The sequence below is a fragment of the Acomys minous genome (assembly GCF_964271855.1).
Source record: "Acomys minous genome assembly, chromosome: 14".
Taxonomy (NCBI): Eukaryota; Metazoa; Chordata; class Mammalia; order Rodentia; family Muridae; genus Acomys; species Acomys minous.
Genome location: NC_140496.1, coordinates 3,907,344 through 4,037,650, shown reverse-complemented (window position 1 = coordinate 4,037,650; position 130,307 = coordinate 3,907,344). Strand labels below are relative to the sequence as shown.

Sequence of the window (130,307 nt, the reverse complement as noted above, 5' to 3'; positions counted from 1 at the left end):
TTGTTCCTGTCCATGCAGTGTTTTCTTGTGGGCGGGACTTCCTTGAACAGTTCCACCTTATTGGAGGACTAAGATGTGCTCCTGTACAACAACAAATAGAAATGTTCCTGTGTTCCCTGAACTTGCCGTCCATTAAAGTCCCTGATTTCTTTCTTTCTTTCTTTCTTTCTTTCTTTCTTTCTTTCTTTCTTTTTTTAAGCTTATGGCTTTCATTAAAATTTAAAATTGGTTACTTCTTTCAAGAATGTTTTAATGTTTCCACTTCTGCTTCTGCTTTGGGCAATTCTGGGTACCCAGATGCATGAAGGGACTGCACTTATCTAATAGCTTGTATGTGATTTGATTTTATCTTAAGCGTATGTGCTAGCCCTGAATTTATATATGTATACATGCGAACAACGCCTGCAGAGGCCTGAAGAGGGTGTCAGATCCCCTAGAACTGAACTTGCAGGACGTTGCCAGCTACCAGGTGGGTGCTGGGAACTGAACCTGGGTTGTCTGCGACAACAAATGCTTGGAACCATCGGGCCATCCATCTGGCCTTGTGTGCCTGTCATTTATCTTTTTTTTGTTGTTTTGTTTTGTTTTATTATTTTACGTCTATGAGTGCTTTGCCTACATGTGTGTATGTGCACCATGTGTGTGTGCTGGTGCACAGGAAGGTCAGAAAGGGATTGATGAATCCCCTGGGGCTGGAGTTACAGCTGGTTCTGTGCCACCGTGTGGGTGATGGGAATTGAACTTGGGTCCTCTGCAAACGCAGTAAATGCTCTTAACTGCCGAGCCAACCCTCTAGCCCTCACTTATTTCTTCAGTGCTCCATTATGTAATGTTTTCTGTGTCTTATTTTTCTCTGTCTGCTGTTCATTCCATCCTGTGCTTTTTCTCACCTAAGCCAGTGTGGCTGCCACTCTCCGGGTTCAGCGTACTGCATAGGTTTCCCGCCGTTGCCCGCTCTTTTCTGTCTTCCTCTGTCTTCCTCAGAGCACGTTGGACACTATGGAGCCCTATTTATGTCCTTGTGTCTTACTCCACGATCTGGATCCATTTTGGGCCAGCTTAAATGATCAATTTCCCCCTTATTATGGGCTGTAGGTTCCTGCTTATTCTGCACGAGTGAGCATTTTTTTCATGATTGTGACTCTCAGCTCGGTTGCTAAATATTTTTGCATCCCCATAAACAGTCTTTAGCTCTTCAAGGGCACAGGTTATTGGAAATCAGTGCAATCGCTCGGCATCTTGCTTTTAGCTTTAGCCACCAGAGGCAACTGCAGCATCTAGTTTAGGGTTCATTCCCACAGTGCTGAGCCCACATTGAAAATCCAGTGTGCTGTGTTGGTTTTAAGGTTTCTATGTATATGGGTGTGTGTCGTGTGAAAACAAGAAGAGGGCGTGAGATCCCCTGGGACTGGAGTTACGGGTATTTGTGAACTAGTGTGTGGGTCCTGGGGACAGAATTGGGTCTTCTCCAGTGCCCCTGTCTCGTTTTTGAGACAGTCTCGTGTAGCCAGTCTGGAGCTTGCTGCACAGCCGACAGTGACACTGAAACTTTGATCCTCTTGCCTCTAACTGCCGAGTGCTGGGATCACAGATGAGCATTGCCAAGCTGGGGTTCCATGGCATGGGGCTCGAACCCAGGGCTGTGTGCACCCAAGTCCAACTCTCCCTACAACTGTGCTACAGCCCTTGCCCTAAAGGTCTGTAAGTTTACATGTCTTCTCTCGGGTGATACAGCATTTTCCGTGTTTTGGGGTGAACGCCTGAATGCCTTTGGAGACCATTGTTAGGCCTACTACATTCTCTGGTCCCCCCAAATTTATTTCTGTCCCCATATGTGAGAAACACCGGTGCCCAGTATTCCACACTTGTATTACTCCATTTGTCTCGATGCAGCGAAAAGTCAAACACGTCGCCTTTGCTGGGTTTCTAGAGTCCAGACCAGTTCTGCCTCTGCGTAGATGCTATGCTGTCTTACTCGCTGTCAGTTGCCCCACTGCCAGGTCAAGGAGAGAGGTTTTCTCTCCTTTCTCATTTTCTCTCAGGGGACTTCTCACCAACTGACAGGCCCTCACAGGGAGCAGGTGGTCAAGGTACCTGTAGTTTGTACACACACCTCACTTGGTCATGTGGAGTGTGGAATGCTGCGGCTCATTGCAGCTGCCTCTTGTGCCCTCTTAGGATCTGAAAGTGGAGTCAATGTACAAAAGGCTGTTGCCCGTGATGAGCAGAAAGCCAGGATGCGGGTTTTTTTTTTTTCTGGGAAGATTCCCTCGGGCACTGTTCAAGGTGCAGCTGTAGAAGGCAGCGTCTCTAAAGGAGATGCCTTTCCCCTATGGTTTGTAGGCTGAGAAGGCTATGAGCTAGCCTCTGCTAGCTGTGGGAGGGCTCGGGGTGAAGATGAGGAATTCAGGAAGTGTTTGCAAGACCGGCACACGACAGGAGGTGGTTGGGAAGGAGGGAGCGCCCTCCGTGGGTCTCCGAACTTTCCTTGAGACTACTTGATGGCAGAGCCTTGCATGGGCAGCAAAGCCAGAAGGGGGTTGTAGTGAGCGTTCTCCATGGGAGCAGGGAGTGTGCAGAGCTGGAACGGAGGCTGAGAACAGGCGTCAGAATCCTCTTCCAAGTGAGGCCTCTGACACTGGGCTTAGTCTGCTCAGCAGGAACTCGCCCACGGACATATTTGACCACTCCATATCAGATCCAGTTCCTCCCTACTGCCCCACACATGACATCTGTCCACTCCAGCCTGATGGCTCACTTTACCCAGAATGCCCCTTTCTGCTGATAATTCCTCTCAGTAATTTTCCAAGTCCTGACTGTCCACCCTGCTCTACCCCGGGCCTGCAAACTCTAACTTTTCCTTCCTTGAATGCAGAGAGGCAGCCCACTGTCCCCTCCAGCGGCTGCACAGTGCCTACAACAAAGCCGGGTGCCCGAGCAGTCTGCTGGACCACCCTTAACAAGTGCTGAGAACAGACTTTTCTCCATCCTACCTCCCAGCCGAGCTCCATCCTCCCCATGGAACATATTTGTCAGTGACAAACTATACTCAGAATGGGGGGAACACAGCGGCTGCCAGTGCATGGCCGCCCCCCTGGACCCTCACTTATAAGGTTTTTGTTTTCCAGACTAAAAATCTTCCTGACCTAAATCAGCCCCAGACACACGTGGCTTGTTGTGTTTTTATTACCAGTGTGCCGAAAGGAACGTGTGGAGATGTATTGGAGGGCACATGTGACTGGAGCAATCTATATGAGCTCACTGAATGAACTCACTCAGAAGGAAACTAGGGCATCATGTGTCCATTAAATAATGGAAAATGAAATGTGCATTTTTGAGAAAAAGCCTTTCACCAAGACAAATGAGATCATGTCCTAGGGGAAAAAAAAACTGTGCCAGGGGAGAACGAGGTCCAGGCTTCTTCCTGCTTCTCCGTGTGAGGCTGTGGAAAGGCTCCAAGGTCCCCTTACCAAGGGTGCAGAGGGGGCATCGCCCTCCAGCAAAGAGCAAAGGCCGGGCCGTCTGTCTCTTGCTTCCCCTCCTCACACCTTAGCTATCCAGACAAGAAGGCGACTGGACAAAAACTGACCAGTGTTGTGTTTCTTTGCTCTGCAAGTCTGGGAATTCTTGAGACAGGTAGGAATACGGCCAGGCTGACGACCAGCTAGCTGCTGAGAGCTTGAAAGCCAGGACACAGGAGAGGAGCTGGTGAGAAGAGAATCCGGGCGACTCTAAGGCAGCATCCTAGGAAGCTGGATGGGCTGTTGGCGTCAGAGCCCCATCCTGGGGGAGCTGGGCGGGGCTTCTAACTCATGCCTCCCCCCACACCCCCAGCTGGGACACTGCAGTTGGCGTTGACTTCTTGGGCCTAGTTCCCCAATTTTCTGAAATCAGATATATTGCTCCTCTCTCTCTCTCTCTCTCTCTCTCTCTCTCTCTCTCTCTCTCTCTCTCTCTCTCTCATGCATTTACTTATGAGCCTGGAGATATGGGTCAGTGGTTAAGAGCACTTGTAGAGGACCAGGGTTTGGTTCTCCAGCACCCACATGGCAGCTCACAACCGTCTGTAACTCCTGTTCCAAAGGAGCGGAAACCTTCTTGGGGCACCAGTCACACACGGGGTGCACAGATTCAGGCAAAATACTCACACACCTAGAGTAAATAAACCTTAAAATTGCATTTATTTATTTAATTATTGATCCATGCACTCATCTTGTGTGTGGGTGCATGTGTGCACCTTGTGGGCCTGCATGTGTCACAGTACACACGTGGGGGCCGGAGGACACCCTGCGAGAGGCAGTTCTCTCCTCCCACTGTGGTTCGCCAGCTCCGAGTGAGTTGGTGTAAAGAGCAGGGAGGGGTCTCACGAAGGTCACCAGGTTTTCAGGAACACAAAAGAACGATTGTTTCCCTCACAAGATTGGGGCTCCTCAGCAGGAATGTAGCCATGGGTTTTTGTGAATGTCCAATGCATCTGATAGGAAAATAGTGTAAATAGTCTAAATATTTGTTTTCTAAACTTAATACCCTGAGTTATTTTTGTGGACAGCCTGATATTTGAGATATTTTTCTCAAAATAAACAGGTCCTTACTAAACCAGGGTTGGGAAGGGGGAGGTGATTATTTAGCTGGGTGTGGGGGGGTGCATGCCTCTAATCCCAGCACTCAGAAGGCTGAGGTAGGCGGACTTCTGTGAGTTTGAGTCCAGTCTGTTCTACAGAGCGAGTTCTCTGTCACACAGAGAAACCCTGTCTCAAAAAAACAAAGCAAAACAAAAACAAAAAAGCTGTCAACATCTTAGCCACTTAGACCTGTGGATGCCTATCAAAATGGACGCCGTCTCGCAGAGGCAGAAAAAAAAACAAAGCTCCTCTGCCAGGGACAAGCTCCCTGAGGAGAGTGAGCTAGACTTAGCCGAGTGAGGAGAGCACAATGCTCGGAGGCTGGACAGGGCAGCTGATCCATGATCCGCACACAGGGAGACACGTGATGCTAAGGAACTGGGTAAACTGGGCCAGGGAGCTGGTTCGCTACAGAATGTCATTGTGAAGCCTTTAGACAGACAGACAGACAGACAGACAGACAGACAGACGTGGGCTTCAAACAGATTCAGGCAAACCACTGAAAAGCCAGGCCTTCCTGAGACAATGGCGTTAAGTGGGAACTGTAACAGAACACGGGGCCTCAAGGGGCCTTGTCCCCTGGATAAATGTCCCACTGCTAAGCCAAACCTCTTGGGGGCCTTTCCTTCCTTCTTTCCTTCCTTCTTTCTTTCTTTTTCTTGTTGTTGTTTTGTTTGTTTTGTTTATTTTTTTTTTTTTTAAGACAGGGTTTCTCTCTGTAGCCTTGGCTGTCCTGGATTCCCTCTGTAGACCAGACTCACAGAGATCCGCCTGCCTCTGTCTTCCGGGTGCTGGGATTAAAGGTGTGCGCCACTACGCCCAGCTTGTAACAGACATTTTATATCAAAGAATCATCCATTATGTGGGATTAAAGGTGCAATGCTCCAGGTGGCTTCAGAACGCACGGCCCTGCCCTGTCCCTGGAGCTTTCTTAGAGTTTTGACTGTGGGACCAGCCAGAGGGACACAACGCATGACTGAGGTGGCCTTATTGTCCCTGGATACTGCCATAAGAACTTGCTCACTGAGTTGATTGACTCTGGTGCCTGGGGAACAGGAGAGGCATACGGCCATTCTCTCTGATGTCTGTGCCAGTGGACTGGACACATGAGCCACTCAGGAGACAGGAAGAGTCTCATTGGGATTCTGAGCCCCTGACCCCCAGGCAGGGAGCTCACTGTGCTTGCTTGTTTCCAGCCGTGGGATCCTGGGGGTGCTTTGTGTAGTGTTTTGAAGTAACAGAAATGGATACGTCATTTGAATAGGAGGAGCTATCACTGTTTCAATTTATCTCAGGGAGGCAAGGGTGACGAAAAAACAGGGGCCAGGGAGAAAAGATTCAAGGTTTTCCAACACAGAGCAGGCTGGCAGAGAAGCCAGTGTGCATCAATGGTGTGTGAAGTCCACGGCCATCATGACAAGGTCTGGAGTGTCCTGGAGGGTCCTCTGACTCACCTGGCCCGGGAAACTGCGGCCTGCTGGGCTCCAGCTGGTTGCATGGTGTCAGGGACAGCTTGTGGGCTCCCCAAACCCACTTCTCTTTATCACATGGCTGTTTAATTGGCCTATTGAGGACAGGTGGCTGAGTGAGCCTCCCTTTTTAGGGCTGTCAGGGCTCAGAGGGGCCCCAGGGCCTGGCTGTCACAAGTCTTCTCCAACTATGGGTCCCAGGCCAGACTGTCTCCACATGGGCCTCTGACATGGTCAGGGGCAGAGCAGTGTCTACCCTGCCTGTTCTGCATCGTGGCTCAGAGGGATGCAGGCCAAAGAGGGCCGGCTGTATCCCATGTGTGTCTGCCAAGTGCTGTGTGCTCCCTGAGCTGCTGGACCAGACACGACACCCTTTAGAAGCATCTCTGGCTTCGGGCATCTCTGAGCAGAGCCAGCTGGCACGGCATCTACAACCTCCAGTTTCTAGGTGCATCTGGCCCAGTTTTGACACCGCTAAGAGGTGATTGCTGCCAGAGCCCCAGGGCCTGATGCTGGGGTAGAAAAAGGCCACCTACGGTTTCTTGGTTTTTGTCTTTTCATCACTCTGGTAACACTGGCTCCTAGATACTTAGGGATGGTTTGTCGGTTTTCCCAACAAAAGCTTGTCTCTCTCTCTGCTCTTCAGAATAGGGCAGAAATTCAGGGATAGGCTGTTTGAGGCCAGGAAATTCAGCTTCCCACGCTGGGCAAGCTGACATCGGCTGGTGAGGGTGGAGGCCCTGTGCTTCAGGGACCTCCTTACTTAAGTCTGTTAGGAGCGAGCTTTAGCAGCCCCAAAAGACAGGCTCAGCTACCACCCTCAGCTGCCAGTGACATGGGCAAGCCACAGTGAAAAGCTTCTAAGGTGGAATTAATCCCCGTGGCCACATTGAAAGAGGAACAAACAAAAGGTCCAGCGACCAAGGCCATCTTTGTAATACCGATGAGAGGTTTAAGTTTCAATTGAGGGCAAGAGCTCCATGGCCCTGGTCAGGGTGTGGTCCTGCTCATCGCTGGCCCATCCTTTACTCAGCTCCAGTCTCTTGCAACAGTTTATCAGAACTGTGTGAAATCTGTCTTAGAGACAAGCTCCCCCACTCTGGCTGGCAGCAGGTTTCAGTCTATTCCTCCGCTCAGCATCCGGCTCTGGGGAAGTTCCAATCCTTTGGCACCCAATGTTTCACTAGTCTGGTAGACAAGGGGGCTGGGGCGGGAAGCACAAGGGTCTCTGTGGAATATCCGCACTCCTGCCAGAAGCAGTGACGAAACCCTTTGAGAACTGGGTCCCGTCCTCTGGGAACGGTGACAGGCAAGCACTCACAAGGCCCTTTCAGAGAACTCAGCTTCTCTTACACCCCTGGGGGTTGCAGGTGACCCTGCTCCTGTCGCTTGAGCTGTGGAGAGTGAGCTGCCCATCTTCTGCTGGCCAGAAACAGCTCTCAGTCTCCGGTTCTGAGGAGCCCTTTCTCAGCACACATTGCTTGACTCCTCAGGAGCTTTCTGGCTCTAGTGACCTGGTGACTCTGCCCTGCAGGGACTGTTCCCCACCCAGCTTTACCCCAGCCAGGCCTGCCTCCCGCCCTGCCCCCCTCAGGACACACTCCTGCCTGGTGTCCTGAGCCCCCAGAGGGAGGCAGCTCAAGGTCCGCTGAGGCCTGGATGCAGCAGCTGTGGCCTCCACCATGAAGAGCAAGCCTCTGCCGGGCGTGGTGGCTCGCGTCTTTACTCCCAGCGCTCGGGAAGCAGAAGGAGGTGGATCGCTGTGAGTTCAAGGCTAGCCTCTACCAAGCGAGGCCAGGACAGCTAAGGCTACACAGAGAGAGACCCTGTCTTGAAAAATCAAAAAAACAAAAACAAAAAAAAAATGAGCAAGCCTCAAACTTGCTGGACATTATGCCTTAGACAGGCCATGGGAGGTGGGGTGCGGTGGGATGGAGGGAGATGGGGGGAGGGGGAGGGGAGGTGGGGGGAGGGAAGGAGAGGGGGAGGGGATGGTCCCTAGGAAGCTCCCAAGTAAACAATGGAGTATTTTTCAATTTAAGTTGAACCAAAGCAGGGTCACCAGGGAACAGAGAAGGATGTTTTCTCCCTTCGTCGTCACCTCCATCTCTGAGTGGCGTTCTCACTTCTGTATTGTCCTGAGCATCCATGTGAGGAGCCAGGCACCTTCATACTCCCTGGATGGAAATGGAGATGCTCCCTGTCCACCCCCCACCCCCACGCCTTCCAGCAAATGTGGCCAGCGAACCGCTAACACACAGGAGGAGGATGGGAACCCTTGAAACAGCCTTCAGCCACAAGGGTGGAAGAGAGATACCACGTGGGACATCTTTCTAGTGCCTGACAGAGATCCCAGCGCAGGAGTGCACATTTCAGAGGACAAACAGGCAACGAGGCTTCTCAGCATAACTGTGGGGGGGAGGGGGGGCAACCCTGCTGTGTAACATAACTTGCTCATTCTGACCCTAAAGCAGAGACTGCTGTCAGTTGGTTTGAGTTAAAAATCCAACCCAGAGAATTCAAAAATAGATGCATGAGTCACCAACGAAGTTTGGAGAGGCAGAGAGCAGTTTGCTGAGAAGAGACCCAGCTGGCTGATGACAGGGACCTGGCAAGCTTTGTCCGGCTCTGTCCTCAACAGCAATCTGTGCTCCTCCTCGCTTGCGTTGGCTGCTAAGGCAGGTTGTGCTACAGTGGTGCCATATGTTACTGTGATGGCTGCTAACTCGGATGCCAGAGTCCCAAGGCGAGGACCTGATGTCAGGGCACCTCAACGCCAGGCCACTCAGCTTGAGTTGACGTGAGGCCTGGTGCGTGCCAGCCGTGTGGCTGCATTTTCGTCATGTTCCACCCCTCTGTTTCTCTTCCCTGTTCCATGTCACAGAGCTACTGTTTCAGAGACCAAACCTCTTCCACGGACCCTGAAGTTACTCACACTCATCACCCAGTGAGGATAGAACCCAGGAGCAGAAGAGAGGGCTGTGGCGAGTGCCGAGGTTCCAGAAAAGGTCAGAGTTCACAGGATGACAAATCTCCAAGTGGCACTGCAGAGTGACAGGACCAGGGTCTCAAAGACCTGGGTCATTGATAGCAAGGGGAAGAAGAGGGAAGTGTTCTGTATGGAGTCTGTTGATCACAGAATGCCAAGGCGGCTCCCGTGTAGAGGAGGCCGGCCAGGCAGTTCCCAGAGAGACACAGCTCAGCTTGCTTCCAAGAAGCCTTGAATTCGCACTGTCTCACACGTGCAAGAAAGCCAGAGCCCTAAGCAGAGCAGAACTGGTGTGTAGGGGCAGGAAAACAAAGACCACACTCTCCCACGAGCACCCCCTGCTGCCTGAGGTCAGATGGGGGCTTCTCTGCACAGAATCAGCCTTTTCTGAGGAAGAGGACGGACTTGAGGGTGGAGCCTGACATGCCTCTATAGAGTCCACCCTTGGGAAGCCAGGGAACAGAAGGGCAGGAGAGGCAACCCAAGGAAGCCTGCAGCCGAGGAGGCCTGTGGAAGGGCAGGTGACGCAGCCCAGTGAGGGAGGGGCAGGCAGGACCCTGGAGGTGGGAGTGAGGGCTGTCTTAGCCTGTTTGAGGTGAGAGCTGCATTTTGCACCGATGAAAGTTTATTTGGAAAGGGGCAGCTGGCCAGGGGGTGGTGGTACATGCTTTTAATCTCAGCACTTGGGAAGTACAGGCAGATGGATCTCTGAGTTCAAGGCCAGCCTGGTCTATAGAGCAAGTAAGTTCCAGGACAGCCAGGGCTGCACAGAGAAACCCTGTCTCAACCAAAACAAAACACATCTGAAATTTCTCCGACTATACTTGGCAATTTATTACCCTGCTTCAAAAACAGGATCAGACTAATTAACTGGGCTGGATATTCGCTTTCTTCCACCTCAAAACAACAACAACAACAACAAAAAAAAAACAAAAAAAACTTGCCCCAACTGTTGTCATCCAGCAGGGAGCATCAAGGAACTCAGCATTTGCTCTGGAGTCACTGCCCTATGAACCTGTCTTGTCACCTGAGGGCCCTCTGAAAGGTCACAGTGACAGACAGTAGGGGTGTATTTGTTCTTCACACAGTGAGAGGCGATGTGCATCTACATGTTGTCAGGAGCTCAGCGTGTGCACGCTGCTAATCAACGGCCCGTTTGCTCTGAGTTAGCTCCTGGTGTTGCCATGAGCAAAGCAAGGCTCATTGGCTGTGGGAGCAAAGCCAGCTGCACATGGTCAATAGTCAGGACTGAGTACAGCTGACATGAGAGAAGCTGAGCATGGGAGCCTGACCAGCAGGTGAAACTTCACTTAAATAATTGACGGCCTTTGTCCCCACTCCCTACCAAGCCTGCTGGCAGGAGGGGGAAAGATGTCTTCAGGGAGTTGGCACACTGCCTTCTCGGACCCCTGGCTCTCAGATAAGGCTCGGCCTGAAGCTTCAGCGCTGCCTCTACCTTTTGTGGTGACTGGCAGCATGACCTCGGGGGTTCTGGGACAGAATCAAGCCCTCCACTGGGCCATCCACCGCCTCCACTAGCTACAGAAGGGATGCTGTAGACTCCGATGGGCCGCCCCCCTCCGGTGTGAATCTTCATGCATGCCGTAGTGGAGCCATCTCCTCCGGGGACGGCGCGGCTATCTCGGTCACAGAAGCGAGCTGCTGTGGTGCAGAAGCCCACGGCCCACAGGAGACTAGAACCCAGTGGGAGCGAGACGTGAGGAGGCCGTGACAACGGAGGAACCCGAGGCTCCAGCTGCCGTGCCTTCCTGAGGCACGTGGTTACCTCGGAGACCCTTCAGCGGTGGAGCTCCGAGATAAGCCACCGTGTTGAGAAGGGGAACTTCTAGCTGTAGGGTCCTCCTTTGGTAAGTCACCCAAGAAAGCCACTGGCTCACACGGCAGAACAGGATGGGACCCTTTCTTTGGTCCATCAGTGGCCTATGTAGGGTGAGTAGATATTTCTTTACGTCTTCCTAGGGAACACTACTTGGCCTTAAACTGCCGCCCGACACCCTGATCATCTTCCTAAGCACGGCAGAAAATGAAGCCGACACAACTGTCGTTTTTAAAATGGCTTTATTAAAGGCTGGTAGTATAAAATAGGACCAAATTACAAGCTGTCAGTAAGAATTTACCATTTTGAAAATACGTATCAAAGGGGAGGAAGGAGGCGAGGAACAGACAGCCACTCCCGACACCGGCACAATGGGGTGCGCCTGCCCAGGAGGCCGGCTCTGCTGCCCTTACGAGGATTCCAGGCCGAGCCTGGGTTCCTGAGAGCTTCTGGTGTGCGCAACCACAGAGAGCAAGACCCAGGGACCTGGCGCTGCCTCCCAGGTGCTGAGCCTTAGCGTATGGTGGAGACCCAGACCAGACCTGGACTTCAGCCAGACCATGTGCTTCCAAGAAAAATAAAATGAGTGCTCTTCATCATGATGTGCAGAGGGAGGGAAGGCGGTAAATGTGCTTTCCATTTCCTGGTCACTGCCACACACTCCCTGGGGCAGACCAAGAAGCCAGCTTGGTGTGGACTCTGCCCAGGTACGTGCAAGGACAATGTCCCAGTCAGGCGGGTCCTTTAGGATCCCTCCTGGACTCTCCGTCTGTGACTTCCCACTTGCTCTCCAGAGGCCTCCTTGGGAAACGCCACTGTGAGAGTCGTCCAGCCCTTGGGACCAGACTCAGAGGCTGCCTACACCCAGCCCCTGCCTATGTGTTCACTGGGTACTAGAAGGGAATTAGGAGAGAGTGGGTAGGAAGCAAGCATGTCTGCTCATGGAGGTCACCCTGGCCCAGTGGCCAGGTCCAGCCTTCTCCTCCCTGCTATGCCAACGCTATGGAACATAGACCCACAGGGAAAGAAAACATCCCACAGGCGTCAGATCTTCCTCTCTATCAACTGCCCTCCAGCAGTGCAGAAAGATGACCTGTTTAAAAGGTGCTGGAGGAAGGTAAACCCATGCCCGGGGGACCAAGGGAGGGCCAGGACACAAAGTAATTGGCAGGTATCACGTCAGTATTGGCTAAGTACAGCTTTGGCATTGTTTTCCTAGGGGAGGAGGCAATAGTGGGGGAGTTGCCATGTGCTTTACCTTGAAGCTAAATAGAATATTCCAGAAGCTATTTCAGACATTAAGAAGGCTACATACACCTCTCAGGGCTCACGGAGATTAAGGCTTCAGGTGAGGAGAACAGAGGGAGGGCAAAGGGGTAGACCATGCCACCCGGAAATCACAGGTGTGCTTGGCACCTCCTGCAGGTGCCGGTGGTTCAGGGGCACGGCAGGGCAGCTGTGAGCTCTCAGAGCTACAAGGGGAAGCTTCTGGCACCACCAGGAAGGCCTCTCATGCTAGAAGGTGGTCCAGGCTGGGAGAGAGTCCTTCATGATCCAGCCTGACCAGGCTCAGGTAAAGGAAGGTCAAGCCTGGGAGGTCTCCTACCAGAAGGTTCTAACACAGTGAAATCAGGAGAGCCCCGTTCTCCAGCACCAGTGTCCCTAGCCTGACTCCTACACTGGCCAGGGCAGGGACGAGAGCAGGACAGTTAAAAGGACTTCAGAAGGAAGCTAAGAGAGCAAGGAAGCTGCCGCTGCGTTTAAACAACTGGGAGCTCTGAGTAAGTCACCAGGACAGCTTAGGGGGCACCTGCCACCTACCCACACGCAGTCTGTTTCCTACGTGTGGGGGAGGGAAAAGGACACATAACTCGAACCTGGCTTCGGCAGAGGATGAGCACAGTGAGCACAGGTTTAAGGATGAACCTTCCATGGTGACAGCCAACAGCCCATATCCACCCAGGGAGCCCCCAGCAGGAAAGCAACAGGGAAAAGCGTGTGGAGGGCACAGAGAGGAGAGGGAACGGCTTTGAGGCCTTCTGTGACTTGGTCAGAGAACCTTGTTGGAGGGTAAAGTGGGATGGCGCTGGGAACAGAAGTTTTATTTACAAGGCTCACTGAATACTTAGTGTTTAAAAACCCCATGTGTAAAACTTGTTATCAAATCATGGAAAATAGCATATTTATCTATTTGCTTTTACCAAAAGAAAAAAGGGGGGTGGGGTGGGAAGCCTGGCAACACTTCCCAGTTCCCAAAAGACTAAGAAAAGAGTAGAGAAAAGAGGAATACACAGGTGTGCTGCGTCCTCCGAATACTCTACGGTGGGCCACGCGGGGGGCTCTGGGTAGCAGCGTTTACCAGTTGTCCAGAAAATCAAAGCCTGTCTTCAAGAGGACGTTACTTGAGGTGATCTGCAGAGGGGACAAAGGTGACAAAATAAGACGTGGGCCTCTGTTTCCGCCACGCACGACCTAAATACAGCGCTTCACTTGAAATGACCCAGATGACAGCAGCTGCTTCCTCCTCAGGGGCCCCTGACCTCAATTTACCTCAGTGCTACAGTCGAGGAAGGCTGCACAAAATCTAGAGCATGGGGCACTCTGTCACACCCAACACCAGCCCCTGGGACCCCAGGAAGCTCTGCCTGCAGTTTCCAGACGCAAGTGAGAGCCACTGGGTTCTCTGCTAGCACCATTATAAAGCAAACAGACACAACAGAGAGTCCACCCCCACCCCCGTGGCAATCTTGGGTGCTGTACACTTTTTACAAACGGGTTTACCCTTGGCCTAGAACTCACCAAATGGGCTGAGCTGTGGCCAGCAATCTCAAGGACCCACCCACCCCCGCCCCATCTCCAGCTCCCCAGTATTGGGATTATAAGCTCTGTACTATGCACGCGTTTTTACATGGGCTCTGGAACTGAACTCAGAGGAGGGGAGGAAGACCATGGGGACATCGGTGCTGTCCTGTCCTATGGGCCCCCCCCCCTTGGTTATCCATGACAGAATACCCTGCCCCCCACCCCGCCCTTCTGTTGTGGACCTGGCAGTGTCACCCACCTGTGCGAGTGCAGGCTCTGAAAACAGAGAGTCATCATCATCCTGCTGGGTGCTGGGAGGTGGTGGCTTCTCTGGGGACTCGGTGGGGGTAGCCTTGGGCAGCAGCAAGCTGGCAGGGGCTTGCACGGGCTGGGGCGCCTCTCGCTCTGCGCTCACACTGGGGAGGGCTTGATGTTCTTGGAGCATGGGTTTGGCCTCCCTGTCTTTTGAGGTGGGCTCCTGGCGGTAGCAAGCTGGCGCGACCTTTTCACCTTTCTCCATGGACTTGATCTGGCTGGGTGTCAGTGACTGGAACTCGGCCTCGGGCCCCTCCCGAGAGCGCTCGGCGTTGATCTTCCAGAAGGTAGATTCCTCCTCTTTCCGAGACGGTCCCAGGGCATCCAGGCTAGAGGATCTGCTGCTCTGGGCGGGCTTGGCCGCCTGTGTGCCCTGGGGAGCCTTGGCCGGGGGCCTGGGATCACAGGTCACCGTGGCTGTGCTGGGCTCCTGGATGGACAAGGAGGAGATACTGAAGTCCATCTGACTCTGTGGGGGAGATGGACGAAAGAGACAAATGAAAGCAAGCCTCCGAAGCTCCTGCGGCCGACGGCTGGCTCACGGGTGCTCCTCACACCCGCACAGACACCGTAACAGTATAAGCCGCCTGCTGGTCCCACTGACTATTTCCTTCCCTGAAACACATCAGCAGCTGTGAGGCCAAGCCCCATCACAGTGCCCACGAACAGCTCTAAACCCTAACTGTGATTGATTCCTGTTGGCTATAGAGTGCAGGGCTAGGCCCAGCATGGTTCTGGCCTTGTCTGAGGGCGTAGCTGTAGGCCGGGGAGGAAGGCTGTGTGTGCTCCTTGGGGTATCAGAGTCCTGCTTCCTACAGCAAACACTCCCAGTGAAGGGAAGCCACATAAGCAAAGCTCAGACCCCACGTCACAGTGCACAGCCCGACCACCTGGGGGTCAGAAGGAGGTGGAGGTATAAGAACCCACATAAAGAACCCACAGAGGTTCAGAGCACGGGCTGTTCTTCCAGAGGTCCTCAGTTCAATTCCGCGCAGCCACATGGTGGCTCACGACCATCTATAATGTGATCTGGTGCCCTCTTCTGGCCTGAAGGTGTAATGCAGGCAGAGCACTGTATACGTAATAAAAAAAAAAAAAAAAAAAAAAAAAGAACCCACATAAAGTAGATATTGAATACGTCCAAGCCAAAGGCCTCGGTCACCTGCAAATGCAACAACCCTGGGGAACAGCCGTTCACACTTCAGCTCTGCAAACATGGGTGGCTGGGTGGCTCTGATGTGGCAGGCACGCAGGGCTTAATATTCAGTCTACAAACAAGGAAACAGGCCAGGCTGGGCATACTGGTGCATGCTGGTGGCTCCCAGAAAACTCAGCAGGTCAAGGGGGGGGAGGGGTCTGTAAGTTCCTGCCTGGACTTTTACATATTACCACTGGCAATTCCCTCAGGTAAAAACAGAAAGGGAAGGTGGAGGTGCAGGGTGACTGGGCTACTAGGAGACCCTGCAGCTGGGATTTCAGTCCAGATCAAGAGAATCTAAGACCTGGCAGCCGCAGGGCTAAAAAGCCAGAGGCTGCCGAGCACAGTGCCCATGGAAACAGCAGCTCCTGCCTGTCCATCACATGACCTGTCTGGGTCCAGTCATAACCTGTTCTAACTTTACTTTTTTTTTTTGGATACAGAGTCTCATAGCCCACGGCAGCTTCAAACTCTATGTTGCTGAGGCTGTCCTTGAACTCCCGATTCCCCAGCCTCTATCTCCTGAGCGCTGGCATTCCAGGCATGTGCCACCTGATTCGGCCTCAGCATCATTTCTAGGTACGGCATTCTCAGCACTGCCCATTTCCAAATCCCCTGGCAGGACACAAAGACTTTGGCACAGGCAGGCATGACGGTTCCTTTAAGTAAGCCAACTGCTAAAAGTAGCCTAAAATGGTCCAAGCCTCAGCAAGCCTCAGGGACGGAGGTGGAGTAAGGCACATAAAAGCAGTTTGCCACACTCAGGCTTTTTTTTTTTTAATTGATTCCCCGAATCTGGTGGGATCTTTGCTTATGGATTGTGGGTTGCAAGGCCGGGAATCCTGATGTGTGGGCGGCAGATATTGATACGGGGAGCCAGGCTTGGAATCTGAGGCTGTGTCAGTCACCGCATCATCAACTGGAGGAAACTAGGTGCTCTGCAACTTCCCAGGTGTCCCAGTGGAAGATGACACTGACTCAGAAGGGGCATGCTGCCAGGAGCAGCTAACTACCTGCTTTGGGAACTTTGGAGGCAAACACGAGAACACGTGGTGTGCGCCACCTTTAATCCCAGCACTCGGGAGGCAGAGGCAGGCGGATCTCTGTGAGTTCGAGGCCAGCCTGGTCTACGCAGTGAATTCCAGGACAGCCAGAGATGCATAATACAGAAACCTTGTCTTAAAAACAAAAAAGCAAAAAGAAAAGAAGGCAGGGTACAGTGGCTCTTGCTTACAATCTCAGCACTCAGGAGGCTGAGACAAGCGGATGGCCGTGAGTTCAACTCCGGGCTGAGCTCTGTTGAAATTACCAGGCCAGAGCACTGTGAGTTCGAAGCCAGCCTGGTCTACAAAGAGAAACCCTGTCTCAAAAAAAAAAAAAAAAAGTCAGGCCAACAAACCACAGCAATAATGTTTACAAAACAACAAAATTCCCAACAACAGCAGCAAGGGAAGCACTAGAGAAAGGAGAAAGAAGGGGTGGGGGGGAGAGAAGAGGGGGAGGCAGCAGATCCTATCTGGCCCCTTTCCTTGTGTTTTCTTGATCCTTAACTTTGCATATGACGTGTGACTAGCTTCCTCTAAAAAGTTAACTCCCCCTTCCTTGTTGGTGAAGGATCTCTCACTGTCCCCACAAAAAGAGCATCAAGATGTCCAAATATTATAATACTATCTGGTGGCTGGAACGAGGGTGGGGTGGGGTGGGGGTGGGGAGACTTTGTTCCCTGTCCTTGTCGGCGCAGCTGAAGAACCAACGAATGGGCTCCAGAAAGCCATGTGAGACTGCGTCCCCCCCCCCCCCCCGGGACTGTGACCCCATTCCGTGGGTTTGCATCATGGCTGCCTCACAGCTACTGAGCTAGTCTGATAGCTCCAGGGTCACAGAAAGTGAAGAGGGCAGCCCCAGGACGCCAAGACCCTGTGAACGGTTACGGGACAGGGCGGTGGCTGGACAACAGAACCCTCGGGGGCATCACAGCTTCAGCCCTGGGTGCTGGGTCAGGGGTGTTTGCGCAGAGGAGCAGCCACAGATCTCCTATTCCAGGCTCAGTCTGCCCATAGGTCCCACCTAACCCCCAGGGTACAGAGCAAGGCAAGGAAGAACCCAGCGCCTGGTGGGGGCCACCTGGTACACACTACAGCTAACCTGTACCTCCATCCTTGATACAGAAGTTAGCTGACTTTGCACCACAGACTGAGGAAGAACAGCAGTCGGCTGGACATGAGCTACGTACCTGGCACCACCGGAAACCTCTCCCAGAAATGACACAAAGGATCAGACTTACTCTCCCCATTTTCACCACAGGAAGAGCCAGCACTGTAGCTCAGCCAATTTTTCCTGAGGCTCTACTGGTTTTGAAGGCCAGGCCAGGCCATCTCCACCTGAGGCCCACACAGGCCAAGGAGGAAAACAGGAAGGCCACGGATGCCAGGGACAAGTTTTTCCAAACAGCCTGTCTTTTTCAGGAATGGGAAGGAAGTGATGCCAGCCCCCTCTCAGTGCCCAGGCTGCCGAGCCAGCCCTGCAGGAGGACACTGATTAGAAGGGAAGAAGAAAGGACAGTGGCCACTGGGTCATGGCCACGGCACTGGCCAAAAGGAGAAAGGGTCATGGCTTAACTTAGTGTATTATCTGTGACCCTGGGGACATACACAGAAGACAAGGACAGGACTCTCCTCGGCTCACGGCAGCACCCGACCTCCCCTCCAAGTCCAGGCTATCTTCCCTACAACCTAATCAGTCAGGAGCGTGGGGGTGTCAGTCAGCCCATGTGGGGCACAGGGCTCAGCTGGCCACACCCACTCTAAAAAAACAGCAAGACCGCAACAGAACCCAGCGTCTATTTTTATGTCCTACTCAGTGGAGAGGAATGTGTGAGATTCAGCAAGGGGCTGGAGGGGGTTATATGCCGCTAGAAAGGACTGTTTGGCTTGGCGGCCGCTGGCAAAGCTGAACTCTTGAGACAAAGGCTATGGCCACACGGCCAGAAAGAATTGGGAGAACCTCCCCCAACAACTGCCTACTGCTTAGCGCACAGTTTTTCCCTCCTGCCCTCCAAAAGAGAAAGGGGAGGAAGACACAGAGAAAACTTTAAAAATCACAAAAGCAGCAAAAGGCCCATTTAGAGAAGCGAGCCAGCACAGGCAGCAGCTTGAGACAGCTGGGCGGTGCCTTCAGGCCGCCAACCTCACGTCCCAAGGCACTCGCCCAGAGCAGGAGCTAAGTCACACATGGCCCTTGCTTAGAAGCCCTGAGGTGGTCAAAGGCTCACTCACCGGTCAAGCTCCAGAGTGGCAGGAACCCAGGGTCACCACTGAGACACAGGAAGTGGCTGGCAGGAAGGTAGCTAAGGCCCAGGAGTCTCAGCCCTCAGCTTTGTCCTGTGACAGGGACACAGACATCTATGCCTCCCTCAAGAGGACGGACAGTGTTGTGTTAGGGGCACGGCTTAGGCAGACAACTTGCCTGCTCGTCTTCCCCTGCCTTAGGTCCTGCTTTCTGATGGAGGTGTGGGACTGTCAGGGATGCTGTAGGCCATGTGCTCAGCATCCTCACACTGGTGTTGGGGGGCAGTTAGAAATGGGGTTCCTACGGCAGCTAGAAGGTAGGCGGATCTTTAAAAGAAGGTGAGTGGGAGCCAGCAAACACACTGTGGTGAGGAAGGACAGGCTAAGGGCTGAGGGGAGACCTACAGGATCCAGTGTCCCGGGGGCAGCATTGGGGCTGCACAATATTCCACACACGGGGGAGGGGGGGTGGGGAACACGGAAGGTAGAGCGGAGGGCCATACCTAAGTTTCTGCAAGGGTGTGAGGACAGCCCAGAGGGAAAAGGAGGGGGAAGGGAGGGGGGAGGGAGAGCAACCATTAAGCAGGGAAAGGGGCCCCAGAAGTGCAGGAGATGTGACGGACTGGGTGCGGCCTATGAGGCCATGTCTCCCCAAAAGTGTCAGCCAGGCGCGGTGGTGCACATCTGTAATCCCAGCACTCTCGGAGGCAGAGGCAGGCGGATCTCTGTGAGTTTGAGGCCTGCCTGGTCTACGAAGCAGGTCCAGCACAGGCAAGCCTACACAGAGAAACTCTGTCTTAAACCAAACTCAACCTGACTGGCACTGAGGAGGTACATGCAGGGCCAAGGCTTAGAACCAACAGCCTGTGTCCTCCATGGGCAGCGACACCTATGAGCCACAGCCAGTAGGTACTCCGCTCTGCAGCCACATGCTTAAGTGACCTGCTCTGTGATGGCAGGAACAGCAAGAAAGGGTTCAGATGTGCACAAGTGTGTGTACGGGTGAGTGATGGAGGCCGTGCTAGTGTGTGCACAGGTGAGTGATGGAGGACGAGCTAGTGTGTATACAGGTGAGTGATGGAGGACGTGCTAGTGTGTGTACAGGTGAGTGATGGAGGACGTGCTAGTGTGTGCACAGGTGAGTGATGGAGGCCGTGCTAGTGTGTGTACAGGTGAGTGATGGAGGCCGTGCTAGTGTGTGTACAGGTGAGTGATGGAGGACGTGCTAGTGTGTGCACAGGTGAGTGATGGAGGCCGTGCTAGTGTGTGTACAGGAGAGTGATGGAGGCCGTGCTAGTGTGTGCACAGGTGAGTGATGGAGGCCGTGCTAGTGTGTGCACAGGTGAGTGATGGAGGCCGTGCTAGTGTGTGCACAGGTGAGTGATGGAGGCCGTGCTAGTGTGTGTACAGGTGAGTGATGGAGGCCGTGCTAGTGTGTGTACAGGTGAGTGATGGAGGCCGTGCTAGTGTGTGTACAGGTGAGTGATGGAGGACGTGCTAGTGTGTGCACAGGTGAGTGATGGAGGACGTGCTAGTGTGTGCACAGGTGAGTGATGGAGGACGTGCTAGTGTGTGCACAGGTGAGTGATGGAGGACGTGCTAGTGTGTGCACAGGTGAGTGATGGAGGACGTGCTAGTGTGTGTACGGGTGAGTGATGGAGGCCGTGCTAGTGTGTGTACGGGTGAGTGATGGAGGCTGTGCTAGTGTGTGCACAGGTGAGTGATGGAGGCTGTGCTAGTGTGTGTACAGGTGAGTGATGGAGGCCGTGCTAGTGTGTGTACAGGTGAGTGATGGAGGCCGTGCTAGTGTGTGTACAGGTGAGTGATGGAGGACGTGCTAGTGTGTGCACAGGTGAGTGATGGAGGACGTGCTAGTGTGTGCACAGGTGAGTGATGGAGGACGTGCTAGTGTGTGCACAGGTGAGTGATGGAGGCCGTGCTAGTGTGTGCACAGGTGAGTGATGGAGGCCGTGCTAGTGTGTGTACAGGTGAGTGATGGAGGCCGTGCTAGTGTGTGCACAGGTGAGTGATGGAGGACGTGCTAGTGTGTGCACAGGTGAGTGATGGAGGACGTGCTAGTGTGTGCACAGGTGAGTGATGGAGGACGTGCTAGTGTGTGTACGGGTGAGTGATGGAGGCCGTGCTAGTGTGTGTACGGGTGAGTGATGGAGGCTGTGCTAGTGTGTGCACAGGTGAGTGATGGAGGCCGTGCTAGTGTGTGTACAGGTGAGTGATGGAGGCCGTGCTAGTGTGTGTACAGGTGAGTGATGGAGGACGTGCTAGTGTGTGCACAGGTGAGTGATGGAGGACGTGCTAGTGTGTGCACAGGTGAGTGATGGAGGACGTGCTAGTGTGTGCACAGGTGAGTGATGGAGGACGTGCTAGTGTGTGCACAGGTGAGTGATGGAGGACGTGCTAGTGTGTGTACGGGTGAGTGATGGAGGCCGTGCTAGTGTGTGTACGGGTGAGTGATGGAGGCTGTGCTAGTGTGTGCACAGGTGAGTGATGGAGGCTGTGCTAGTGTGTGTACAGGTGAGTGATGGAGGCTGTGCTAGTGTGTGTACAGGTGAGTGATGGAGGCTGTGCTAGTGTGTGTACAGGTGAGTGATGGAGGCCGTGCTAGTGTGTGCACAGGTGAGTGATGGAGGACGTGCTAGTGTGTGTACAGGTGAGTGATGGAGGCTGTGCTAGTGTGTGTACAGGTGAGTGATGGAGGACGTGCTAGTGTGTGTAAGGGTGAGTGATGGAGGCTGTGCTAGTGTGTGTACGGGTGAGTGATGGAGGCCGTGCTAGTGTGTGTACAGGTGAGCGATGGAGGACGTGCTAGTGTGTGTAAGGGTGAGTGATGGAGGCTGTGCTAGTGTGTGTACGGGTGAGTGATGGAGGCTGTGCTAGTGTGTGTACAGGTGAGTGATGGAGGACGTGCTAGTGTGTGTACAGGTGAGTGATGGAGGCCGTGCTAGTGTGTGTACAGGTGAGTGATGGAGGACGTGCTAGTGTGTGTACAGGTGAGTGATGGAGGACGTGCTAGTGTGTGTACAGGTGAGTGATGGAGGACGTGCTAGTGTGTGCACAGGTGAGTGATGGAGGCCGTGCTAGTGTGTGCACAGGTGAGTGATGGAGGCCGTGCTAGTGTGTGCACAGGTGAGTGATGGAGGCCGTGCTAGTGTGTGTACAGGTGAGTGATGGAGGCCGTGCTAGTGTGTGTACAGGTGAGTGATGGAGGCCGTGCTAGTGTGTGTACAGGTGAGTGATGGAGGACGTGCTAGTGTGTGCACAGGTGAGTGATGGAGGACGTGCTAGTGTGTGCACAGGTGAGTGATGGAGGACGTGCTAGTGTGTGCACAGGTGAGTGATGGAGGCCGTGCTAGTGTGTGCACAGGTGAGTGATGGAGGCCGTGCTAGTGTGTGTACAGGTGAGTGATGGAGGCCGTGCTAGTGTGTGTACAGGTGAGTGATGGAGGCCGTGCTAGTGTGTGTACAGGTGAGTGATGGAGGACGTGCTAGTGTGTGCACAGGTGAGTGATGGAGGACGTGCTAGTGTGTGCACAGGTGAGTGATGGAGGACGTGCTAGTGTGTGCACAGGTGAGTGATGGAGGACGTGCTAGTGTGTGCACAGGTGAGTGATGGAGGACGTGCTAGTGTGTGTACGGGTGAGTGATGGAGGCCGTGCTAGTGTGTGTACAGGTGAGTGATGGAGGCTGTGCTAGTGTGTGCACAGGTGAGTGATGGAGGCTGTGCTAGTGTGTGTACAGGTGAGTGATGGAGGCTGTGCTAGTGTGTGTACAGGTGAGTGATGGAGGCTGTGCTAGTGTGTGTACAGGTGAGTGATGGAGGCCGTGCTAGTGTGTGCACAGGTGAGTGATGGAGGACGTGCTAGTGTGTGTACAGGTGAGTGATGGAGGCTGTGCTAGTGTGTGTACAGGTGAGTGATGGAGGACGTGCTAGTGTGTGTAAGGGTGAGTGATGGAGGCTGTGCTAGTGTGTGTACGGGTGAGTGATGGAGGCCGTGCTAGTGTGTGTACAGGTGAGCGATGGAGGACGTGCTAGTGTGTGTAAGGGTGAGTGATGGAGGCTGTGCTAGTGTGTGTACGGGTGAGTGATGGAGGCCGTGCTAGTGTGTGTACAGGTGAGTGATGGAGGACGTGCTAGTGTGTGTACAGGTGAGTGATGGAGGCCGTGCTAGTGTGTGTACAGGTGAGTGATGGAGGACGTGCTAGTGTGTGTACAGGTGAGTGATGGAGGACGTGCTAGTGTGTGTACAGGTGAGTGATGGAGGACGTGCTAGTGTGTGTACAGGTGAGTGATGGAGGCTGTGCTAGTGTGTGCACAGGTGAGTGATGGAGGACGTGCTAGTGTGTGTACAGGTGAGTGATGGAGGCCGTGCTAGTGTGTGTAAGGGTGAGTGATGGAGGCTGTGCTAGTGTGTGTAAGGGTGAGTGATGGAGGACGTGCTAGTGTGTGTACAGGTGAGTGATGGAGGCTGTGCTAGGTGTGTACAGGTGAGTGATGGAGGACGTGCTAGTGTGTGTACAGGTGAGTGATGGAGGACGTGCTAGTGTGTGTACAGGTGAGTGATGGAGGCCGTGCTAGTGTGTGCACAGGTGAGTGATGGAGGACGTGCTAGTGTGTGTAAGGGTGAGTGATGGAGGACGTGCTAGTGTGTGTACAGGTGAGTGATGGAGGACGTGCTAGTGTGTGTACAGGAGAGTGATGGAGGACGTGCTAGTGTGTGTACGGGTGAGTGATGGAGGACGTGCTAGTGTGTGTACAGGTGAGTGATGGAGGCCGTGCTAGTGTGTGTACAGGTGAGTGATGGAGGCCGTGCTAGTGTGTGTACAGGTGAGTGATGGAGGACGTGCTAGTGTGTGTACGGGTGAGTGATGGAGGACGTGCTAGTGTGTGTACAGGTGAGTGATGGAGGACGTGCTAGTGTGTGTACAGGTGAGTGATGGAGGACGTGCTAGTGTGTGCACAAGTGAGTGATGGAGGACGTGCTAGTGTGTGCACAGGTGAGTGATGGAGGCTGTGCTAATGTGTGCACAGGTGAGTGATGGAGGCCGTGCTAGTGTGTGTACAGGTGTATATATGCTCACAAGGGGTGCTTTTTGCTTTTGAGGAAGTTCCGGAAGGCTCCTCATTCTGAACGGTCAGGAAATCAATAATCTGAATCCCCTTGACCTCTTAGGACCTCAACAGGCAGCTGAAAATTAGTACAGACAGAAGCCAGACAGGTTGGGGAGACGGACCCCGGGGACGGGGTCCCAAAGGCCTAGCCCTGCCTGCCCAGCCTCCCCCCCACTCTCTCCAACTTGTGTGCAGCCCAGGCCGCCAGGGAATGCAAGGAATCCTGTCCATTCCTTCCTCCCTCCTAGTTTGGGGCCTTCTGGGTGCTGGGATTTTTCCTCTGGAAGCGAAGGAGCCTGAGAGAGGAATGCAGCGATCCCATGGGCTGTGTCCCCTCCCCCCCAAGCTTGCCTGACTAGCTGATAGAGGGGTGGAAAAGATGGCAGTGTCACCACATCCCTGGGGGGCTGTGCAAGGGGTGGGGGAGTGCTGGGACTTACAGAAGAATGTGTCTTGCAGAATGGAAAATTTGGATTATGTTCACTAGCTTGATCTAATTATCTTACAACATATGCAAATAGCAAAACATCTTGTTCTCCATAAACACACGCGACTGTGTAATAAAATGGCAGTGTGGAAGATGGACAGTGATGGATGCACAGCCATGTGCCACATGAGGGTATGAAACTGCAGGCAGGCACACATGCAGACAGAGCATTGTATACATAATAAATATATAAATAAATCATTTTTTAAAAAAAGAAAAGTTGTACACTTAGGAGACTGGGGCCTTCCACCTCCCCTTGGCTTTAGGACACTTTGTTTCTTTGTAGTTTTGCTGTTTGCTAAGGTCTTTCTCCTAGACAATGAGGAAGATGGTGAAGTGCCCTGAAGTCTGGCTTGATGCTCTCTGTGGCAGTGATGACAACCTGCACATGAGTTACTGGGAGACCAGGGTCCCTTTCCATGTGCCCACGTGTGTCTGTGTATGTGTATACGCAAACATACCAACCAAAGTCACCTAACCAGGGGCTCTGAGATGCCTCAAGGGCCAGCCACCACCAAAGCACCAAGTACTAGCCAGGCGTGGTGGCGCACGCCTGTGATCCCAGCACCTGAGGAGGCAGAGGCAGGTGGATCTCTGTGAGTTCGAGGCCAGCCTGGTCTACAAAGTGAGTCCAGGACAGCCAAGGCTACACAGAGAAACCCTGTCTCAAAACAAACAAACAAAGCACCAAGTACTGGTGCCAAATTATGAAGAAGGACAACTGCCCTAACAGGGCAAACCTCACCCAAGATGACTACAGTTCACCAAGGAAGCCGTGGGCCTCAGCGATATCACGGGACATTGTGGGACTGACAGACCTACACATAGGTTAGGGGGTCTTCCCCAAAGTCCCCCCCTTTGCCCTACCAACACAGGGTGTCAACTGTAGCCCAGCATTAAGGACCACACACACAGCCTTTTACACCCATCAAATGTTGGGGGGGAAAACGTACAAATACGTATTTTCAAAAGTGACAAATACATCAAAGTTTAACTCAACTTACCCTTGTTTCCCAGGAGAACGGGGCCGAGTGCTCATCTTGCCAAGTTATGTCCTGAAATGAAAATTCCAGAGTAAGTCTGAGGCCCAAACTCGGACGGACAGTCCTGCGCAGACATCCATCCAGGGATCCAGGGGACCTACACACAGGACATCTCAGTGCTTGACAAGGCCAGCACTGGAAACGGTGCAGCCAAGGCTGCCGGTCCCTCCTGCCAAACGGTATCTTAGTGAAGACCAGTGAGACCTCAGCTGACTCAAGCCAGGATGGAGGTTGCAAGAAATGGAATGGAGCCTCTATTCTCAGGAAAGACAGAGTTCAGTCTCAGCCCCACCAGGGCCAACGATGATCCAGGGTGAGGGCGCAGCCTTCTGAACCTGTCTCCTTGCTTCTGTGAGGGGCTCACAGACCCTTTTAAACCTGTAGGGAGGGCACTGCTAACAGAATCAACCAACAAAGCATCAAGGCCCCGCAGGCCTCTAATCCTAACACACAGCTCAGCACACACAGAACAAGTGCAGGACTCGAACCCTGGGCTTGCAGGTCCTGTTTGCTAGCTTGAAGAAGGGGCTTGGGCCTCCCTTCCACACCAACAGAGTAACTGTCTGTGCCTGGCTGCTATGGGGACCACCATTTATGGCCGAAAACACGGGGCATGCTGGGTAATATGGAAAGTAGAACAAAAATATAGACAGAGACTCATGTCTGGCTTCAAATTCACTATCTGCCCAGGGATGACCTTGAACTCCTGATCTTCCGAGTGCTGAGATCACAGGCGTACACCACTGTGCCTGGTTAGGTAGCGCTGTGGAGGGAACTCCAGGCTTCCTGCATGGCAGGCGAGCATTTTGCCAACAGAACTACATCTAAAATCCCCAATAAAATACGTAAACTGAGAGTGACATTAATACCACGCCCATATCCCACGGTCCCCAAACAACCCCAGGTGATCGGTATCACTCCATGGAGTACCTGGGAAATCATGTTCCTTGTCACCTAGCAACCGGGTGACCTGGCTCCAACCTCCATAGAGAGAGCTATTGTGCCCACAGACAGGGCCCTGCCCCAGACTGGCCTCACCAACGGCAGGAGCTCCTAAGGAACGCTTGCAAACACATCAGCCATCTAGGCTGCAAGCCAGCAGCTTTCCTTAGGCACACCCCTGCTGAGCGTGAGGGGCAGCTGAGGTCCATGGTGGCAGCCTGCTCCTCAGAAAGGGGGAGTGCAGAAAGCAAGCATCACAGGGCACCCTAGCACAGTAAGCCTCTCCCCTGCCCCATCCTCAGAACTCAGGTTCTGCGGCTGTGAGCTCCGGAACTCTGCACAAGCTAGGGCCTCACAAGCCCCAATCCAAACACCTCAGCCATTCCTACTCCCAAAGCATCCCCATGCGGGGAGTGGAGCCTTGGGTCTTCTGGGATGCCATTTACAGACAGGAAGTCCCTGTACTGGGGGGTGAGTGGTTGGTGGCTGTATATACGGTAAGGATTACCCTATTTGTGGGTCCTAGGGCTGGGCACAGCAAGCTCCTGCTCAGGCCTTTCCCCGGGTGGGTGTGCAGAGAGTGTAAGGAGTGCACACTAACACCAGAGGAAGCCTGCTCACTTGGATACAAGTTATACCAAGAGCTCATCACAGAGAGTAAACCCCAGACCTGGGTAGGCTGCAGCAATAAAGTGGGGCCAGGTAGTAAGAGAGCCAAACGGTACCTTGGCTGTGTCACAGCCAATACAGCCCCTCATAAATAGCCACTGGTCCTGAGCAGTGGTAATGCACACAGATACAGACACGGAGAGAGAGATGCACATCTGGCAACATCTGTTGGGTCTATTTATGTGAATGCGTGTCTGCGGGTGAATATGCACGCATGAACACAGGTGCCCGTGGAGGACAGCAGAGGTATCACACTGCCCTGGACCTGGAGTTACAGATGGCTGGGAGCTATTGCACATGGGTCCTCTGCGAGAGTAGCGAGTGTTCCTAAGCACTGAGCCAGCCGTCTCTCCAGCCCACTTGGCTACTTTGCATTACACAATCATCAGGGAAAACTTGTAAAAATGAGAACAGGGTCACCGCAATCCACTTAGGAATCTCAGCTAAATCTCAGTTACTTCCAACGTCTAAATTCCGCCCCTCCAAAAATGGCCACGGCTATCTGGAGGAATGCTTGAGTCAAAGCAGATGTCCTCATCCCCGCAGGCCGCTGGGAAAAGAGGAAGTGAGTTAAATGGCCCAAAGGCCTCTGAAGTTCTGGGCTCCCGGGACACCACGCACTCCTCATAGAGCAGCACAGACAGAAAGCATTGCCTTCAGTGGGACGCGAAGCAGGTCAGTGGGACAGACACTGTTTATTCTCCGTGTGAACGTGCGAGAGGTGAAGGGGGTTATCTGGCTAATTCATTTCTCCACTGAGGCCACCAGCCCAAGCCACTTTAGCGGACAGAGGCACTGAGGCGGGCAGTGGACCCACTCATGTGTCACCTGGCCTGACTTCCAATGGGTTCTGTAAGGTCGGTCGGTCCCTGTGAATCTACAAAGTGAAGTCAGAGGCTGCTGCTGTGGGAGGCGACTGCCAGCAGGACTGCAGGAAGGGAAAGGCAGGGCCCAGTGCTTGGTGGGGCCAGTGCCTCGGCGGTCAGTCCTGGAATTCCATGGGGGTCACAGGCAGCAAGAGGTCACTGGTACTTCTCCTTAACTTAGTGTCAACAGTCTCTTAAGGGGCAGATTCCTTAGATTTCTGTGATTCTGAGGTCATAAAAAATAATAAAGCACTTAGCAGAAATAAATCTGCCAAACAAAAATGTGGCGGGCAGCTGGCAGCTGGCAGTGGCTACACCCCCCAGCCACAGACTGAACTGGCACCAGGGCAGTCTCCTAGGCCCCCAGCACAAATGACAGCAGATCTTAAAGTGGCAGCTCCTGCTCCCACACACAGACACAAACTCACATTCACAAGACACACTCATGTACAGACATTCTCACACACACACTCCTACACAGACACACTCCCACACATAGATACACTACCCCCCCACAGACGTACACACATAGGCATAGTTACACAGACACACTCCCACACATAGATACACTACCCCCCACAGACGTACACACATAGGCATAGTTACACAGACACACTCCCACACATGGATACACTCTCACACACACAGACATACACACATAGACACACTCCCACACATAGATACACTCTCTCACACACAGACATACACACAGTGACACACACAAACATACACAAATAGGCATAGTCACAGGCACACTCCCACACAAAGATACACTCTTATACACACATAGACACACTCAGATACTCAGACATTTTCACACAGATACATCTGCACATAAACACACAAACATATGCATACTCACACAGACACTTCCATTATGGACACACAGACATATACATATGCAAACACACACAGTGTTTCCTCTTTCTTCCATTTCCACAGTAACTGGGAGGCAACCAAAATATGGCCAGGTGCAGGTCTGTGGTAAGATCATAGACTCTCAACTCTGGGGCAGCTGGAAAGCCTTCAGCCTGCCTCTCAGGCTCCCAGACCTAAACAATGGAATCACCAACACACACACACACACACACACACACACACACACACACACACACACACACACACACAAACACACCCCTCAGACCTTAGGACAAGGCAGAGGCCTTCCCTTCGGCCAAGCATTACCCTCAGAATCAGAATCCTGCTTAAAAGAGACAAGGGCCCTTCCGGAAGTCAGGCTGGGCCTCTGTGGAACACAGCACAAGAGTGTGCCTACCATGAGACAGAACTACGAGGCCACAGAAGCATGGAAAACTGTGGAAAGGCCCGGAAGGCAGCAATCCGAAGCAGGCACTACACAGGAGGCCCCGCTGGTCCTCACGGCACAGCAAGGGTTCCAGACAGAGGCGCTAAAACTAGCTTTACCACCACCGTCTCGGGCACATCCGCTCTGCCTGTAAAATGCTGATCCAATTCATGTGCCTCGGGAGGAAAGCAGGATTACTGTGTGTGTAACACAGATACGCATATTCTTCACGTTATTCTAAGTGAAGTAAGCCAGACACAAGAATAAATATTGTTCTTATGGTCCCATCTACATGCAATACCAAGTACAAAAAGTCACAGTGACAGGTAGCAGAAGCTGCCAGAAGCCAGAGGTGGGGTGTGGAGAATGGGCAGTTATTGTTAACCTGTGCTATTTTATTGCTTAGTAGATACACAGTTTCATTTCAAAATAACACAAATAGCTGGGCAGGGCCAGGAGTGGCTTAGGGTGGCAACCTTCTGGAACATGTGAAGGTGGAAGGAAGGAGAAAAACCAACGTCCCACAAAGCTTCCTGTGACCTCCACATGAACACCGGCACACATGCTCACACACATGCAACATGCATATCCACAATAAAAATCATAAACTAAGCAAACGACACACGGCTGGAGCCAGGATCTCTGTGAGTTCGAGGCCAACCTGATCTACATAATGAGTTCCAAGCCAAACAGAACTACAAAGTGCAACCTTGTATCAAAACAAAAAGAAAACAAACAAACAAACAAACAAACAAAAAACCCGAAGAACAAACCTGGCTCCGCATAGCAGAGCACCCTCTTCATTGGAACATTCAGGAAGCTAAGGCAGCAGGATGGTGATTTCCAGACTAGCCTGGGCTACACAACAAGACTCTGGGTGAACAATAAATAACTACATAATCTGGAAATGGTGGGTACGGTCACATGTACAGAGTAACACTGTACACTCAGAAATGGTTGAAACTGACTTGGGAATGGCGCTCGCTTAGCAGGCTTCTTTCCTAGTGTGTACTAAAGCTCTGGGCTTGATGCTAAGCACAAACAGGGCACGGTGGTGCACACCTACAGCCTCAGCGAGAAGTGAGGACAGGAGGATCACAAGTTCAAGGTCATCCTCAGCTACACTGTGAGTTCAAGGATGGCCTGGGAATCCTGAGACGCGTCTTTTACTATTTTGTTAGTTTTTGAGACAGTGTTTCTCTCTACAGTCCTGGCTGTCCAGGACATAGACCAAGACAGCTTGAAACTCACAGAGGTCCACCTACCTACCTCTGCCTCCCAAGTGCTGGGATTAAAGGTGTGGGCTACCACCACCTGGCCAGAGAGCCCTTAAAAAAGAAAAAGAACTGGTGGCAATGGCAAGTTTTGTGTCGCAATAAAGAGGTCCTGGAAGGAGGAGGAAGCCAAGACCTAATGACTGCCTGGGAGCTGCCAGCCTGGCAGATTGCAGTCTGTGATTTCAACTCTCCTGGGAGAAGGGCCAGAGATAGTGTGACCAGGTATGTATAAGTCACCCCGTGTGCAAAGGCCCTCTACAAACACCGCTCAGCCTCCCGTGGGCTCACTCTGCACTCCCCTCCCAGGCAGTTCCAAGGCAAATGAGAGTTCTCCCAGACCTGCAAGGGTGGCTTTGTTCTTGGTGACATTTGAAGATTACACAGTAACTACTGCAAAGCATGTTTAATCACAGTGTTTAGGAATTTCAGTCCATCCTGCCTGCCCACTGTACACACCCTGACCACAAAGCAGACTCCAATGTACAGTTAACGATCACCTTCTGGGAGGACTGCCTGGTTTCCAAAAGTGAGAATCCCAACTATTAAGTCCCAGAAATAGGGTTGGTTTCCTTGGTGACTCAGAAGGCAGTGTCTGCAGTCACAAGCTGCCCAGGGAAGGATCAATGGTCACTATGGGACGAGCAATGGCACCGTGGCGCAGGCTAAGATACGCTGTCAAGCAGAGAGAACAAGATCTGACCACAGAGAGGAACAGAAAGTCCCCTGTGTCGACAGTGGTCGCCCTTGGGTTGACGCTGGGTGGTCTAGAGACTCAAAGACTCAGTGCAAAGACACCAGAGCCTGTCCCCTGACTCACCCACAAGGACAGTAAGGACAGCTCATCCCGGTCCAGCAATTAAGAACACTCCCTCCTCTTCCAGAGGACCTGGGTTCAACCTCTGCGTGCCCAGATTGGCTCTTAATCATTTGTATCTCCAGCTCCAGGGAATCCAGCACCCTTTTTAGGACTCTGTGGGCATGAGACACACACATGCTGCACAGGCACGCATGCATACACACAAAAAGAAAATAAGGGCTGGAGAGATGGCTCAGTGGTTAAAAGCACCACCTGCTCTTCCAGAGGTCCTGAGATCAATTCCCAGCAACCACATGGTGGCTCACAACAATGCGATCTGATACCCTCTTCGGCAGATAAAGCACTCAAATGCAATAAATAAAATAAATAAATCTTAAAAAAAAAAAAAAAAAAAAGGCCCGGTGTGATGATACAAGCCTTTAATCCCAGCACTCGGGGGGCAGAGGCAGGTGGATCGCTGTAAGTTCGAGGCCAGCCTGGTCTACAAAGCGAGTCCAAGACAGCCAAGGCTACACAGGGAGACCTTGCCTCAAAAAACCAAAAACAAATCAATCAATTAATTAATTAATTAATAAAATAAAAATGAAAAAAGAAAGTATTAAAAAAAAAAACCAAAAAACAAAATGGAATGAAGGCTGCTGAGATGGCTCAGTGAGTAAAAGTACTTGTTAAACCAGCCTGGTCAAGCTGCGTTCAGTGCCCTGAGCCCTTATGAAGGGAAACAGTCCAAGGTCGTCCTCTTCCTATCTCCACCTACGGACTGCAGTACGTACACCCACACACCACACCATCCTCCTGTGTATGAGCACACATGCACACACATGCATGCACACACACACACACACACACGCATACACACACACATGCACACACATGCATACACACACACACACATGCATACACACACACACACACACACATGCATGCACACACACACACACACACACTTTTCTTATCTCCACCTACGGACTGCAGTATGTACACCCACACACCACACCCTCCTCCTGTGTATGAGCACACATGCACACACATGCATGCACACACACACACACACACACACATGCACACACATGCATACACGCATACACACACACACATGCACACACATGCATGCACACACACACACATGCACACACATGCATACACACACACACACACACATGCACACACATGCATACACACACACACACATGCATGCACACACACACACACACACACATGCACACACATACACACATACACACACACACACACACACACACACACACACACACACACTAATAGAGCATTAATTAAAAGAAAAGAAACAGAGAGGAGGCGAGGAATGTAAGTGCCTCAACGGTAGAGGGCTTGCCTGGCACATACGAGACTCTGAATTTAATCTCCAGCATCGTAAATAAGTGAAGGAACTAAGCAACGAGGCTCTCCTTTTCTCTGATGTTCACAGTGACAAACCACATCCAGGCCAGAACGGTGACATGAGTCTAAAATCCCAGCTGCTCTGGAGGATGAGGCAGGAGGATTCCAAGTCCAAGCCCTGCCTTGAGTTCATGGTCAACCCAGGCAACCTAGCAAGATCTTGTCCCAAAACAAAAAAGTTAGAGAAATAAAATGCTGGGCTGTAGCTCGGTGGTGGAGCACTTGCTTAACATTCTCCAGCACAGGAAAAATAAAAAGGATGGGAGCTTGAAAAGAACTATTAAAATGTGCCTTTAAAGAACCCAACTGCTGCTGGGTACGCCTTTAATCCCAGAGGCAGAGGGATCATTGTGAGTTTGAGGCCAGCCTGGTCTACAAAGCGAGTCTGGGACAGCCAAGGCTACACAGAAAAACCCTGTCTCGGAAAAAAAAAAAGAACCCAACTGCCCAACTGCCCTTCTGTGTCGACTGGATGGGCACTCTGGTCTCTTAGGCTTGAAGTGTATTTATCTCTGCTGAGGTAAGGGAGTGCAGAGCTGCAGTTCCAAAGACAGAAAGCCCTGGGGACTTAGCTTGGGACACATTCCACTAGGGACACAAGTTCAGAAACCAAGGCCTGGCCAAGGCCAAGGCCGCTCCTCACAGCGATTAGAACATAGACTGGGAGGGAAGTCAGAGCAGGAAGGCCACTGTCACTCTTTTGTTACTTAGTTTTGAGAAATGGCTACATTCTCCTAGTACCACCCCAACCCGCTTCCTTAGGGTGTGACTCCTGTCAACCAAAAAATGACTCTAAGAACGTCAGTGTGCTTCTTGCCCTCGCTGAATGGCACAAACTGATCCTTTCGACTCTGTAAAACCAGTTTCTAGGCTGCCACTGGGTCACCTCCCATGGAAGCCAGCAACAGAGAGGCGCCCGGGAGGGAAGCCACGTCTGCTGGCTCAGCTCCGGGCACCAGGCCAAGTGCTATCAGGCTGGGGAGCCATCAATCTGCTTGCGGAGCAGGAGGGACAGGGCCAGGGCCTCCCCTCCCAGCCTGTGCCACTGCATCTGGACAGTTGTCAGTGCTAGCCTGGCAGCCTAGCACGGGGCCCAGGCAGAGGGACACAAGGGACCAAATTTACCTCGTCCTCATTTCTAAAATACACTGGCTATGCCAGACAGGAGGGGGTGGTGATTCACACGTTCCACCTTCCCCACAACTCCAGAACACGGAGGAATCAACTCTGAAATCACTCTCTCTCTCCCCAAAGGATGAGAGCCAAGAGCCAGGTCATAGCTCAGCTGAGAGCACGTCGGCCACAGGAGGACCCAGCTTGCTCCTCAGTGGTCAGGCACGACACAGGTGTGGTAGTATATACAGCTGTGACCCCAGTGCTGGGAGGCAGAGACAGGAACCCTAGGGCTCACCAGCTTCCAGCCAGCCTAGCCGAACTGGTGACCACTCAGCTCAACAGACTGTTTCAAAAACCAAGGTGGATAGCTACAGAGAAACACCCTAGATTTGGCCTCTGCATGCGTGTGTGTGTGTGTGTGTGTGTGTGTGTGTGTGTGTGTGTGTGTGTGTGTTGTCGCTGAAGTGGGAGAGGAAGGAAAGCCCTCTCATGTCCCAGACCCAGAAATAAGCATCTGTTCAAACTCACCTAACCAAAAGGACAATTCCAGAAGGATCTAGGAGAGGCCTGAAGCAAGGAGGAGGCGGAGTACTAGGAAGGCCCCAGGCTCCTACAGGAGGGGCATGTGACAGGCAGCTACTCTGCAAGGGAGGTTTGGAGCCATCTTGTTGCAGGGTCTTAAAAATCCAGCCTCTAGAGTCCAGACCAAGGGCTGCAGGGCTGCTGAACCTCACCATCACTCCTGGCCAGCTCCACCTACCTCACTGAGAGGAAGCAGAGGCAAGCAGACACACCACTCACATCTCTGCAGGGGTCTGTTTGGATCGAAGAAAAAGGCAGTGCCTGGAACCCCAGAACTCACCAATGTACTCTCAGCCTGCTGGGTGCGTCAAGGAGTCAGCGTTGGGAGCAAAGACTAGATGCAACAAATTCCTGAAAATTCAGAGTTCTGGGTTTGTTGGTTTGTTCCCTGTGCTAACAGTAGGGTGGTACAGGTGATCTCTTCTCAATCAAAAACCTTTCCCCTCCCCAGAGAAGGAAGAGAGCTGCCACACCAGCAAAAGGATCCGTCGAAAAGCATGCCTTAATGAGCTCAGGAAAACTTGTGAGGCAAATTTTGCCTGTTCCAAAGCACCGATTGCACATCGTGCTTCCCCCGTCAGGGTGGTACCCTGCTGCTCACAAGGCCAACCTTGAGCCTGGGCCCTGGGGCTCCAAGCCTCTTCTTTGCTGCCGCAGAACAGAAGGGAAGGAGTTAAGGGAACCCTGGAGTTGGCGAAGGAGGCTGGCAGCCTTGAATAATGGCAGAGTACCCATCTCTGCTCAGGTCAGTCCATACAGCAGGGATTCAGTGGAGCTGCTGAAAGCTAATGGGGGAGGCGGTGCTTAAGCACCCTAATCCCAGCTGCCTCTATGACAGTCTAGAGAAACACTGGCTCAGTTGCTTCCCAAAGTAGCTAAAATATTCTTTGCTTCAACACTAAAAGCAGAGACCACTATCTCTACAGGAGACCAGGTTAAACTGTCAAGGCAGGAGGGGATCTGAGTTCTGGCCACACACACACACCACTCTCTCTCTCTCTCTCTCTCTCTCTCTCTCTCTCTCTCTCTCTCTCACCTCTCTCTCTCTCTCTCTCTCTCTCTCTCTCACACACACACACACACACACACACACACACACACACACACACACACACACGGTGACGGGTCGCTGCACCTGTCCTATGCACACAGACAAAGGAGCCCCTGACTAAATCTGGAGTCACAAAGCTCTGTGATTCTCAGTCTGTAGTTAGGGCCCTATTTGTTCCTGAAAGACATAAACACGACTAGATGATACTAAAAATACCGATAGTAGATGACAGTGAACAGAAACGACTAGACAGTGTTACTATGAGGGGCACAATTTTTTTTTTTAACAATTTGTTTTTAACGCATTAGTGTTTTTGCTTACATTCATGTCTGTGTGATGGTCTGAGATCCCCTGGGTCTAGGGTTACAGAGAGCTGTGAATCTGCCACGTGGGTGCTGGGAATTGGATCCAGCTCCTCTGGAAGAACAGCAGTGCTTTTCAAGCCTCCAGTGAGGGACACTGACATTTATTGGCAATGGAAGATACAATTCAAAGAAACAGGCAGCATCCTTTGGGGCCGTGGGAAGGGCTGTGGAGCCTGGCGCCCTTTCAGTGGCTATCATTCCGTCTAGTGGGACTTATGGTCCCCTGTTCACTACTGCAAAGGAAACACACACCCTGGCTGATGTTCTACAGACCCCCCCTGAGCCTCAGGCGGCTTGACTCTGCCACCTGGGCTGAAGCTCATCAGGGGCCCTGGAGGTGCACACCCCCAGGGCCCATCTCGCAGTGCTGAGATTCGGGCTGGAAGGCCCTGAAGGGCTTATAGATTAGCTCAGCACAAAGTCTCACTTGGCGCAAATGTTTGTGTGAGTGTAGGTCAGAGGTCAACCTTAGGTGTTGTCCCTCAAGATGCTGTCTACCTTGTTTTCTGGGACAGGATCTCTCATTAGTCGGGATTGTCATAAATAGACTGGGCTGGCCAATGATGCCCAGGGATCTGCCTCTATCTACCTCCCAGCACAGGAATCACAAGTCTGTGCCACCAGCTGTGTGGTAGGTAAGAGATCCCCCAATGCAGGCTGAGTCTTTACTGATGAACTATCCCCCCCTGCCCCCCCCCCTGCTTTAAACTAGTCGAAACCAGATGAGGAACTGGATTTAAAAAATGGTCACAACTCTCCTTGCCAGTGGCCCTGGCTCCAGTGTTCCTTGGCTTTTTGATATACTCGGGGCTAGTGGCAGCCACTCTCCGGCGTGTTTAAGTACTCACACGGCTGCTTCCTCTTTGATTTATATACCTGAGACACGGCTGGAGAGGAATTGCCTGCCTGCTCCTCACCTGGATCCAAGCGCAAACTCCGTCCACATGTCTTTAGGGAGATGCATATTTTCACAGTGAAACGTTTCAGCTCCAGGAATAGATTTTAAGACTTATATTTTCATCTCCTACCACACCCTTGTTTTTCCTGGCAAAGCCCTCAGAGTTTCAAGTGGGATGGAGAACAGACGGCATTGGCAGATAGCTCTGCCTTTACTTTACAATTCCCTGGCAGTAGAGGCGGAGGGGTTCGGACCACAAGCGTTCTCAAGCGTTCTGTAGTTACAAACCTTGACGGATACCTGGCCTGAAAAATCTGATTGAAATCTCATTCTTAACTGGTATTCCTTCAGCTTGGCACAACTTCCCCAGGGAGCGGGGGTGGGGTGGGGGGGTTGAGGGTGGGTGGGAGGAACAACCTAGTCTCTCCTTTCCGCCTCCTAGGAAACCGCCCCCCCCCACGCAAATGGACACCCACAACTCTGGCTGCTAGTGATTTTGTCCTTTAAAGCCAAGTTGAGTTCCTGAGGTCCAAGTACACAGTCTCGCCGCACAAAGGGCTCCAGGGAAACCATCTCCAAATAAAACGCTAGGTCCCTGAGAATCGCAAGCTCCTGGGCCTTTGTGCCTACGAGCAGGGTCAGCCTGGAACAATTCCAGTAGTTTCTTTCTTTCTTCCTCCAGCGTCTAGGGCCCAGGGTTTGGTACTCAGGTTTGCTGGAGGCATCTAAACTTCTCCCGTGTTTGAGTGGGAACCGGGGCTCAAATGTCACACCCAAACGCACTCTGCACTGTGGTCTCCTAGGGACACGTCCCACCTCCCTCACTGAGGTCCTCACACATAATAAACACTTGCAGGCCACTGAGTACCTGGCGATCAGGAACGATGGACGCTGTTCTCTGGAATACTGGGAAACTGAGGCTCTGAGTCGTACGTAAACTCATCTGGGGCCAGGCTGCTAAGGGCCTCATCAAAACCCAGGTTCCCGTGATTTCCTCTCTACCGTTCCCACTTTGTCTTTAAAGATCCCTTCTCCCGGAGGTTTCCGAACTCCGCCTCGCCGCCCACTCCGCCCCAAGTGGCCAGTCCCGCCGCACCCACCTCGTCTCCGAAGCGCACCAGTTTCTGGCCCGTGGGCCCGCGCAGGCCCGGGAAGCGCGCCGGGTCCCCCACGTCCCCAGCGTCGGCGGCCGGCGCAGCGCGCGGCCCCACCAGGCAGCGGTCGATGATTTCGTCCTGCTGCGCGGGCGGCAGCCGCGCCCACTCGGGCCCGTACTTCTCCCGGATCTTCTCCTTGTCCTGCATGATCTTCCTGGCCATGGGGCTCAGCGACGAGAAGTAGGTGAAGCGCTTCCGCTCCCGGTCGTCCAGCGGCCGGTTCCCGCTCATGACGGCCGAGCGCGAGGCCGCGATCGCCGCCGCCATCGACGCCATCCCCGGCCCGCGCGTCCCGGGCCGAGCGCCGCCTCCCGGGCCGCCCGCGCCCCGCCCCGGAGCTCCGCCTCCGCCCGGAGCGCCGTCCCTACCCCACCCGCGGCGCCCGCCTCCGCCCCTGGCTGCGCTCCGCCTCCACACCTTCCCGGGACGCCCTTCCTCCCGGCCACCCACGCCTCACCGGGTACCTGTCCCGGTCACGAATCGTCCCTGAGCCCTGTCAGTCAGCTCCTGAAGTCCCGCCTCCACTCTGAGGTCCTTCCCCACCTGGAGCCCCGCTCCCACCCTGAGCTCCACTCCCCGAGCTCCTCCTCTCGGGACCCTTCAATTTCCTCCACCGTAAGGATGCTTTGGGGGACCCTAAGGCATCTCTGGGGCGGCTACAGAGTCCCCCGCCCGCACGCCGGGGTTGGAGAGGGCTACTGACGTTAACTCCCGGTAAAGACCGCCATGGCGCCACGTGGCACTGATGACAAAGGAAACTTCTTCCTGCACGTGCCCAGCCTGGCTCTCAATCATCCTCGCTCCTTTGCGGTCTTGCGTATTGCATTTTCGGGTTTGCGCTGTGTTTGCTGGGCGGCGATCTGAGCCGGAGGGCGGGGGCGGAGGGGGGAGTGCGGGGAGCGTCCAGGCAAGGGCACTGACCCACCAGTCGTCAATGAGGAGACTGGACTCCTGCCCCTTACAGTCTTTTAGGAAAACTTCTGCTAAGCCTGCATACGGGCTCCGGGTTGTAATACCAGCACTGGCCAGACCTAGGTAGGAGGCTCATAGCAAATTCAAGGCCAGCCTGTGTTATATATTGAAATCCTGTCTCACTACCACCAATTCCACAGAAAGACAGATCCGTGCTTTTATGTTTAAAAATAAGATAAAAGATATAAGGCAATAAGATAAGATAATAAGCCGGGCGTGGTGGTGCACGCCTTTAATTCCAGCACTCGGGAGGCAGAGGCAGGCGGATCGCTGTGAGTTCGAGGCCAGCCTGGTCTACAAAGTGAGTCCAGGACAGTCAAGGCTACACAGAGAAACCCTGTCTCGAAAAACCAAAAAAAAAAAAAAAAAAAAAAAAGATAAGATAATAAGGTACCAGATGCCAGATATTATGTTGTGAGTTTATTAAATAAGCATAAGGGGGGAGGGGTACTCCAGAGAGAGAGAGATACTGAGACAGAGACAGAGGAAGACAGAAAGGGGGTAAAGGGTGAGAGAGGGGGCCACGTTGTCTTTTTATATGGCCTTGGGCAGGGCCACGCCCCCGTGGCAGGTAAGCAATGACGTCACAGGTAGGCCGACTGAAGCAGAATCCTAACTCCTGCTAAAAGATGTGGGTCAAGATGAGGGAAGTGCCCCAAGCCCCAAAGGTCTTTGCCTCTCTGAAGAGCTCCAAACCAAGTCCTCTCCAGGCCCACGAAGCCTTTGCTTTCTGATGCTTGCCGCTGTGAGGCAGCCCCTTCCCCGCAAACACACCCATGTCAGTTACATCTCAGGACTGTGTCTTTAAACATCTCGCAGGTCAGTGGAAGGAACCCGCAGTCCATCAGCTTAAGTGAGGGACAAACCAAAAGTTTAAACTTCCAAAAATGGCCACGCTAAGGCTGGAATCTCAGAAATCACAAGAACTCCGGGAGCTTTGCTATCAGCAAACAAACTGAAGAGGATGGAAAGTTTCCACAGGGAGGCAGATGTTTCCCCAGTGGGAGCCAGGCTTGGTATGATAAAGTTTCTCTTTGCAAGCCAAAGCTACACAGGGCTGGAAGGACTGTGTTCCCGTCCATCCTTACTGCCTGATTTCCACAAGACTGAAACGGGTCCACTGAAACATGCTGTCCACTCCTGAAAAGCGAAATGCCAGCTGCGGCTTAGCTGCCTCTGAAGTGGCCCTCTCCTGACATTGAAGGCAAGTGCAGAAATAACTTGAAAGGCCTTGATCTAAATGGAATGTCACAAACGTGGCAGGCTCCACAATAAACGGTATCACCACTGGCTTGGGCTTTCTATTGCTGGGATGAGACCATGACCAAAAAGTGGGAGAAAAGGGTTTATTTTACACTGCTGTTCATCATCAAAGGAAGTCAGGACAGGAACTCAAGCAGGGCAGGAACATGGAGGCAGGAGCTGATGCAGCAGCCATGGAGGGCGCTGCTTACAGGCTTGCTCCTCATGGCTTGCTCTGCCTGATGTCTCATGGGACCCAGGACCACCAGCCCAGGGATGGCACCACACACAGTAGGCTGGGCCCTCCTGCATGGATCACTAGTTGAGAAGATGCCTCACAGCTGGATGTCATGGAGGCGTCTCCTCAACTGAGGTGCCTTCCTCTCTGGTGACTCTAGCTTGTGTCAAGTTGACTCACAAAGGCAGCTGGTGCAACCACTAGGAATGCTGTCAGGGTACGGGGAATGTGGCTCAGCTTGTAGAGGGCTAGACTAGCATGCGTAAAGACCAGGTCCATCCTCAGTACCATGTAATCCAGACATAGCGACACACACATGTGATCTCAGCACTCTTGTGTAAGGTCGGGGCAAAGGGATCCTACGTTCAAGTGCATTCCAGCTGGCCACGCCGTCCGAAGCTACCCTGCACTGCGTGACCACCTATGTCCAAGTGCGTGCGTGTATGTGTGTGTGTGTGTGTGAGAGAGAGAGAGAGAGAGAGAGAGAGAGTGTGTGTGTGTGTGTGTGTGTGTGTGTGTGTGTGAGAGAGAGAGAGAGAGAGAGAGAGAGAGAGAGAGAGAGAGAGAGAGAGAGAGAGAAATAAAATAGGCATGGTGGTTCATACCAGGGACCCTAGCATTGGGGAGGCTGAGGCAGGAGGACTGCCATTAGTTTAAAACAAAGCTGGCTTGTACCATGAGTTTCAAGCCAGCCTGGGCTACAGTATAAGATTATGTCTCAAAATAAATAAAAACAAAAATCTCATCAGTATAACAGAGAGGATAAAAGCAAAGCCAGCAGATGACAGCTGGTCTTTCAGGATGTGAAGGTGTAAGCCACAAACCCAGGATGCTGACCTTTTGGTATTATTATTAGCGATTTAAATGGGGCTGTAACAAGTCTCACAGGCTCAGTACACTGGCCCCAACCCCATGGTGTATCTCTGCTAACCCCCTTTTCATAACACAAATAATGCTTGAAGAAGTGTTCCTGAACTGGGAGTGTCCAGCTGTGGACGGATTGTCTATACTGACCTAACCCGTGAAAGACACAGGGCACACCACAGAGGAGAGGGCAGGGACACTGTTAAGAGATGAGTGAGAGCCAGGCAGTGGTGGTGCACGCCTTTAATCCCAGCACTTGAGAGGCAGAGGCAGTGGATTGCTGTGAGTTCGAGGCCAACCTGGTCTACAAAGTGAGTCCAGGACAGCCAGGGCTACACAGAGAAACCCTGTCTCAAAAAAACAGAGAGAGAGAGAGAGAGAGAGAGAGAGAGAGAGAGATATGACTGAGAGGAGCTGTAAAATGGCACGGCATGGCCACCACATGCATCGCTCCGCAGCTGTGGTCACCTGCATGAGACCTACACAAGACACACAAGACGGAACCAGTCCAGAGTCCAGCATGGATGGAGAGGAGGCCTCAAGGCCCCAGGCTTGGTGAGAAAACCAGTAGCAGTTAGTGGTTGCTGAGGGAGGTGTAGTTACCTCCCCTTTAGGGCCGAGGCTGCTGGCAGGTAGCCTCACACCCATTCACATATGGGTGGCACTGACTAGACTCAGGGTTAAGAAAATACAAAGTTGAGACGGAGACAGGATGTGGCACTAAGAATTGAGTAATGGTGGATGGATAGTATTAAAATACATGGTATAAATGCATGAAAGATTTAAATAATAAACATATTTTAAAAATAAAGAAGTGTCCTTGCATTTAACATCTGTGTGCTCGCCTTGAAACTGTATAGGAAGGGTGGTTAGTTTCAGAAAAAATGGCCTCATGCTGTTTTCAATGCAGCTGTGAGGCTGGAGTGGTGGGTCCCGTGGTTGAGAGCACTGGACCTGAGCAGAGGACCTGAGTGTGGTCGCCAGCACCCACATGACAGCTCACAACTGTCTGTCACTCTAGGGGTCTGACACCCTCCTATGATCTGTGGGCAGAGCATGTATATGGTGCACTTACACTACATATGGGCGAACACTCACACATACACATAAAACAAAATCCTCTTGTTAAAAAAGCAGTTAAGAGCTGTTTTCCTTTTACAAAGAAAGAAGGCGAGAACACTTTCATTAAGTGTTTTGAAGCAAATATAATTCATTGCCAGGAAGTTTCTAAAGGAGTAGAGCCCTGGCTGCAGAGAGAAAGAGAGAGAGAGAGAGAGAGAGAGAGAGAGAGAGAGAGAGAGAGAGAGAGAGAGATGGCTGGAAGGGAGAACGAGGAAGCCCTTGGGTCTAAGGCTCCTTTCCCATGAAGCACTCAGCACTCAGCACTTTAGAGTGCCGTGCTTGGCTATACCACTCTTTGAACCCAGCAGTGTCTGCTTTATTCTTCCAGGTTGGGAGGAAAAAACCAACCACATGAGAACATGTGTCGCAGTTTGGATGTGTGCAGGCTTGTAGGTGCCGCTGTTAGGGGGGCTCTGGACCTTTAGGAGGTGGTCATAGTGAAGGCGGGTCACGGAGGGTTAGCCTCCATGTTTTATAGAGCGGCCTTCTTAATCCTTTGCCTGACTCCTGTTCAATCAAGATGTGAACAAAGCAGCCTTACTCCAACGGCCATGCTTTCCTAGCCGTGCTGGGCCGTACCTCAAAACGTGGGCCTCAAGTTGCTCGGTTGAGAAAAGTAACTGACAGACCACAGATGCCAGAGAAACACCAGATGCAGGGCTAATTCGGGATAAGGAGGACTGCGATGGCAGCACAGTATGAGGTGAGTGGGACAGATGCACAGCCTCCACCAATGTGCTCTGCTCATCCCGGGCTAGCCAGGGCCAGCCAGGCAAGGCAGCTGTGCTCAGGATGGCCAGGGCCAGCACAGGCAGGCAAGGCAGCTGTGCTCAGGATAGCCAGGGCCAGTACAGACAGGCAAGGCAGCTGTGCTCAGGATGACCAGGGCCAGCACAGGCAGGCAAGGCAGCTGCTCGGCATGACCAGGGCCAGCCAGGCAAGGCAGCTGTGCTCAGGATGGCCAGGGCCAGCACAGGCAGGCAAGGCAGCTGTGCTCAGGATAGCCAGGGCCAGCACAGCCAGGCAAAGCAGCTGTGCTCGGCATGACCAGGGCCAGACAGGCAAGGCAGCTGTGCTCAGGATGGCCAGGGTCAGCACAGACAGGCAAGGCAGCTGTGCTCAGGATGGCTAGGGCCAGCACAAACAGGCAAGGCAGCTGTACTCTGCATGACCAGGGCCAGCATAGGTAGGCATTAGCTGCAAATTTTCCACTAGAGATTTTTAATCACATGCTTCATTCCCATTTTGTTTGAGCGTTGAAGAATGAGGGTCTTGCCATGTAGGCTAGGATGGCCTCACCAATGATCCTCCTCAGCATCTTGATGGCTAAGGTCTCAGGATGTGCCTCCACACCCCGTCTACACTTCTTTTTGACAGGGTCTTGCTGTGTGTCCAGGAGGGCCTGGAATTTGTGTTCATTCTGCCTTGGCCTCCTGAGTGCTGTGATCTACATTTTAACAAGAGCCTTAACTATCACGGAACTTTCTAGAATCCATTTATTTACTGTCCATGGACTAGAGGGTGCAGACACGGTTAACACGCTGCAGTAGACAAGCCAGCTGTACAGCTGAGAGCTCCATACACTCACAATGTGATCTGGGCTCACCCGGGAATTTCTGATCAGATTGGTCTTTAGTGGGAATCGGGCACCATCAGAAAGCTCAGTGCTGCTGCTGGTGCACTGGCCTAGGACCACACAGAGGACCCCTGTCCTGAAAGCTTCACCTGCAGCCCCATGCCTCCAGCAGCCCAGGATGATGAGGCACCTTACAGCAGTTGGCTTCCGCTTTCTGGTTGCCCTCTGTGATTAGCCCGGGGGATGTCGACAGTGGAGGACAGAGTCTGTGCTGCCCCTTCTCAGTGAGGCTTAAAGTCAGTCCCTGCACTGCACGTGAGCTGCATCACCAGCCTTGTGGCCCAGGCACCGCGTGGGTACTTCACCTCTCACACCTGGCCCTCGCCTCGGCCGGGAAGGGCCAGACAACCGCCTCTCACTATCCTCCTGAAGATCTCTGCGTGTTTTCTCCCTCATCAAATCAGGGTGTTCTTGGCACCCTGGACCAGGCAATGTGCTGTGCCAGAGGCATCCACGTGTCCTTCACTACTAGGAAGACGGACAGAGAGAGGCACGGCCACATGGGGCGCAGCATAGTCTCTTCTATCTTGTTGCTCACTGGAAGAGGAGCCCACATAAAGGCGTTCACTGAGCTAAACCTGCGTTTTCTGGGCATTCTGCGTGTTCTGCCTCTAGGGCTGGTGTGTGGGCATAGCCCAAGCACACATGGCTTTTTCCTTCGGAGTCTGAAACCTGGGTAATAATTTTCCTACTGCACTTGCTGGTTTTCTCTGGAGGCAGCTTTTATTTTTTACTTTTTATTTTTTAAAGATTTATTTATTTATTATTATGCATCCAGTGTTCTGCCTGCATATACACATACAGGCATCAGATCACATTACAAATGGTTGTGAGCCGCCATGTGGTTGCTGAGGATTGAACTCAGGCCCTTTGGAAGAGCAGTCAGTGCTCTTAACCACCTCCGAGTCAACTCTCCAGCCCTGGAGGCAGCTTGTAAAGTTGAAACACACACACACACAATGTATGCATATGTATGTGTATATATGCATATATGCATACAAATACTTTTGAAACAGGGACTATATTTATAGCTCACGTTGTCCCGAACGTGCACAAGTCCTCCTGTTTCAGCCCCTGATGGCTAGGATAATAGGCATACGCTACCACAGCTGGCTTAGAATCCTTCGTTTTCTTTCTCTTTGGCAGAGTCGAGTATTCCAGAGTGACCTTGAATTCACCACAAAGCTGAGGAACCATCCCAGTGGTCTTCCAGGAACAAGAGCCCTTAGAGACAGGCCTCAGATTACCCTAGGGTACAACCTCCTTGGCTACAAACAGAACTGCCCATGATGCTTTGTTGAGCCCTGGGGAATTTGCCCCATATATTCAGGGAGCTCCTGGCCACTCTGCTCCCCAGGCCTTGTAACAAGTCATATCACCTGAACAGGCAGAAGCTGTGACAGGAAATACATACATTGAAATGTCGTAATTCGGGGTCAATGGGCTGAGTTATAAGGAACCATATTCTGAGCCAGGTGTGGTGGCACTCCCTTTTAATCCCAGCACTCGGGAGGCCGAGGCATGCGCATGGCTGTGAGTTCAAGGCCGGCTGGGGTTACACAGAGAAACCCTGTCTCAATAAACAAAAGAGTACAAGGCCAGCAAGCAGAACCGGATTCTAGTCTGGGCTGATGTCAGTGTGCGCTCCCCCGCTTTCTGACACAAGGAAGGTCAGGGTTTGGCCTGACTCACAGTCTGAGGGCCCAGTCCATCATGGTGGAAGGGTGGGGGCAGCTGGTCACACTGCATGCAGACAGGAACTGAAGCGGGTGGCCAGCACAAGCCCATGGGCTGCTGCGGCTTAAATTCAGGGTGCGTCTTCCCACACTGGGTGAGCCTTTCCGGTAACATCAAAGACACACCCAGAGGCAGGCTTCCATGTGGATTCTAAATTCAGTCTGTTGGGTTGGTGAGGACACGAGGAGTGAAGTGACCTGTGACCACAGGAGGGGACACAAGAGCCCTCCCACCGTGTGGAGCCCTCAGCAGACCGCTCAACTTCCAATCATGATGTTTTAGTGAACAAGTGAGGAAACGTCTGATGAAAGCCAAAGGGAAGTTTAAAGCCCAGATCTTCTGTTTGCCTCTGCAGATGCCACCCCGCCCTCCCACCTCAACTGCAGGCAGCCCCCTGCCTGTGTTTCATGTCCGATGAGTTAGGGCTGACCTGCACAAGTCCCTCAGAACGCACCCTGGGATGGCCTCAGAAGATAGAGCTTTGGACTGTACAGATACAGGTCTGTGCTCCCCCGCCCCCACCTTGTGCCAGAACCCTCTGTTAGCATCACCACACAGAGGCCCCTGACTCAGGCCCAGCTTGTTCCCACTGGATTCAGCGGTTTCTCTAGGCCTCGCTTCTGGTTTTTGGGTCATTTGTCAGAAGGGGATGGAGCCATGAGGGCAAAGTGACCCAGCAGCATTTGGAGACAATGTTGTTCAAGACTGTGCTAAGCACTGAGTGAGGCAGTGGGAGCCTGGGTCCTCAGTTCCCAGTGAGCCCCTGGCAGGAACGGCCCAGCACCATCCTGTCAGCTCATCAGCGGCTACGGAGGTCAGAGACCTCTTAGGGTGTGGGCCATCTGCCCTGTCTTAGCGCAGCCTCGGTGAAGATGCCCGGCCCACGGGTATGGACTCTGCCTGCAGAATGAGTCAGTCCAGCTCCCTCGGGTCACCTTGGGAAAGCCACATCTCCAGGACAGGAAACTACAGACAGTGGGGCTGGGCAGACATGCTGCTTCCTGCATGGACCCTCAGCGGTTCTGCCCTCACTCGGGGATCACTGAGGCTCCGGGGGGGGGGGGGGGGGTGCCCTGGGGGGGCTCAGGGGGGTGCCCTGGGGGGTGGGGGTCCTGGGGGGGGTGTCTCGGGGGGTGGGTGCCCCGGGGGGTGGGGGTCCAGTGGCCGAGTGCTCTACACTGTGGGAAGCCCTGTGCTCCATCTCCAGCATCTGAATAGGAACCTAAATAACACAGAGGCCACAACACAACCACAAGAATACGAAACGGACCACGGCTTGAAACTGCAACAGTTTAATGGACCGTCTCACTCCATCCTTCACCCAGTCTGAGAAAACTAGACACTTTCTAAGTGTTCTTCACCTGAAAGCGAAGCCAGCTCACACATAAACAACACAACCCAGCGGCCAGGCTTGGCAACTGACAGAAACTGCCTCAGCTTATCTTTCCAACACAGAAAAGTTCAGTGACTCTGTCTGGACGCTGGCAAATACTGTCCGTGTCGTGCGGCCAGCGCCTCTGGCCACAGGTTGCTGGGCCCTTCCACATTCTGGGGGGCTGAGGGGCCCACGTGTGGGAGCATGGCAGCAGCGAGGCACCCCACAAAAGCGCACAGGAGGGAAGTCAGAGAGTTCCTCAGACTTCCTTCCTCTGACAAGTAAAGACAAGCCCTGCTTGTTGTTGGCTTTGTTCATCTTAATGATTAATTTTTGGTTTTTGAAGTAAACATTTTTCGTTGTAAGGAAGGAGCAGTATGCCTTACCACACAGGAACCAAGCGGCTGCCATTAATACACATACTTCCCTTCCTGGTCAAGTCGCTTTTCCCCTAAAACCCGTTTTCATGATTTCTGTTACGGTTCAGAAAAAGGAAAGAAAATGTTTTCAAGTATTCAATTCCTATCAAAAAATTGGTATCAAAAGTAATAAAGGACCTAATTCCATAATAATCCCATGTTTTAAAAAATAACTTAGGAAGCAAGAGCCTGGCCCTTCACGCATCCTCTGTGCAGCTAGAGCTTCTTCAGGCAGCGTGGGGCGGAGTCCGTGTTGAGCACCTCGATCATGGACCTCAGAGTCGGGAATGCCTCTGACACTGATGGCAGGGTCTTGTAGGAAGGAGAGATACTGCAAGAGAAACACAGGGAAACTGACTATCACCACTGCCTCACAGGAGGGCCACAGCCTGGGCATAGGCATTCCTTTGAGGAACTCTCTAGACCCCTGAGTCTCTCATGAGAGACAATAGCAGAAAGGTGGAGGGCAAGGCAGACACCTCCACGGTAGTGGCCTCACGCCCTGAGCTGCCTGGAGGCTCAGCCAGGACTTTGGGGAGAAAATGGCACTTTAATGTGCACAGGACCACTCACCACACGTCCTCCTGTGGCTGCCATGGCTGCCATGCACGCTGAACCTGGACTCTAAGGACACTGGCCTCAGGCCTGGTCTTGTCCCTCCCGACTGTCACTTCTCTAAGCTCCATTTTTCTTATCTGCAGCAGTTGACAAACCCTTAGCTCTGAGCTCCCATGAGCCTTGAGAAACATTACATACCAGGTTTGCCACCAACCACAACTGTACACGTGGCTGTGTGGTTTGTGGGAAGATTTGCCGAAATTACTAAGTAAAGGAAACAGGACCTTCCACCTTGTCATCACATCACCAAACCAAGTGTAAACGGGTGAGCTCGGAACAAGACAGACACAGACTCCTCAGTTTTAACCCAGCTCAAACGGCCCAGGAGGTGACAGAATGGTGTTGTCCAACAGCACCAAGGGATGCAGAGACTGAGTCTTGCTCAAGCCTGTGCACTTCCCAGCATTCCTGGAGGTCGGGCTGTGAGGCAGCTCGCTGGACTGTAGCACATGGTGACAACGGGTTGGGGTGGGGGGTGCTACTTCCTGCTGGAGCTCGTCACACAGCCCCTGCCTGGGCTGCCACAAAGTACCAGCTTCTGGGAACTGCAGTGCCGTAAAGTACGAGACACCCGGCTTGTGCTGCATGTGGGTCGTGGGAAACGTATACTTTCAACCCACTCCTGGACCCTGGGCCTGAGTTTGGGTTAATGGATGGACAGAGTGAGAGAGACAGAGAGGGAGGTGGGGGGAGAAACTGGTTATATAAAAGAGACATGAGTAAAATTTCCTTCACACACCTTTTCCCTTATTATCACTCATTTTAAATTAATTACCATGTGCATGCGTGTGTGTGTGTGCGCGCGCGTGTGTGCATGTGTGCGTGGTGGTCCTAGGTTGACACTGAGACTCTTCCTTAACTACTCTCCACTGTATTTACTGAGCCAAGGTCTCGTGTGTGTGTGTGTGTGTGTGTGTGTGTGTGTGGTGGTCCTAGGTTAACATTGAGACTCTTTCTTAACTACTCTCCACTGTATTTACTGAGCCAGGGTCGTGTGTGTGTGTGTGTGTGTGTGTGTGTGTGTGTGTGTGTGTGTGTGTGTGTATGTGTGAATGTGTGTGTGGTGGTCCTAGGTTAACACTGAGACTATTCCTTAACTACTCTCTACTGTATTTACTGAGCCAGGGTCTCCTCTGTGTGTGTGTGCATGTGTGTGTGGTGGTCCTAGGTTGACACTGAGACTCTTCCTTAACTACTCTCCACTGTATTTACTGAGCCAGGGTCTCATGTGTGTGTGTGTGTGTGTGTGTGTGTGGTGTGCGCGTGTGTGTGCATGTGCGTCTAGTGGTCCTAGGCTGACACTGAGAGTCTTCCTTAACTACTCTCCTCTGTATTTACTCCTGTGTGTGCGTGCGTGCGTGTGTGTGTGTGTGTGTGTGTGTGTGTGTGCGCGCATGTGCGTGTGGTGGTCCTAGGCTGACACTGAGACTCTTCCTTAACTACTTTCCTCTGTATTTGCTGAGCCAGGGTCTCCTGCTGAACTCAGAGCTCACAGATGCAGGCTAGCCTCACCAGCTACCTTGTTCTTGGGGTCCTCTCTCTCTGCAATCTGAGCTCTGAACTTATAAGTGAGCTACCAGAACCACTCAGCACTTTATTTGTGCTCTGGGGATCGTAACTTGGGTCCTTGAGATGTGCTTTATCCACTGAGTTCCCCTCGCCCCATCTCCCGCACTCATTTTCACCTGTAGCCAATGTCTTAGGCTGCGCTCAGCTGCCCAGGGCAAAGGCGGAGGAAGGCGGCCCTTCCCCAGCAGGCCGCCCCCACCACAGGCACAGTTACCTTTTCAAGTTCATCCAGCTTTTTGCTATTTTGCTGAAGGCCTCAGAGCCAGGGGCTGTCATAGCTTCAAAGTCAACTAACTGGAAAAGAAGAGAATGAGGGTGTGACGGGGCACAGGAGGCATGGTGTGAGGTCTAACGTGCCCCATAACCACAGCCCAGGAGGCAGTGCGGCCATGCATGCTGCAGCTGTGCATGCACCTCCCGCCGGCCCTGTATACCTTTCCCTTTGGGATCTTCCCTGCCACTTCTTTGCCGCTGGCCATCAGTGCTCCCACGATGACTGAGTAGGCGATGACACTGTTGAGACAGAACAGACGTCAGCCAGCCCTGGTCTACAGTCACCATGCTAACCTCCCTATGGTCTTCCACCAGAAAAACAAAGTCTTACATAAGATTGAAACCGTAAGTGTTCAGTTAACAATAGAACTCAGTTGTGTTTGTTTTGAAAATATTTCTACTTTCCTACGGAAAAAGCACAAGGACCTTGAGGCTTGTCCACGGGAGCATCGCTTCTGAGGGACCGTGTGTCCCAGTCAGCTTGCTTCCTGCTTCATTCTCTACTATTGTGAGACAGGCACACACCAGCCTCTCCCCTTGGACTTAAATTAAATTCCCTAGACTGCTGGTCAAGGATGTTATCTTTCTGTTTTTCTTTCTTCTTATTTTTTTCTTGAGACAGGGCCTCACTATGTAGAGCAGGCAGGCATCAAACTCACAGAGCTCCGCCTGCCTCTGTCTCTTCAGGGCTAGCTTTAAAGGCGTGTGCCACTGTACCCAACAAGGATGTGATTATTGGGGCTGGGGGTGGAGGTGGGGTTTAGAGGAAGCCATGGGAGCTTCTGATCTGTAGTGGGCTTCAGAGCCTGTCTCTGTGTCAGGAAGTATAAGCCACAGTAAAAGCTCAGTGTGAAGCCATCATAGTACAGGGTACCACTCACCTAGATCCTCGAGACAGGGGCATTAAATTATAAAAGTAATAAACTAAGGATAAGATTAAGTTGCAGACAGCATCAGCCTCCTAGGAGAAAGGACAGAGGTCATGAACTTAGACTCCCATATCATACACACACACACACACACACACACACACACACACACACACACACACACACACAGGAAAACCTACCCCAAACTCTGAGGAGAGGAGAAGCACCTTCCCCTTTGCTGTTAGGTCTTTATAAAGTGCATCTATCTCAGCGTGATACAGCTGGGTCCTCTCTTCTGTGGTCTGAGTTTCCACAGAAAATAGAATATTGCCAACCCTGAAAACACAAGCAACTGTCAAAGGTGTACACTCCACAGACCAAACAGAAACCTGGAGCAGTGGCGTGTGTTCTGTGTCTGTATGCTCTCAGTGGCTGCCCTGAGCGCCAAGCCCCTGAGCCAGGCCTGCCCAGGCTCTGTCATCAAGTTCCCAGCTACTCTGTCCACAGTGAGGAGCGGGGACTGCGGGAGGCTCACAGAGGCTCACACACACTGCTCCTATCATGTCTGCAGTTTAAGCTCTTGCATGTGGCACCACTGCAGCTGTGATGATAAACTCATGCAGCACGTATTTATCATGACGTCACCTGTAGAACCTTCTAGTACTTAAATCCTTTAGCTGAAGGGAGGGAGGGATAGGTAAGACCAGGCTTGGAGACATAGCATAACTGGGTGACAGTTCAAAAGGGAAGATTTCTAATGGGGAAGACAAGGGGAAAAGCTGACAGCTTCATGGGAGAAGTGGCCTGATGTGGGTCTATCCTAGTTAAATTCTACGGGACACACATGCATGCACACATGCATGACCGTGAAGTAAGAAGGGGCCTAGTGGGAAGAAAGGATCCCGTGGGAATAGTTGGGGGTTGGCGTGGGGTGGGGGGCAAGTCAGGTAACACGGAGTGAGAAAGATTAAAAGCCATAATATACATGTATGAAACTGTCAAAGAAAAATTTCTTGTGTTTCAAGACAGGGTTTCTCTGTGTAGCCTCGGCTATCCTGGATTTGCTTTGTAGACCAGGCTGGCCTCGAATCACAGAGACCCCGCCTGCCCTCAGAGTGCTGGGATCAAAGGCGTGCGCCACTGCCCTGGCAAAAAAATAATTTTTTAAAAATGCTTCTAAATCAGTGGCTGTGAAAACCATCTTGAGGATGTGAGAGTAAGGGCAGAGTTACAGGTCACAAATGACAACTGTAACCTCAGCCTTTCAAAGCTTTACTTCTACTTTTTAAGTTTTTTTGTCATCTGTATGCAAACTTTCCACTAAGATGGCACCACCCTGTGACATGCACACACCCATCATCAGTCCTTGCACAGCAACTGGGGCTGCCCAGATCCGTGATTTCCTGCCACTGGACAAGCTCTCCACAGCCTCTGACAACCAGGCCGAGGGGCTGCGGGGACATAAGGGGCTGGCTGTGGGGACGTAAGGGGCTGGTGGCTTGGCCAGACATACGCTGTGACACAATTCCCTTCAGAACACAGCGCCACCTCTGCGCACACATACTTGTCTCCTGTGATTGTGATGGTGAAGCCGTCATATTCCTTCCCTTGATCTTTGAGGCTGGGAACTTTGGTGTTCACAGTGAACCCATCCTTTGTTTTGGTATTAAACTGCTTTTGAGGGAAAACAAAAATGTATGTTAGTTGCAGTTATGACACTGCAGCATGGCACTGTCACCTACAAACACGTTGGGCTACACTCGCAGCTCCTCTGGGCTGCATGTAGCCCACAGCTGCAGGCTAGACATGTAGAGTTCTAATCTGTCCGGAGCTCTGACTCAGCCCTAGGTTTTTCTGAGGCATTCAGATAGGGAGACCACGTGCTCTCTCTTGATAGGCAGTGGCTAAGAACACCTCTCCCCTCTTCAGATGCAGCAAAAGCCCTCAGAACCCCAGCGGCACATCACACATGCACACAGAGCATCAGAGAGCTGCGGGGTGCCCTAGGAACCCCAGCAGCACATCACATAAGCACACAGAGCACCAGGGAGCTGTGGGGTGCCTGTACCAGCCAAGATCTGGCTCACTGTGGCAGCTGCTCTGCGTTTGTTTTTCCTCCCAACTCAGCTGGCAGCAACCCCGCCTGCCAACAGTGCAGCAGTGCCGGCTCCTGTAACCCAAAAAAGCACTCTGTGCTCCTGCAAGCGATCGATCCCTCAGAGGCGCTCAGCACTCTCTCTCTCTCTAGCTGGGGAGTTTTATATGTACACACTCCAACCTTGCAGACCATGGGTTGCTAGGGATTCCTCAGAGCTGGCCAGGGTCTCCAGGAACACAGCTTCAGGGGCCAGTTTTGAGTTAAAACTTGTGACATTCTGAAATGGCAGGAAACAGGTCTGCCTTTACTCTAGAAAAACGCCTTCCTAGTTCAGCTACATGATGCTGTCCATATTTCTCTAGGACGGGTGGACCTGGAGCAAGGCAAGCAATGACAAAGGCCTTCTCTGGCTTCTGGTGGGAGGGTTTCTCTAACAGCAGGCCACAGGAGTGCTGGCTGGAGGCCCAGAGCAGGGTGCAGCTGGACACGGCAGGCTGGCAAGGCTGTGAGCTGAACCGAGGCGGGGGCACCTTCTTTCAGGAATGGCTCTCAGAAGACAAGTGCAGGTGCTTACTGCACAGCTGGACCCTTGCCACAGACACGAGCAGGTTTGGACACCTACTCACAGGAAAGGAAGCATGCCTGGCCCAGCCACTGGGCTGCGGAGTGGCAGAGTGGAAGGGTGAGGCCAGCCCTTCGACTCCGGTCCATGCTCCCGGCTAGTGAACCGTCGGCTGGGGCCCAACTCCTTCCTTTTCTAAGTCGCTCCATGCTTTACCGAGGAAGCAGAGCTGCGTGTTTCCCACACACTTGGAGCACACACAAACCAACACATCCAGAATCTGGCTGGAGCCAGTCTGAAGTTGAGATGCTCCCATCCAAGGGGCAGGCTCCCACAGACAACCCAACCAGAACAATGCTGCCATCCTCTGGCGAGGCGTTAAGACTCACCTTAGCACACTTGGCTTTCCTGTCCACTACGGGGTAAGCAGATTTTGGCTTCCACCTGATGTTTTACTGAATTGTAGTGACTGAAATCCACAAGAAAGCCACTGAGAAGCTGACCCACTGCAGTGCCAGTCTCCTCTCTATGGTGTGTCCTGCCACTGTGCCATAACACTGACAGTCACCACCACATGGTGGGCTTTAGAACCCATCTGAGATTCTTCTTCCAACAGATCTGTCATTGCCCACGATGTGCTGAGATGTGCCACAGCTATGGCTTTCCTCCTCAGCTTACTTTTGCCTCCTTTTGTGAGCTTTTCAGTTGGACTGACATCTTGGTTCTGCCTTTCTACGTCAATGGGACACCTCATTTCCATCTTTTCAGAGTGCATTTCAAATTAATACAGACATCAAAATTCACGCTGTTTCTGTTTGCACAGTTGGGATCAAACATAGGCCTTGGGTGTGCCGGGTGAGCATGCCAGGTCAGTGCTCTGGCATCATTCACAGGGAGGCACCTCTCCAGGAGCAAATGAAGTTGGAGGTGTACAAAGGGGCCGCCCACCGTCAAGGCCGCAGCTCAGCCTCAGGAGTCACAAGCCTAGTTTGAATAAATCCACTTCCAAGTCCCTTTTGTTTCCTGAACTGACTTCTTGAAAATCAGTTCTGGTTGAGTCTGGTTGGTTACTGCTTACAGTGTCATGTAGGGATTTCAGATGTCATCCTTTACACATTTTAAAGCAGCACAAACATTTGCTTCCCCCCTTGAATTGTTGCTTGTTTTCACTTATACAATTCCTCCTCAGATATATTTTAATATTAAGTAATTTTCTGTGGATCTGTGTTTTGCCTGCACGTATGTCTGCACAGCCTGCGCGCCTGGTGCCTGCAGAGGTCAGAGGGGGAGTCAGATCTCCTGGGACTGGACTGACAGATGAGTGTGAGTCACCACGTGAGAGCTAGGACTGGAGCCCAGGTCCTTGGGGAAATGAACCCAGTGCTCTTACCTGCTGTCCCTGGCGCGGCCCCACCTGTGACTGGGGAGACGCTTACCTTCATGATTGGAAGAAGGTCTTCCACTTTATGCACCTTTTCCAGTGCTTCTCTGACCTCCAACAAGCCCTTGGGATTATTCGCCCTTGAAGAGAGAGGGGCGGAGCAGAAGCGAGGATGCGAGAGATATTAACGCAGAATATGGCAAGCTGGTCAAATTAAAATGCTAATCTGCTCCTAATGACAAGGAGCTCAGCGCTGGGGCCTGTATAGCCCAAGGCTGCTCATGACAGGGTCATCCACCCAGACCAATAACACACATCTACCCACCGACTGTTCAGACTCTCCTGCTCAGTCAGCATTGCCTGAGCAACACGGCATTGGCCCGGCATGGGTATTACGTGTAGTCTGGATGATGTAAAGCATGTGGAAGCACATGTGTGGGTCTGTGTAAATGTCATGCCATCTAACGGAAGGGGCGTGAACACGCGACCTTGGGATCCACCGCTGAGGATACACAGCAGGATGAGTCAATCAAGCTAATAGGTGTGGGGCTGCAGGTGCGGATGCCACTGATCAGAGCGGCCAACACACAGGCGCAGGCTTAGCACAAGCGCCATTGCCCTGTTCCGACTCTGCTGTGGTTTTACTCCTAAAGCTGCCTGCGGGGGTTCCACACGGGCCTTATCCTCAGCTGGTGATTCCACCGCTCAAATCTGAACTCCTGACTAAAGGACAGCTCGGCAGCAACGGGGAATGTGGCAGTGCTGCGTGTCGGGCCTGGCCTGCTCAAGCGGGCACGTCAGCAGGCTTTCAACTTCTTGGCTAGCTTGCTTGGCAGCCAGTGGTTCAGTTTTCAGACTTCACGGATATGCTACACGTGGAAATCAACGCTTTACAGCAGAGGGGCAAGCGAAGGCTTACCCGTGATAAACAAGGATCCTGTCTTTAATAAAATGAAGTATTTTCTCAAAATATTCCAGATATCGCATATTAATCACTTGACCCCTGCAAGGTAAAAGTGACAAAATTAACCACCATTCTACAAAGGAACGTAAAGATCAGTTAATTCCGAAAGACCTGAGCTACTTGCTCTTATCTCTGTGGGAGAGGCACCGCAGCAGGAAGCAGGCTCTGGGTGCCTGTCCTGGCAGAGAGGGGCCTAACTGGGGAAGGGAAACCCTCAGTGTAAGGGGTCCTGGCAGGGGAAGGGAAACCCTCAGTGGTCAGACCTGATAGCAACTAGCGAAGGGGACGTGCCACTCCCTGGGTAACAGGTCGCCCAGCAGCCTGGCTCTGTGCGGATGTCTGCGTATCTGAGGCCGCATCTCCTCGCTGTTTAGACCTCTTCCTTCCCTCTGCCCATGGTAAACACATACTTTTCATATCCCCACGCCCTGGCTAGTTTTCCTTTAGGCTCTGGCAGGCTCCCTGCCCAGGGACACCAGGCCCGGCTCCCAGAGCACCCTTGTGTCAAGGACGTGATGCAGGCAGGACTTGTCCCCAACCAGGCCCCTCGGTCTCCAGCCCCACCGCGTCTCCAGAGACTCTTAGGCTGACATGGGACAACATGGCCTCAGATAGAAGTGGAATGTATTCCCTGTGGTGCTCTCCCGTCAGGGCCCTCTGAGCCACTGCTGCGTTCCCAGCTCCACCTCAGAGCATGTGCAGCTCCTTTGCAAGGCCCTGCAGGGGGTCACACGGATCTGAGCCCCTACACTTGTTCTCAGACCTCAAACATGTTTCCTTTGTTCCCAGCCTGTTGCCTCCATGACCTTCCATGTGCGCACACCGGTCAGGGCGTTGCCTCTGTCACCACCCAGGAAAGGCTCACCACTCGGCTTCTACCTACAATGCCAATGTCAGTGCCGAGACTTCCTGGAATGCAGTGGTTGGCAGCTACAGTGGAGGAGTCACAGCTTCCTGGCCAGGCTGACTTCACCAGTAGGTTCCTGGCCAGGCTGACAGTGGGTTGATGCACTGCCTCACTGTCTCTCTTGAGACAGTCTGGGCATGGCTACTGGCTACACTGGTGACCCTTCTCGGTCCCATCAAATCCTGACCCGGGGCCCTATGACTCAAGAACCACTCAGCAAGAACACAGTGGCCTCAGTTACCTGACTAAATCTAGCTAGAAGTGTCACAAATCATTCTGTGAGAAACTGAAAGGAGCCAATTACAAAGGGAAAAAAACCATGATTTCTAGAAATTAAAACGGTAAGAATAAAAAAGACTTTCACACTAAAACTTAAATGTAAATGTCACATGTTGGCCAGGACTCTGGAGCCTGCCAATTTATGGAAGCCATGTTCACTCAATGACAGGCAAATGCTGTGAGCACCCCTGCCGTGCGGCTCCTCAGCGTGTATTTGTTCATGGAGCTCAGCCCACACAGCAAGGAAAGGCGAGCGTTCACCCAGGCGCCTAGCTCTGCAGGGCTCAGGGCCACGCAGAGGCTCTCGGTTCACCCAACTCTAAGCAGGGAGCAACCTCATTAACCGGCCCTTTGCGCTCAGGGTGGAGCCCGGCCACAGCTGACTCCTGAGGAAACCATGGCAAATACTGGATTCTCCATCTAATCAGTTCCTATGTGCTGTTTCATGACCTCTTGACACCTGGGCCACAGTTCATGAGTTCACCCTTCGGCATGGCATACACCCCTTGTATTCAGGTGGACCAGCAGGAAGGGACTCACGGGAGCTCATGGGTGCAGAGCTACCCTGGGTGTGGTCCCCACCAAGGCCACCAGGGCCCATCTCATGCTGATGCAGGATGCAAACAGGACAAGGCACGACAGCTCCCACCTGATTAAGTTGATATGGTTGTTGAAACCTCTGCTGAGACTTCGCGCTGGCATCTGATCCAGCCACAGCACAGGCTGGTCTGGATCCGCGATCCTGTGAAACAGAGCTCATTGAGGGCTGACACCTTACCCACAGCTTCCAGGGTAGAATAAGGTTGGGTCTCTGCAAAAGTGAGGGAGGAACCCTTCTATCTCAGCTTCTGAAAAGAGTGTCCTGCCTCGCCATACTGGGGAAGAAGCCGGAAAAGGAGCCGGGCGTGGTGGCACATGCCTGTAATCCCAGCACTCGGGGTGGAGGTCGGGGCAGTGGGGGTGGGCAGGAGAGGGCAGAGGCAGGCAGATCGCTGTGAGTTCAAGGCCAGCCTGGTCTATAAAGTGAGTCCAGGACAGCCAAGGCTACACTGAGAAACCCTATCAAAACAAAACAGAACAAAAAAGAAGCCCGAAAAGGCTGATGGAGCTGCAACGGTCAGAACCACCCTAGGAAACACCCCAAGGTGGTTCCAGAGAGAAACAGCTGATGGGGAGACCCACCCTGCATGGACCTGGCACCACTCTGGGCTAGGGGCAGTACTCAATAGGACAAAGTGAGCTGAGCAGCAGCAGCCATCTCTTTTTTGCAGCTGGATGCCAGGTAAGCAGCTGCCTCACACTGCTGCTGCCACACCGTCCTACCACGATGGGAGGCCAGGGCCAGAGCAAAGCCTCCCTCCCTTAAACTGTGTCTTGTCACAGCAACAACAGGAGCTAACATGTTGGGCAGGCACGTGTGCACTAGAGAGCCCAAGGTGGTCTGCACCTGAGGGACAGGCCACAGCTAAGGATGGAGGCTCAGGAGGCATCACCGAAAACATGGTGCTCACACAAGCCGTGGAAACTGGGCGCCCTCTATTTCACGAGCATGAGTGGAGCGTGTTCTGCAGAACACAAGTGACAGTGATTTCTGCAGACATCAGAGGAAGAATGCAATGCTGGATTTATAGGGCTTAGTTTTGTAAGCAAAGTGGGGATTCAGACCTCTGGCTGAGGAAAGATGCCTGTCCTGATAGGAGCCCTTCCCAGCGTCCCTCGCCCTCAGGCTACCTTCTCCACTTCACAGCAATGTCGAACATGTCCCTCCACTGCATCAGCCTCGTCTTCCCGTTCATGCGAACCTTGGAGTTGGTCCAGGTGCGGTGTACAGCCTGCATGACTTCCAGCGCTGCCAAGCCCATGGCTAAGGGAGGGACACCAAGACAGAGCTCACCAGAACCCTTCCCGAGGGCCAAGCTCTCCTTTTCTCTCAAGCCTCGGGGACCACATAAAGTACCAGAAGCAGATGCTGGGACAGCGAGACTGCGCTAACCACGCTACTCACACTGAGGAGCTGGCAGAGCCCTAGCTCCTCTCGCCTTCTGCAGGATAGAGGCGGCTGCCCTGGCTCAGGCGCCCACCTTCAGTGAGGGCTTGAGAGCCTTGCACCTGTCTGCATGGCAGCACGAGCCCAGCCGAAGAAGCCTCTTCCTCCAGAACGCACTGTGAACTAAGCCTCACACTTCTGTTCTGACCACGTGGAAAGCCAAGTACAATAAACAATAATTTCTAAAGAAAGATGATGTGGCCTACGGACCCTGGGCCAGAGTTATTCCATTTCTAGAGATTTCCAGCATACCTCTGTGTATCCTCTTGTTGGGCAGGAAGCCAGGGGTTTCGTACTGCATCAGCGAGCCCAGGCGGTCAGCTACACAGATCAGCTCCTGTACTTCAGGCTTGTAGCCCTCGAAACTCTGATGTAGCACATCCCTGCAGGAAACACCGTGAGCCAGATACAGACCTCTGCTGCACACACCTGCACCAGCCTCCTCCACTGGAGCTCTTCCACGACACGCACGGGACCAGGCCGTCTTCCTCTGGCTCCGCATCCCATCACACACCATTAAAAGGAGCCATCCGAGTCATGCGTCCCTCCTGCTGCCACACGCAGGTCAGGACAGCACCAAGTAGCATAGGTGGGGACTCAAGGACCTCTTATTAGCATTTGTTCTGCCAACTCCCCAGATACACGGTGTGACGTGCCCCTTCCAACAAGCAGTCAAAGCTTGCCCAACTATGTCCTTAACTGATCCTAGTCCACTGACACTTATTGCAGCTACCAGAGGTCTGAAGTGACTTCAGCCTGCTCTCCTTTTCGGCCCCTGTGCTGGGGTACTTGTATGTCAGCCCGAGCCAAGCTAAAGTCATCTGAGAGGAGGAACAGCAATTAAGAAAACACCTCCGCAAGATCAGCCTGCAGGCAAGCCCATAGGATAATTGTTCTGGTGACTGACAGGGGAGGGCCCAGACCACTGCAGGTGAGGCCACCCCTGGGCTGGTGGTCCTGCGGTCTATAAGCAAGCAGGCTGAGCACGCCAGTGAGCAGCGCCCTCCATGGCCTCTGCCTCTACTCCTGCCTCCAGGTTCCTGCTCTGCTTCAGTTCCTGCCCTGATGTCATTCGACGATCAACAGTGATGTAAGCAAAACAGACCTTTTCCTGGGCAAGTTGTTTTGGTCATTATTAGCAATAGTAGCCTGAACTGAGGCAGAGCCCAGCCGGGCGTGGTGGCGCACATCTGTAACCCCAACACTCGGGAGGCAGAGGCAGGCAGACTGATGTGAGGTCAAGGCATGTCTGGTCTACAAAGTGAGTCCAGGACAGCCAAGAGTACACAGAGAAACCCTGTCTCTAAAAATCAAAAAACAAACAAACCAAAAAAAAAAAAAAAAGTGGGGGGGGGGGGAGAGAAAAAAAAGAAAAAGAAAAGCAGCTATGGCCTTACATGACTCATTAGCTTTGGAAAATTCTTTCTAACACCGCTGCTTATCCATTCTCCTAAGCTTTAGGTGAGCCCACTCCTCAGGACTGTCGGGATCTCCTCCAGCTCATGCCCTCTGATCCTGCCCTGCCCATCCCTGCCACCTTCCCTCCTGCGGTGCTGTTTCCTTGCAGTCACATCTTGCGGCTCCTCAGCCTAGTAAAGTCCTTACTTAGGGTTTTTTTTTTCCCGAGACAGGGTCCTGGTCTTACTCTGTAGACCAGGCTGGCCTCGAACTCACAGCGATCTGTCTGCCTCTGCCTCCCAAGTGCTGGGATTAAAGGCATGCACCACCATGCACAGCTTAAAGTCCTTACTTCTGTGACATTTTCCATCCCTAAAACCTGCCACTCATTTAAAGCCAACCTGGCCACATTGGATAATCTCCCATTTCTTGTTCATGTTGGCAACTGAGTCATAGTTTTTGCTTTTTTTTTTTTTTTAAGATTTATTTATTATGTATACAGTGTTCTGCCTGCATGTACGCCTACACGCCAGAAGAGAGCACCAGATCTCATCGTAGATGGCTGTGAGCCACCATGTGGTTGCTGGGAATTGAACTCAGGACCTCTGAAAGAGCAGCCAGTGCTCCCAACCACTGAGCCATCTCTCCAGCTCCCAGTTTTTGCCTTTTAATTTATTTATCTATTCACTTTACATCTTGATCACAGCTGCCCCTGACGTCGTCATAGTTTAAGCATTTTAGAGTTATCGTTTGCCTGGTTTCAGCAACTTCAGCATGTGCAGTCCTCAAGGCTCAGCTTGTCAGTCACTCCTTCAATGACCCATGCACGTGGTGAGCAGTCTGAGGCTTGGATTTCATTCTGGTGGTCTTAGTTTGTGGGACTATGGGGGCCCAAATGGGTATGGCTTTCCTACCAGGAGGAGTTGGCAGCTACGTCTGTGGAGGTCCTAGAATGCCTCCAACATGGAGTCACACTAACTCCTAAAAGGCTCCCGTTCTCACGCCTGGCTGGCAGGGACACCATCGGGATGCTTCTCTCTAGTTATTTCTCAGCTCTATGGCCGTGCTGGACCCCTGGCGCTGACCTCAGCTCTGGCTCTGCGCTGTAGCCTGGCTGCCCTTCCTTCAGCGCGCACACTTCTGCCCACTAGAGCTGTTCCTCCGCTGGCCTGAGCTCCTCGCCATCCTGTCGCTCCTCCCTAGTGCTTAGATTATAACTATGCACTCCCACACCTGGCTAAACTTTCATATTGCTAAACAATTTGCTCTATAAGCAGCAAGCAAAAATAGCAATGTTTGTTAAAGATTGCTCGAAAGCCTCCATGCGTCTGAAGGGTAAAGGCTGCCCACACTGAGTGCCGGAGATCAGGCAGGCAGGAGAAGCAGCCTCTCTAAGGAAGGGGCAAGGTGTCCGACACAGTAAGAGACCTAGCTGGTGACACACAAACTGCACAAAGAACTTAGCAGGACCAGGGGTGAGACAGCGCTTATTGATAAGAACTTCAGCCCTGGGGGCTGAGGCACTACGACTCTGAGGTCAGCCTGGAGCAAACACACACTGAGGCCCAGTCCCCCCAGGGCCTCCAGCTGGGTCCTGGATGGCCGCAGCCCAAGCTACCCTGCACTTACTTGATGTGAGGCTGCAGGCCTGGCTGCTCTTCGTAACCATCAATGAGAAAAGGCAGGCTCTTGGCCCAGTGGTCCTTGAAGCTGCCTGGGAGATCCGTATCAATGCTGTATTCCGTCAGAGGGGTGTCGAGGTGAGCGTGCAGATACCGAGAGTACTCTGCAGATAGGAAAGGAGCTGCTAAACCCCGACACTGCTGGGGAAGCCCTGTCGGGACTCTGGAGGACGGCTGCAGGACTACAGAGCCTGCCGCTGCCTGGAAGCGGCCAGCTCAGGGTCTGCCTTGACTACACTTTACCGCGTTGGCATGGCGGAAGCCCAGAGCCCGCTTTCCTGTCTCAGAGCCTGAAGCCCAAGAGAAGCAGCAGCTGGAGCACAGGCTCTGTCAGCTCAGACAGACAGACAGACGTGTGCAAGCTCACCACAACCTGACTGACACCTCAGCGCTCAGTGGACAGTGTGCCTGCCCTGTCAGGGTGTCACTCCCACTGGCAGCTCTAATGAGGCAGGAGCAGAGTTGAAGGGCAACGTGTGGGGAAGACACGCTCTGGGCTGGTGATACTTGACCCAATCAGTCAATCATCAGTATGTTTGAGACAGCATGCATTTACCAATCTATTTTCCCACTATAAAGTCTATGAAGTCCAAATGTTGAACAAGTTTGGTTAATAAAGATTCACATGCAAACTGGGATGCCCGGTGATTGTAAAATACACCCAGGGAGCCAGGTGTGGTGGCACATCCTGTAATTCCAGCACTGGGCAGGGCAGGCTGACTGATCTGAGTTCAAGGCCAGCCTGATCTACAAGTGAGACCAGGACAGGCAGGGAAACCCGGTCTCGGGGAGAAAATAAAAGATTTTTATTACTTTTAAAATTATATGTCTGGGAGTGTGTGTGTGTGTGTGTGTGTGTGTGTGTGTGTGTGTGTGTGTGTGTGTGTGTCTGAATGTGGATATATGCCTAAGAGTGCAGGTGCCCTTGGAAAACAGATGTTGGATCCCTTGAATCCAGGTGGCTCTGAGTTGCCGCACGTATTGCTGTGGACCCACACTTGGGTGCTCTGGAAGAACGGTTGTTCTCTTAACTATTAAACTATTTCCCTAGACCTAGACTGTGACATTTGTAAAGAGGCCAGTCATGGTGGCTCATGCGTGTAATCTCGGTCTCAGAAGGCTGGGGTAGTGGGACCAGCATGGGCTGCACAGCGAGTACTAGTCAGTGTGAGCTTCGGGATGAGATGCTATCTCAAAAAGACCAACAAGCAAACACACCCTCTAAGGAATAGGTTTTTTGGTCAATTATATGCTGAATTGAACAATAAGAATTTTTATTAATTTATTTTTATCAGTCAAATAAAATAACCATTAACTCTACTTGCCTGTTTTTACATGTCTTTCAAACGCTTTCTTCACTTTACAGTTTGGGGGACGGCACGTGTGCGCCACAGTGTGTGGGAGCCTGAGGGCAAAGTGAGGACTCAGCCACTCAGAGGACGGGCTCAGCAGCAACCGTCCTGACACACGGAGCCCTCTTGCATGTCCTATGCTTTTATATTTTAATATGTCTATTAAAAACTTTAAAATATATAATGCTTGCTTTTTTGTTTTACAATAATGCTCTCAAGGACTAATGAAAAACACAAAATATGTGGGTATGCAGGCAACAAAAACAGCTTCCTTAATAAGTGGGGAAATTGTGTGTGTGTGTGTGTGTGTGTGTGTGTGTGTGTAACTGGAAGGTACACACATGTGTGCACTGGCTGGTCTCTGTCTACTTGATACAAAACGTAGACATATATTGGAAGAGGCCATCTTTTTTTGTTTTTTGTTTTGTTTTGTTTTTTTTGAGACAGGGTTTCTCTGTGTAGCCTTGGCTGTCCTGGACTCACTTTGTAGACCAGGCTGGCCTCGAACTCACAGCGATCCACCTGCCTCTGCCTCCCGAGTGCTGGGATTAAAGGTGTGCGCCACCACGCCCAGCTGGAAGAGAGAATCTTAACTGAGAGAATGTCTCAGTAACATCAGTCTATGTGGCATTTTCTTGATTGACGATTGATGTGGAAGAGCCCCATCCACTGTGGGTGGTCCTGAGGTACATCAGAAAGCAGGCCGGCCAAGCCCAGAGGAGCATGGTGAGCAGCTTCCTCCATGGCTTCGGTTTCAATCCTGCCTCCAGGTTCTGGCCCTGACTTCCCTCAGTGATGGAATGTGAGCCAAATCAACCCTTCCCCAAAGAGCTGCTTTTGGTCACGGTGCTCAATGAGAGCAATAGAAACGCTAAGACAACGTGTATGTATGCTGGGAGAGGTGTGCGTGTGTATAGTGGAAGATGTGTGCGCGCACACGAGTGTGGAACCATAGGAAAATATGTATATATACATAGGAAGATTTTTATGTGAGTACATAGGAAGGTGTGTGTGTGTATGTGTGTGTGTGTGTGTGTAGGGAGATATATGTGTACACAGTAAAGTGTGTGCGTGCATATGTGCATGCTCGTGCACGTGTGTGTGTGTATAGGAAGGTGTGTTTATGTATGGGTAAATAAGAATTGTGTTTGTATGCGTGTGTACAGAAAGATTTATAGGGAGATATGTGTGTTTATAGGAGGATGTGTGTGTATCCATAAGGTGTCTATGTACATTAAGGTGTGTGTGTGCATAGGAAGATATATATATATATATGAAAGTGTGTATATATACATAAGTGTGTGCAGATGCTTTGGAAGGTACATGTATGTGTACACTGGAAAATGTATATGGAGAAAGGCAAGTTTGTGACTAATTCAAGAATTGCTTCTTTTTTCACCAAACTGGGTCTCTCTGATACAGGAGGATGTGACACATGGGACGAAGGGACAGAGATGCCAGGTAACTCAACAATGAAAAGCCTCAACCCATGCAGGGGCTCCCTGTCCTGCAGTGAGACAAGGGGGCATAAGACATGCTATCCACAACGAATCTCACATCCAGCTAGCATGTGTTCTCACTCAGGTCAAGCTGCTGTGAGTTTTAGAGGACCTGTGGGTAAGGGAGACAGAACACCAGGCCTGTCTAGGAAGACACTGAGGCTCCAGTAGCAAGAGACGCTGGGGACAGGACGCCCACCTTCAACGCCATCGCCGCACAGAAGCAGCAGGGCACCCACAGCTCAGCATGGACTGGAAGCCCCGCCGTCTGCTTACCTCGGAGGTACTTCACCCGCAGGTACTCCGGGCTGGCCTTCTGGCCGGGGAGAGGGTCGTTCAGCATGACTTTTGTCTGGGCTTTAATCCCTTCATAGAACTGTCCCATTGCCACGTGGCTGAGCCCCTTCATGTACTGGCACACTTCGTTGTACGGCTCCAGCTGCAGGCAGCGCTGTGGGTTGGGACAGAAGTCTGCAGTCGTGTCACCTGGGCTAGGACAGCTCTTCCGTCACCCCAGAAACCGTCCTTCCAGATCGAGTCAAACTACACATAGGTTTCTAAATTAGTACAGAGCCCAAAATGAGGGCACTCCCCTCTTCTCCCCTTCCCTCCTCCCTGTAGACAAAGGTCTCAAGGTAGCCCTGGCTAGCCTAGAACTCACTATGTAGCCCAGGCTGGCCTTGAACTCAGCAAGAGCTGCCTGCCTCAGCCTCCAAAGTGCTGGAGTAAAGAGCACACTGTGCCCAGGTTCCTTGTGTGTGTGCCATGTGCAGGGGTCTGTGGCTTTCAGCAAGGTCCACCAAACTCTCCCAAGAGCAAGCGAGAACCCCAGCTCACCTTGAAGTTCTTCAAGGCCTCCTGCAGGCTGCCATGGTGGTACAGCATCATCCCCCGGAGCTGCAGGGTCTGCACGTGGTTCTGGTTGAGCAGCAGGGCCTTCTGGAAGCTCTCGGTGGCTGCTTCAAAATTTCCCAGCTCTCTAAGGATTGAACGGCGCTGGTGAGCACTGTGCAAGCGGGTCAGCAACACTAGCATTGGAGTGCAGGGCCTGAGGTCTTGAGGGAGGCGTCTCTCACTACCTGAACACCTCACACACAGCTGCACAGTCTTCACACGTAGGAATCTAACACATTAACAGGACTCTAGGAAAAGTTAACTTACTGACTTCCAAAACCAAATGTTTATTCAAAGTCCTGTCCCAGTTCATAACAAGCGCCAGCCTGCGGGACGCTGTGGGTGACAGCACTCCTCCTACTTTGGGGAACAGTGCTTGTCCCATAACCATAAAAAAGTCAGATCCATAGGATTGAAACTGCACCTCACCGGTTACTGGGGTTGCTTCAGTGGATGGAAATAGTCCATACACCAACTTTCTATAAATGAGAAATATTTTTTAAAGACACAATGCTTCCTTACATCTATGTAATCATTTTACACACATTTCCAACCTACTTTCAGTGTATATTCCTAACAGCTCTGTAGTGTGGGAACCTCACTCCCTTAGAGCCCAGACAAACCCAGGGCATCTCTCAGCTAGCGGGCGCCTTCTCAAACAATCCCATCCCACAGCCAGGCTCTGCACATGGGGGTGGAATTCCGCTGTTTCTCTAATAGCTTCTCCCCTGTAACCACAACAGCCCCTCTACAGGTAACAGCCCCAGAGAGCCTACACTGTCACGGCCGCCGGTTCCAGCCTCGGGGTGTCTAGCTCGTGCTCCACTGTTACCCACGCCACTTGCCTTTCTGATCCGTTGCTTTCTAAAACTGAAGTACTCTAATATTTATGGTTGTGAGCCTAGCCCTTAACAGCTGAGCCATCTCTCCAGCCCTCAAGTACTCTAATAACAAGGCAGCACACAGAACCAAGAGGTGAGGCCTAGTCAGAGCTGCCGGCATTGGACTCCTTCCCACGATCCAGACTTCTCCACCGCACAGCCTGGCAAGGGGCAACGGTTTCGATGACCCAGGACCCGGAGTGCCAAGCACAACACAATCTACAGGACTGACCCTCAGAGAGCTGTGTGTGCTGACATGGCCCCTATACGGCGACACACACCAGGGTTCCTGAGACGGAGCTTCCTCACACCCCAGAGGAGATGCCGGCAGGTGTGACAAAGCCTTCAAGGCCCACGGTGGACATTTCTTCTGAGACGCATGTGCCAGCGGGTGTCACTCACCTGTAGGCCTGTCCCAGACTTTTATATGCATCGATAAAGTCAACTTTCTGTCTCAGAGCTTCTTTGAAGGCCTCAATGGCTTCCTGTGGAGAGTATGCAGACAAGAAGGCCGTTTACATTACTCCTCGTGAATTGCTAAAGGGTTACTTATATACTGCGCCTGCTTCTGACAGACATCTTAAATAAGGCTGGGGGAGGGGGAAGAGGCAGGCAGTACGCTAAACTGTTGGGAGACTGTGATTCTAACAGTAAACACATGTATGTCCACAGACAGCCACAGGCTGCCCCTCTCAAAGTGTGACAGAGCTGTTGCCTCATCTCACTCAGCAGAACCTGGAGTGCTAACGACCTCTCCTTCATACGGAATCCTCTCCTCAATGCGTGACAGCCCAGTAAACCAAGGACACTCAACAGCTGGCTCTGAGAGGTTACTCAAGACGACAGCTCAGGGCACTTCAAATAAATCAACAAGACAGAGAAACTGCACGTAGAAAAAGCAAAAAGAGGCTCCTGGGTTGGTGGTCAAGATTCCTTGGATCACAAGGGAACGGTGAAAGAAAACACCTCACGAGGCTGAGGCGCTGGCACAGCTGGTGCAGCACAGCAGCGGGCATGTGCGGCTGAGGCCCGAGTGCTGCAGCACTGAGAGCAGCCCGGAGCACACCTGCACCTGCCCAGATCTAATGTGAGAACTGCTACCAGAGGGCACCCGACCTAAGCATGTGTGCCCACTGCACTTGCACTCTCACATGACATCACTGTTACTGTAATAAAAAAGTATAGACACGACACTTTCCCAAGGACAGGACAAATAAAAAGTAGCCACTGCACCTTGAAGAGAAAGGCTTGACTCTAGACAACACCTGTCTGTCCAGTCAGCTGTTGGCAGAAGAGCACCACGGCTGCCACGTGCCTCGAACATGGGAGGCACTCAGTGGATGTTTGACGGTTTGCACGCTTAAGATAGTTTTGCAAACAGCACAATTGCAAGACTTTAAAGAGCCACCTGTTTCTGCATCCAGGGTCAATAAATGGAGGGACAGCATGGCCAGAGGGGCTGGCTTCAGACTCTCGCAGCAACGGTGTGGACAAACAACTCTGAATGTGGCTACCGAAGTGGCCTGGTCTTCATCATTCACGGCTTTTATGATACTTTTATTCAACAAACACATATTGAGCACCTACTATGTACCAGAGCAGTGAGCGGGGCAGGTATGAGGGCAGTTATCTCTGTCCTCTGAGAACACTCAGTCTACTAGAAATAGCAAACCAATCACGTAACAAGTTATTAGCATAAATGTCACAGGCTAAACAGACACAGGAGTGAGGCTCTGGGGATGGAGAGAAGGAAGTAACAGCTGCTTGGTTTGGGGACTGACAGCAGGTAGGGAGAGAACACAGTGCTACGCTGTGCACAGCTCAGAGCCAGGCATGGTGGGAAATCACAAGAGTGCACACAGGTGCGAGTGCACACAGGTGTGAGTGGAGAGAGACAAGGACAGAACCCAGCTGGCTCCTGCCAAGGTATCCCAGCGCCTTGGGGAAAAGAAGGTAACCATGGCAGAGCTGGGGGTGGGGTGGGGGGATGGGTAGAGTAGAGAAGAGGACCCAGGTTGCGTCAGTGGGCATCTGGGCGAGAGATAATGAAAGCTCAAAGTGAGTGTCCCTGAGGAGAGGACTAAGGGTCGGATTCAGGGACATTTCTGAAGGCAGAGACAGAATCTGGTGTCGGTGAGGTAGGCAAGACAGGGGAGTTTCTAGACTGGCTGGGGAGTCTGAGAGAGGGTGAGTGCAGCACCGAGGAGTACAGGGACAGTCGGGAGAGGGGCTGGGGCGTGTTAAGCCTGCAGTGTCTGTGGACATCACGGGAGATGCCCAGCGAGCACCTGCTGCCCACTCCACTTACAGCAAGCGTGGACGCCATAGTTCTTCCAAGTCTGATTCTCCTCAGTTTTAAGTCTCTGGTGTCAGGGTTCCTGTCTAAGCACTGCTCAGCTCTCTACCTCACTCTGCCAAAGAGGGACACAGCAGAATCAAGATTTGAAGCCATAGGGAACAAGAGGCTAGCTCACATGAGGAGGCCTCAACCGGTGCCACCATTTCCACTCCATTGTCACCATCCTCCGGGTCACAGCTTAGGGTGAAGAGCTTAAAGTGTCCTTATGACATGGACTATATGGCTGGGAAGTCCTTGCTGTCACATCCCGAGGCCTAGACCCAGCACACTGTACCGCTGTGTCGTGTGCCTGGCCAGGTATGGAGGCGCTCATGGGAAATCAGCATATGAGGAAGCTGAGGCAGGAAGTTTACAGGCTGAAGACGGCTTGAGCTGCATGGTCAAGCCCTTTCTTTAACAAATTAAATAAAAAAGTTTTAAAATGTTTAATATCCTTCCAAAATAAAAACATCAGCTATTTAATCAATTTCTAGATTGCTGCTACTGGCCTGAAAAGCCCTGTGGAGTCTGAGGCCGTGTCTATGGATAGCACAGTCCTTCTTTACGGCTGTAATCACACGGACTACAACTCTGGAGGATGCTGGTGGGACAAGAGGGATGAGTGCAACCCTCTAACCCACTTGGACAGACAAACCAACACCAAGAGCCCCCCCCCCCCGCCCCCACTTTTCCTGCTGTCCGACGATGTGTGCTAACTCAGCACGGGGGTGGGGTTGGGGGAGGGGACCGACATGACAGTGGCCTGCGGAGACCCATGCACTAGGGACTTGGACCGCTCAGAATGACGGGGCTGCCCAGGTTCTTGTCATGGGGATCTGGATAAGCGAAGCCAAGCCTCACTCTCCGAGCCTGTTTTAGGAGACTGCCCCTGTGCTGTGCCGCCTTATCTAAGCAGTGCAGCATGAGGAAACACGCGGAATGGGAACTGGGCGGTCTCTCGCTTGGGCCTCTTTTCTCCTTCCTGGCGCTGCCTCTGAGTCCAGCATGGGGCCCTGAACCTTTTGATTTCCAGAGGCTGTGGGAAAAGATAAAGAACGGAAGGGGCTTGCTGACTAGGTGGGCGCAGGCCGGGGGTCCTCCACCCTCACGGGGCCAGGGGAGTCTTTCTTCTGGGCACTCTGGCCTTGCACGTGAGGTGGGAGGGACACACCAGGACCTGGCAGAGTTGTCTTTTGGTGTTCAGTGGGATGGGAGTTTTAAAAACGCATACATAAAACATAGATTAAGTTTTTCCTGATAAAGTAACTGTAGTAATGCTTTTCTCACGGGATGCTACCAAACTGTGGGGGCAGGGGCACTCTGAGAGGAGACAGAGGTGGTGCCTACTCTATGGATATGCAAGAAGCTGAAGAGCTCAGCTAGGTGCACAGCAGGTGGTTAGCAGGGCGCAGAGCAAGAACACAGCCAGATCTGCAGACCACACACAGTGCTCTGTCCCTGTTACTTCTGAGCAGACTATGCAACAAATGACATCCTCAACACTGAGGACTTGCATGTGGCCTTGGCCACACCAACCTGCCATCCCGCACCCACATCTGCAGTCCTCCCTGGGGATGACATGGATGGCTCTGGGATCCTTGCACATACTAACATGCACAGGGTCTCTGGTCCTCAGATAGGCCGGGGCCATGGTTGCATGGGCCCACTCTGCAGCCTCCGAGCTCCTCAGGCTTCTCTGGATGGCCTGTGACAGCTAATACGAGTTGCAGCCGGTGCTGTCACTACATCATGCTATTTAGGCAAGAGTGACTAGAACAAGCCTGTGCTCTTTCCCCTGAGTAGGTCAGGGCTGTGGGCGGCAGCTCTCAGGGTAAGTAGCCAGTGTGTAAGTAGCCAGGGTAAGTAGCCAATGGGCAGCGCATGTGTGCAGGGCAGGGTGCAGGGCAGAGCTATTTGTGCAGTGGGATGGGCCTTCTTCTTGCTGAAGACAGCTCCCATCCTGCACAGTCTTCAACCCTGTGCTCAAGGCTGCCATCTCTGCACAGCACTGCTCTATCCCACAGTGTGCTCTTGAGCAAGGCACCTGGCGGTGTGGCTCTCAGGCAGCCTACCTTTCATCTAGAGCCCTGGGCTATCCTGTACTAGGCTCCAATAGTACTTAAGGCCTTGCGTGGCACTACAGCCTAGGGAGGAGAGGAAGCAACTCTGTGATCCTGCTGTGAAGTCTGCTGCACAGCAGGGTCCCCAGAGTTACAAGGACATGGGATGGAGCACCCAGGAGGAAGCAACACACACACACACACACACATTTCATCAGGCCGAGAGGCTTGAATGTTCGCAGTGGCCTGCTCGTCCCACTGCCCTGTTACCCTCCCTCATCCATGGTCATACCATTAGCTTCAGCAACATTCTCCTCCCACTCACGTGGCCCCAGTAGCTGCATCAAGCCTCCTCAGCCACAGTGGGAATCTACAAAGGCCTCCTAACCAGCCTCCCATCCTTCTCACCTGGGCCACACTGACAGAACCAATTTCTAAATCCCAGACTTGGTACTCACTATGATTTCCCCCCAAAGCCACAATTTACATTTCCTCAAGGCCCATAAGCTTGAGCCAAAGTGCTCGGCTCTGCCCCAGAGGAAGGCCCGCTCTCAGCTGCCCGCCAGCCTTCTTATCTGCCTTCAGCGCCTCCCGCTTGGCCCCTCCCTCTAAGGACCAGGCAGACAGCAGAGCCCCACAGACTACTTTCTCAAGGAAATAGCTAAGGCACCTGACATGTCATTTTGGCACAATCTAAGTCCCTCTTCCCTGCAAGTGAAGTGTGCATGCACATGCATGAGCACACATGCGCACATGCATGAGCACACACACGCATACATGAGCATACACAGGCTCGCACACGCACACGCGCGCGTACACACACAGGCACACACACGAGTACACACACATGTACACATGCACACACACACAGCTAAGAAACCAGTGATATTCTGAGATGCGTCAGATCATCTCCTCTAAGTGCCCCTCCCCCAAGCGAAGCAGGCACAGCAGCGCGGCGCGGGCAGCTTCACCTTCAGAAGTCCTCTGTGAAAGAAAGTTAGGCCTTTGTACAGCATGGCTGTGGGCTGGTTCTTGTTCAGCTCCAAGGACTGCTGAAAGTCCTCATGGGCTGTCGCGTAGTCCTAAGGGAGGAGGAGGAAAGATAAGATTGTGTTTGTTAGAAATTGGAACGTTCCGGCTGTGGACGGGCAGAGAGAAAAACCCCAACGGGTCCTGTGCCCTTCTCGGCCTTGACAGAAGCGCCATGGCGAAGCAGTCCACTGACCTGCTAACTGCTAATTGGTGTACACAGAGGCTGACTTTTAGGCCTTTTGTCTCAACCACAGAAAAGGATCCTTTCAAATACCAACGCAACCATCTTTTCTCACACTGGACACTTGTGAAATGACCAGGCTGTGGTGCAGCCTCACTGTGTGTTAAGCTGAAGCTCTGGGCTACACATGCACCGTGGAAGTCCTGCAAGCTCACAGACACCTGTGGTCTAGGAGTCACTGTGACAGAAACAATCTCGCTGGCTTCACATCACCTAAAAAGAAAGGTCTGGAAGCCTTACAGGTTCAGACTAGAGCGCTCGGCCTGAGAACCAGCTGAACTCAAGATGTACCTCCAACTAGGAGCTAGGACACAAACTGCAGCCTTCTCATGCCAGTCTAGAATTTGCTACTGCTGACAGCCCAGACATGGAGACACAACCAGCCTTACTATCCTCACTTGTGTTTAAATTCTGCCATAGACAATGCTCTCACAGCTACTTTGTGGCACTAACATTAAACTGAGACCAATCTAGCAAAGAGCAGCTTCTGAGGTGATGGCAGAAGTGAGGTGCGGAGCGATCGCTATGGGGCAGTCACCTCAGACATGAAGTGCAGGGTCCCCCGGTGCCGGTACAGCCGTGCCGAGGGCTGAAGCTGGATGGCTTTAGTGAGATCATTTACGGCTTCAGTAATTCGTCCCAGAGGGGACAGAATCTAGAAATCCAAAACATGCAATCAGGAAAAACCCCATGACCGGCCCTACACTGTCAGTGTCTTACTTTCTCAATTCCACAGAAGCGTGCACCACTCACACAGCTGCCTGCAGCAGGCTGTGAGCCACAGCCTCATGCGCACACAGGCAGATACAAAGGAGTCCACTGGTGCCTGTTTAGCAAGGGGAGACGGGATGTGGCTCAAGCAGCTGCCTTGCTCTGGACTCCAACCTAGACACCCCAGATTCTCGAAATCTTATGCTACGCTCACTTTTAAAGTAAAAGATTGGCACATTTGGCCACTGGGACAGACAGACAGACAGACAAGTCCCTGTGGAGCGAGAACTGAAGGATACTTCCCAAGATCCCAGGTGCCCTGCCAGGCCCTAGCTCATCAGCCACACTCAGCATCACAAGGAAATTGCCCCTTTTGGTCCAGGCAGCATGGCAGCACGCAGAAGGAAGTCAGCACGACAGAGGCAAGCCCAGCGGGTCGCTGTGTTCCTGATCCTCAGCAATTATGGTTCTGGCAGCTTTCTACCCAGGATGCTCTGGGAAGGCCAGGCTCATCACATGTCCCTAACTGGTCATGGGCCCTGCAGGGGTTCACCACAGCCTGGGGGAGCACTCGGGAGGGCACACCCAAACATCAGCATGCCTTCCAAAGTGGAAAGAGACAGACATATGGTCCAGAACTGACCACAGCGTGGGGTGGGGCTACCACTTGGGAGAAAATTACCCTTCTCTGTTATTATATTAACCCCTAGGTAAACTGTCACATCTTGGCATAACTGCCATACCCATAGTAATGGGTTAAAACAGTTTCATCAAACGCAGATTATTTCAGGAAGCAAAAGAGCAAAGTGTCCTGCAAGTCAGTTCTGAGGCAGGCAAAGGCAGGCTGCAATTTAGCATGAAACTCATGACGCAGCGACTGCTGACTGTGTCATGAATATTGCTATGTAATTTTTAGACAATGGAAAATTATTGTCCTAGTCATCAATCTCACTTTAGATAAACAACTAGCTTTTTCCTGGATGTACAAAAATTTAAAACCTCCAAGTCTTAACTGAAATTCTGGTTTATCAGAATCACTTCAGGTAGTCCCAAAGTCCTGAGGGAGACACCAGCAGGCCCACCCAGACCTGGTGGGACATAGTGGCCAGCCCTGGGAGACACCAGCAAGGCCACCCAGACCTGAGGGGACACAGGGCGACAGAGAACCCACCACTATGCAAGGGTCTCTTTCTGTGAGGACAGCACCATGGCCACCCATGACAAGCCAAAAAAGGATAGGAGAGGAACTGAGAAAGATTAGATTAAAACCAAGTCCCCAGAGTGCGACATAAAAACACTACAGCTCAAGGACAAGACCTAGATGCAGCCTTGGAGTGACTGAGTACTTGGGGTTCCCAGACTTGCTACTTTCCCTTCTCAGGAGATGAGAAAGTCACCCCATATCAAACAACTGACTGCATTCACACAACTCCACTAGCACGAGTGACCCCCAACAGCCCAGCTCCACTGCAAGAACACAAGGGTTTAAAACAATGAAGGGAAGCCTCACCCCACGCGGCCCGGCATGCTCCCCAGCTTCCGTGTAGGCCACCACTGCTGTCCACTTGGCAGATGCCACAGGGACCACAGGGACCCTCCCCCGTGCTCTGTCTCCACCTTGAGATGTGCAGCAAACCTACCTGCTCTGGGCTCTGTGGAGGCAGGTCCACCTCCTAAGAGCTGGACATGAGCATGTAGGTGCACACACTCAGGCATGGTCACACTTTCACACGGATGCACACACTCAGGCAAGGTCACGCTTTCATGTGGGTACATACACTCAGGCACGGTCACACTTTCACATGGGTGCACACTCAGGCACGGCCATGCTTTCACATGGGTGCACACACTCAGGCATGGTCACGCTTTCACATGGGTGCACACACTCAGGCATGGTCACACTTTCACATGGGTGCACACACTCAGGCATGGTCACGCTTTCACTCGTTTATTCGCTCCTTCTCCCTCCTCCCTTCCACCCCAGTGGGACAACTGCTTCCAAGAGCTACATATCTCCCAGCCGTTAACCGCTTTCGTTAAACTGTGTCACTTATGTCTGCAATATGGTGATGCGATCTCTTTAATGAGTATCCACTGAGGAAGAAGGCGACACTGTAACCACATCTTCACACCAAATGTCACTCTCCTATGGTACTCACTCCATAGCGCCCGGGGACTGCCACCATACTCACGGGCCTCAGGAGCTAGGTTGGCACGTGATTAAGCACAAAGGAGCAGTAGAAGTTACAGCGGTGAAATCAGGGGAAACAGCCTGGGTTTCAGCTAATTCGTAACGGAGGGAAGAAGAAAACCACACTCACTTCAGCTCGCTGCTCAAACACCTCTGGACGGTCAGGCTCCAAGGCAATTACCCGGCTCAGTTCAAACAAAGCAAGCTCAGCATTCTTAAGGTCCTTGAAAAGGCATTAGTTAGTGTGAGACACACGGCCGCTCAGAACAGTGGCCGTAGTCACCCGAGAAGCCGCTGCTCAGAGGTCAGCGCAAACGTCCAGTGGTGCCAGGTCAGCTGCTCAGCTCACTCAAGCCTCCCCACCCTTCAGGAAGTGGCACCCTGAACCTGGATAATCACCACAAGTTCACAGACGGCAGGAATTATCTAAACATAACCCGTCTAGTCCCCAGGGTGGGCACGTGGGTGCCAGCCTGACGGATGACACCCACCAGTTTTCTGTCAGAGAAGGACAGAAAAATATCAAATGTTGATGAAGGCCATGAGCCCAGAACCTCTCTGACAGATTAGCTAAATTCTTTGAGCATGTATAAGCTGATTTTATACTTGAAAATGCACATTTAAGTTTCCACTAAAGGCACAAACAAGTTACATGTTGAGCTGCAAATTTTAGATAGAAGGCCACATGGCAGCCTGCGCCTGGCCCTGCTGACTATGTCTGGAATGATTTTGTATCCTCAATACCATGGTTACCAAGGCCGAGTTCATCTGGGTCCCCTGTGTCTGTCTCAGAAGAATACAATAATAACGGTCCTAGCTATTGTCTCCAACCCAGTAGCAGCTCAGTAGAATTTTTAAACTTTAAAATTTAAAATTATTTAATGAAATGTTAAAGGCATGATGGTTTTTGTTTTGTTTTGTTTTTGTTGTTTTTGTTTTGGTTTTGGGTTGTTGTTGAAGTTTTGGTTTGGTTTTTCATGACAGGGTCTTTCTGGGTAGCCTTGGCTGTCCTGGACTCGCTTCCTCTGCCTCCCGAGTGCTGGGATTGAAGGCGTGGCATGATGTTTCTAATGTAAAAGTTACAGATCGATCGCTGAGGTCCAGTTCACACGATGCCTTTAGTTGAGAACCACAGAAAGGTTTGTGCACAACACTGTAAACGTGCTGATCTTACGGGCACCCTGTGACTCATTGCACAGTCTTGGGAAAGCACTTTTACAGCGCAGTGGCCTTTTAATGAACAGGGCTTGCTATAGCCTCCACCACCTTCCAACGGGGAAAAGAGGAATAACTTGAGGATGGTTACAAAGTCTTCCCTATCTGCAAAAAGCATAAGATGTTGCAAATAAAAATTAATGTCACAGCCGGGCAGTGGTGGTGTGCGCCTTTAATCCCAGCACTCGGGAGGCAAGGGAAGGAGGATCTCTGTGAGTCTGAGGCCAGCGTGGTCTCCAGAGTGAGTTCCAGAACGGCCAGGGTTAGGCAGAGAAACTCTGTCTCGAAAAACAACAATAAAATAATAATAAGTGCTACATGTTAAAGCAAAGCAAAACAAAACAACCGCGTTCTTTCATATAACGTGTCACACTGCGAAAGGTTCTCAGGCTGTATGTCCCCCTGTGACAACCAATCGTACTCTTGGCATTCTCGGAGTTGTCCTGGGAATGCAGTTAGAGCCTCGGCTTTTCCTGTGGCCAGCTCTTCCCTGACTTGGGGGACAGGGAGCCTGGTGGGCAGCCTTAACCATGGCACTGGGGTGATCGTCCACCCTTCTTTCTCATCTGTGTTCTGCCAGAGCTGGGTGAGTGAGAAGCAGGGTGGAAACGGCTTGGGTGCACCGCGCCACATGGGCACGTGGCACCGCATGGGCACGTGGCACCGCATGGCACATGGCACGCGTCACTAGTCCATACTCACATGTAGTCCCTTCTTTCCATAGGCTATCCCTCGGCCATAAATTGCACTAACCAGATCAGGCTCCTCCTAGTCAGACCAAAACAGAAACACATCAAAAACTAGAAACAAACAAAGCAAAACAAGAGTCAGTTTCTGCTTAAAGCTAATTAAGACCTCAAGAGACAGCTCTGTAGCTTTACACTAGCATGACCCTGGGTGCCTCTGCAGTCCCAGATCGGAGGAATCCTGTAACATGCAGCTCGCTGAGGAGACATCCTGAGGACTGCCATGCACTGAGGCATGACCACACAGCACTGGAGGGAAAGGACCTGGCACTGCCAAGCACGACCATTTCCTTCATGGCATATCTTACTGCAAACACTGCCTGCTCAACTTCTTTGTGACTGGTACAGCAGCAACCACATCTCACAGAGGACCTGGGAGCTCAGGAACTGGGAAGGTGTGAGCAGGTGGTTTTGTAGTGCCATCCATGCTGCCTTCAACAAACCCAGAGCCCCCCAGCCACAGGAAGGGCAGCAAAGCACTCCAGAATGCACTGACACGCGTGAGAACGAGGCATCTGACTCTGTGGCCTGCTCTCCCATTCTTCCACTACTTGTAAGTCACCTGCCAGGGCTAAGGGCGAACCCTTGCAGTCCCTCCACAGAGGCCCTGCCGCCATGCTAGGGGCGTGGCCTCCCTTCTGCCTATCTATGCGGAACATCTGCCTCACTAACCTCACTTCTGGATGCTCTGCTACAAGGTCCAGGTGTACCTGGAAGAGCTGCACAGAATCGCCCCGTGCCAGGCCTGTCAGGGGAAATGCTGCTCAGCTTTGGACCTGAGGCCTGTGTCTCCCCACACTCGTGACAAAGAGCACCTCGACATCCAGCCGGTAAACACAGACACATGAAGGAGAGGACACTCTTCCCTCAGTTCTTAGAGGCTGCTTAAGCAGAATAAGGACCCGAGACTCAGGGGCCCGAACACCAAAAAGTCTCAGAGACTCAACCCAACAGCTCTGTCCTGCTGGCTGCAGGAGGCGAAAGAGTCAGGCCTGTCATACAAGTCTAGGAAGGATAAGGCAAGAGGATCTGAGTTTGAGGCCAACCAGAGCTTTACATAAGATACAATCCCCCCCCCCAAAAAAACAATGACAACAAATGAAAAGTCTAAAGAGAGCGGCAAAAAGAACAAGCTAACTTTGTTAATCTTCCACGGCAGAACCTTACCTAGGTCACTCCGGCTCCCTGTAATCTTGAGCCTGTTGTCTAAAGCCCTGTGTGCCTGCATGCAGGCTGTGTGTGTATAATCCCCGTGTGTCTGCATGCAGGCTGTGTGTGTATAATCCCCGTGTGTCTGCATGCAGGCTGTGTGTGTGTGTAATCCCCGAGTGTCTGCATGCAGGCTGTGTGTGTATAAGCCCCGTGTGTCTGCATGCAGGCTGTGTGTGTATAAGCCCCGTGTGTCTGCATGCAGGCTGTGTGTATATAATCCCCATGTGACTGCATGCAGGCTGTGTGTGTATAATCCCCGTGTGTCTGCATGCAGGCTGTGTGTGTATAATCCCCGTGTGTCTGCATGCAGGCTGTGTGTGTGTGTAATCCCCGAGTGTCTGCATGCAGGCTGTGTGTGTATAAGCCCCGTGTGTCTGCATGCAGGCTGTGTGTGTATAAGCCCCGTGTGTCTGCATGCAGGCTGTGTGTGTGTGTAATCCCCGTGTGTCTGCATGCAGGCTGTGTGTATATAATCCCCATGTGACTGCATGCAGGCTGTGTGTGTGTAATCCCCATGTGTCTGCATGCAGGCTGTTTGTGTATCTGCTGAGAAGAGGAAGGGCCAAGTCATAGGGTCATGGAGGGATGCAGGTCCCAGTGATATCTTAGAGTAATAGCTAGAGCTAGCAGGTGTCTAGAGACATTGTACACACAGGGGAACCTCCAGAAAAGCAAGGACTCTTGTGGCAGCAGTGAACTCCACACATGACCCCATGTCCTGAGAGCATGTGTTCCTGGTGATCATTCAAAACAAACCAGTGTCTATTCCCTCACAGACAGAAAACACAGTGTAAGCAACACAATCTATAGAAACCACGAAGAGCCATGTCTTTCCTAGGCTTATGAAAGACTGTGAAGGGCACCAAGGCTTGTCCCTCCACACTACGGCAAGAAGCAGAGGAGCTGGGAGGGGACAGAGATGGTGGAGGAGGAGGAGACAGACCACCACATCCCCAGAGGACTAGAAGGAAAACTGCCTGCCTGCTTCCGCAGAGATTCCCACCCAGAGGCAACACTGAGAGGCCAGAACAGAAGTTGGGCCTTGAGGGGTCTGGGACATGTTCACAGGGCTCTCTCTCACAGAAACCCTGGTATCCTTACATCTGGACTCAAACCTGAGACGTCTCAGGGCAGCAGGCCTAGGCTCAGATTTGCTGAGACTCAAATACACCGAACAAGAAGCTCTTCTGCAATGAACAAACAGTTCACCGTAGATAACCACAAAGTGAAATCAGAAACAGGTACAAATAAACAGTTGCCCTACAGATGTGACTGGCCTCATGGAGCTGGCTCTCAGAGTGCCATCTCATGCCCCTGAAAGACACACGTGAGTGCACATGCCCCTGAAAGACACACGTGAGTGCACATACCCCTGAACGACACACGTGAGTGCACATACCCCTATAGCTCTTGATGTCAGCAAACCCAAACAATATTCTACCTCACACTGCCACCCAGAGTACACATGGGCCCACACAGTGTTTAACACATGTATGCACAGACAGACACATGCATACTGCACATGGGGATCAGGGAAGAATCAGTGCGTCAGATTCATCCATGCTGTCCACACATCACCAGCCTCCTCTTCCACGCTCAGAAAACCAAAGCTACTTCCCAGTCATTTCCCAGCAGCTAGCCTGGCTCAGGGTGACAGCGTCTGCTCCCAGTCCGCCTAGGACACACCTCAGCCTTGTCCCCAAGAAGCCTCTTCCATGCCAAGACCTTCCCTGACTCTCTCCAGGGCCTTGTAGTGAAGAGTGATCTCTTTCCCCGCCCCACCCCCACCCCCACTGCGTGCTCTGTGGGCATCAGGCACTCAGCTACTAGGAGCCTGCTGGTGGTGAGTCGGGTTTCCAGCCAGGAGACAAGGCGGAGCCACAGCACGCCTGCTGTGTGCCAGGAAGAGCCAGTGAAACCAGCACCAAAGGGGAAGGATGCTTGCGGTCCTGAAACAGAGCCAGGAGCAGGGCTACACCTCACTGAGTAGTGAGTGCAGAAGGAATCCCTGAGGAGGAGGGGGCTGCTGGTGAGCTGAGGACAGTGGAGAGGGGAGGGCGTCAGGAAGAGCCCAGATCTCCACGCAGACAGAGGGCAGGCTGAGGGGCAGGACCATAGCTTTGGTTCAAGGCTTGTCCATGGAGGTAGGGGGGAACAGGTAGGGGATCACACTCTCTGGAATAGCGGTAAGACACTAGCCAGAAAACAGCCCCATGGGTCCCTGGCTAGAACAGCACACACAAGCAGAGAGGTCTGGATCTCTGCTGGAGCCAAGCAGGTTGATGGCGTGAGGAGAGAGCAGGTGTGTGGTGTGTGAACTCAGGAACTAAACCGGAAGAACATGCAGAGCTGAGGGAGGGGGAGAGGGGGTAGGGGGAGGAAGCTCAGGGGAGGGAGCAAGAGAGAGATGTGGAATTCTGAGTAAGATGGCCTTTTGGAAGTCCAAGTGGAAGTCAGGCATGGTGGGGCACTTGGGAGGTGGAGGTCAAGGCCAGTCTCAGCTACACAAGTTCAAGGGCAGCCTGGAACACTAGAGACCCTGTTGCAAAACACCAAACTCACCAACCACCTAGACAAGGAAGGAAGGAAATCCAAGCAGTGCCAGACACAGCACTTGGGAGACCTAGGCAGGAGGACCCCTCCAAGCTGGATAGTGCTTCACAGGGGGGCGGGGGTGAGGGGTGGGAAGGCAGAGAAAAGTCAAAAATGTAAAGAGACAGAATAAAATGGAAAGGGGAAGAAAATGAGGGGAGTTCGGAGGGTCTGGGGCTGTAGCAAGGACCAGGGTCCATCCTTGGCGCTTTCCCCATCTCTTCAAAAAAAACTCAGAACAGCCTCAAGTCACACTTTAAGGTCAAGTCAAGCGGCAGCATCACAGGACCTACTAATATTAAATCATAAGGCTAGCACATCTTACTGGGCATTAGCCAGGGGTGGGGTGGGATGGGGGTGGGGGTGAGAAGCACCCCAGTCTCGCTTTGGGTCTGGCTTTTATCCCCACCGACAAAGACCATGCCCCTGGACGAGGTAGTTCCCAGCTGACAACCACCACTCGCCCTCTCAGGAGGCAGCTCTCAGCTGTGGACAAACTGGAGCAGCCCCATATTCCACACCTGGGATTGAAACAAAAACCTGTTTAACTATCATAAACCAAAACTTCCACGACAGGGCATGGTGCTCCAGCCTGCAATCCTAGCACTGAGGAGGCTGAGGCAAGAGGCTTGCAAGGCCAACCTGGACTACACAGCAAGAATCTGCCTAAAATTAAAAATTAAAAAAAATCAAGCAAACAAGCGAAGGGGCTCCAAGGACAGAGCCTCAGTATCCCATCATCATTTTCCACTTGTATATCTGTTGCCCACGGAAGTCCTGTCTCCTCATCATGCACAGAACCTAGTACAGAGCGAGTCTTACCACAGGTCACTTAGCAACAAACATGGGCCATGCATTGGACCAACAGAGAAACCTCAGAGGGGGTGAAAGACATCAGGCTGAGGTTCTCTCTAAGCCTGTGCTAGCCAGTGTGGAGTGGGGTTAATGGGGCCAGCTGCGGGGCGACCTGAAATAGACAGGGCTTTGTCATGGGCACCGTCAGCTACCACAGCAGGGACATTTTTATAGCAATACAATACTTTAAACCTTAAAAAAAAACCTGCTGCTCAAAAGCTGGTCAATTACAGTATTCAAGTGCTAATTAAAACAAGAGAAAAAATAAAGAAGAGGAGTCAGAAGAAGAGGAGGAGGAAGAGAAGGACGAGGAGGAGAAGGAGGAAGAAGAGGAGTCAGAAGAGGAGGAGGAGGAGGGAGAAGCTGAAGCACAAGCACACTGACAACTCCTCGCCTGCAGCAGGCCCCTGGGATGTTAGCTGTGCCCGTGCAGCCCTCTTCCTCACCTTCCCACACGGCACGCATCCCTGTGAGCAGCTGTGCAGCACTCGGGGCCTCCTGCCACTGAGCCTGCCTTTTAGAAAACACTTTGTAACAACACAGAAGGACATATGATGACTGTACTATTGTATTTGGAGTCTAGTGTTACTACTCCTAAATTTAAGTACAAATAGTATTAGTTTTAAAAATAGGAATAACTTTGTATTCTTACATTATCTACCTTTAGCTTTACATGTTAACAAGACAAAGATTTCATTTAAGTAATGTAGTAGTGGCTTTTCTTAAAACAAAAAAAAGAAAAACACATCTCTAAAAACAAGTTGAGATCAGAGAGCATCAAGGTTTGAAACTACTGAGCAAATATGAGCAGTGTAATCCTGTTTTTTAATGTGCTCTTCAGCACTTTAAGTGGGCTCGGTGGAAACTAAATGCAATCCCTATCTTCCTTAGTTTATGCAGCTACAGCGGCAGGGGATACCCGCAAGACGATGCAGTCTACACAACCCCTACCTTCCTTAGTCTATGCAGGGAACACCTGCTCAGACGATGCAGTCTACACAACCCTATCTTCCTTAGTCTATGCAGGGGACACTTGCTCAGACGGTGCAGTCTACACAACCCTATCTTCCTTAGTCTATGCAGGGGACACCTGTTCAGACGGTGCAGTCTACACAACCCTATCTTCCTTAGTCTATGCAGGGGACACCTGCTCAGATGGTGCAGTCTACGTGCCCCTCTCATGCTATAGCTGACAGTGTGGTGACTTTCTGTACACATGAGGGGCTGCACATGGCCCAGAAGGCAAGGGCACTGGCTCTGACTGTTCCTGCAGAGGCCCTTGCTTTGGTTCCTAGCACCTACACGAGGTGGTTCACAGCTATCTAGCACCCGCTTCTGGCCTCCCAGGGCACCAGCCACACACGGGTGCAGGAATACACAAGCAAGCCCTCACACACACACACACATATAATTCAATAAAATAATCTTCTTAAAAGTAGAGGTGATTCTTTTTCCTACCACGAGGCTTCTAGACGCAAACGAGAAAGTCAGTGTGTTCAGAGTGCACCGGGAGAATCAGCATATGAGCAACACAACACAGAGCCCACATATAATATGCTACCAACAGCACAGGGTATCTTCAGTTCTATGGAAAAGCAAAGTTGAGCTAGGAATTCGGGTCTGGCACAGTCAGATCAGATCCACACAGAGGCTTAAATGGTGCCACAGACTCTCCATAAACTGTCCAAGTTCCTTCCCTCCCAACCCTCCAGTGCCAATGATGCACAGGAACTGGGCAAAGGCTCAGCATTCAAGCACATGGAAGTGAGGCTGGAATACCAGTGTGGAGTCAGGCTAAGATCAGCATTCCAGCCCATGCTGCTGGCCCGTGTAATTTCAGTCCTATGGAGGCAGAGGCAGGAGGAATGCTACAAGTTCAAAGCCAGTGCAGGCTACCAAGTGAGACGCTGCCTCAAAATGAAAGAACAGAGGCATAAACTAGCCATGTGCAGTGCAGACTGACACTTACTAGCCTGCTTATGAGGTTGGCTGGATAAGGTGGCCCACACCTGTGATCCCAGGACTCAGGAAGTAAAGGCCAGATGGAGAGTCTGAGGTTACTCTGGGCCACATAGTGAGACCTCTTCTAAAAAATAAAAAGAAGAAGAGGAGAAGGAGGGGGAGGAAGGAAGGAAGGAAGGAAGGAAGGAAAGACAACAGGTAACTGTGCTCCATTAGAGCCACAAGACACAAAGAGATGCTTTTCCTTGTCAACAATGGGAAATGAAGATGAGGATCATGGGAGCACCTCAGGCAGGTGACGGGGAGACGTGGAGCTTCACATCTTGCTGGTTTGAATAGGACTGGCCCCACAGACTCCTGCCTGTGAATGCTTGGCCATAGCGAGCAGCACTGTTAAGAGGTATGCCTTTGTTGGAGGAGGTGTGCCATTGTGGGATGTGTCACCGTAGGGGTGTGTGTCCCCGTGGGGGTATATCACCGTGGAGGTGTATCACTGGAGGTGTGTCATGGTGGAGGTGTGTCCCCGTGGGGGTGTGTCATGGTGGAGGTGTGTCACGGTGGGATTGTGTCACTGTGGGGGTGTGTCACTGTGGGGGCGTGTCACTGTGGGGTGTGTCACTGTGGGGGTGTGTCACTGTGGGGGTGTGTCACTGTGGGGGTGTGTCACGGTGGAGGTATGTCACTGTGGGGGTGTGTCACTGTGGAGGTATGTCACTGTGGGGGTGTGTCACTGTGGAGGTATGTCACTGTGGGGGTGTGTCACTGTGGAGGTATGTCACTGTGGGGGTGTGTCACTGTGGGGGTGTGTCACTGTGGGGTGTCTCACTGTGGGGGTGTGTCACTGTGGAGGTATGTCACTGTGGGGGTGTGTCACTGTGGGGGCGTGTCACTGTGGGGTGTGTCACTGTGGGGGTGTGTCACTGTGGGGGTGTGTCACTGTGGAGGTATGTCACTGTGGGGGTGTGTCACTGTGGAGGTATGTCACTGTGGGGGTGTGTCACTGTGGAGGTATGTCACTGTGGGGGTGTGTCACTGTGGGGGTGTGTCACTGTGGGGTGTGTCACTGTGGGGGTGTGTCACTGTGGAGGTATGTCACTGTGGGGGTGTGTCACTGTGGGGGTGTGTCACTGTGGGGGTGTGTCACTGTGGGGGTGTGTCACTGTGGGGTGTGTCACTGTGGGGTGTGTCACTGTGGGGGGGTGTCACTGTGGGGGGGTGTCACTGTGGAGGTGTGCTTTGCGATCTCAGATGCTCAAGCCAGGCCTAGTGTGGCACTCACTTCTGCTGCCTGTGAGGGAAGCTGTAGAGCTCCCAGCTACTCTCCAGCACCATGTCTGCCTGCATGCCACCATGTTTCTCACCATGCAAGGATGGACTAAACCTCTGGACTGTAAGCCAGCCCCAGTTAAATGTTTTCCTTCATAGGCATTGCTGTGGTCATGGTGTCTCTGTAAGCAATAGAAACTCTAAGACAACAGCCAAAAACTCTGGAACTCAACCTTCACACACAAGTGATCTCACCTATACAGCAACTTTTCAACATCCAAACCCCTGTGGTCACCCCTGCCACTTCCTATAAGTGGAGTCAGGTGTTGCTGCACTGTGCTGCAGTCCACAACAGCCTAATAGGTCTGCTGAGTGTTAATGAACTCAAGAAAAGCCCACACCTGTGTGGGGATTGCTATCAAGAGTGTGATTTACGTAGGATGGTCACTGGCTTTAAAACAACTGCAGCACATCTGGAGGGGGCCTATGTGTAATGGGCAGAAGTGGTCAGCACCAGCAGAGCATGGACAGGCCCCTCGGAGACGCTTGGCTAGTTACAGCTTAGAGAAGGCAAAGAAGCTGAGCAACAGCAGGTGTGTGCACTGGGTAAAGGCTGGCCTTGTCTGTTCTGCACTGGGTAAAGGCTGGCCTTGTCTGTTCTGCACTGGGTAAAGACTGGCTTTGTCTCTTCTGCACTGGGTAAAGGCTGGCCTTGTCTGTTCTGCACTGGGTAAAGGCTGGCCTTGTCTGTTCTGCACTGGGTAAAGGCTGGCCTTGTCTGTTCTGCACTGGGTAAAGGCTGGCCTTGTCTGTTCTGCACTGGGTAAAGGCTGGCCTTGTCTGTTCTACACTGGGTAAAGGCTGGCCTTGTCTGTTCTGCACTGGGTAAAGGCTGGCCTTGTCTGTTCTGCACTGGGTAAAGGCTGGCCTTGTCTGTTCTGCACTGGGTAAAGGCTGGCCTTGTCTGTTCTGCACTGTGTAAAGGCTGGCCTTGTCTCTTCTGCACTGTGTAAAGGCTGGCCTTGTCTGTTCTGCACTGGGTAAAGGCTGGCCTTGTCTCTTCTGCACTGGGTAAAGGCTGGCCTTGTCTGTTCTACACTGGGTAAAGGCTGGTCTTGTCTCTTCGGCACTGGGTAAAGGCTGGCCTTGTCTCTTCGGCACTGGGTAAAGGCTGGCCTTGTCTGTTCTGCATGGGTAAAGGCTGGCCTTGTCTCTTCGGCACTGGGTAAAGGCTGGCCTTGTCTGTTCTGCATGGGTAAAGGCTGGTCTTGTCTCTTCGGCACTGGGTAAAGGCTGGCCTTGTCTGTTCTGCACTGGGTAAAGGCTGGCCTTGTCTCTTCTGCACTGGGTAAAGACTGGCCTTGTCTGTTCAGATGCTGCCTTCTGCACAAGCGGAGCTCATCACCTGTCTCAGTGTTTTGTAAACACTGTTCTCCATCACCTTCTAATTGGGTGAATAAAGAGCTGACTGGCCTATAGCAAAGTCAAGAGAGGAAGGCAGGACCATAGGCAGAGACAGGGACTCTGGGAAAGAATCAGGCATGAGGTAGCTGCCAGGTGGACATGGAGGAAGATAGAAGAGCCGGGACCAGAGACTAACATGGACAGGTAACGGGCCACATGGCGGAACATAGAATAAAAAAAGGTGATAATTTAAGTTAGGAGCTGCTAGTTGGGGAGCATGCCTAAGCTAAAACCGGAAGCTATTATAAATAAATAGAAGTCTCCATGTCATTATTGAGGGCTGGGACAGACATAGAAAGTCCATCCATATGATTCAGGTGTTTGAAAAAGACAAGGTTCTGAATTCTGGATGGGAAAAGAGATCATGGGATAAAAATCAGTTCCTCTACACCAAGAAACTGACAAAAATTAAATTTGTCAAAATAAAGAAAGCAAGAGACTGGTTTATGCAAAATTCCACCCAGCTAAGAAAGTTCTGGATAGGTGGGGTTGGCATCTGCTGAGTCCAGAGTCCCAGTGCATGTTACCACGGCGTCAGAAGAACCGACAGGGAACTAACACGAGCCTGATACAGGAAAGCTCTAACAGAAAAGAAGACTGCGGTTTTCACTAAAACTTCTGGGAAAATGGTAGCATTTGTTACTGAATCTTTGAATTTTCAACTTAGTATAACCAACCATATGCTATGCAGAAAAGGGACAAAAAGCCGGGCATGGTGGCGCACACCTTTAATCCCAGCACTCGGAGGCAGAGGCAGGCAGGACTGCTGTGAGTTCGAGGACTGCTTGGTCTGCAAAGCAAGTCCAGGACAGTCCAGGCTACACAGAGAAACCTTGCCTCAAAACCAACAAACCAACCAACCAAACAAAAATAAAACAAGCAAAGCAAAACAAAACCAAAACCAAAAAAAGAAAAAAGAACGAAAGAAAAGGGACAAAAGCCACAGGCTTAGCTGGACCCTGCACTCTGCCTCCTTCCATATGAGCAAATTCCACACGTCCAGTGTGTGGAGGAGGTTGAAAGCAGCAGGGAGCTCAGCAGGAGACTGCACCAGGCAGCTAGACTCTCCAGCCGAGACAAAACGCAGGACACAGGACCTCCTGGTACTTGCTGCCAGACCTGAGCTGACTGCAGTCCCCACTGGCTAAGTCTCAGCCTAATGGGAACACTGTACAGCTACTACAGTGTGTCCCCGGTTGAGGCTCAGTCTAAGGAACATAGCAGGCCCCCCCCCCCCTCAGGGAAACATTGTGTCACTACTACATTGTCTCACTGGCTACATAGCAGTCTATGTATGCTGGCTCACTTGGTCTAATGGAAACATTGTATCCCTACTAAGGTATCTCACTGGCTACATTGCAGTCTAATGGAAACATTGTATCCCTACTATGTCTCTCACTGGCTACATCTCAGTCTAATGGAAACATTATATCCCTACTGTGGTAGCTCACTGGCTACATCCAGTCTAATAGAAACATTGTATCCCTACTATGGCATCTCACTGGCTACACCTCAGTCTAATAGAAACATTGTATCCCTACTATGGCATCTCACTGGCTACACCTCAGTCTAATGGAAACATTGTACCCCTACTATGGCATCTCACTGGCTACACCTCAGTCTAATGGAAACATTGTACCCCTACTATGGCATCTCACTGGCTACATCTCAGTCTAATGGAAACATTGTATCCCTACTATAGCGTCTCACTGGCTACTTCAGACCAATGGGAACAGTGTTCTTGTAGAGAGAAATTCTAATGGATAAAACACTGGAGTGCTCTACAGACCCACAGACTGGTTATAGCACTCATTTAAAACTAATACAAACTCTGTAGTACATGTATTCAGATCATAAAACACAAACAGTAATAGGTTTAGGATTTAGATGACTTAAGGGTGGTAGAGAGGAGTTTTTATTTTTTATTTTAATTTATGTGCATTGGTGTGAGGATGTCAGATCTTGGAGTTACAGACAGTTGTGAGCTGCCATGTGGGTGCAGGGAAATGAACCTGGGTCCTTTGGAAGAACAGGCAGTGCTCTTAAGCACTGAGCCATCTCTCCAGACCCAAGAGGACTTTTTTATTTAATGTTTTAGTACTATCATCAACCACAATAATATTTTTTAAAGTCTGAGCAAAATAATTGTATATCTGCAGGCAGCTGGTACCATAACAAATTGATTTTTGCTCATATAAATGCCTTAAGTTGCTGGTGTGATGGTGTACGCCTTTAATCCCAGCACTCAGGAGGCAGAGGCAGGTGGCTCTGTGAGTTCCAGGACTACCTAATCTACAGCGTGAACTCTAGAACAGTCAGCACTGTTACACAGAGAAACCTTGTCTCCAAAAACCAAGTTAAAAAAATAAATGCCTTTAGTCTATGACCAGACCACGCTGATGGAGTCTCATCTCAGCTGCTAAGCAGATCAGGCCTGGTTAGTACTTGAAGGGGGAAAAATGCCTCAGGTATTCCTCCCTTCTCCACAGGCCTTGTGTCCACTGTCAAAGTCTTGCTTAGCATTTGTAATACCACAACACTAAACAGAACTGCAATTTGAAAACTTATTTAACCTCCATCTTTGCAATTCAAATTCCACTGACAAACAGAAACCTGCGTGACCACCCACACACAGCATTGTTGACTTAAGGACCTCAAAAGCAATTACCAGAAATGTCTTACCAACTTTCTGAGAATACAACCTTATCAACATAATCCACTTGTCGTTTGTTTTTTTAAACACAAGCAGAACTAAAGTTTTAAGATTAAGCAACAGTGACAAATTTACAAAGATGACATCTGAGTAGTGAAAACTCAAAATGCCTACTGAGCACTCTGTCCCAGGTATTGACGACAGGACTCGCACATGCCAGGAGGCCGAATGACTGGTGCCAACAGGAGTGGGCGTGGACGTGGGGTGTCTACCTGTGCACTGCAGGCCTTTCTCCTGTAGAGGACTGGCCAGACCCCTCAACAACTCACAAACTCCTCCAAAGCGCCCAAGGGAGCGACGTGAGTGAGAGGGCAGCAGCGTGGCCGCGGGCCTCCTGCACAGCACGCACAGGTGCACTTACACAATTCTCCCATCCTTTCTCCGTGCATGTGTGTACAGGCTGTGCATCTGTAACCAAGGCTGGCCTCGGACTCACAACCCTCCTCTCTTAGCCTCCCAAGTGCTGGGATTACAGGTGTGCGCCAACCACACAGGCTCTTTTTTCTTAACTAGACTTTAACCATTTGTTAGCCTGCCATCAAGCAGTCTTGTGGTCCCCTGCTAAAGTGACAGGCAGATCCATAAGCAGGAACCAAGTCACACTCAAAGGCCTGTGTCTCGAGAAGGGTCTATGTCTCACGGAAGGTCCGTGTCTCACAGAGGCTCTGTGGCAGAAGACTCGACCTTGCAGCAAGAGGCCACCTCCGCCTCATGATGGTGCCGACAGTATGGGCAGCTAATCAAGCAACACTGGTCTCCTGGAGAATGAAGTGACCCTTTAGGGCCTGGCAGCAGGAAGTAACGGGTCAAGGCTCCCTTCTTCACTCGCTGCCACCCTACACCAGGCTTCACTGCAGCCTTGGGATGTGTGGGTTCACCTTGCGTCACACTGAATACTCACAATCATATGACCAAGGAGAATATTACCTGGAGCATTGTTGAAAAGTGCCTTATTGCTTCATCATAGAGCCCACTGCCGACCAACACGTAAGCAACAGCTGTGAGACAAAACAGAAAGATAAAGTATTAGAGAAGAAAGGTAGGCAGTCTACAGTCAGTAAGTCCACTCTGCCTTGTCTCAAAAGCACACAGCTCTCTGAAAGGGGTGCAGCTAAAGGACCTGGAGGCAAGCAGACAAGCTGCCACGGGCCCTTCCCACTTTGCCCTCCAGCGCTGGCTAGGCAGCCTTCAGGCAGCGTGGATACTGGACGCCGGCCCCGGGGCACGCCTCATAGTTCTTCAGGTACCAGCAGAGGCCTTTAGGAATGGAAGGCTCTTACTCTCTTGACTGGTTGCTAGGAGGATGCAGACAAAGAGATGAAGTACCAATGGCTGAAGCACTGACTGAGAACAGTGCCACGGAGTAAGGCCATCAGAGCAGGTCCAGGCTCCAGAGACACCCTTCCCAGCCTGCCACACCAAGACACAAGACCAACTTTCTAAATATAAGGTGAGGAAGACTACTGGATGGCCAGAGCGGGCTCAGTTCTGCCCAGAAATCTCTCCAAACTCTCTAGTTCGTGCTTAATAAGCCAGCAGTAAATTTTCTTAAAGATCCCTCTCAGGCAAATTTTTAGGATTTCCTATTTTCCCATAACTGGTGTGCTATAAGATAGAACAGAGGGCTGGAAACCCAGCTAAGTGGTTAAGAGCACTGGCTGCTCCTGCAGAAGACCTGGGTTCAGCTCCCAGCACCCACATGGTGGCTCCCAACTGTCTGTAACGCCAGTTCCAGGGGATCCAGCATGCTCTTCTGACCCCTAGGGGCACGTACACAGTTCACATACATACATGTGAGCAAGACACTCATTCACATAAAAGAAATATCTTTTTTTAACTATTTAAAAAATAAAGTGAACAGAACTTCAGGGAAACCCTTGGATCATAAGCAAAGATCTGTCTGGGCTCTGACCACCAAATTTCCCCCAAAAGAGAATAAATGAGGCCCCAACCTTGCCGTACCTACCCACAACTTCAAAAACACTAATGTGCATGTCACTCAGATGTAAACAGCTACCGGGATCTAAATCGTACTGTGGAGAACCAGGAGAGAGCGGGCCAGCAACGCTTCCCGCACAGCTCCCCAGCCTGCCGCTCGCCTCTGGACGCTGCCTCTGCCAGCTATGAAAACTCTGTCAGACAGAAGAGCCTGTTCCTAAGAATGAGTAAGACAGGCTCATACCAGGGTGTGTGACTGACTGATCGATTGTTTGATTGACTGATATTCTTACAGCATGTGTATCTGTGCCCCACACTCATGCCTGGTGCTCACGGAGGCCAGAAGAGGGTGCCATTTCCCCTGGAAGTGGAGTTACAGACAGTTATGGGTGCCACCTGGGTGCTGGGAATGGAACCTGGGTCTTCCGGAAAAGCAGCCAGTGCTCTGAGCCGTCTCTCCAGGGCCTTAGCAGGGCCTGGTACCACTCACTAAGTGGACATTCAGATGAACACAAAGAAGGCAGCCATTCACAGAGACCAGCCTTTGAGACAGTTCTTAAAGTCACCCCAAAGAGGCCCCAAAGAACAGCACAAGAGGGGGCACTTTCCAAGGTGGCAGTGCTCTGTAGTGAGAAAGCAGAGCAGCGACTGTCACAGGAGGGCTGAGTGACCTTGACAGTGGATGGCCACAAGCATGAAGTGACCGTATGTGGGACCCCGAGTCCCTCTGCTCCTGTGCTCCACTCTTCACCGGGGAGCCTACTCCACAATGGGGGCCCCAAACACGTTAGATGCTGGGGTCCAGGAATGGCCAAACCATGACCCCTTTGCAGACCTGAGTGACTGCGATCGTCTGAGAGGCTCTTTCCTTTCACTTCCCTGCTGTTCGTGCGTCTAGAGCACAGTATCCGAGCAGCCGATCTTACTAATGTCACTCTTAATTCCCACAGAAACCCAGGGCTGGAACAGCCCTTGCCAACCACTGTGCAAGCCTTTTCTTCCTCCTCCCTTTCTCCCTCCCTCCCTCCCTTTCTTCCTCCCTCCTTTCCTTCCTTCCTTCTTTCCTTCCTTCCTTCCTTCCTTCCTTCCTTCCTTCCTTCCTTCCTTCCTTCCCTTCGTTTGGGCCAGGGTCTCCTATACCCCAGGTTACCTCAGCCTCACTATTTATGTTTGGGCCAGGGTCTCCTATATCCCAGGTTACCTCAGCCTCACTATTTATGTTTGGGCCAGGGTCTCCTATACCCCAGGTTACCTCAGCCTCACTATTTATGGTTGGGCCAGGGTCTCCTATACCCCAGGTTAGCCTCAGCCTCACTATTCATGTTTGGGCCAGGGTCTCCTATATCCCAGGTTACCTCAGCCTCACTATTCATGTTTGGGCCAGGGTCTCCTATACCCCAGGTTACCTCAGCCTCACTATTTATGGTTGGGCCAGGGTCTCCTATACCCCAGGTTACCTCAGCCTCACTATTTATGTTTGGGCCAGGGTCTACTATACCCCAGGTTACCTCAGCCTCACTATTTATGTTTGGGCCAGGGTCTCCTATACCCCAGGTTACCTCAGCCTCACTATTTATGTTTGGGCCAGGGTCTCCTATACCCCAGGTTACCTCAGCCTCACTATTTATGTTTGGGCCAGGGTCTACTATACCCCAGGTTAGCCTCAGCCTCACTATTTATGTTTGGGCCAGGGTCTCCTATACCCCAGGTTACCTCAGCCTCACTATTTATGTTTGGGCCAGGGTCTCCTATATCCCAGGTTACCTCAGCCTCACTATTTATGTTTGGGCCAGGGTCTCCTATATCCCAGGTTACCTCAGCCTCACTATTTATGTTTGGGCCAGGGTCTACTATACCCCAGGTTACCTCAGCCTCACTATTTATGTTTGGGCCAGGGTCTCCTATACCCCAGGTTACCTCAGCCTCACTATTTATGGTTGGGCCAGGGTCTCCTATACCCCAGGTTACCTCAGCCTCACTATTTATGGTTGGGCCAGGGTCTACTATACCCCAGGTTAGCCTCAGCCTCACTATTTATGGTTGGGCCAGGGTCTCCTATACCCCAGGTTACCTCAGCCTCACTATTTATGGTTGGGCCAGGGTCTCCTATACCCCAGGTTACCTCAGCCTCACTATTTATGGTTGGGCCAGGGTCTCCTATACCCCAGGTTACCTCAGCCTTACTATTTATGTTTGGGCCAGGGTCTCCTATACCCCAGGTTACCTCAGCCTCACTATTTATGTTTGGGCCAGGGTCTCCTATACCCCAGGTTACCTCAGCCTCACTATTTATGGTTGGGCCAGGGTCTCCTATACCCCAGGTTACCTCAGCCTCACTATTTATGTTTGGGCCAGGGTCTACTATACCCCAGGTTACCTCAGCCTCACTATTTATGGTTGGGCCAGGGTCTCCTATACCCCAGGTTACCTCAGCCTCACTATTTATGTTTGGGCCAGGGTCTACTATACCCCAGGTTACCTCAGCCTCACTATTTATGGTTGGGCCAGGGTCTCCTATACCCCAGGTTACCTCAGCCTCACTATTTATGGTTGGGCCAGGGTCTCCTATACCCCAGGTTACCTCAGCCTCACTATTTATGTTTGGGCCAGGGTCTCCTATACCCCAGGTTACCTCAGCCTCACTATTTATGGTTGGGCCAGGGTCTCCTATACCCCAGGTTACCTCAGCCTCACTATTTATGTTTGGGCCAGGGTCTCCTATACCCCAGGTTACCTCAGCCTCACTATTCATGGTTGGGCCAGGGTCTCCTATACCCCAGGTTACCTCAGCCTCACTATTTATGTTTGGGCCAGGGTCTCCTATACCCCAGGTTACCTCAGCCTCACTATTTATGTTTGGGCCAGGGTCTCCTATACCCCAGGTTACCTCAGCCTCACTATTCATGGTTGGGCCAGGGTCTCCTATACCCCAGGTTACCTCAGCCTCACTATTTATGTTTGGGCCAGGGTCTCCTATACCCCAGGTTACCTCAGCCTCACTATTCATGTTTGGGCCAGGGTCTACTATACCCCAGGTTACCTCAGCCTCACTATTTATGGTTGGGCCAGGGTCTCCTATACCCCAGGTTACCTCAGCCTCACTATTTATGTTTGGGCCAGGGTCTCCTATACCCCAGGTTACCTCAGCCTCACTATTTATGTTTGGGCCAGGGTCTCCTATACCCCAGGTTACCTCAGCCTCACTATTTATGGTTGGGCCAGGGTCTCCTATACCCCAGGTTACCTCAGCCTCACTATTTATGGTTGGGCCAGGGTCTCCTATACCCCAGGTTACCTCAGCCTCACTATTTATGGTTGGGCCAGGGTCTACTATACCCCAGGTTACCTCAGCCTCACTATTTATGGTTGGGCCAGGGTCTCCTATACCCCAGGTTACCTCAGCCTCACTATTTATGTTTGGGCCAGGGTCTCCTATACCCCAGGTTACCTCAGCCTCACTATTTATGGTTGGGCCAGGGTCTCCTATACCCCAGGTTACCTCAGCCTCACTATTTATGGTTGGGCCAGGGTCTACTATACCCCAGGTTACCTCAGCCTCACTATTTATGGTTGGGCCAGGGTCTCCTATACCCCAGGTTAGCCTCAGCCTCACTATTTATGTTTGGGCCAGGGTCTCCTATACCCCAGGTTAGCCTCAGCCTCACTATTCATGTTTGGGCCAGGGTCTCCTATATCCCAGGTTACCTCAGCCTCACTATTTATGTTTGGGCCAGGGTCTCCTATACCCCAGGTTACCTCAGCCTCACTATTTATGTTTGGGCCAGGGTCTACTATACCCCAGGTTACCTCAGCCTCACTATTTATGTTTGGGCCAGGGTCTACTATACCCCAGGTTACCTCAGCCTCACTATTTATGTTTGGGCCAGGGTCTCCTATACCCCAGGTTACCTCAGCCTCACTATTTATGGTTGGGCCAGGGTCTCCTATATCCCAGGTTACCTCAGCCTCACTATTTATGTTTGGGCCAGGGTCTACTATACCCCAGGTTACCTCAGCCTCACTATTTATGTTTGGGCCAGGGTCTCCTATACCCCAGGTTACCTCAGCCTCACTATTTATGTTTGGGCCAGGGTCTCCTATACCCCAGGTTACCTCAGCCTCACTATTTATGGTTGGGCCAGGGTCTCCTATACCCCAGGTTACCTCAGCCTCACTATTTATGTTTGGGCCAGGGTCTCCTATACCCCAGGTTACCTCAGCCTCACTATTTATGTTTGGGCCAGGGTCTACTATACCCCAGGTTACCTCAGCCTCACTATTTATGTTTGGGCCAGGGTCTCCTATACCCCAGGTTAGCCTCAGCCTTACTATTTATGGTTGGGCCAGGGTCTCCTATACCCCAGGTTACCTCAGCCTCACTATTTATGTTTGGGCCAGGGTCTACTATACCCCAGGTTACCTCAGCCTCACTATTTATGTTTGGGCCAGGGTCTACTATACCCCAGGTTACCTCAGCCTCACTATTTATGTTTGGGCCAGGGTCTACTATACCCCAGGTTACCTCAGCCTCACTATTTATGTTTGGGCCAGGGTCTCCTATACCCCAGGTTACCTCAGCCTCACTATTTATGTTTGGGCCAGGGTCTACTATACCCCAGGTTACCTCAGCCTCACTATTTATGGTTGGGCCAGGGTCTCCTATACCCCAGGTTACCTCAGCCTCACTATTTATGTTTGGGCCAGGGTCTCCTATACCCCAGGTTACCTCAGCCTCACTATTTATGTTTGGGCCAGGGTCTCCTATACCCCAGGTTACCTCAGCCTCACTATTTATGTTTGGGCCAGGGTCTCCTATACCCCAGGTTACCTCAGCCTCACTATTTATGTTTGGGCCAGGGTCTCCTATACCCCAGGTTACCTCAGCCTCACTATTTATGTTTGGGCCAGGGTCTACTATACCCCAGGTTACCTCAGCCTCACTATTTATGTTTGGGCCAGGGTCTCCTATACCCCAGGTTACCTCAGCCTCACTATTTATGTTTGGGCCAGGGTCTCCTATACCCCAGGTTACCTCAGCCTCACTATTTATGGTTGGGCCAGGGTCTCCTATACCCCAGGTTACCTCAGCCTCACTATTTATGGTTGGGCCAGGGTCTCCTATACCCCAGGTTAGCCTCAGCCTCACTATTTATGTTTGGGCCAGGGTCTCCTATACCCCAGGTTACCTCAGCCTCACTATTTATGGTTGGGCCAGGGTCTCCTATACCCCAGGTTAGCCTCAGCCTCACTATTTATGGTTGGGCCAGGGTCTCCTATACCCCAGGTTAGCCTCAGCCTCACTATTTATGTTTGGGCCAGGGTCTACTATACCCCAGGTTACCTCAGCCTCACTATTTATGTTTGGGCCAGGGTCTCCTATACCCCAGGTTAGCCTCAGCCTCACTATTCATGTTTGGGCCAGGGTCTCCTATACCCCAGGTTACCTCAGCCTCACTATTCATGTTTGGGCCAGGGTCTCCTATACCCCAGGTTACCTCAGCCTCACTATTCATGTTTGGGCCAGGGTCTCCTATACCCCAGGTTACCTCAGCCTCACTATTCATGTTTGGGCCAGGGTCTCCTATACCCCAGGTTACCTCAGCCTCACTATTCATGTTTGGGCCAGGGTCTCCTATACCCCAGGTTACCTCAGCCTCACTATTCATGTTTGGGCCAGGGTCTCCTATACCCCAGGTTACCTCAGCCTCACTATTCATGTTTGGGCCAGGGTCTCCTATACCCCAGGTTACCTCAGCCTCACTATTTATGGTTGGGCCAGGGTCTCCTATACCCCAGGTTACCTCAGCCTCACTATTTATGTTTGGGCCAGGGTCTCCTATACCCCAGGTTAGCCTCAGCCTTACTATTTATGTTTGGGCCAGGGTCTACTATACCCCAGGTTACCTCAGCCTTACTATTTATGTTTGGGCCAGGGTCTCCTATACCCCAGGTTACCTCAGCCTCACTATTTATGTTTGGGCCAGGGTCTCCTATATCCCAGGTTACCTCAGCCTCACTATTTATGTTTGGGCCAGGGTCTCCTATACCCCAGGTTACCTCAGCCTCACTATTTATGTTTGGGCCAGGGTCTCCTATACCCCAGGTTAGCCTCAGCCTTACTATTTATGTTTGGGCCAGGGTCTACTATACCCCAGGTTACCTCAGCCTTACTATTTATGTTTGGGCCAGGGTCTCCTATACCCCAGGTTAGCCTCAGCCTTACTATTTATGTTTGGGCCAGGGTCTACTATACCCCAGGTTAGCCTCAGCCTTACTATTTATGTTTGGGCCAGGGTCTCCTATACCCCAGGTTAGCCTCAGCCTCACTATTTATGTTTGGGCCAGGGTCTCCTATACCCCAGGTTAGCCTCAGCCTTACTATTTATGTTTGGGCCAGGGTCTACTATACCCCAGGTTACCTCAGCCTTACTATTTATGTTTGGGCCAGGGTCTCCTATACCCCAGGTTAGCCTCAGCCTTACTATTTATGTTTGGGCCAGGGTCTACTATACCCCAGGTTAGCCTCAGCCTTACTATTTATGTTTGGGCCAGGGTCTCCTATACCCCAGGTTAGCCTCAGCCTTACTATTTATGTTTGGGCCAGGGTCTACTATACCCCAGGTTAGCCTCAGCCTCACTATTTATGTTTGGGCCAGGGTCTACTATACCCCAGGTTACCTCAGCCTTACTATTTATGTTTGGGCCAGGGTCTCCTATACCCCAGGTTAGCCTCAGCCTTACTATTTATGTTTGGGCCAGGGTCTCCTATACCCCAGGTTACCTCAGCCTCACTATTTATGTTTGGGCCAGGGTCTCCTATACCCCAGGTTACCTCAGCCTCACTATTTATGTTTGGGCCAGGGTCTACTATACCCCAGGTTACCTCAGCCTCACTATTTATGTTTGGGCCAGGGTCTCCTATACCCCAGGTTACCTCAGCCTTACTATTTATGTTTGGGCCAGGGTCTCCTATACCCCAGGTTAGCCTCAGCCTTACTATTTATGTTTGGGCCAGGGTCTACTATACCCCAGGTTAGCCTCAGCCTTACTATTTATGTTTGGGCCAGGGTCTCCTATACCCCAGGTTAGCCTCAGCCTTACTATTTATGTTTGGGCCAGGGTCTACTATACCCCAGGTTAGCCTCAGCCTCACTATTTATGTTTGGGCCAGGGTCTACTATACCCCAGGTTACCTCAGCCTTACTATTTATGTTTGGGCCAGGGTCTCCTATACCCCAGGTTAGCCTCAGCCTTACTATTTATGTTTGGGCCAGGGTCTCCTATACCCCAGGTTACCTCAGCCTCACTATTTATGTTTGGGCCAGGGTCTCCTATACCCCAGGTTAGCCTCAGCCTTACTATTTATGTTTGGGCCAGGGTCTCCTATACCCCAGGTTACCTCAGCCTCACTATTTATGGTTGGGCCAGGGTCTCCTATACCCCAGGTTACCTCAGCCTCACTATTTATGTTTGGGCCAGGGTCTCCTATACCCCAGGTTACCTCAGCCTCACTATTTATGTTTGGGCCAGGGTCTACTATACCCCAGGTTACCTCAGCCTCACTATTTATGTTTGGGCCAGGGTCTCCTATACCCCAGGTTACCTCAGCCTCACTATTTATGTTTGGGCCAGGGTCTCCTATACCCCAGGTTACCTCAGCCTCACTATTCATGTTTGGGCCAGGGTCTCCTATACCCCAGGTTACCTCAGCCTCACTATTTATGTTTGGGCCAGGGTCTCCTATATCCCAGGTTACCTCAGCCTCACTATTTATGTTTGGGCCAGGGTCTCCTATACCCCAGGTTACCTCAGCCTCACTATTTATGGTTGGGCCAGGGTCTCCTATACCCCAGGTTACCTCAGCCTCACTATTCATGTTTGGGCCAGGGTCTCCTATACCCCAGGTTACCTCAGCCTCACTATTTAGGCAATGATGACCGTGAACTTCTCATCCTCCTGTCTACGTCCCGACTGCTGGGATTATTCCACACCTCGTTTATGTTGTGCTGGGGGCTGAGCCCAGGGCCTCCTGCATACTAGGCCAGCACTCCATCAGCTGAAATACGCCCCCAGGCCCCACCCAAACTCCCGGTCATGATACACAGTGCATAGAATCTCAGGAAGGCAGGGTGAGTCTCACTGGCTTGGGGGGCTATGCTGGTCTCCCGGCTCTCCCTCCCACCTGGCTTCCTGTTCTGCAGCCAAGCACAGCTCTGGGCAGATGTTACAGATGCTCCCAGACTGGACTCTCACCTAACTCTTCATTGGTGCTGTCGTTGTCAGTAGCAAACGGGAATCTCTTCTGTTCTGCAATGGACTTGGCCTGGCTCTGAAAACAAACAAACACCTTTTAGCTTCTGATGAATGACAGAAGCCCTGCGTGAAGGCCCGAGTCTTCAGATGCTGGAGCTGAGTTTGAGCTCTATGGAAGTGGGAACAAATGTGCCACTGTCTGCTGACTGAGTTTCGAGAACACAGTTTGTGGGTGAACGCTTTGGTCCCCTAACCCCCGCACTTCTGTTTCCAGGAGGAAACGTCTTCTCTGTTTTTGAGGACTCTGAGGCCCCTTCGAGTTTGAACAGGCTTGTCAGTGCCTTTGATTATGCTGAGAAGATCACGTGACTCCTCAGTCCTCTAGGGTGGCTTGAATGCAGAGTTCCAGGTGAAGCATACAACTACCTACAGCTACACACTGGATATAAAGGCCTAAGAGAATCTGTGGCCAAGAAACAAAACCTGTGACTAAATACTCCCCCACCAAGTAATGCCCACGGCCATCTAGTGCAAGGCATCAGGCCAGGCCTACGCAGACACAAAGATCATGTGTGACCAGAACAGCAGTGGAGGGCACAGACTACAGGAAACAGTAAGTACTCTGCGGCAGAAGCAAGGACTTTTTAAGGCAGGATCTTGCTATGGCCCAGAACTCTATGTAGCCCAGGCTGGCCTTGAACTCAGGCAGTCCTCCCACGTTAGCCACCCAGAGCTGGGATTGCAGTCATACGCTACCACACTTACACGAACAGATGCTTCTAAGGTTTTGGAAATGAATCACATTCTGGTATACAAAAAGCTGCCACTTTTCCAGATGTTTTGCCAGCCAGCACCAAAGGGCGATACAGGTGGGCCACGCATTAAAACACCCGCGGCTGACAAGTGGGTAAAGGTGCAAGGCTGACTACCTGAGCTTGTGCCAGACAGCACACAAAGACAGAACTAATTCCTGCACTCCTGCACACTGTCCTCTGACTCCTGCATATGCACCTTGGCACATGTGCACATGCATGTGTATACATGCACAAAATAAGTAAACAAATGTAAAAAGAATGATTACAAACAATAAGTTTCAGGCTGGAGTTGCCAGAGACACAATTCAAACTCCGAGGCACATATGCAGGAAAATCTGTACCAGCAAGAACTAAAGATCCAATACCCGTGCAAATCCAGAGGGCGGATCTAGAGACCGCGCCAAATCTAAGCTTGTCCTTTCTTATTCACAGTGCAGAGCCCACTGGCACACAGAAGTGGATGGCTAAATAGTGTGGCCAGGGAATCACACTGCCAACTACAATGAACTGACCACTGTGCTCACTACAGCTATAAGACCTCCTGACCATAAACAGCGGTGCTCTGCTTGCCTGTGAAGTCAGAGCAAGCTAGCTGGGATGCAAACACACACAGGACAGAGGGATGGCCATAGGAGGCAACCCCAGCACCAAGGAACACTTTACATCCCGGCTCGTGGTCGAACCTTGGTCACAGAGGAGCCTGCAGTAGAAAGTCCTAGGTGGGAGCCTGCCCGGTGTTCAGCAAATGCAGAGTGGAGGAACACATACCAAAATCTTTTCAGTGTTGAGAGAAAGCAGGGAGTCACAGGGTGGTGAGCCTCTCAGTTCGCAGTCAGACTCATGGAAGTTCAAAAACGATGACTCTGCAAAGCAAATGTTCCGCGTCACTCATGCGCCTCAGAGGCTCTGGAGGCTGTGCCAGAGGCTGAACCCTTCAGATGCCCACGGGACCAGACTAGAGGCAAGTTAACAAAGCCCAGAGGCTCCTGACCTCAGCTGCCAGGCTGTACAGGTTACGAGTGCCCTGCTACCTGCCACAAACGACAGCAGGGCTTCTCCATATGAGGTAAGGGTCAGGAGGGAAGTCTGGACTTATCTGAAGCAATAGGCAGAGCCAGCACCTGTCTACAGCCCAGACGCTGGTGGCTGCGGAGCAGCTGAGGTAAACGCCTCCCTGTGTGGTAGCATCTGCCTTAGGCTTGACACATGGCAGCTCCCATGTCTGCATACACACACACACACACACACACATATCAGAGAACAAAGCCTGTCCAGGAGACCTAACATTGGAAGACATGCAGAGGGTCCGGGGTCCACAACAGACAAACATGTCCTACAACTCAGTGGGAAAGAGGCAGGCAGCTTACAAATAAGCAAAGGGCCCTGAGTGGGCAACTCTCTGAAGATCCACAAAGGCTACTGAACACAAGGAAAGGCCATCATCATAAGTCAGGGAGATGCAGTCTCACCCACAAGGACCTCCTCCCAACCTACTGGGTGGCTAGCAGGAACTGCAAACTTCGGGCACTGCAGAAAATGCACTGGCAATTCCTTAAGCCACACACAGAGGCCCCACATGACCCAGCAATTCCACCTATGAACGCCATCGAGAACTGAAGAGAGGGACTCAGGTGCTGCCCACGGCTCCTGGAAGCAGCATTCTCAATACCCAGAAGGCAGCAACAGCCCAAGTGTTCACAGCAGATAGGCGGACAAACCGGGCTGGATACAGAGGAGGGCTCATCTATCCCTCTACAAAGACGAAGTACTCACACACAGAACAACATGGCAAGAGTCTCATACACGAGGCTCCGTGACGGAAGCAGGACACGAAGGTCACAGACTGGACAACTCACCAACGGCCAGACAGGTAACTCGACGGAGACAGAAGGGAAGTGATGGCTTCTCAGGGCCGAGGGAACGAGCAGACCAGAAATACCCATGGCGGCGGTTCTTAACCTGTGGGTCATGACCCCTTTGGGAAGCAAACAACCCTGTACAGGGGTTGTCCAAGACCATCAGAAAGGACAGGCGTTTACATTACAATTCATAGCAGCAGCAAAGTTACAGCTATGAGGTAGCAATGAAATAATTTTATGTTTGGGGCATCATCACAGCATGAGGAAGGTAGAGAGCCACTGGCATATGGAGGGGAAAAGCCTCCCAGGGAGGGACAGACATGTGCGAAGTAGCTGCAGAGCACGGGAAATGTAGAACTGCCAGTTACTCCAAAACAGCTCATCTCACTGCAGAGCACGGGAAATGTAGAACTGCCAGTTACTCCAAAACAGCTCATCTCACTGAGAACCCCACCCCAGTCCGCTGACTAAAAGTGTGTTGTGATGCCATGGTCATCAAAGGGCATCCAATTTTGCCCTGGAGCCATCTGAGGCAAAGAGCGGACTGGTGAGGTGAACAGCATCTCAGGGCCATGAGCGCTACACCCAGAGGAACGCGGGCAGATGAACCGGCAGGAATGCAGTCTGTGTTGGATCATAGCTAACAGCAGGCAGGGCATCAGCACTCTAGTGTAAGGGTCACTAGGTCTGGTAACCCAAGTTCAATCCCTGAAAGGTGGAATGAGAACTAATCCCTGCACGTTTTCCTTTGACCTCCATACATGTGCTGAGGCACAGGCACCCCCCTCCGCCACACCCCTACATGCACTAAGTAAACAAACAAACAAAAAATGTTTTTAAAAGTTTTTTTTTTTTTAAATAAAGGAGGCTTTGAAGATCAGCTGTAATCCCAGCACTCAGGAGGCAGAGGCAAGAGCTCTTTATGAGCTCCAGGCCAGCCAGAGCTACATAGTGAGACACTGACCCAACAGCCAAAACAACAGCCAACTCCCGGCACTCCTGACGGTATCCTGCTATGCCTGCAGACGGGAGCCTAGCATGGCTGTCTGTCCTCTGAGAGGCTCCACACAGCAGCTGATGCAAGCACAAGCGGAGACCACAGGCAAACATGGAGTGGGACGGGGAGTGTTGGGGTAGAGTAAGGGCAAGGATGGAGGACTCAGAGGGGCAGGGGCTCCACGGGAGGACTCAGAGAGGACAGAGGCTCCACAGGAGGACTCAGAGAGGACAGGGGCTCCACGGGAGGACTCAGAGAGGACAGGGGCTCCACGGGAGGACTCAGAGAGGACAGGGGCTCCACAGGAGGACTCAGAGGGGCAGGGGCTCCACGGGAGGACTCAGAGAGGACAGGGGCTCCACGGGAGGACTCAGAAAGGACAGGGGCTCTACGGGAGGGCTCAGAGGGGCAGGGGCTCCACGGAGGGCCAACAGAGCTGACTAACTAGGGCCCAGTGGGACCTGTGGAGACTGGGGCTCCAGCCAAGGACCATACATGGCCTGGACCTGCACAGAGGTCATCATGTGGGTACCCTAGTGAGGGAAGGGGCTGGCTCTGATGTAGACTCTGCTGCCAGTTTGTTGTTGCTTTCCTGTGGCAGGGCTGGCTCGCTGGGCCATAGGGAAAGTCACCTCATATGCTGGAGTGGGTGCGGTTCCCCTTCTTTGGGGAGGAGGGGAGCAGGGGAGGAGGGATGGGGGAAACAGGGAAGAAGGGAGCTATGACCAGGATACAAAGTAAATAATTAACTTTTTAAAATGTAAAGGTTTAAAAGAGAAGAAGAAAGAAGAAGAAGGAAAAAAAAGAAGAAGAAAGGACACAAAGTTGGGTGGGTACAGAACAGGGGAGGAGATGGTCGGTATGCGTATAACCAAAATACAGTGTGTGCGATTCACAAACAAGACCAAAACAGACAAAGAGATAAACAGGAGGCTTGTCAGTCAAGACTGAGGCGAGGCAGAGCACCCCATGCCCACCTCATTGCTTCTGTCAGAACGGCCTGGCCTTGCGTACTCTGACTGCAATAACGCTTGTCCCCCAGTTTTGAAGGGCCTCCACCATGGACACTGCATATATCCCATCCCCCCACACCCCGTCCCCCCACCCCGTCCCCGCACGTCCCGTCCCCGCACGTCCCGCCCCCGCACGCCCCGCCCCCGCACGCCCCGCCCCCGCACGTCCCATCCCCGCACGTCCCATCTCCACTCCTTCACAGAGTACAGACAGTGTTTTAGTAAGCGTCCATGACCTCCGCCTCTACAAGCTTACCCAAGTTTGTAGGGCCCAACAACTGTCTGTGCTGAGCCACAGGGTGTGAACAGCGTGAGTTGCTGGCTGGCTGCTGCCCTCTCCATGGCGGTTGGTCGGTTGGTCGAGGTGAGAGTGGTAACACCCGCCTTTGCCTTTCGGGGACAGGGCTGGATACTAGCTTACGGTGGACTTGAACTTTCAACTCCCCTGCTTTGCCTCCAGAGTGCTAGAGTTACAGGAGCTCGTTCACCAGCACATGTGGCTTCTTTTGCTCATTTTCTGGCCATGTGAATCTACTCTGACATTAGCATACAGAAGAACTCCCAGCCACCTGCTGTCGGAGCATTCACTCATGACTAAACTATCAATTTGCCCGCCATCTTCACACCACATCCTGGCCCCACGAAATCTTTTCGATTACTTCAATTTGACTAAAACCAGGAGAGGTGGCGAATTCCTGTAATCCAGCCCTCGGGAAGCCGAAGCAGGACTAGCAGGACTGGCCCGAGCTCAAAGGCAAAGCCTGGGCTACCTGACAAGACTCTGTCTCAACAAACGAAACAGAAACCTCTTCAACTTCCATAGCAACCCTGACAGATGGCCGTCTGAGCTCTACGTGGGTGCATTTTTAAAAACACAATACTAATTCTTGTTAGTTGAAGGTATTTTTTTTAATTTTTTTTGTTTTTTTATTTTAAAATATATTTTATTAATTTATTCATATTACATCTCAGTTGTTATGAAGGTATTTTTTTTAAAAAAAAGGCATGAACACTAAGACATTTGGAACAGCCCAAGATCTACTGTGGATTTTGTGGTCACTGCCACTGCCCACGAGCTTTTTGGAAGTGACTGAGAGACTAAGCAAGCAACCATACAGAGCAGGGGAAGCCTGGGCAAAGGCCGCTGCTATCACTGGCTCCCACAAGAGGGAAGTCGAGGTTCTGGCTCAGGGTTTTGTTTGTTTGAGGTGATCTTGTAGCCCTGGCAGTGGCCAGAAATGAAGACCCCAATCTGGAGAGGGAAATGGAGGCACTTCCTGCTACAGACATGAAGAAAAGGACAAACAACTGGCTGTGACACAGGGAAGAAGTCACCAGAGAGACAGAAAGTCAGGACAGAGGCAAGCGGTAACACTGGTTTTTGTGTCAGATGCACGGACACAGTGGCAGTGGAGACATGGTCAGGAGTGCCGCCATGTGATCTCACGGTGGGTCTTTAGATGGGACTGCCGTGAGGAACTGGGCAGCTTCACTTTCTAAGACCAAGAACCAACACAGGCGAGGGAGAAAGACTGAACTTACCTTCTGAAGCAGCTACCCACTCACTGACAGCCTATGTCCTGCTCTTAAAGCCACACACCTATTGTAGTGATGTGGCCATTTCACCAAACTCCTTTCTCTAAAGCCAAATAACTGTTTCCCCACGCCTGTCTCGTCTTGGGTAGGCTGCTGGATAACTGGGTGTACTTACACAGTGTTTTCACCTCTCCTTGTGCCTTTTCCTTGACTTTAACCTGACTGCTCTGGGGGCAATGTCAGCTGGCTCCATGCTCAGGCACCGACCTTCAGTGCTCTTACTGCTGCCTCACTCTCCAGGAGGGGAAGAGCCGTGACCAATAGCTCCCAAGTTAGGACACAGCCCAGCTTACAGGAAGTAACTGTTACTTGGCACAGGCTGGGTGTTTGTTTTTTTTTATCATCACATTTACTGGTGTACATGGGTGAACATGACATGGTGTGCAAGTGGATTCCAAACGGGAATTTGTGTGACTCCGCTCTGTCATATGGATCCTAGGATTCTAACTTGAGTCTTCAGGGTTAGTGGGAGCTGCCTCACTGGCCTGGGCTGTATATCTCTTATCTGGAATGCTTGGACCGGAAGTGCTTTGGATTAGGGATGGTGGTTGATTGGTTGATTTATAAAGATTCATGTGTATGAGTGCTTTGCCTGAACTTGCTGATGTGTGCCACATGTGTGCCTAGCACCCTCGGAAGTCAGATGAGGGCACTGACGGGCCAGGAGCTGAAGCTGTGGCCACGAGCTGCCATGTGGGTGCCGGGGATTGAACCCGCGTCCTCTGTGGGTGCCAGGGATTGAACCCGCGTCGTCTGCAAGAGCAGCAAGTGCTCTTACCTGCTGAGCCGTCATTCCAGCCATACACTGGGGATTTTAAAATTCTATATTTGAGTAAGTATGAGCCACTTGGGGATAGAACCCACATTTAAGCAAACAACAACAAAAAATTCATGTTTCACACACACCACACATGTAGCCCAGAGGTCATTCTGTGCAGGGTTTTCAGTGACTCTGAAACAAGGTTTCGCAGTAGACAACTTTTCACTTGCGGCATCACGTAAGGGCTCAAAGTTCTGCGTCTGGGTCAGGGACAGTTGACAGTTGTACCTGGCTGAACTCCGCCTCCCACCCCATTGATATCTATTTTCCTCACTTCCTTGAGACCTAAATAACATGTTTAGCTTCCATATGCCTCCCCAGGATAACTCCCTCTGCTTCTCGTTCCTCGGAGGCTCGTAGGACACTCAGTATGACCACCAGGGCACACAGTGAGTGCGCTTCCTGCCTCGGCCTCCCAAGCGGGGTTACAGACCTGAGCTATTCCCAGACAGTGTGCATAGTTAAGAGCATAAAACAGGGCTGCAGAGATGGCTCAGAGGTTAAGGGCACTGACTGCTCTTCCAAAGGTCCTGCGTTCAATTTCCAGCTACCACATGGTGGCTCACAACCGTCTCTAATGAGATCTGGAGCCCCCTTCTGGTATGTAGGTGTACATGCAGACAGAGCACTATATACATAATAAAAATTCTTAAGTTTTTTTTTTTTTAAAGAGCAAAAAACAAAGTCACTGTAAATAGAGGCTTCCCTCTGCCAGTGACAAAGCAATCGCATGGTTAGATACGAATATATTAGGATGAGGACCCACTCAGCTTAAAGGGACAGAATTTTTAAGCTTGAATGTGACCGCACCACAGATAGTTGCCAGCCTGCTGGGCATGTAAAGATCATCGCCTTGAAAGCTGCAGAAGCCTGAAGGGCCACATGAACTTTTTAAAAAAGAGACCTAACTTACCAGGTGTGGTGGTGCACATCTGCAATCCCAGTACTCAGGAGGCAGAAGCAGAGGCAGGAGGAGCCTGGTCTGTACAGTGAGTCCCAGGCCAGCCAGGGCTACCAGTGAGACTGATACCAAGTGGGTGTACACTGTCTGCACAGGTGCCTGTGGCGGCCAGAGGGGATGCCCATTACCTAGCGCTGAAGCTACAGGCACCAAATGGGTGCTGGGAAATGAAGTGGGTCCTCTCCGAGAACAGCATGTTTGCATAACTGCTAAGCCATCTCTCCAGCCCCACCACATATATTTTAAACACTCAATAACTTTCCCATAATTCTGGTCACCTGGATTGTGGACCAGCTAGCTCCAGGTGACAACAGATGGATTGGTGTCCAGGGTGTACAGCCCCTGGGACAGACTACACAAGCAATGGCCGGAAGTCAAGCACCCTTTATGTGTGCAGGAAGTCCTGAAGAGAAGGTGGGCCCAGAGAGAAAGGCCTGCAGAGAGTCCAGGAAAGAGCCTGAGCATGTGTCAGCTAACCGAAGTCCACTGCTGCACGCTGGTCCCAACTCAGACAATGCCACCTAAGATGCCATCCACACACGAAGCCCCTCAGAGCAAAGCTTCCCCAACTACTAAAGCAAACCGACAGCTCTAAACTGCCCGGGCTCTTCCTGAGACCTACAGGGTTAACAGGTGGTGTGCTTTGCCCACACAGACACGAAATCAGCTGGCATCCATGCATCTGGTGGTCCTTGAACCTCCTAAAAGGAAGCAGAAGTTATAGCGGGCCATGGCACACGCCTTTAATGCCAACGCTTGGGAGGCAGAGGGAGATCCGAGAGAAGGTTGTAGCTACTCTCGCAGGGCCCAGTCATCTCAAAGTAATCAATGCCATTTCCACCCAAATCAAAGGACTTTGAAAGGATGCTGTTCCCAGGACAATACCACAGGGGCCAGTCCCTAAACACACAGTAAGCAGCACCTTTACTGTGGGCAACCAATGCAGGTCCATTACGATGACCCCTGGAGACCCAGCATGCCCAGAAGCAGGTGAAGCCACACACTGATACTCAGTTCAGAGGAAGCCATGCTCCCATGTCCGGACATGTGCACAGCTCGCAAGGCACACCAGCACCGGCCCTGTACTTCAACAGTGAAGTTTGCACAGCTGTTGCCAAAGCATAAAACTTGGTTCTCAGCTTCCATTGAGTGTCCAAACACTAAGCATAGTGAGCAAGATCCAGTCCCACGCAAGAAATACACACAAGAAATACACACGACATCATTGGCAAAGGAGGCCTCGGTGAGTCTATCAGAACCAGAGCTGGGCTCATGGCTATGTCCTACTCTCCTGGCAAGCAGCCCCAGTTAGACAGATAGACAAAAAAACAAAACAAAACAAAACAAAAACAAAAAACAAAAACCAAACCAAAACAAAAAAACCATGGAAAAAAACCTCTATTCTAAAGTTGAAAAACTAAACACTCACTTATTGTGTATGTGTAAGTGCATAAGGGTAACTGTGCACTATGGCATACATGTAGAGGTCAGAGGTCAACTACAGGCATCAGTTCACCCCTCCATCAGATGGTTCCTAAGACTGACCTCACTTCTTGTTTGGCGACAAGCACCTTTACCTACTGGGCCATCTCACTGGCTCAGTTCTGGAATTATTTATCCCAAGAAACCTAACATGTTTAAGGCTGTAAGTCATCACTCAAGGTGCAGTATTCAACATGGGTTGTGCTTAAGTCACCGAGATGGGGGTACCTCATTGAAAATTACCATGGAAGCTGGGTGTGGCACTCATCTTTAATCCCAGTACTCCAGAGGCAGAGGCAGATGGATCACTGTGAGTTTGAGGCCAGCTTGGTCTACAAATTGAGTCCGGGGACAGCCAAGGCTACACCGAGAAACCCTGTCTCAAAAAAAAAAAAGAAAAGAAAACTACCATGAAGACACCAAGTGCAGGAACTGTCACCTAGAAGCAACCAGGTCTATCATTAAAAACCTCAAGTAAAAGCCGGGCGTGGTGGCGCACACCTTTAATCCCAGCACTCGGGAGGCAGAGGCAGGCGGATCACTGTGAGTTCGAGGCCAGCCTGGTCTACAAAGCGAGTCCAGGACAGCCAGGGCTACACAGAGAAACCCTGTCTCGGAAAACCAAAACAAACAAACAACAACAACAAAACACAAAAGCACTCAGATGGCGTTGGCCCCAGCCAGAGTTCCATCTGACACACAACGCAGGACTGAAGGAAGAGCAGGAAACCTCAATTCTTCAGTCAGAGGACACGTTCTACCTGCTACAGCCCTTCATCTATCAGGCCTGTTAAATGGAGCGGCCAGCCCGACGCAGGGTTTCTCTCCCTGGAGTGCCACAGGCAGCACAGCAGCTCTTCCCAGGCTGCCTTGCACAACAGCACCTACACGGGACTCCACACCCTCCAACTGCTGAGCTGCAGCTCTCGAGTCCAGCGTCTCTGGGCCTACGCTCTGTGCACCAAACGCGGCTCCTCACAGGGCACACAGTCAGCTCCTCACAGGGCACACAGTCAGCTCCTCACAGGGCACACAGTCAGCTCCTGAAGGTCCAGCACATCCCAGTGATGTCTGGTACACACAGCTTTCCTGCAGCTACACAGCCCAAAACACTAGGATTAGGGGAGCATTCTAATATGCATGTAAAATCTGAAACCCTAGGTGTTATTTAAAAATACAAATGTGGGCTGGAGAGATGGCTCAGTGGTTAAAAGCACTGACTGCTCTTCCAGAGGTCCTGAGTTCAATTCCCAGCAACCACATGTTGGCTCATAGTCATCTGTAATATAACCTGATGCCCTCTTCTGGCCTGCAGCTCTACATGTAGACTATTCTATAAATAATAAATAAATAAATATTTAAAAAAATAAAATAAAATAAAAGTAAAAACAAAAATTTTGGGGCTGGTGAGGTGGCTCAGCGGTTAAGAGCACTGGCTGCTCTTCCAGAGGTCCTGAGTTCAATTCCCAGCAGCTACATGCTCACAACCATCTATTAAAAAGGGATCTCACACCCTCTTCTGACACGCAGGTGTACATACAGACTTAATATTCATATATACATTTATTAATTAATTAATTTTAAAAATACACGTTTCAAGCCAGGCAGTGGTGACAAGCCTTTAATCTCAGCACTCACGAGGCAGAGGCAGGCAGATCTCTGAGTTCTAGGCCAACCTGGTCTACAGAAAGAATTTCAGAAGAGAGCCATGGCTACAAAGAGAAACTCTATCTTGAAAAAAAACAAACAAATACACCTTTCAACAAGTAAAGGTGTAGGACTTAATATTAATGTGTATAGAAACTATGCAAATAGGCAAATAAAAAATCTGAGAATATAACCCAAAATCAAATTAATTCCAAATCTGGGCTCTTGCAGGCTGAGCTCCCTTTGCTTCTCTGGGCCTCAGTTTCCTCTTGGGTAAAATAGTAATAAGCACTGGTCCAGCATAAGCACAGGTACAGAATGTTCTGTATTGTGTAACAGGATTGAGAGAGAGGGCTGGGGAAAGGCTGTCAGTATTTCCTCCCACAGTTACAAATTAAAAACAGGGCCACAGGAATAAGAAAAAATTATGTTCCCAGCACATCACAACACCTGTACCTCCAGCTTCAGGCATCTGATGCCCTCTCAACAACCACCCACACCTACCACCCCCCCACAAACACATAAATGTAAGTAAATCCTTTTTTAAATATTATCTTCTCGTGCGAAAATAGGATCGTAAACATTATAAATTATTGTAAGTAAGAAAATAAAAACAGGCCGGGCACGATGATGCACACCTGTAATCCCAGCACTTGGGAGGCAGAAGCAGGAGGATCTCTGTGAGTTTGGGGACAGCCTGGTCTACAAAGCAAGTCCAGGACAGCCAAGGCTACACAGAGAAACCCTGTCTTGAAAAAACAAAAACAAAAAGAAAGGAAGGAAGGAAAAAGAAAGAATATACTGGAGGACAAAACATCAGGATGGGCTGGGAAACATACAAACACTTGCAGGTTTGAGGGTTCAGGCCAGGCCCTCACTGGAGCCATTTGCACCTCCCACCACTGGGGGCTCTGCAGCAAGAAAGTATGAGGGAGGCTCAGCAGGGGCAGCCTGAGACCCAGGCAGCCATCACTTGAGCAACCTGCACCTGAGAATACCTGACACACAGTTATGCTGCTCTTTGCCCCAAGTCCAGAGTCCCTTTGCTGTAAGCAGGCAAGTAAGTGGCCACAGTAAGAACAAAGGTGCCCTCGTGGTGAGATCAGACCTGTATGGTTTTGGAGATCCTGATAGGCTCTGGACACTAAGAATAGAAAGAGCATTTCGTGTTGCTGGTGTGAAGGCTGTGAACAGACCGTCAGCTGCCCCTCAGGCTATGATCTTTCTTGCCTATCGGGAATTTGTTCCCACAGTCTATGGCAGGTGCCCCAGGAAAGCTTCCGAGTCCAATTTCCATAGTCTAGGGTTAGCAGTTACAGAAGAGAGGCATTTCCTACCAACAGCCCTTGGAGGTTAAGGCAAAAGCCGTCTGCAAAGTTGAGCATGATAGCTCACACTTGTAATCATGGTAAACTCAAGTTCAAAGCCAGCCTGGGCTACGAGAGACAATTCCTCAAAAGCCTGATCCTTGCTCAGAATCAGGAGGTGTTCACCAAGGAACACCGGCCACATCAGCCACACTGTTGGCAGCCAAGGCTGAGCACAAACTAACGCAAGTCACTCTAGCTGACTGAGACTTCTCCAAGAAACCAGACGGTGCTCGAAGGAAATCCGATTGGACTAGTCTCGGTAGTTCATATAGGAAATTAGGTAGCGTCGGGGCCGGCATATGATGGGGAACATCACGGGGGATACTAGCAGCATCAGCCAGCTGCTAGTAGGTACGGAAGACGTGGTCTTTCCCAAGGCAAGTCGTAGGGTAAAGGACGGCGAAAGGGCATTGATGGGTTAAAAACAAACAAAAACAAACCCATTCTACAACTTAAAACGTAAAAAGAGTATGTGTATTTTGCCCACAGTTGTCCACAGGCCTACAACGTCTGAATTCAATGAATGAGCCTGAGCCGCTGGAATGCACGCAGGATTCTGGCTCGAGCCTCTCTAACCTCGGGGGGGGGGTTTACAAATGAGGGGCGCGGGTCAGTGCTGATGTCACCCCGCAGATCCAACTGGCTTGCATCTCTCAGGGATGGATTCTTGGGGTGGGGATCGAGCCCAAGACTCCCATAGGGCAGGCAGAAAGGAAGTCGGGCTTCCTGGCCCGTGCACACCAGCAGGCACCCTCCGGGCGAGTGCGCGTCCCCGCCGCCCGCCTAACCCAGGCCGGCTCTCCCACCTCCCAGGTGCCTCCACGCTGGGCAGGGGAGGCCGCAGGGAGAGGGCGGCTCGGCCCACTCACCGCACTCCGGGTACTGGTCCGCCCAGTCCCCCGACTGCGGGCAGCCGCCGCCCGCCTGTGCCTCCTGCTGCTGCCGGTGCTGAAGCTCCTGCTTCAGCAAGGACAGTGGAGAGTAGTGCTCGGTGGCCCGCGCGCAGGCCAGCGCCCCCAGCAGCAGCAGCAGCAGCAGCAGCGGCCGCACCACCCCGCAGCCCAAGCTGCCCCAGCAGCCGCAGCCGCGGCCGGCAGGTGCCATCTTCCCGCACGGCGCAGGCGCCACCGTGCTTTGCCCAACGCGGGCAGGTGGGCGCGGCGCGCTGCCGCGGTGCCCGCCGGGAGTCGTAGTCCGCGCCCTGTTAGCCTCAAGCTCATGCCCAGAGTCTGGACTACAAGTCCCAGGAAGCCCCTTGGGGCGCCTTTTAAGTCTTGTTCGGCGTCTTCCGCCAGGGACCGGAAGTAGGATCCCTGGAGTGACCATGGGGACCGGCGGGCGCAGGGCGACGCGGTCCGGGAAGGGCACCGAGGCCGCAGCGGCGGCTTCCTCCGCTTGCCTGTACCGTTGTATCGAGTGCAACAGGGAGGCCCGGGAGCTGTACCGGGACTACAGCCACGGCGTGCTCAAGATAACCATCTGCGTGAGCGCGCCAGGGGCGGGGCGGGGTGCGGCTAGACAGGGGACCCGAATGCGCGTGGGGAAGGTGTGGTACTTAGGATGGTGGGAAAGAGGAAAGCTAGGCTGTTCTTGAGGACTTTGGCTAAGTCTCAACCCACTGGTGTTCTAAGACTTACGACTCCCAGAGATGCATTTCTGTGACTCCAGCACTTGACTTGCATGCCAGGCAGGAGGAAGATCTCGAATTGGACGCCAGCCTTGGTTACCTAGAGAGGGAGACCTAGTCGCAAACGAATAAACGAGTGATGGAGAGAGACGGGATTCACTTAGGAAATAGGCGTTGTAGCAGGAAGCGTGTCATTCTCGCGTTGTGCCTAAGGAGATGGAAGTAGTGTTTGAGGTCCGGTGCTGTAGAGATTTCGTAGAGAAAAACCTGTCTTTTCAGGGTACTTGTCAATTAAGTAGTAAATAATACAATTTAACCAAAATAGAAAGCATTTACTGCTGGCCAGAGGTGTTGCTCAGTTGGTAGGGTGCTTGCCTGAAACCCAGCACCACATGAAACCTGGAGTCGGTAGTGCACACCTGTAAACCCTCTGTGTGTGTGTAGTTCCTGCAAGAGCAGCGGGTGTTCTCAACCACTGACTCGTTTATTTTTCCAGTCCGCTTCACAATGACTTTGAGGCCAGCCTGGCTAAGAGACCCTGCCTCAAATTTCTACCACCACCACCCCTGCTCTCTTTTTCCTTTTTTTTTTTTTATGTTTAATATAAGAAGAAAACAAGGTAACAGATATCAGATATTAGGTTATATGAGGTTTATTAAATGAGCGTGGGGGAGAAGGAAAGGGGGCAGGGTACCCCGGGGGGGGGGCGAGGTACATAGTCCTGGGCAGGGCCACAGACGCACCAACACACAACACAAACACACACACACTCGCAGGTAGGCAGTGACATCACAGGTAGGCAGACTGCAGCAGAGTGCTAACACTTTCACTCCGCTGCTGGTGTGTTTCCTCGTTATGCGCAAAGGGAAGGCACGAGCAAACTGTAGAGGGGTGATGACAAGGCAGACCCTACTGATGAAAGTCAGCTGACCTAAGTGCTCGCTGGGTGCTGGGTGCTATGAAAAGAGGGTGGACAGCACACGGCACGCAGCCTGGTACTAGAAGTAGACCATCTCAGATGGCAGGGTGGCGTGCTTTCCTACCCTTCTAACCTGTCAGGACCCCGAGGTTAGAGCACGGTGGCTCCAGGTGGTTGGCTTCTTGGAGCCCTGAAGCTCTGAGGAAGAACAGCTCTTGTTCCTCAAAACTCCCCACTGCACAGGCATCTGGCTAGGAAGGAGCAGGAGCTGCGAGCTCCCTGGCGCTGGTCTTTCCCCTCCTGTTTCCAAAACTTGTCCCTGTCCTAATCTTACTCATGGGTGCTGTGCAAAGCTGGATTTAGATGGCATTTGGAAGGCACACAACGCTTTCTTTTACCACTGATGTTGCATCTCCGGCCTTGAACCTCAGGCTGGAGGGGAGGAGATGGCTCCACATCAGTGGCAAAGGGAGGGGCTCTGGGAAGGAGGCTTTGTCCTGAGCATGTTTTCTCAGTGTGGTTACTCTTTAACTCACTCTTTGCTCAGGGAACTGAAAAAACCATAAACCTCTGGGCTCCATTTTGACAGATAGATTAACATTTGAGGAACAGCACAGCCCTGTTTACCCGGAAACTGGAACGCATGGTCTTTCTTACAGAGGTGTGAGTGAAGTGGGGAATCTCTTCCCAGGTGAAAGCAGATCTGTTTGTGTTGAAGTACAGGATTACAGTTTTCTAGGTTTTGATGTAACAAGAAGGTGGTCCTGGTCTGTTGTGTGCCTGTTACTTCTGTTTCATCCTGTCAGCCTTTCAGAATGTTCACTTTATCGCAGCCACTCGCTTTTTGCAATGAATGGTAGCGTTGGTGCAACTTTGAAACTAGCGCTGTTTGACCGTCCGTGGGTTGTCAAACAACCTATGGTTCAGTGTGATTTAACAACTCAGTTCTAAGTCTTCTCCCATAGTACAGGAATATAAGAAGAAGCTGAGGGAGTCTTGATTTGGGTGACACAGACTCGGGCTGCACAACCCAAGTGCATGCACATAGCACAGCACCGTCCACTCTGTCTGTGGGAGCAGACAGAGACATTTTCTTTCCAGGTTCTTGATCTCATTGGAGAAAAGCCCAGGCTTAGGATTGCAGACAGGGTACCCTGACCTTTATCCACCTGCTGCTCTCAGAAACTAGGAAATAAAAACTCCGTTGAATACCTTCCTCCAGATCCTATGCACTCTACCACAGCCTGTCAGCCAAAGTGCATGAGAGATTTGCTTTTAAGAAATTATACTAGGGCTAGAGGGATGCCGGCTCAGTGGTTAAGAGCACTGACTGCTCTTCCAGAGGTCTTGAGTTCAATTCCCAGCAACCACATGGTGGCTCACAACCATCTGTAATGTGATCTGATGCCCTCTTCTGGCCTGCAGGAGAACATGCAGGCAGAGCACTGTATACATACAAATAAATAAATCATTTTTTAAACAAATTATACTAGGGCTGGAGGGATGGCTCCGTGATTAGGAGCACTGACTTACAGAGGTCATGAGTTCAATCCCCAGCAACCACATGGTGGCTCACAACCATCTATAATGTGATCTGATGCCCTCTTCTGGTGTGCAGGTGTACATGCAGGTAGAACACTGTATACATAATAATTTTTTTTAAAGAAAAAAAAAGAAATTATATTACCCAAAAGCGGATCTGAAAGTAGGATCTTCTGAAATACTTTTGTGCCTGGAGTGGGACTTTAAATCGATTTCCTTTCTGTTTGATTTTGTTTTCTGAGGCGGACCTCCCTGTCCAGCCCCGCTGACTTTACTCAAGGTCCGCTCTCCTCTGTGTCATACGTGCTGGGGTTAGTACCATGCCTGGCTTTCTTCTCAGATTCTTGAATATAAGTTTAAAATATCAGTATTTCTAGTTAGAAGCCTCTGCTTAGTCGTCATGAAGCCACTTCTTACGTGGGTACCATCTGTCATCTGCTGATTTTAGATAGATGCTGATACACTTTGTTGCTGGGAAAGTACAAAACAGACTACAATTTTTAAGTTCTTTAACTTTTCAGAATGTATTAACTTGTTTGCGCTCATATTATTTTGTATTTTTATTTTCAGAAATCCTGCCAGAAGCCAGTAGACAAGTATATTGAGTACGACCCTGTCATCATCTTGATTAATGCCATTTTATGCAAAGCTCAGGCCTATAGGCATATTCTTTTCAACACTAAAATAAATGTAAGTTGTGGCATTTACATTTTCAGTTATGCGTGTATGTTGCAGGAGGATGTGCACTTGACTGCAGGTGACATGGAAGCTGGAGCTGAGTTACAGGCAGTTGTGTGTTCCCGGCATGGCTTCTGGGAGCACAGCTCCTGTCCTTTTCAAAACCAGTACACCCTCCCGACTGCCACGCCCTCTTTCCAACCTTAGTTTTAAAAATGTTGAATGTTATTTGGTGTTTTGCATTTAAAAGGAATAATAACAGTTTCAATCAGAATGAAACCATATATGACCATTCTAACTGGAGGATTTATTTTTCCCCTCTCTCATCATGTCCAGAAGTTTTCTAGAAGCAATAGATAAAAATGTTAAGAGTGTATAGAGCTTAGTGACTGTCTTCGAGGATGTGGTCACAGCAAGAAGGAGGCAACCTTAGTCTGGGTTGCCTCTAGTGGATTACCTCGTAAAATGTTGACTGAGCAGAGTAAAGCTAAGCGTACCCGGGTAGGGGTACAGTTCCTACCTCATCGCTGTGACCTAATACCTGAGAAGCAGCAGCGTGGCTCACAGTTTGAGTCCGTGTGATAGGGAGGCTTGTCAGTGAGAGGGTGAGGCCACTTGGGGGCTGGAATGCAGGGCTTAGCTGCTTCCTGGTTTCCCTCTTTTAACACCAATGGGGTAGTGCTGTCTACATTCAGGCTTCCCTCTTAGGTTGTTACTCCTGTTTGCAGACACCCCTAAAGCACACTTGGAAGTGTACCTTATTAGTCCCATAGGGAGTTGATTTGGTTTTGATTTTCCGACAGCTAGTATTTTATTCAGATAAGCAGTCTCATTACAGGTGGCCTAAGAACATTCAAATAAGAACTCAAAATCAGATGTTAAAGATTGGTCTTCACACATCATAGCCAATGATGCCAAGTTTGCCTGTGATCTCTCCAGTATAAAACCTCATTCACACCTCAGTGGCCACCAAACCATTCAGCGCACTTCCTTAACTGTGAGCTGTTTGAAGTTACCAGTTTTAGGACTTTGAATTCTCTTTTTCACCCTCTGAATAGCTGTAGGGACTTGGGGAACCAGCTCAACCTTGGCAGAAGGCCAAGATGTAGCCAGTCGAGTGAGGATGACAGTGGCCACCAGTGCCAGGAACCCCCGAAAAGTTATGGACAAACTTGGCCGCGGTCTAAGGTGGAAGGTCTGTCTCCCCAAAATCCAGTACACAGTAGGAGTCAGTTATACCTGGACTTAAGAAGCAAACATTAAAAGAAAGACCTTTGGTTGGTTGGTTGGTTGGTTGGTTGGTTGTTTTAGAGACCGGGTTTCTTTGTGAATCCCTGAAACTTTGTTTAGTCCTAAAACTCGCTCTTTACACCAGGCTGGCTTCAAACTCACAAAGATTCACCTGCCTCTGCCTCCCGAGTAGTGGAATTAAAAGTGTGCACCACCATTGCTGAGCTAAAGAAAACTTTTTTTTTTTAAAGATTCATTTATTATATACAGTGTTTTGCCTGTGTGTATGCCTGTGCAACAGAAGAGGGCACCAGATCTCATTATAGGTGGTTGTGAGCCACCATGTGGTTGCTGGGAATTGAACTCAGGACCCTTGGAAGAACAACAGACAGTGCTCTTAACTGCTGAGCCATCTCTCCAGCCCAAAATTGGCACTTTTCTTACTAAACTGTAAATGGTGTAATAGTGTGGGTGGAACGGACAGGTAAAATGCAAGGCATCCAGTTAAATTTGAAACTGGGTAACCGGTGAAAAATGTCGAGCGTTCAGTCGGCCCCAGCTATCACACAGACGATCTGTGTAAATCTAAAACTCAAATTTAAACTGGGTGTGTGTTTTTATTTGCTTAGTTTGGCATTTCTAACCGTGTGTAGGAGTAGGCCATGCAGAAGCCTGCCCTCCTGGTCATCAAGGCCTTTCAGGTGACGATTGTCCGTTTCCAGGCTTGCTTAGCCACTGAAAATGTCCTGGGGTGTGGGAGTCCCCCCGCCCAGCCCCCCACCCATCCAGCGTTGTGGATGGCAGTGGGGAGTGTTTCTAGCACCCTCCCTGATGCTTCCAGAGCACCACCAGAGGCCAGAGCCAGCCGAGGAGGCTCAGGACCTGAGACTGGGCTGGGTAGGGTCAGGCTCACACACATAGCAAGCACGCTGGGGAAGCTCGGTGTGAGGGAAGGTAGTCCCATGGGGAGTTGGTAACGACTGCAGCATCTTACGAGCTTCCAACTTGTCTGCCCTGTGTAGCTTTCTCCTTCATTGACCTAATAGTCATTCAGCCAGAAGCTTTCTTTTCTTTTCTTTTTAATTCCTGTTCAGACTAACAGTTTAGGTGGTTTCCTAAAATCTGTAGATGAGGTGGGTGCACACCTTCAATTCAAACACTGAAGGCAGAGGCAGGAGGCTCTCTGAATTCAAGGTTAGCCTGGTCTGCAGAGTGAGTTCCAAAATAGCCAGGGTAACACACAGAAACCCTGTCTTGGACAAACAAAACCCCAAACAACAAAACAAAGGTCCTTAAGATTAAATTCATTCTCTTTGACTGTTCCTGCCTGTATAAATCACATGATGTTATATTTGGCTGTGGGGGGGTGGGTGTTAAAAATATGATAAAAGGTAAACTATTGAAAGCAAGGGTTCCTAGCTCAGGGAACACACTAGGGTCTATTCAGGAATTGCTGCAAAATACACCTGGGTTTTACTCCTACAAATCTGACTGCAGACTGGGTCTGCCATTCCCCCACGGGATCCCAAAAGATACTGCCAGTTAGGAATTGGAGGAACCACACGAGGACCGAGTGGACCATGGTGCATGTCTACAGTCCTACTTGGAAGGCTGAGGTCAGAGGTCTGTCTGTAGTTCCAGACAGGCTTTGGCTACATACCTTATCTCAAAAAACTGTAAGGGGCTGGAGAGATGGCTCAGAGGTTAAGAGCACTGACTGCTCTTCCAGAGGCCCTGAGTTCAGTTCCCAGCAACCACGTGGTGGCTCACAGCCATCTATAATGTGATCTGGTGCCTTCTTCTAGCCTGCAGGTGTACATGCAGATAGAGCACTCATATACAATAAATTTTTTAAAAAAACCTTAAACCCCACAACTGCTTAGCTGCGGTGTGCCTTTGGCCAGCAGTGAGCCTGGCGCTTGTCCACCTGACGCAGCGGCGCTGTGTTTGACCGGCAGATCCACGGGAAGCTCTGCATGTTCTGCTTGCTTTGTGAGGCATACCTGAGGTGGTGGCAGCTGCAGGACTCAAGCCAGAGCACAGCGCCCGATGACCTGATCCGTTACGCCAAGGAGTGGGACTTCTACAGGATGTTTGTGGTCGCGTCTTTCGGTAAGCAGGTGCTGAGCTTTGTTTACATTGCTAGCTAGCTCCTCGGTTCTGACTAAAGCCAAGACACATGGTGAGAGAGCCGGTGGCACAGCACTGGAGACCGTTCAGCTCTGCCACTAACGCCTGCTTGCTTTGTCTTAAATGTGTAACACCTTAAAGCATTTTAAGTCCTTACTGTCCACCTTGGAGGTTGCATCAGCCCTCTCACTGCAGTCGCATTGATAACTGCCTGGCATTTCCCAGTGCATTAGGCTGACTGCATCACGCAGATGTCTCACAGTGAGTTTGCTGCTGTGGGACTAGGAAGAGGGACTCCCCATACTTCCCTGTTTTGGGGAGCCCCTTCCATTAAATTCAGATCCATGGCTTTTCCTCTAGGGTCTGAGTTGCATTGAATTAATTTCTGTAACAATTTGATTTCTGGTTTCTATCCTTTTCTGCCAGGCTGTGGTGCACATCGGTACCCCAGCTACTCTGGAGCCCCTGAGGCAGGGGCATTGCTGGAATCTAGAAGCTTTGAGGACAGGCTTGGCAACACAATGAAACTCCATCTCAAAAGTCAATTCAGAATAGCCCTTCAGTTAGTCAATTCAGAATAGCCCTTCAGTTAGTCACGAAGCACTGTTATAGGAATTCTCCAAGGGTGGTGCCGTTCACATCACAGTCTGGGCCATTTGCTCTCTTCTGTCCTCTCTGTCTGGCATCATCCCTCCCCTCCCTTGCATCTCTTCCGTCATCTCAGAACGCCCAGGTGTCCATGTCTGACCTAGACCTTCCTCCTGACCCTGTATCTGCCTGCTTCTTAGCAGCCCCGCTGTATAGCCAGTACATCGCCCTCTCTAGGCCTGTCTTGCTCTCCGTCTGCCCACACTCCCCCACTGCAGGTTGCTAAGACCAAAGGGCTTGGTGTCCTGCCTGAAGCTGCCTCCTTTGGAGTCCTGAGTTCAGTTACTGAAGCCTCGCTCACTCCACCTTCAGAATAGCCCTACCCTGCTCCCGGCCGCCTCCGAGTCTGCCTGGGACTTTATATAAGCTGGAGGCCTGGCATGGTTCCCCAGGGTTCCCTTTCTGATAAGCCCAGTGCTTGTCCACGATGTCCCTGTATCTAACTTTGTGTCCCTGGGGTCTTCCAAGTATTGTTCTGATAACACTTCTGCCTCCTCCCTGACAGCCTGACTTCCTGCCTTGCTCTGCTGTGCCTCTCAAGGTGCACACTGTCTCAGCTGACACAAATGCTGTGGTTATTATTAACTTATCACTGACTGGCCTTCAACACTTACATTCAATTCAGTGAGTGTTTGATGTGTTGTGGCTGAGTGAAGGACACACACTGCAGCCCGAGTGTCCCCTGGGACTGCTCGTTCACTGCCCAGCATTGCTGGCTTACTTAAGAGCTATTCCATGGTCACGTGGTAGGCGCTGGGGACGTGTTGCCGTTCTTACCCTTTGGCAGCCCAGAGTTAGGATGGCTTAGACTGGCTTATGTGGTCTTTAGTGACCCTGATACACACCCAGGCCATAGTTAAGATGTAATTGAGACTCTTACAAGTTTGAAAAATGTGAATGGTTTTTGTTGTCTGTATAACTAAAACTTGAAATGTGCAGGCCTATTACCATGTACATCTTTCAGTAAGATTAAGGAAATACTCAAGGGGCTGGAAAGGTTGCTCAGTGGTTAGTCAACACTGATCTGGCAGTTTGGTTCCAAGCACCCACACCAGGTGTCTCATAACTACCTGCAACTCCAGCTTCAAGGGATCGGATGTCCTCTTCTGGACCTCCACAGACACTGGTACTCGTGTGTGTGTGTGTGTGTGTGTGTGTGTGTGTGTGTGTGTGTGTGTACCTACACACGCACAGGCACAGATCACTAACTGGTACTCGTGTGTGTGTACCCACACACGCACAGGCACAGATCACTAACTGGTACTCGTGTGTGTGTACCCACACACGCACAGGCACAGATCACTAACTGGTACTCATGTGTGTGTACCCACAGAACGCACAGGCACAGATCACTAACTGGTACTCGTGTGTGTATACCCACACACGCACAGGCACAGATCACTAACTGGTACTCAGGTGTGTATACCCACACACGCACAGGCACAGATCACTAACTGGTACTCCTGTGTGTATACCCACAGAACGCACAGGCACAGATCACTAACTGGTACTCGTGTGTGTGTACCCACACACGCACAGGCACAGATCACTAACTGGTACTCAGGTGTGTATACCCACACACGCACAGGCACAGATCACTAACTGGTACTCATGTGTGTATACCTACACACGCACAGGCACAGATCACTAACTGGTACTCATGTGTGTATACCCACAGATGCACAGGCACAGATCACTAACTGGTACTCGTGTGTATACCCACAGACGCACAGGCACAGATCACTAACTGGTACTCGTGTGTATACCCACACAGGCACAGGCACAGATCACTAACTGGTACTCATGTGTGTATACCTACACACGCACAGATCACTAACATTAAGATAAACATTAGAAGGATATTTGTGCATATCACACAACACAAGAGCTATCACACAGTTTCAGGTTTTAAAGCAAAGCTTTCCAGGATTAATGGTTTACACCCATAATCGTAAATACAATCCCAGAACTTTGAGGTGACCAACCTGGGCATTGTAGCAAGGCTCCAGCCCCCACCTCACCAAAAAAGAAAAAAGAAGCCTCCAAAACATATTGAAATATATTTGTTAAGTCATGCCAGCAAGGTTGAACACAAAGCCTGGGCTTGTGTGTGCATCTGTAAGGAAATGGTGTTGTATCACTGTTGAGCTGTTTGCTGCGACATCGGCTGAGTTCTGTGTTGGCACTGGGATTCTTTTGTTTTCCAGGCTTAGCTTTGGGTGAGACGTCAGTATCTCTCTCGTTTGCCCCATAGAACAAGCTGCCTTTTTTACTGGCATTTTTGCTTTCCTGTGGGTGGAGCAGCCCAAGACAGCAAAAACAGCACCGGACTTTGCTCTCCTGCTGAAGGCGCTGCTGCTGTCCAGCTACGGGAAGCTGCTGCTGATCCCGGCGGTCATCTGGGAGCACGACCACACGCCGCTGTGCCTCAGGCTCATTAAGGTGTTCGTCCTGACCTCGAACCTCCAGGCAGTCAGAGGTGAGTGTGAGCCTTTACCCTGGGGCCTCGCTGAACTTGACCTCTCTGTAGACCAGTGTTGGTCCTGCAATGTCAGTGCCCGCACAGCAGGCACTTAGGGTCCTTCAGTTCAGCCATGTGGTGCTGTGGGGCTTCAGAGCGCATCCATCCACACCACCCACCTCTCTCCTGTAGGCCGCAGTGGCCTTTGTCACCTGACTTCATGAGTGGCTTTAAGGGCCTATGAGAAGTAAATGGCTTGTCCAGAGTTACAAGACTGAGCAGTTGTCTGGCCGAGATAAAATGCCTCCCGTATGACGACAGTTCCTGCCTGCTGACCGAGTCTTCACATTTTAGGCACCATGAAAAGCATTGTTGTGAATGAAGCTGCTGCCTGATGTTCCTGAACTGTGACGCTGCAAGTGAAGATTCCTTTCTGTTAGTCTCTTCAAACCTTCAAATTGGATGGTGATGGTGGTTCTGAGGCAGTCTCCCTGTGTAGCCCAGGCTGCCCTTAAACTTGTGGCAAGCCTTCTGTATGACGCTTGCGAGAGCTGGGGTCACAGGCAGGAGCCCCACAGCCTGTTTTGTTTTCTCTTTATCTCTTGGCCTCTTTGCCTGAGAAGAGATTGTTGCTTGTGGTCGAGCAGGGACAGTGTGGACTGTAAGAGCAGAGCAGCTCTCCTCAGCTCAGCTGCATGCAGCAATCCAGTCCCCATGGCCGGCCCTGCGGCTCACAGCGCTGTCATTGTCGTCGTCGTCATCATCATCATCGTGTCACGAGAGTTCCTAGTCACCGGCTGCCTTTGTTTTCTAGTGACCCTGAACACCAGCCGCAGACTCTCACTGTTGGCCGTGCTGAGCGGCTTGATGCTGGAGAGCGTCATGGTCCACGTCTTCCAGAGGATGGAGTGGGACGTGGGCAGCGACTGTGCCGTCTACAAGTCTCAGGACTTCTGAAGGTACCGGGAACATCTACTTTCCCTTGAGTTAGCGTCCTGGGAGATGTGAATATGCCATCTACTCACCCACATAAGCAGCGGCCAAGGAGGTGACTCCACCCATGAGCTGGGATGGCGGACAGAACATGGCAGTCTCCTGGTGGGCAGCTGTCCCACCAAGGAAAGTCTCTTCAACATCTATTATGTGCCTGTGCGTCCTGGGGAGGGGTGGCGCCCTGGGACTCCTCCCCCGTGGCTGCATGTTGGTAGGCCTGCCTCAACAGGGTCATCACAGCTGCTGAGAGCTGAGGGCCAAGGCTGTGTCATGCCTGGAGGTCAGCACCCCAGGGAAGTCCCGTCAGGCACGGCCCTCTTCTGCTACGTGGTAGCAGTGTGGCTGAGCTGGTGCTGTGCAGGCCTCTCCCCCAGCATCCTTTTCTTCAGGCTACTCTATCTTCTAGGAGGGCTGGGCTGCTGGGCTCCCTGTGTTCTTCACGTGACCCCACTTTGCCCTGCCTGTCCTCAGAGTCTAACCCTCATCCATCTGTCGAGACTGTGGCTGCCTTTCCAGAGGTTCCCCCGTCCCTCCTGTCTCCCAGTCTCCTCCCTCCAGATCCCCCCTGCTTCCACTGGCTCTGCACCTCTCAACCACACAGGCTCTGAGGGAAGCTGCCAAGTGGTTCTCTGCCAGGCCCTTGAAATACTTCTGCTTCCTGCCTTCCGTTTTTCCTGCTGAGCCTTTTGTGTCTACACAAGGTTCACACTTCTTGAGTGGGTGCTGTCTGCGCGTGTGTAATCTCCCAGGACTCAGTGGCCCCTGAGAACTGTTCTGTCTAAGACCTGAGCCCTCACTGCTCTCGGCCAGGCTGCCTCATCTATCGCTCATGGTGTTCCCTGCTTTTCTTGCCTTGCTTTGTGCTGTGGGCAGCCCCCTCTGGGCCTGTTTCTGCCCTGTGGGCCCCCTAACTCCGTGTGAGGAAGCAGGGCCCTAGGATGAAGAACTGCAGAGGACGCAGAACCGGGAAGGGAGGCCACACTGCCCCGCATTGCCTCTTCAGTCTGTCACCTTGCGGCGGGGGGAGGGGGGACGCTCAGCCTCCTGCTGTGCTCGTCCTCCTTCCTGGGCCTTTGGGGGGGGAGCCGTGGGTGCAGGGCCTGCCCTCCCTCCCCATGTACATGTCTGGCTCTTTATTCTGGACATCCCGTGTGCGTGGCCACCTTCCCTGTCGTCCCCTTTGAGAACCGCACTGTCCATGCCCTGGGCCCATAGTCCTACACGTCACGGGAGCCGTCACAGCTGTGACCCTCATGATCTGTTTCTGTCAGACCTGCTTCCCCATTGATGCTGGAATTCTAGCCCTGCTTCTTTCCTTCCTTCCTTCCTTCCTTCCTTCCTTCCTTCCTTCCTTCATGTGAAAGGATATGCCTGCTTCTCTCAGACCCTTCTCCTCTGCCCAATGCTGGGTCCTGTCCCCTGCTTGACACCTGGTGATCTAAGAGTGTGGCCCTCCATCTGATATGCTCACACCCCCACTGCTGCTGCTGCTGGTTTCCCCCTCTACAGAATGCCACGTCACTCCTGAGGTGGGCATCCCTCCCCTCTCCTCCCCCATAGCAGCTGCCTTCAGCATTCTACCCTAGGTGCGGGGCTGTGCTCCCTCAGTGCTCTGTGTATCTGGCTGTCTGCTGTAATTCACAGGCATGAAAATCAGCTCATGGGTCTTTAGAGCCTACTGGAGTGCAGCAGGATGCTGGTTTTACTTACAGACACCTAGGCCATGTAGCTCTTTTCTGACTAGCTCATAACTTAAAATAACCAATTTCTACCAATCTACATTCTGCATGCATCTGTCCTCCTCAGTTTCCCAGGCGAATGCCCTGCCTTAGCTCTATCCCAGAATCCTTTCTGCCTGCCACATGTCCTGCCTTCTGTTCTACCCTTTCCTATAGGCCATGGGCTTTTTAATTGACATATAATGCACCCACACAATACACAAAATACTCTCTACATCAGAGCCAGGGTCCTCCTTGATAGCTTGTCCTTCGTTCTGTCTCTGTCTCCTTGAAATCACACCAGGGAGAGGAGACCCTTTGGAGTGCTCCCCTGTGACCGCCATGGCTCCCAGCAGCCTTGGAAGCAAGTCTTCTATGGTGATCAGAGCAAGCCCTACAAAGTCTTCCTTTCTTGTCCACAGCTTTATTCTCCACTCTCTGTGGCGGGACCATCTACCTCAAAAGAGAAACCAAGGTTCCTGCTTTCTTTGAGTGAAGCCAAGACTGGGGATTTCTGAGCATAACTGGACCCGAGGAAGACCTGAAGCACCCAGACACAAGGCTAAGGGCCCTGCAGTCAACCCGGGCAGGCACCGGGGTTCCCCAGTAATGAAAGGTTATGTCCTTTAAATCTAAATTCTACATTGCTGCTTTAAAACCGTGTTTTGTGTTTTGCTGAGAGAAACACTTTTAAGTAGTCTTTCAGAATAAATCAAGTTTTTTATACATTTTTGATTCAGTCCCTAAGATCATTTTTTGAATTGTCTGAGCCCACAAGAACCAAGGTAAGTGTCTCAGTTGATTCTCTGATGCTGTGATGAAATACATGACTAGGGTGCTTTATAAAAGAAAGTGTTTATTTGGGCTCATGGTTTCAGAGGGTTGGAGTCCATGATGCGGGTAAGAAGGCACAGTGAGCACCGGGAATCACAGGAGGCTTTGGAAACCTCAGAGCCCGCCCCTAGTGACACCCTCCAACAAGTCCACACCTCCTCCACCTACTGGGAACCAGGTATTCAAATATATGGGCCTACTGCATGGTGGCCCACACCTTTAATCCCAGCACTCATGGGACAGAGGCAGACAGACCTCTGTGAGTTCAAGGTCTACCTTACACACCTTTGGGGAGCTGTTTCCCACCTCACTAGCTGTGCCCGCCCACCAACGCATCAGTGCTCACTGCCAGAGTGAGTGGGGCTCTGGCCCGTGGGTAAGAGCAATGCAGAAAGTTTTCTAAAACCTTAACCAGTGAGCCTCATGGGCGGCTGTGAGGCCAGCAATGCGGCATCTACTGATGGACTCTGTTCTGACCAAGGGGCGGATGGACACAAGCCCTATAATCCCCCAGCTGAGGCAGGACCTCCATGGCAGTTTTATTGTGTCGTGTGAATTTTTACAAGGCAGCTATTGGGGTAATAAAGGTTATAGATAACACTAGACTATTTGCAATAGAGAGGTGCGTGGTGGGACATGCCTTTGCTGACCTGTACCTCCTCTCTGCAAGCAGACTCAGGCTCTCCAGCACTATTAAGAAACAGGTTTGAGCCGGGCGTGGTGGCGCACGCCTTTAATCCCAGCACTCGGGAGGCAGAGGCAGGTGGATCACTGTGAGTTCGAGGCCAGCCTGGTCTACAAAGTGAGTCCAGGATGGCCAAGGCTACACAGAGAAACCCTGTCTCAAAAAAAACAAAATCAAAAACAAAAAAGAAACAGGTTTGGGGGGTGCTGAAGAGATGGCTCAGTGGTTAAGAGCCCTGTCTGCTCTTCCAAAGGACTCAGGTTCAATTCCCAGCAACCACATGGCAGCTTACAACTGTAATTCCAGTCCCAACGGCTCTGGCACCCTCACATCAATGCACATAAAATTAAATACATTCTTTTTTAAAAGATCCAGGTTTGGGGTGGGACACTGCTGCTGGAGCTCTCCAGGTGACCCTAATGCAGTCAGGGATGAAGAAGCCGACCTAAGATCTGTCTCACAGTTAAGCAGGGCCCTGCAGGTGACTAGATTCCCTGCTTTCAACGTCTTGTCCTGTCTGAACCATCCTGTCACCAACACCCTTCCCTTCTCCTCTGTCTAACCTGGTTCCTTAAGCACAGGCAGGTTAACACGTGATCAAAGCACCTTGGGAGAGGAAAGCGATTGTTTCTTCTTACACTCCACAGTCCACCAGCAGGGGAAGCAAAGACCCTCTGACTTAATTGGCTACCTTTATCATACAGTCAGGGCCACCCAGGGGCAGCACCCCTCACATCAGTCAATCAAGAAGCACCCCAGTGCCCACAGGCCAGTCTGGTGGAGGCAGTTCTCCAGCTGGCACTCACATCCAGGATGACTCACACTTGTACTGAATTGTTGTGCTGTGGCCTCCTGGCCCCACGCCCCCCACCTCACCCCAGCACAACAGCCATTATCGTCTTGATGAGACCCCTCAAGGTCAGACCCCTCACAGGGAGTCTAATGCCCTCCTCCTTCTTGTAAAGCCGGCCCAGCCACGTGCAATGCTGGCTAGTCTCCTGGTCCTGGCAGTGAGAGAGCACAGAGTGAGAGGTTAGCTTCCTGGTGGAGTGGAGGACCTTCATCCACAGCCATGGGGAGGTCACCAGGCATCCTGGAGAGGGACTTTTCAACGATGCAGCTGTTTGGGGGTCACTCACACTTCAGTAAGTGGTGTGAATATGCTTATTGGTTTGCCAGGGGTGAATACATACTTAGTAAGTCCACAGGGCACATCGGTTAGAATTGTTAAATTGCGCTTCCCCAGGCTGGCCTCCAGAGGGCACTGATGAGCAGACATGTCACTAAAAGAGGAACAAGGAACTTGGTGCGCTCCGAGGCACAAGGTGAAAGCTTGCTGTAAATGTGCTCTGGTACCAATGAAATGACTGCCCAAGCTTAACAGAGAAATTAATCTGCCTTAAAATTTACTTAATGGCCAAAGACTCCTAAAATTCTTTTAATGTGCATTAGATTGGACCCACATTCAGATTGTAAGTCTGAACTCAGAATAAGGTTTTTGTTTTGTTTGAGAAAGGGTCGCCCAGGATGGCCCTGAACTCTCTGTGTTGCCAAGGATGACCTTGAACTTCTGAGCCCCCTGCCTGCACCTCAGCACTTGGATTACGGGCATACACCACCATAGCCAGCTGATAGGATAAAGCCCAGGCTCACACATGCCAGGGACTCATTGGCCCCACTGAACCACACCCAGACCTCCAAACAGGATGATCCACAGCCAGGGACTGTCGGACAGTCCACCCGTGTTTAGCCCACAAAGTGTGAAGTTCTCATAAAGTGGTTTAATAAATACATTAAGACTTCAGGTGACTACTGCTTGGCTGCCTTGCTTTCCAACACTGGAGTTTACGGTCAAGAGTTGTAACCACAAACAGTCACCATCTTACGGCGAGTGGGGCTAATATTAGCTGGTCCCGGGCGGGTCTTCTTTCCTCCCTCCATTCAGTGTACATTTGTTCGTGTTTTCCCCTCCACCTATGCCTGATGTCAGTTTTGGTAGTTGCAGAAAAGCGGTTGATCCACGTGGCAGACAGAATCTCTCCTCCTAGAAAGTCTCACAAATCCCCTGGAAAGTCAGTGGTGCAGCTTACAAATAAATCTGAGCAAAGAGGCTAACAGCTCAGGAACAGCAAGAAGAGATGCAGGCTGCCTTGGGGGTTCTGGGACCGAGAAACGGTGGATTTCACATCTTACCTGCCAGAGCGCACTCCTAAAGAAAGGATATACCGCACCAGCCACCTACAGAGAAGGTGGCTGAGAGCGCGCACCGGAACGCCTGTGGTGAAGGCTTTCCACGTGGAACCCTTTGTCGTAGCTTCCAGCAGGTGCTACTACAGGCATCAAGGATATTCCAACATGCCTCTAGGTCACCCAGAAGACCCAGCAGCCAACTAAGCAGGCTGTCCCCCATGTCAACAAGTTAGACAGACGGCACCACTGTCCACCCTGAAGAGACAGAAGTACTTTCTCGCAGGAAGAGAGGCACGCTGCCGGTCAGCCTGTGTTGACAGACTCCTCCAGAGGCTAAATAGACTCCAGAATCCAGTCACTGCTGGAGAGGCGGGCAGCAGGCAGTGACAGGTCCCGGGGGGAGCCCCGGCCCTGCCCTTCCTGGAGAGAGCCGTGCTCCTGGAAGTCCTCCTCATCGTCGAAGAAGCCGTTGTCCAGCGCGTAAGGGCAGTCCTGGCTGGAGGCCGCCTGGCATGCTCCCTTGTACTCCTGAATTGACTCGTAGAGGCTGTACAGTTGGCAGAGCAAGGACATGTCCAGTTGTCGAAGGCCAACCTTGAGGGAAGGGGGTAGGGCGGTGAGAGCCAAGTCAGTGCTGGAATTTCATCTTACACCCACCTAGCAATCTGCCTAGGCTAGCACATTCCTTCCCTCAGAAAGGCTTGAGGCAGTATCAGCAGGATGCTCTGGAGTTCCAGGTAGACGCACTCTTCCACTGTGTCATGCCACACCTCAGACCTGAGT

General features: G+C 51.6%; 4 protein-coding genes and 1 long non-coding RNA gene across 16 annotated transcripts in view; 2 read left to right on the top strand and 3 right to left on the bottom strand.

The window, feature by feature from the left end:
- Positions 1-11,142: 11,142 nt before the first annotated feature.
- Positions 11,143-38,501, bottom strand: LOC311582730 (uncharacterized protein C1orf198 homolog). 2 transcript variants are annotated; one of them, XM_084755970.1, is made up of 4 exons: positions 37,586-38,501; positions 25,139-25,189; positions 13,979-14,464; positions 11,143-13,329 (listed from the first exon to the last, which is right to left on the bottom strand). In XM_084755970.1, exons 1-4 carry the CDS (start codon positions 37,916-37,918, stop codon positions 13,273-13,275), a joined length of 927 nt encoding a protein of 308 aa, XP_084612096.1. In that variant the 5' UTR covers positions 37,919-38,501; the 3' UTR covers positions 11,143-13,272. The 2 variants fall into 2 exon arrangements, with proteins under 2 accessions (XP_084612096.1, XP_084612095.1); XM_084755969.1 differs by having other exon boundaries at positions 13,979-14,503; positions 37,586-38,499.
- LOC311582738 lies at positions 26,970-28,401 on the top strand. The gene is made up of 2 exons (XR_014774215.1): positions 26,970-28,186; positions 28,251-28,401. It is a non-coding gene; the product is annotated as an uncharacterized lncRNA (long non-coding RNA).
- Positions 38,502-46,729: 8,228 nt separating the features above from the next.
- On the bottom strand, positions 46,730-113,013 carry TTC13 (tetratricopeptide repeat domain 13). 11 transcript variants are annotated; one of them, XM_084757430.1, is made up of 23 exons: positions 112,739-113,013; positions 100,893-100,987; positions 99,310-99,385; positions 90,046-90,116; positions 77,011-77,076; positions 75,224-75,316; positions 72,730-72,846; positions 71,890-72,000; positions 66,923-67,005; positions 65,583-65,724; positions 65,022-65,196; positions 61,842-61,998; positions 59,067-59,197; positions 58,499-58,631; positions 57,417-57,509; positions 55,537-55,620; positions 54,673-54,757; positions 52,141-52,250; positions 50,777-50,912; positions 50,589-50,668; positions 49,869-49,947; positions 49,649-49,728; positions 46,730-47,578 (listed from the first exon to the last, which is right to left on the bottom strand). In XM_084757430.1, the coding sequence occupies exons 1-23, from the start codon at positions 112,971-112,973 to the stop codon at positions 47,464-47,466; spliced, it is 2,547 nt and encodes an 848-aa protein (XP_084613556.1). In that variant the 5' UTR covers positions 112,974-113,013; the 3' UTR covers positions 46,730-47,463. The 11 variants fall into 11 exon arrangements, with proteins under 11 accessions (XP_084613556.1, XP_084613559.1, XP_084613562.1 ...); XM_084757433.1 differs by having other exon boundaries at positions 52,141-52,247; XM_084757436.1 differs by lacking the exons at positions 99,310-99,385; positions 100,893-100,987.
- A 144-nt stretch (positions 113,014-113,157) lies between these two features.
- Positions 113,158-126,543, top strand: ARV1 (ARV1 homolog, fatty acid homeostasis modulator). The gene is made up of 6 exons (XM_084756638.1): positions 113,158-113,352; positions 116,528-116,647; positions 119,824-119,977; positions 122,898-123,122; positions 123,919-124,063; positions 126,238-126,543. The coding sequence occupies exons 1-5, from the start codon at positions 113,194-113,196 to the stop codon at positions 124,059-124,061; spliced, it is 801 nt and encodes a 266-aa protein (XP_084612764.1). The 5' UTR covers positions 113,158-113,193; the 3' UTR covers positions 124,062-124,063; positions 126,238-126,543.
- Positions 126,544-129,100: 2,557 nt separating this feature from the next.
- FAM89A (family with sequence similarity 89 member A) overlaps positions 129,101-130,307 on the bottom strand; it is a 12,058-nt gene continuing 10,851 nt past the window's right edge. Inside the window, exon 2 of the mRNA XM_084756639.1 lies at positions 129,101-130,118. Coding sequence (XP_084612765.1) covers positions 129,858-130,118 — 261 coding nt within the window. The 3' untranslated portion in view covers positions 129,101-129,857. The remainder of the gene's footprint in view (positions 130,119-130,307) is intronic.

Excerpts from the sequence above, each read along its gene's own strand:
- LOC311582730 (XM_084755969.1), bottom strand. The coding sequence starts at position 37,918 with ATGGCGTCGATGGCGGCGGCGATCGCGGCCTCGCGCTCGGCCGTCATG. Across the intron at positions 25,190-37,585 it reads TGGTGCGCTTCGGAGACGAG|GACATAACTTGGCAAGATGA; the intron begins GTGGGTGCGGCG and ends TTTTCATTTCAG. Across the intron at positions 13,330-13,978 it reads CAGAGCCTGCACTCGCACAG|ATCACCTCAAGTAACGTCCT; the intron begins GTGGGTGACACT and ends TCCCCTCTGCAG.
- TTC13 (XM_084757430.1), bottom strand. The coding sequence starts at position 112,973 with ATGGCACCTGCCGGCCGCGGCTGCGGCTGCTGGGGCAGCTTGGGCTGC. Across the intron at positions 90,117-99,309 it reads CAGCACCAATGAAGAGTTAG|CTGTTGCTTACGTGTTGGTC; the intron begins GTGAGAGTCCAG and ends TTTGTCTCACAG. Across the intron at positions 55,621-57,416 it reads AACCATATCAACTTAATCAG|GGGTCAAGTGATTAATATGC; the intron begins GTGGGAGCTGTC and ends TTTACCTTGCAG.
- ARV1 (XM_084756638.1), top strand. The coding sequence starts at position 113,194 with ATGGGGACCGGCGGGCGCAGGGCGACGCGGTCCGGGAAGGGCACCGAG. Across the intron at positions 113,353-116,527 it reads TGCTCAAGATAACCATCTGC|AAATCCTGCCAGAAGCCAGT; the intron begins GTGAGCGCGCCA and ends TTTTATTTTCAG. Across the intron at positions 116,648-119,823 it reads TTTTCAACACTAAAATAAAT|ATCCACGGGAAGCTCTGCAT; the intron begins GTAAGTTGTGGC and ends TTTGACCGGCAG.